Genomic DNA, 125830 nt, shown 5'->3' with positions numbered 1-125830 from the left:
CATGGTGTAATGTGGTTTTAAGTGCCTCATGTTTTCAGAGTTTGAATTAAGAGTGAAAAATATTTCATGAGCCAATGTACACATTCAAGTGTGTCCTTCAAAGGTTGTTGTTGTTGTTCAGTCGTTCAGTCGTGTCCGACTCTTCGTGACCCCATGGACCAGAGCACGCCAGGCACGCCTATCCTTCACTGCCTCTCACAGTTTGGCCAAACTCATGTTAGTAGATTTCAGTAAATATGGGTTAATAAGCCTCTTCTCCCTGGAGGAAATATAGCTTTAAAAACTTGGTGGGATGAAAGCTTCCTTATCATTTCTTGGTTTAGTTTCTCCTCATTAGCTCGTTATTGACTGTGGTTCCCTTCTTGGGAATATCAAAACACGTTACGCTGCCAGAATTCATTGGCACCAACTAACTGAGTCAGAGCCTAATGCTATTACAAGTCCTGCAACAGCTGCAACAGTCATACATCTGCAAGTCATTTGGAAATGTGATAGAAACTATCCATTACATGGAATTGTACCTTATACATTAGTGTATTACCGCTAGCAGTCTTTCAGTGACACTATGAATGGGCCCCTCCACTTTTCTAATTTAATTATATGCAGTTGAATAAATATCTGATTCTTCCAATAGGCAATATATCCTTAATAGTTCCAGTTACAGACCTTGGGTATTGCCCAAGCTTCTGAGAACTTTACAATTTATTATGCAACCCCGGCTGTTCTATAAAAGGCGTCACCAAAGGAAATACGTTTTCCTGCAGGTTTTCTTGGGCCAATCCCATTCTTTGACCGAGAATAGTAAGCAAACTTCTTGCTTCTTCTCGAATTTAGTCCTTCCTTGTGCCACAATCAAGTTGATTCCCAAAGAAAGTCATCAAGGGTGTGCGGATTTCAGGCAGTTTAGCTACACAACACCCAACATGAACTATTAAAATTGAATTATCGCAGCACTCACTGCTTGTCAGCTCACTTCCACAAAAGGGATGCTAGGCAAAGGGAGTGAGCTCCCATACAACCCCAATGTTTGGCAGATAGTTTCTCTCTTCTAACCTGAGGAATGAACTAGAAACGCACATGCTACAATGCAGTTAGTGCCACTTCCTATGAAGCAGTTGAGAGGCCATTAAAAAAAGGCATTGTGAGCCAAAATGAGGAGGGGATGGCAACGAGCCATTCTCTCTCAGCCATACTTTCCCTTATGGAACTGCTTTGCAGCTGTTTTTTTGCTAGCAGGGCTGAAGTAACCCTTGCAATGGGGGGGGGGGGAAACAGTAGGTGAGAAACAGTTTCAGGGGTACAAATATGGGAAAGGCTCAGCAGCTTCTCTCGCCTGGCATGCTGTGCACTAAACCTTCCCCCGCAGTGTTGCATCCTGCTATAAGAAATCAAGAAAACCCAGATTGTAAATTGCCATGATGCTGTACTGTCCGATTCAGCCCATACCAAATCTCAGCTGTGTGTCACTGGAAACTCTCCTGCTGCTCTCTGAAGAGCTGCTCCATGCCTGAAAGGGAACTCCACAACCCTCCACTGCTTGCACTGACTGACTTGCTCCTTGCCGAAGCATTGCATGGTATTAAGAGACAACCTTTTGCTCACAAGTATCTAACAGTTCTGCATCACTGGGACTCTCTCATGTTTTTGCACAAAATCCTGGCAATTACATCTTGGTATAATTCTGAATGATAGCTCTCTAAGCCCCCACCATGCCCCCACAACTATTGTTATTGTGGTTCTGGGGGGAATTACTGGGCAACCGGCCTATGTCAGGAATAGGGAAGCTGTGGCCCTGCAGATGTCATTGGACTCTGCCTCACATCAGCCACAGGCACCATGGCAAATGGTCAGGAATAATGGCGATGTGGCCCCAAAACATCTGGAGGACCACAGGTTCCCCCATCCCTGGCTTAAGTTTATAACGTAGCTTCAACCTTTGCTTTCCAAGATTGGGCAGAGAAGGGTAGATAGAACTCATTTTCAGACTTCCGTAATCATGTTTTGACTTGAGCGTGTACCATGTTCTGGCAATCTATCCGTTATAGAAAAACTTTAGTTTTAATATCCTCATGAGGTGCAAGGACATCTCTGTCTCTGTATAATTACACTAATCTTTAAAAGTCCCAAACATTATGTTTATTGTAATGGGACTAAAGATGTAAGAAAGAGTTTCCTACCTCAAAAGAGCTTCTATTTTGTGGGTATGGCAATAGACAACAGATGGGAAGGGGAAAAGGAGTGGAAACCCAGGCAGTCAATTCAACAGCTGCAAAACCATTCCTAATTTCTTTTGTAATTTTGATTAATTTTGAATTAAGTATGAAAATAGGGAAGCTTTTAGTTTTTATCTTAATTACTGCATTTCAATAATGCTCTATCACTCAGAACATCAGACTCTGTTCATCAGCTGCCTATGCAAGATTGCAAGACATTTTAAAGTCTACTTTGAACAGAAGGCAATTAAAGTCTGCTTGCAATTGGAAAGTCTAGGAAATTGTTTTCCTACTCAGTAAGCTTCCTGTGTGCATATAGAGCCCAAATTGCTTGCTTTTACTGGCAATTCATTTTCCTTGGTGTGATATAAAACCTATATATATATATAGTCCTAAAACAAGTGGCAGAATGTATGTAATAAAAATGAAAAGCACATTAACATTATGTATGGTTTACTCAAGCAGCAAGGAAGTCCTCTAATAGGACTTTGGACCAATGCATCACTTTAGAAATGAAGCTACATAATTGAAAAATCTAATATGTAGCATTGCATGGGTGGTATTAGAATCTGGGCCATCAAAGTGTGAAGATTTAATGCTTTGGCAATTCCTGGGCGTGCAGTGGTCACAGAGCTGTAGTAATGTAGTAATGTAAGATTGTCAAGCAGTGCAGCTGTTCAGAAAGCTCTGGAAAGGGACAATCAATCAATGTGATATTTGGACATATCCCGTTATTTTTCTCAGTATCTGTTGGCTGGTTTGTTACCTTGGAGTTGAATTTATTGCAACAACACTGCCTTTCAAAAAGTAATAGAATCGTAGAGTTGGAAGGGACCCTGCGGATCATCTAATCTAAATCCCTGCAATGCAGGAATATGCAGCTGTCCCATACGGGGATTGAACCTGCAACCCGGGCATTATCAGCACTATGCTCTAGCTGACTGAGCTGTTCATGTTAAGGAACATTGTGAATTTTTGACACTCATGTATTTTGTAGACATAGTCTTGTTCAGGCAGTAGTGCAGCAGACAGTAGTTTTGCTGAAACACACAAACGTTTAATATAAAGGAATATTAATTCATGTTGGTAAACTGCTCTTACGTACAATAGATGAAGAAGGCTGAAAGCAAGTTTGGCCCAGAAGGATTAAAAATCACCAGAGGCTACTTTAAATTTCATACATGCATGAACACAGTGAGGCATGTCCGTTGGGGGAAGGTGGCAATGAGGCCGTGTGTTTTCCACTCTATTTTCTTCTTTAATAACATTCTATTGTTTTACTTTTAATTAATTAGAATGAAATTCATTTTATGTCAAGTTTTGCTCATCTGGTCAATCCTATTTATTTCCCGCTGATTTTGATGGAAGATCCAGACACTTTCTTGCTCCTGGCAAGTTTGGATGGAAAATACCAATCTACACAACTTTTAAAGGTATACATTCTACTGCCCTCCAAGGGAAAAGACCTGCCAAATTTCAGAGAGAGGAACTAAAAGGGCGTCTGTTTTATAGATAATTTTAAAAGGCACAAAGATACCCAGCCAAACTTCTATTTAAAATGCCATCTATTTTTAGTTTAAGTCCAGAACTCCAACAGGTGCTTACAGAGTGTAAATTAAAAAACAAAAAACCAAGGGGATTTTTAAGACTTAAGGACCAATGGTCCAGGAACATTCCTGAGCCTTGGAAGGAAGAAGCTGTACAGCCCTCAGTTTATTTAACCTTGCTCTTGGAAAACTTCTAATATGAGAAACAAAGCCCGTTACAGATCCCCCTTGTTATTAAGCTCCCCTTGTCCCTATATGTCCATGACCTCTTTAAGGTACTGTGATATTTTTTAGGCAAAAGAAGGGGAGAAATGTTAATAAATGATTTATTTTTGTCTGAAATGACACTGCTGTGTTGGAGGTTTTGTGGTTCCTTCATCACAGTATTTTGGGCAATTCCCTCTTTCACTCCTTCTAAATCTGCTCTGGAGAGTCCCCCAACCCATTTGAGCAGATTTGGAGGAGAGGTTGCAAGGGGAAGAAGAAATCTCTATTAATTGTTTCAACCCAGTTCCACTGACAGAAGCTTTAGTGTCATCTGATACAAACCACAGCAATATTTGTTTTTAATTATATTTAACATTGGCATGTCTTGCACATCACACTAAACCATAATTTAATGTTGTGAACATGCTTTGAGGAGCTGCACAGATCTTTCAGTCTGGACTCTACATCCTTTTTGTTCTTCTATGTTTCTGGGAGGACTTCAGATGCTTTCATTTCTGCTTTTAATCAAACATAGCTTGCCACATTATTCAAAGTACTGTGGTTAATCTGAACTATGGGAAATTTAAAACAAACCAACTTAGTAACTATGGTTTGAAGTTGGCAAATTTGAAAAAAAACTATTGTTAATGTTAACCACATTTTGTTGGTCCAAATGAAGCAATAAACCAGTGTTGGACAAAACTGGAAGCTTCTGAACTCCTTCTCCCAAATGTGCAGAATTGGAGCATGCAAGTTAATTCTGGTTTTAACAATAGTTTGTACAACATGGAACAATGAGACACAAACAAACATGGCCGTTGTTTAAGTTACCTCAGGCATTGCGGGGGGACAGGAGAAAGGCAAAGTAGAGATATAAAATATGAATGCTAAAGGAACACAGCTCTAAAATCATGGTCATCTTTCTCAACACATAATGCATCTTATTCACTTGCTGACACATGAACAGTTGTAGACACAGGCATGCGAGTTGGATCCAGAGGTAGCCATGCTTAATGCAGACCTGCTTTTTCATGCAGATGTGGTACATGTTGTTGCTGTTAACGTTGCTGTCTGGTCTTTGACCGCAATAAAGATTAATTGATTGATTGACCCTCTTAAAATCAATTGGACTTCAGTTAGTCACAACCAACTTGTCCCACAAATTTCAACAGGTCTACTCTAAGCTTGAATAAAGCTGTAGTCCTAATGCCACTGAATTCTATGGGACGTATATCAGAGTATGCCTAGTTAGGATTGCAGCCTAAGCCTGAATTCAGCTCACATATGGAATCTTGTTTGCTTTCAACTAGTAATGAAACACTTCAAATTAGTCCCACTAGGCCAGAGTTATAGCTACCCTAAAGCTATATGTGGCTAGCAGACTCAGCTAGCTAACATAATATTCTTCTTCATCTTGGGCAACATATTTCTAAACACAAGCAAAATAAGTTTCATTATATTAATTTTTGTTTAAAGAAAAAATGAAAGTGGACTTTTAAAAGAGGTTTTTCAAGGGTTTCCAGAGGTTTAGAAGGTGTTTGCAGGCTTTTCAGATAGTGTTTCAAATATATGCATTTCACATAAATGCACGATGCCTCACAACACAACTCCCCGACCCCGCATAAACTGGGAGTTGCCTGTATTGAAAATGCAGTACTATTTGCCTTATCTATTTGAGTTTAGTCTCAAGTGATAGGTGATCTGAATGGATTTCATAAGCACGGATTTTCTAGATAATTTAAGCAATGCAAGTGTGCCACTGAGAATAACACACTGGGAGATTATTGTTAGAACTAGAACCTGGTTTTGTAACTTCTCAAAGGGGCTCCATGTGTTTAAAAAAACAGACAGCCATCAACTCATTTGGAGCACTTTAATTGTAGCATGGATATTCCTTCACTGTCGGAATTAATTTGTTTGTGCGTTTCCACATTTGATTCAGTGTCGTGGAGATACTCTCCCAGATGATGGCTGAGGCAGCCTGAATTTTGCAAGCTGAACGTCATAATCCACAAAGGTGTATGGTGTATAATCATGGTGCTGCAGATTCTTGTAGGTAGACATGTCAAATGTTTCTGGAGCAGTTTCAACTGGCGGCTCGGCCTCTATGAGGAGAAAATATACTTGTGAATTCAGAGATAAAATGAACACCACATTATTTCTGGCCGAGTCAGATTTCATGGAGATTTCTCAGTCTGTCACTGGAAACAGCAGCTAATCACTGATATTTTATGAGAAATCAAAAATATACTACATTAAACATAACTTGAATTTCAACATGTAGCAATCGATGCCTAAAGTTACATAAAATAAAAAGTACACATCTAGCTGCAACTGATTTTGCAAAGGTTAGTTTGTTTCTTTTAATATTCTCAGTCAGGAAAACTAATGCCAAGATTCAAAACAGGAGCATGTGCGTGTGAGACTATCCCACACATACAATTCAAGCTTTGATGTTGATTTGTATCACAACCATTCTCACTGTTAGAGGCAAGAAAGTGTCTTTCACTGGCAGCAGAAGTGTTGCTGTGAAAAACGAGAAAGCACAGCTCAGATTAATAATAATAATATTATTATTATTATTATACCCCGCCCATCTGGCTGGGTTTCCCCAGCCACTCTGGGCAGCTCACAGCACTGGTCTCCCCTGCACATGCATGTTCTGCTTTGGGATCAATGGTTCAATGGTTGAATTTTTTGCAGATTTTGAAACTACTCCACAGCTTTCTACTTCCAATGGAGTATTCAAAATCAAAGAGAGTTTGCTGTTGAACCTACATCTAATTAAAACTTTATAAAATTCATATTAAAAAGATGTTTGCATTTCGTCTCCCTCAGAGGAGTATTTAGCTCCCTACTAAGTTCACAAAATCCATAAGATGTTCATCCTTCAATAAACTTCTACAAAAACATTACGTGGTGCAATAAGAACCCTGTCACTGCCATGAAACACACTTTGGCTGTAACATATAAAAATTCCTAAGGAAACATCTCCCAAATTGAGAAATTGGAGACTATTATGACCACAACTAGTTTATATGACTCAATATTTTACTCAACGTTGCATTCTTATTCACCTGCCTTTAACAATGAGCAGCGCATATTTTTAGATCATTATTTCTATTTTTATTTTAAGATATACAGAGACCCCTCAATGCTATGTATGAAGACTTGGTTGGTAGGTGGAGGACACAGAAAATGGAAACAGCAGAAAAGCTTGCACCTAGTGTTAGAGAGGCAAAAGATTTTGTGCATAGCCAAGCACTTGATTGACAATGGGAAAACTCAGCATATGCTGTAGCCTCTTCCTCTGAAATCAATAGGACTTTAAAATGTTTATGCCCTGTATGGAAACCCACAGTATATTTGGCTTTTAGTTACACTGACATCAGCATCAAGTGGTTCCACTAACTTCCACTGAGTTGTTGTTGTTTAGTCATGTCCGACACTTCGTGACCCCATGGACCAGAGCACTACAACTTGACAATTAAATACGGTCTGCTTTAAGGTTTCATGTTTCGCCAACCTCCCCTTCCTCCACGCTTAATTGCAGTTATCTCAATTTTTCTTGGGCTACAACCAAGTAGAAATGAAAGGCTCAAAACATTCTCAGTGTATAGTCTCAACAATGCGTCTTCTAGTCACCACTGCCCTCTGCTGGATACACAGAAGCACAAACATTTGGGAAGCTTCACACTAATGGTGGGTGTAAAATTAGCACTCAATTAAACAGTTTCTTCCAGTAGACTTCCTTACTTTTCATGCCATGCAGAAGTCACCTTTCAACTGGCTTAAGTATTATTTTCTCTGCCTTGTAGAGTGACAAATTATTGGGGACAAAATGTTTTAGCAAAAAAAAAAAAAAAGATTTTTAAAGAACAAGATGAGTGTTCTACAGAATAAAAGACAGAGAGAGAGAGGAAGGACATAATGAAGAACACGGTTTGAATGGGTGAACTTAGCCAGTCTTTGACATATTGGTGGAGGGTTGAGGGGAGAGAGAGACAAGAATTGATTTCTTGTGAGGTCTTGGTGTGTTTTGAGACCAAAAGGGAATCCCTCATAGTCTACAAACATTAGAAGACCAAATGCGTACAGGAGTTCTGGTATCAGAGATATATCACTAGGGGAGAACATATGAGAAAAGGCATGTGCTGTGAATGTCCCTTGTTGCTAATGCTGGATTCTGAAGCGATATCTTTACTAGCCTGAAGGCAGAGTGTCCCCATCATTCCTCTGGTGCCAAAGCTAACTTTGTTCCTTGTGATCGCATCAGCACAGCAGAGCCAGCTTATACATGTATAAGAGAACTGTGAAAGGAGGAAAAAGACAAGAGTCGAGAGTACTGGAAGAACAGACAGTCCCAGCAGAAAATCAGCTGTTAAGCCTGAGGGCAAGTGCTGGGCAGGATGAGAAAGAGACTACAAAATAGATTGCTCAATAGCCTCATTGTGCTTCTAGCAAAAGTGGGGCAAAATTCTGATTTTGATAAGGCAGAAGAATTATGTGAAAACACGTACTGCTTTCTGCTACCAACAGTCTAAAAGCCAAGGAGGAGAATCAAAGAAAAGATGACTGGAAGCACAAAGAACTAGGCAAAGAACTCATCAGCAAAGCAGAAAGGCCTGTAAAAAAACAACTGCATTAAGCTCTAGGAAAGAGAGGAAGAGATTCCAGAATGTTTTCAATAATGTCAGTACTCAATAGCAGAATATATTTGCTCGTAAACAGCCCTCAGCCCCAACAGCAGGTCAGTGTAGAACAAACAAGATAAAGTGATACCCTCTATAGTGCTTTGTTGTTCAGTCTGAACTCCTGCTTCCAGGGCAATCTCCTCCTTCACTGTGGTTTCTGCCGCCAGCATTCGGCCATCCAAAACCTCTCCTTGTGGCACAGCAGCAGTTCTTCCCTGCATGTCAGTCTTTTGTGCCTCCATTGCCACACTTTCCCCCTGTCTTGGCAAAGTCAGGTTTTGAGCTGCATTTTGATGAGGCACTGACTGAGTTCTAGACAATATACTTGAAGTTGCTCCAGGGGGAGATGCTTCAGGGAGAGATTCCTCCAGCTGCTTAGCTATGTCTGTTGGCCTCTGACTCTCTGCAACTTTTGTTCCAACGTCTGTGCTCTTTAAATGAGCTTCTTCATGTCTTCGGTTTGTGGCAGACTTTGACAAATCTGACCATAACAATTTGTCACCGGCTGTTGTCTGATGCACCTCCTTTTGTTTCACGGGGCTTTCTGTGAATCCCGGACTATAAGGGAGCTTCTCAGGTGCTTTGCCTTTGACCTGCTCTCGGGGAAAGTGTTTTTCACTTGTTTTCTTTGCTTTCTTCATTCTGTCACCAGAAGAGGGGGGATCTCGACTTGGAAATGATACATTGGTTTTTATGGTATCTTTGAAGGCAGAATCTTCCTCATCAGAATCAGAGCTAGAATCTGACTCAGAGCTTGAAGAAGAGGATGTCTCTTCATCTCCCTTCTTCTTCCCCAAGCCTGCTGTTGAGGAAACAACAGACTGTCCCGCAAGAGAAGGAAGCTTTGCTCTCTGAGGAAATTTTACCACAGTTTTCTTAGCCAAGTATTTCCTCAGATCTTCATCTTTTAATTTTACAGCAGCATCAGGTTTAGTGTTAATTATGATCTCACCTTTATCTGTAAATTGTGGGAAAGAGGAGACAGCTTTTAAACGACATTCAACTGTTGCTTTCACACACTCCTTTGGTGCCAATTACATCTACAAAATGGCAAAGAACAATATCATTTTGGAATAGATCGCTTCAAACACACCCATTAATATGGAATTCTACTTAATAGTTGTGAAGTTATCTGGTATAAACACCAGTCTGAAAGCTCAGTTTCCATTACACGCTGCATTTCATATAAAAATGTCAAAAAGTGTCCTTTGCTTGCAGAAGTTTCTTACAGGAACATGAAGGTTATTTCCTCCTCTTTGTGCCACGCTGCCTGTGAACATCATTTCATCAGAAACGCTCTGTTCCAATCTGTGAAATGTGGATGAAAACACTTTCCTATCTCCTCGAGTGCATTGTGAAGAGCACACTTAGCAGTGTGAATAGTATATTTAGCACTGCAGTATCTAAGTACCTCAACTACATTCAACACATTTTGTGAGAAATTTATTCAAACAAACTTTCAACAGCAGCAATAGAATCTGTTGGGAGTGTGATCCTCCTATTTTATGGTTTTACATGGGGGAAAAAACATTTGCCTTTTTCAGTTATTTGTTTGTTATGTAGAATGCATATTTTGCCTTTCAGTGGTGCTTCTTGGAGTAGGACCTTCCCTTGTACTCAACATTCAGAAGCATTCTGCCTTTATACACAACAAGTTTAGCCACCATTTATAGACCTATCCTACAGCAATTAATCTATTCTTGTTAAAAGCCACCATCAGTATTTCTTGTGGCAATGAATTGCATACATTGATTATATGGCAACCTCTCTTGTTCAATACTGCATTAGAAATACTTATAAATGAAAAAGATGTAGTCCTCAAGGAGACAGAAGGACGATTTACTGGTCAAGGGTCCCCCCCCCCCATATGTTTTGCAGACTTCATGATCTAGGAAGTGCACCCAAGATTCCTTGAAGAAAAAAGGAGGACCACATTTTCTTTTGACTCCTCTGTAATGTGCTGGATGTATTTCCTTGATTTGTTACCAATTGTCTGAGCACCAATTAATCACAGAAGGTTGTATTTTGGAATCACTTAAGTATGTGATCATAATGCAGGCAATCAGTATGTTTGGATCTTAGGAATAGTAAAATTAATTCAATTGTAAGTTGTTCTTGCACCAAGAGCACTTAACAGAAACCTTAGCAGAGAGTGCCAAAAGACATTAAATAAGCAAGACAGCATAAAACTAAGCCAGAGTAGTATACATGCTATGAAGTTCAGACAGCTAAGAAAGAATGAAATCATCAACATGGAAATGAGAACTGGCCATCATTAAAGACTGGGAAAAAGAGGACAGTATTTAAAAGCATGGTAGCAGAATTATTCATTTTCAGATTATTCATAAGTGAAGTTAGCGTTGAGAAAATTAATTAGGGACTGAACAAAACTTGTAACTTAAAAGTCAATGGCCACATTGCAGCTACTTTCTAAGTAGCAACATTGAGAGCACCACAGTTCTCCACATTTAATTCTTGCACCCACACATACTCAAGTGCTACTGAATTTGCTCCAACTAAAGAATGATCCTTGTCATTGATAACCAGACTGATATATTGTAAAGTGGTTTTCAAAGAGCTTTTAAGGATACAAAGCACAATGATGGTGTGCATAACAAAGGTGCTTACATTCCTGTCAGAGAAAAATACTAGATACCAAACTTGCGTTTTCAATTCCATTAGCATCAGAAAAGCAACATCTGCTTAATCCGTTTTAATTTTCCATGAATGACACTCACTAGAAATTGTTTTCCTTCATCAGTGCAAAAGAACAAGTATACTGCACGCTCTTCAATCTAGAATATGCAGACTACTCCACCACAGCATGAGGAGCCCCAGGGAAAAACCAGGATGTGTTTTTTCCCCTGTTTTCCTGTGTTTTTACAGGTCACTCTAACAAATTTGAGGAACCAGGAATAATAAAAGGTGTAATAATTCCTTTCAAGGAGGCAAGACAGGGAGTTTACAGCCCAAAGACATGTACATTTAACAGGACAAGAGTAAATTTTTAAGTGTTAAAAGAAGAAAGATACATGTCAATGGTTTGTTGTACTTTCAAAACTCTAAATACTCTTTTATATGTTAAAATACCCTAGTAATTACAAGTTAATAGTTATAACAGAGTCTGCAAGAACAGAAAGTTTAGTCAAGCACAGCTAGTAAAAAAAACAAAGATTACACAAATAAGCCTGGATTGTGTGTGGACCCTGCCATTTGTATGGAAGCAGTCTAAATTCAGTGGGCAGTAACATACAAGAAAAATGTAGTAAAAAGCATAAATATACTGTGTCAAGAGGGACACGGGTGGCGCTGTCGGTTAAACCACAGAGCCTAGGGCTTGCCAATCAGAAGGTCGGCAGTTCGAATCCCCGCAACAGGGTGAGCTCTTGTTGCTCAGTCCCTGCTCCTGCCAACCTAGCAGTTCGAAAGCACGTCAAAGTGCAAGTAGATAAATAGGTACCACTCTGGTGGGAAGGTAAACTGTGTTTCCGTGCGCTGCTCTGGTTTGCCAGAAGCAGCTTAGTCATGCTGGCCACATGACCCAGAAGCTGTACACCAGCTCACTCGGCCAGTAAAGTGAGATGAGCGCCGCAACCCCAGAGTCGTCCGCGACTGGACCTAATGGTCAGGGGTCTCTTTACCTTTATACTGTGTCAAAGAGAATCAAATTAAGGTATTTAATTTCCCATAAATAACATTTAAGAATGGCAGATGACACTACAGGAGTGGTATCAATACCCTTCTCAAATTGCAGAATAGAAAGTGATTTTGCTACTGTTGGTCAATTTGAGTTCACTGTGCACAGAGAATTCCATCAGCAACTGCTAATAAACAATCAAGAAACCCAATAGTAGGGATTTTCCAACCAAATGTGTAAGTTTTATATGTATATGTAAATATTCTGAAACCTATTTTAATGGAGATTGGATGCTGCATGTAAAGGTTTCATATCTTACCATGTTTAATAAAAGAAGCCCACTTTATACAAACAACCATGTATCATTATTCCCATACATTTTCTCTATCTTCCCTAAGAAAAACACTGCTGAAGGACTCCCATCGTTTTGACCGTAACCTTACATTTATTGGAGCTGGTAATGCTATTAAATATTCCCCTGAAATGATTTTAGATACAGGCAAGGCGTGTGATGTAAATTTACTGCAAATAAATAAAAATAAAGAAAAAACCCAATGAGCTGCCGGGAATAGCACTGATGTAGTGAGAAATGTGAACTTCATTGGGTTGGCTAATTTCCTTGTGCTCTGCTTTCCTGTCATCCATTTGTTATAAATCATTAAACTCTACAACAGAGATGAACTTGGCCATACTGGAGCTGTTGGACTCCCAACTCCCATCAGTCTCAGCTAGCATAGTCAATGACAAGGGATGATGGGACTTGTAGTACAGTATCCCTGTTCTAAAGGCTAATTATAGAGAGCGTTTTCCAAAAATATCTGCCTTATGTCTATTACACTGAAATTGTTAAATGGAGTTTAATAGGTTGACAGCTGCAAGTATTGCTGCTTTGAATGTTTTAATCTCTTAAAAGATCTTAGAATAATCAAATCATTTTAGAAACAAACCTTGATATTTTAGGTGAACAACCTGTGGCATACAATCTTCAAAAGTTCATTTACAAGTCCTCTACAGAATACCTAGAATACGGTAATAATCACTAGATATAATTTTAAAAGTCTGAATCTTAACATTTTGCAGACCATTAAAATAACAAACTTTGATCAATATTGTTACAAAATATTATGCAAACCATCTTTGCATAATTAACAAATAAGAAAATGTACCTTACTTTTTTTGGAGACTTTCTTATCATCCCCTGGTTTGGTGCAGAGAGAAACAGCAGGAGGTACACTTCGAAGCCCCCATGCTTGCAACTTAAAAGTCTGTAAGAATTAGAAAGAAGTAGAAAATCTGTAATAATTAGAAAGACATTTGATTTAATAATGTCATTTATAATTACCCAGGCTACAAAAAGTATAAAGCACAATGTAGACAAATAGGACTAAAAATTAGGCATATATGTACAACAGTTGTCATAAAACAGACCACTCACTCCCTGCAATTCCTTCCAGAGCATAAACTGTGCAAATTAAGAAAACTATAAAATCTGAAATGTTGTCTTAACTAACAAAAGCCTATGTTGCTACATGTATACCCATTTATACCAACAAGTATTCACATAGAACATGCACAAACTTCTGGAAATATAAAAAGACACCCTTACTCTCAAACAAATATTCTTACTTCAGGTCCTAGGTATATATATCAAATGCTTATGCATCTGTACAACTATACCTAGTTTTTTCCCAGCCTCACTTAAAGGGACATAGGTTTGGTATAAGTAAATGGACTTTACTTTCAAATAAGGGTTTTGACACAGCTCTGTGCAGATGAAACAGGTACAGTGCATATAAATGCTTTATTATTATTATATTTGGAAATGGTTATGGATGCCTTGCAATTAAGTGGAATGTTAAAACTTGGTGCTAGCACACTGAAGTATGCTTCTTTCTCCTGCTCCAAATACAGAACTGATTGACAAGTGAATGTAATGTACAATTTGGGGTGCGGGTGGGAGAAAATGAAGACAACAACAATATACACCATCTGCATCATTGCAGAATATTACATTAATGTAGGTTAACATCTAATAAAGCCACCATGCCTTTTACCTGTAAGGAACTTTATTATTTCACCAGTGAAGTAATTTGTTCAGTCGTTCAGTCGTGTCCGACTCTTCGTGACCCCATGGACCAGAGCACGCCAGGCACGCCTATCCTTCACTGCCTCTCGCAGTTTGGCCAAACTCATGTTAGTAGCTTCGAGAACACTGTCCAACCATCTCATCCTCTGACGTCCCCTTCTCCTTGTGCCCTCCATCTTTCCCAACATCAGGGTCTTTTCTAGGGAGTCTTCTCTTCTCATGAGGTGGCCAAAGTACTGGAGCCTCAACTTCAGGATCTGTCCTTCTAGTGAGCACTCAGGGCTGATTTCTTTGAGAATGGATAGGTTTGATCTTCTTGCAGTCCATGGGACTCTCAAGAGTCTCCTCCAGCACCATAATTCAAAAGCATCAATTCTTCGGTGATCAGCCTTCTTTATGGTCCAGCTCTCACTCCCGTACATTACTACTGGGAAAACCATAGCTTTAACTATACGGACCTTTGTCGGCAAGGTGATGTCTTTGCTTTTTAAGATGCTGTCTAGGTTTGTCATTGCTTTTCTCCCAAGAAGCAGGCGTCTTCTAATTTCATGACTGCTGTCACCATCTGCAGTGATCATGGAACCCAAGAAAGTGAAATCTCTCACTGCCTCCATTTCTTCCCCTTCTATTTGCCAGGAGGTGATGGGACCAGTGGCCATGATCTTAGTTTTTTTGATGTTGAGCTTCAGACCATATTTTGCGCTCTCTTCTTTCACCCTCATTAAAAGGTTCTTTAATTCCTCCTCACTTTCTGCCATCAAGGTAGTATCATCAGCATATCTGAGGTTGTTGATATTTTTTCCGGCAATCTTAATTCCGGCTCGGGTGAAGTAATTACTGGTAGTCTAAAAGTGGCAAGTGGCACTAAAGATACCTAAAGAAATACTCACTGCAGAATTTATACCCTTATACAACTAGAAGATTTAAAGCCTGCACCACAACAACCTATAGTTTATAGCTCCCGTTAAACATGAATATGAACACAGGCTAACCGTGTCAGTACTTGCACTACTACTTCTATTATTTGGTTTGTTGATTACTCAAAGGTCTCCAAGTGACTTACAATTCTGCTAAAATCACAAATATATTATACCATAAAACAGAGCAACCAACAACAAACACCATAATAGCCACAGGAAGCTTTGGCAGCATACTAATAACAAGCAATATCGTGTTTGTCTGTCAAAAGCCTGGGACAAAAGCTAAGCCTTTGCCTGGTGCCAAAAAGTTGTCACTGAAGGCTTCAGTGGGGAGAGAATTCCAAAGATACAAAGCCAAAACTGAAAAGGCCCTCTCCTTTGTCGTTAGCCTCCCTCAGAAGGGGACCAGGAGAAGAGCCTCAAACAAAGATCTATGGGTCTCTCGTATAGGGAGAGGCATTCTAGAAGATAGTGGAGTCCTGAGCAGGAAAGAGCTTTTTATGTCAAAACCATCACTTTGAATTGGGCTTGGAAGCATGCAGGCAGCTAGCGAAGTTGGAACAGAATTGGTGTTATATTATCTGTTCTTACAGACAAATTCATGGCTATGTTCTCTCTCTACCATCAGAGGCATTATGCCTCTGAATAACAGTTGCTGGGAATCACAGATGGGCAGAATGCTGTTGTGTTCATGTCCAACTTGCAGGCTTCCCTCAGGATGCTGGACTATAGCTGCACCACTGGCCACTGGCCTGATCCAGCAGGCATGTCTTCGTTATTGTTGTTTAGTCGTGTCTGGCTCTTTGTGATCCCATGGGCCAGAGCACACCAGGCACTCCTGTCTTCCACTGCCTCCCACAGTTTGGTCAGACTCATGTTGGTAGCTTCAAGAACACTGTCCAACAATCTCATCCTCTGTCGTCCCCTTCTCCTTGTGCCCTCAATCTTTCCCAACATCAGGGTCTTTTCCAGGGAGTCTTCTCTTCTCATGAGGTGGCCAAAGTATTGGAGCCTCAGCTTCAGGATCTGTCCTTCCAGTGAGCACTCAGGGCTGATTTCCTTCAGAATGGATAGGTTTGATCTTCTTGCAGTCCATGGGACTCTCAAGAGTCTCCTCCAGCACTACTGGATAGGTTTGCAGATAGGCCACTAGCCTAAGCTGATAGAAGGAACTCCATGCTGCGAGTGTGTGTGTGTGTGTGTGTGTTTGTGTCACAGTGTTGAGTTTATAGTTGGGGGTTCCCTTGAATCTACAGCTGGGGCACAGGTGGTGGTGGGTGGTGGTAAAGTGTCTGCATTTGGCAAGAGTCTCAAGACAAAATGTAGGAGGTGGTAACAGAAACTCAAATAAGGCTCTTTTGGGTGCAGGTTCACCAAGGCCCCTTGGGAAGTTTAAGATTTAAGATTATAAAAGCAAGAGCACATAGTCAGATGCTCTATACTAGTTAGGGCTGTTAAACAGCATTAGGTAATGTAGGATGCACTCTCTTACTTTAAAAAGTAAGAAATATCTTGATTGGTCAAGTTAGGGTCCAGAAAATCCATCTAGACCCACATTTATTGCAAAAATCCCAGTAGGCACTATGTGGCCCAGGAGCAATTAGGACTGGTCCATCCAATCCCTACTCTAGAAACAAAATGCAAGCACTTTTCCCATGAGCATAGCTGTCAACTTTTCCCTTTTCTTGCAAGGAATCCTATTCAGAATAAGGGAATTTCCCTTAAAAAAGGAAAAAGTTGACAGCTATGCCCATGAGTGAGGGCTAGGGTGTCAGCAAAGCAGCCCTCAGTGAGGTGGAGCAGTACAGCAGCAACAGGCAACACCAATTGTGTGATTTTTCCATCTCTTCCCCACACTACTGCCCTAAGTTAATGGAGATTTAATTTGCTCATCAAGGTCTATTCTGACTTAAGAGTGGTTCTCCAGCTCTCCAGGGCTTCAGGAAAAGTTCCCGGTATTTCTTGGCTTTGCAACCAGAGATCCTTTACCTACACATGCCAGGCTGAATTTGAGATCTTTTGGATGCAAGCGTGGGGCGTTACCTGAGTGACAGCCTCCTCCTTTCAATCTCAGTAAAAATGCACGATAGCGTGAGAAGCCAAAATCAAAGACGCAGCTAAGAGTTTCCCCATGAAGTTACAGCTAAAAACCTACTGGCATCATCTTAGGAGTAGGTCCCACTGAAATCAGCAAAACGTACTGCCAAGTAAGCTTGCACTGACGCTGCACAACCCGGAAACGTCAGGTCAAATCCTGACACACACAAAGTCTGTCCACGGGCACACACAAACATTATAAACGGCATTGTGGCGACGGAGCGGCCAGCCCAAAAGCGCCTCTAGGATCTTCACCCTCTGTTACCTTGAGCAAGTTAGTACGGCCGCAGGAGAGTAGCAGAGACGTCGCCATTTCGGCGTCCCACCCAACCTCGTCCCTGCTGCAACCTCCGCCCAGGAGGAAAAGCTCCCGCCTCTGTCAGGCCCTCCGCGCATTTCAGTCGGGGTCTTGCTCCGCCCACATTTCCTGCAGCATCCAATGAGCAGCGCCCTATGGAGGCTCTTGCTGCTGAGTGACGGCGAGGGAGAGGTGGGGCTTCTCGTGCCTCAACTGGGGAGGAGGGGCCTTTGGATGTCCTTTTCAATGAGCCCCGCAGTGATGTCATTATCCGGCGACGGCTGTGTGGTTTTTTCCCCCACGCGGTTCTGTTGTCGGGCATGGAGGCGGCTGAATCCGCTGGGGTTGCGGGTTCTTCCCCGGGGCTGGCGGTCTGCGGGGACCTGATGGTGGTCACCGGTGGAGCCAAGCTCTTGGCGGCCCTTTACAAAGAGCCTGGGTGAGTGAAACCGGGCCGTTCAGCTTCTTCTAGCCTCGCTCTCCCGTCGTCTTGTCTATATATCTGCTGAGACTGCAGCCCTAACCGCATTTACCATTGAACTTACTCTGAGTAGGCACGGTTAAGATTCCGCTGTAAAGCAGCGGCTGTGTGAGAAGGGTTGTGGTTTTTTTAACCGAATGTGTAAAGCGGTAACCGGGTGCACCCTTGTAATTCTGATCAGTTACAGTACTTCAAAGCTGATCCCCTTTTATACTCACAGTGGGTCAGGATCAGTAACCGGTGGCAGTGTGCACACAGTTTATCCAGGCAACTGGTCAGTGTGCATAATGCTGATCAGCTTAGAAAAGTTGAGCGACAACGCTGATCTATATAATTAGAGGAAATAGGCTGCATTGCACTTCCGAGAAATGAAATGCTGGTCGAATGAAGAGGGTGGACAGCCTTTCCCCAGCCTTATAGGTTTAGGATGATTGAATTTACATGTTTCTTCCTGCGAAGAAGGTTCCAAAATAGATAATGCTTTCAGGAGTAAAAGTAATCAGAGTGTTTATGTTCTCTGCTTCTTATTTTCTGCACATTTTCTGCTTTGCTCTTCAAGATATTATATAATGAGCTGCTTTATTTTGAGTCAGCTACTCTAGGTAGACAGTGTATTGTCAGTGTTGACAATAGGTCTCCACTCCTATTGTTTTCTAACGTCCCATGGTTACTACCTGATCCCTCTTAATACAGGGGTTCTGTAACTGAACCATGAAATGGGTAAATCCCATTTAACTCAATGGGATATACTTCTGAGTAGACATGTATAAGGCTGTGCTATAAGGAAGCTCTGTATCAGTCTGGCCTATAAATAATGGGCCATTTAATTACATTTACTGCACATTATAGAGGTGCCGACACCTGTGGTAATAATGCAGAAGTTTGTGGGGGGGAAACAGTGTAAAAGATACTTTTCATAAAATATTCTAAAACTCCTCTGCATTTTCTGCCCTAGTATTTTCCAAGTCTATATGTTCCTCTGCAATAAAATGAAACAGAAAACCTCATTAAATTTGAAATTTTACTGTTTAAAAAGGCATGATAAGTAAGATGTGACACAATTGATGCTATGCTTATTGGAAAATACTGATCTGATGTAATTATATAATTTCCAGGAATGATGATATTTTCATTTATGACTGTTCCACAGCAAGAGAGAAGCTTCAACAGAATCAAGGGTAAGACTGTTTAAATTTTCCTTAATCTGCAGTAGGAAATCCACTGCATTCCCATTTATTCAGAAACTCTGTTGAATATGACATTTACATCTGTTAGAGTTGTTGTTTGTAGCTGATAATAAATGTTGCCACTACCACCAGTGTCACATAAAATACAAAAATAAATTGAAGACTACAAACTACTTGTATGCAGTGGTGCAGCTAAGTGATTCTAGACCTTGGACTCAATAGTCAGGTATGGGATGGGGTTTTAAATGGTCATGTGTTTTTCTTCAGTTGTGAACTACATAATTTAACATTTTTCCCTTCCACCACCATTCCACACTTTACAAGTGCTTCCACATCCCTGATCAGTTAGAGAAAAAATACCAAGCAGAAAACTATTTGACTAATCTAATAATAAAAAGTGTGCTGGGCATTTAGCTGCCTGCAGTTTGCCATTTTTTAAAACTCACTTAAATCATAGTACCTACACAGATAAAATGGTGCTGGCTTCTGCTGCCCTGATGCTCAGTGCATTTACTTGGGAATAAGTACTGGTACTGTTCTGCTATTTTTTAAGTAAAAATAGTACAGTGAATATCTGCAACCATGTATATTCCTGACTGGCTGCCCCCTAGCCATAAAATGTTTTTTAAAATAAGAAGGAAGGTCTCTTTGCTGCTACCTCATCATCTGCCACTCTCTTAAGTGGTCATTTGGGGGTGTGCTATAGACACCTCTATCTGCCTTCACCATTGTTTAGAGGAAAGGATTTGGTGTGTAAAGTTTATTAAAAATCTGAACTTACTGCACACTAGTGGAAGGAAAGATAGCCTCTGAAATAATAGAAAACATAATTCCATAAGGTATCCATTGACTTAGTGGTACAGATACTATAGTAAATAAACACATGTTGTATTGATAAAACCTACTAAATAGCAATTCCTGTTCTTAGCAGTTTGAGGTAACGGTGCAAAACCTCTAGGTCTTTAATATTTTCCCCCTTTCTCGTTGTTTTTAGAGATGACGGAAAGTCAGCGGGTGAAGCAAGTAACAATATCCTTGCCTGCACATTTTCTTCATCGGGAACCTACTTTGCTCTGACCGATGACAACAAACGACTGATCCTTTTTCGTACGAAACCGTCTTGGGAATGTCTGAGTGTAAGGTATGGAAAGGAAGGCACTTGAGGAGAAATATTTGTGCCCAAATGTAAAAGCTGTTTTAAGACAAACCTCTTTGCATTTCTTGAACATTTTCTGTAACTGATCAGATATATTTAACTTTACTGATAGAAAAATTACCAATTATTGGTGTCCTTCACTTCCTCTAGTGCAGTGATGGGCAACCTATGTTGTTTGGTCAAAGTCACTCAGATCTCCCTCACCCAAGTCTAAAACTCTGTCATTACACCGCACCTAGTACTTTTTTCAGTTCACAAAAGGCTTAAGTTATATTTGTGGTTAAATTTTGGAATGTTTTTAAGAGATTAAATAAAATCTGGTTTTAGCCTGCTGTGCTTTATCTTTATGCTGGTTTTAGCTGCCTGCTATTTGTTTTCTTGGTTGTATTATTTTATTTTATGTGTTTATTGTAAGCCACTCTGAGAATCACAGCTGAAGAGCAGACTCGTAACATAAGTTATTAACTTTGCATTGCAAGTTGTTTTTGAAACTCTGATGATTTCACAATCACTTTGTTCTTTGTCATGATAATCCTCACTAAAAATGTGCAAGATTTCACAGGTACCTGATCATGAACTCTATATTGTGACTTTATACATGATATCCATTCTGTAATTCAGATAAAAGCCCCCCCCACCTCCCAACACAGTATGAAGAACAGAAATTTATTTGGTGTCATAAATTTATTTATTTTTAAAAAACGTTTCTATACTTCCTTTCAGCTCTAAAAAGAGACCACATTATGGGTGAAGGTGTCAAATTATATTCATTTAAAAGTTAGGAAAAAATAGAGACAAAGCAAAGGAGTCCTTTTTTTGCTAGTCCAGTGTGTGGTGATGGGATTAAGAGTAGGGTTAAAGTGGGATTAAGATTAAGGTCAGGTTAAGAGTGGTTGTAAATGAATGAATGAATTTTATTCCTAGGATTTAGAACTGTGCTGTATGCATACCCTTGAACCTCCATTGGTGCTGGATTCTGGCTGGGATTATTATGTCCTTCTCTTTTGAGATCTTCTGTTACCCCTTCCAGAAAGACCGAAAGACAGGCTTTCTAAAATTCTGTAGCTGCAGTGCCTTATTTCCTCTAGCTACCAATAACCTGTTTCAGATAGTTATTAGTAAGGAGTCAATTCATAAAGGTTTGTTCTACTCTAAAGTTTGTGACATGATCAAAACACATTGTTCATTTCTTTCAGTTTCTGCAGATCTTCGTGCAAATAATGTGGCCATTTGCTTCTCTGGGGAAATGCCTTCCTAGCCCCAAATGTAGCAATCAGAATGTGATGTGCAAACATAATTTAGCTATAAAGGCTAACCTTCCAAAGAGGAAGTTTTGGACCCTATGTGTGTCAATTCTTCTTTCCAGGTCTGTCATTAGAAGATGTACTTCCCTGATTATAACAGCGGCAGAAGATAAGATACTGGTTGCTGACAAATCAGGTGATGTCTATTCGTACTCAACAACAGAACCTGAAAATGCAGGAACAATTGAACTTGGTCACTTGTCTCTTCTGTTGGATGTGGTATGTATGCAATTTCTGGCTCAATACCACCTTTGTTTATTTAAAGAAGAGTCCCCAGCATAAATATACAGCCCAGTCCTTAGCATGTTCATTTTAAATTCATTTCCCCTGAATGTATTGGGTCTGCACAGTGACAGTGGAGAAAGCTCAGTGAACTCAACAAAACTATTTTCAACATAAACCTGTGTTCGACTATTCCTTTATATTGTTTTGTGAACCATCAAGAAGACTTGGTTTGAATGGGTTTGAATAGTATAAAAATGTTTAAAATATCTAAAATAAGTTTGGGTTGTAAGCCTATTGTTAATTATGAAGTTTCAGCTACTTCCTTTGAAAACAATGAATGATAGTCAACTGAGTTTTACTCAGAGTAATCCCATTAAAATTGATAGATAGATACTTTATTGTCATTGTACATAGTACAACGAAATTGAATGCCATCCCACATTTACAGCACATATACGCATACATACCATCCATCACGACTCCCCACGATCATATCATGTGGTTACAGCATTTAAAATGGTTATCGCTCTTGGATAAAAACTGTTTTTTAGTCTATTGGTTCTTGATTTATTTGTTCTGTATCTCTTGCCCGAAGGCAACCGTGCAAACAGACTATATCGAGGATGAGATGAATCCTGTAAAATGTTGTTTGCTTTTTTGAGACAATGGGAACTATATAGTTTGTCCAAAGATGGGAGAGGGTGACCTAAGTTAGTCGTGTTCGTTATTTTCAATGTGTCTGCTCTGAGCAAAACTAGATAGATAGCCAGATTATTATTATCTTTGGTTATCACTTATTTAAAACTTATCCAGCTTTTGCTTGCGTCATAAATTTAACCAACATTTTTATGTTTTGTGTGGCAGGATTGTCAAGAACCCTTAGTTTTGCCGCCTGCGGTGAGTAAGGGTCATCTCCAGGGGACTCTTACTCACTTCAGGAGAACTTGTAATTTGGAAGAAAATGTAGTTCTTTCTGTGTGTCACAGTGTGTTACAAATAAGCACAGACAAGTGTGACTAAACAGGCCAGCAAAATGTTCAAGACTGGTAACTTTTGTAGACTTTTTTCCAAGTCTTGTCAATCCGAAACCAAATTGGTAGATGTGTAATTATTTTCCATATGTGTCTGCATGCCACAAAGCCTCGTGGGGTGTTTCATAGTGACCTGTGTTGTGTCATTAGGCGCTGAGTCCCGATGACCAGTATATCCTAACCGCTGACCGTGATGAGAAGATACGAGTTAGTTTGACTAGAGCACCACATAACATTGTGTCCTTCTGCCTGGGACACAGAGAGTAAGTGCAGTTGTAGAAAGTCTGCGACATGAGGGAAAGGGAAGAGCGTCCTGTTTATAAGGGTGGGGGGGAGAGGGGAGGTAAGAAGACATATTTTAAGCTCAGTGCTACACAGCAAGCTAGCCAATGGGGTGCCCTGCCGATCTTGATGGACCATGTCTCCCACAATCCCTGTCTATTGGCCATGCATCCTGGGGTTCATGGGATTGGCTGGAGCTGTAGTCCAGCAACACTGAGAGGGCACCACTATGGCTGCCCTTAAGCTGTCTGAGGAGATTGTAGATTCCCCCCCCCCCCAACCCACACTAGAGAGTTTCAAGAAGAGGTTGGACAGGCACCTGTCCAGGCTCTTCAGCAATTGCTCTCTAAGCCCAAAGAGTTGGTCTGGATGAGATGCTGCATCTTTGTAGCTCTTGATCCTGTCAGGTAACAACAACATTAGGAGTTGAGCGCCCACTTACACAAATTCACATAGTGGAGCCTTTCCAACCATGTTAATCAAAATTCATGTCAGGTGGCTTTCATTATTGAGTATATTTGGATACTGCACTACAATCTTCCCCTGTCCCAGAAAACTCTTTATAATGCACTGATCTGGCACTTTTTCATCTTTGGGTTTTGCTCTTTCTAATCTGTTTTCTAAACAGTGATACTGGTAGTTAATTGGTTCGCGTACATTTTTCCTGACCTAAAAGATGACATAGTGATCTAATGCAGTGTCAAACCTTCTGTTGCTATGGTGATGTTTCACCTCACACTGTTATACTTTTCACTTGCAATAGGAATGTACACCACAAACATTGAACTTTTTTTTTGTCTCCTAGATTTGTCAGCAAAATATTTGTAATACCAAACTATCCAGAACTTCTCTTATCAGCTTCTGGGGTATGTATGTTGTCTGAGGCATTTTACATCTAGAATTTTAGTAGGCTGCTTACACATTTTCCTCCCTTGCTGGGAGTAAAATACTGTAGTTGCTTTATGTTCCTTCTCTCAACACTTTTCTGGAACAGGAGCTTCCTTTAGGGAGGTGAGGAGGAAGCTACCAACTTTTCTAAGTGCTTTCTTAGGATCATCTAATCCTAATTACCATAGCTGTTGTTGTTCAGTCGTTCAGTCGTGTCCGACTCTTCGTGACCCCATGGACCAGAGCACGCCAGGCACGCCTCCCGCAGTTTGACCAAACTCATGCTAGTCGCTTCGAGAACACTGTCCAACCATCTCATCCTCTGTCGTCCCCTTCTCCTTGTGCCCTCCATCTTTCCCAACATCAGGGTCTTTTCTAGGGAGTCTTCTCTTCTCATGAGGTGGCCAGAGTATTGGAGCCTCAGCTTCAGGATCTGTCCTTCCAGTGAGCACTCAGGGCTGATTTCTTTAAGGATGGATAAGTTTGATCTTTTTGCAGTCCAGGAAATTTAAAACATAACTACAGTGAATGTTCACAGAACACTGCTGCATTTTTGTGTTGGGTGGTTTTGCCATTTAAAGTTGAATGTATTTAAGAATAGGCCTTTTTCACTTTGTCGAGTAGGACTGAGGAGCCTGTGATCTGCCACATGTTGCTCGACTACAACTCCCATTCTTTTATTTTATTATCACTATTGCATTTCTGTCCCATATTTTTTCTCCAAGGAGCTCAAAGTGGCATAAATTGGCTCTCTTCCCACTTTTATCTTTCCAACAATCCTGTGACATTGACCTTGGACCAGTCATTGTCTCTCAGTCAGTGAGCTTCATGGCTGTGTGGGGATTTAAAGCTTGGCTCTTTGATCTTCCCTGGCCATTGGCTGTGCTGATAGGAGCTGTGGCCCAACAACATCTGAGGGGCCTCAGGTCTCCGATTCTGTTGGGAGTGTGTACATACATGTATGGCTGTCTTCTTCTTGACAGAAGTGGTGTTAATCAGCCTCTCTCTTTTGAACTGTACCCCCTTCCCCAGGACTGTACATTGAGGCTCTGGGAATACAAAAGTGGGAAGGAAGTGCACTGCTGTCATCTGAATAGTTTGAGTACATCTGAGGCTCCCCCAAATGAGAAGGTAATGTGTTTTTCTGTGAACATCTCTCTCTCTCTCTCTCTCTCTCTCTCTCTTTCTTTCTTTCTTTCTTTCCAGGCAAACTTGCTTTCAGAATGGTATGTGTAGGTGAGGTGAGAGTAAATTTTAAACTACAGAAAATCTAATCCCGGAATGACGAGGGCTTTTTGTAGTTCTGCAACACGATGTGCAAAGCACCACAAACCTTTTGGCTCCCTTTCTCCCCAAGATTACATTGAAGATAAAACCATTGCGCTGCTCTGAAAAGCTGTTGATCTGGAGTGAAATGGCTTCAGGTGTTTGCAGATTTATGTATTTTTTAAAAAAAACACTTCAGAATCTATTTCATCCTTCATTTAATTGTTAACCTTTTTTTTTTTACTTGAATTGCTTTGAATTGGTGATATAAAGTGGGCGGTTTTTTTGTCTATGTGCACATACGTTGCAATCTTACATGCTAAAATTGCATACCTCTCTTCCTAAGGGGCATATGGGCTGGTGCTGTAAGGGCAGCAATTGCATCCAGAAGTTGAGTTATAATGTGAGAAGAAGGCAGGCACCCAACCCATTAGATCAAACTGTGGCTTCCTGTTGGTCATCATCCAGCATTAAGTATCCAAGCAAAGAAGAGAACCAAGCATGCAAACAAAAATCACGGGCAAAAATAATTTTGAGAATATTTCTGTTTTTTGTTTTTGTTTTTTTTTGTTAACCTCACACAAGTATAAGGTTAGGTTATCCCAGCATAATAATATCTAGGAAAGCCGGGCCAACCCTGAATTCCACCATGAGAGCTTCCAGTCTACCTAAGGAAGGTAATTATTTTGGCTATAGGCTTCCCTTATTGGTTGCACTGGTGCTGGGTGTTAGAGACAACTTTTTGTCATTCCTCCCCCCCCCCCACTTTTGCATATTTGGGATCCACCATTTAAATATGGTCATGGGCACCTTCAGTCTTGCACATTCACTCTTCCCTTTCACCTGCCTGCCTTTGATTCAGGACAAGAATGTGGAAGGGGGGTCTGCAGTTTGGCTGTGATGTGTGACTCTCGCTGCAAATAGTATTCTGCTTTAGATTAAGACTTTAGTCCTCAGGCATTCAGAATAATTTTTGGGGACCCAAACCGGGGTGAGGAGCATGAATGCTGGCCTCACCACCTCCTCTCCCAACCGTTATGTTACCGTACAGCAACTGTACATAGTTCCTAGTTGTGGGAAGGATTCTAACCACGTTCAACTAAATCCAAAACAAAAAAAAATATTCCTTCCAGTAGCACCTTAGAGACCAACTAAGTTTGTTCTTGGTATGAGCTTTCGTGTGCATGAAGAAGTGTGCATGCACACGAAAGCTCATACCAAGAACAAACTTAGTTGTTCTCTAAGGTGCTACTGGAAGGAGTTTTTTTTATTTTCTTTTGACTATGGCAGACCAACACGGCTACCTACCTGTAACTGCAACTAAATCCAACTAAATTCATGCTCAACTTGGAAAGGAGAGGAGAGGGCTGAGATACTCAAACTCCCAATCCAGTTTGAGTATGGACCTTTGAACACCTGAAGAGGGCTTTTGAATTTGACACGAAGGCTTTCTTTTTGTTACCTCCTCTTCTTCCCTTGCAAACTCTCTTGCCTGTACAATTTCTAATTGCATCTCTTTTTCCCTCCTCAGAAATATGCAGTCTCCAGGACAGCCTATTGTTGTGAAGGAAATTACATTGCCGTTTTATATGACTGGTAAGAGGAAAAGAATATCTAAAATTACTGTGGAAGCAACAGCCAAATTGCATAATTTCATTATTAGGCATGTCAGATATCTGTTGCTATAAAATTACTGTGGAAGCAGCGTAGTCATGGCTGCCTAGAATGTGGATTTTTCTTTGTTCATGATAATGATATTTTGCTTCAATAATATTAAGCCTGTCTGAATTAATATAATATAATGAAGTTGATTTTGGTTGATGCTCGCATCGCTACATTAGCTTTGTTGTATCCACAGCATGTTTGGAAATCTTTTCTTAGAACATAGGCAGTTCTCCTGCATATATCTGAGATGTGAGCTGCCATGAACCGGACATTCTTGTTGGTCAGGGAGAACCATAAGGGGACCTTATAAACAATCACTTATAGCAGGGAGCAAGACCCAACGTTGTTGAGCTTTTTGGGGGGAGGAACACCCACAGTTGTTGAGCTTCTTCTGGGGAGGCATCAGCAAAGTTGTTGAGCTTTCGTGATCGACCAGTTGGACACCCCTGTCTTACAGCAACCTCTACAACAGGGATGGGTCTCCAGATGTTGTTGGACTCCAACTCCTATCAGCCCCAGCCCTAGATCAGAGATGATGGCAACTGTAGTCCAGCAACATCTGGAGCCCCACAGATTCCCCCATCCCTGCTGTATGAGGTGATCATATTGCATGCATTGGCCAAGACCGGAAGGAATCTGTACATTGAAGCCTTATGTGAAATTCAGGGCAAATCAACAATCATTTTACACAAGGTTTCTAAGAGTTTTGATTGATGTGTTATGGTTTTCACCTGCTAGGCAATCTTGGCATGCGAAATTTGCTCCGTAATAATGATAGCCCTAATCATTATTGATCGTTTCTGAAAAGTCTTCCCACAGTATCCATCTTCCAGTTTGACCCTGAGGCTCAAAAACTCATTCACAAACAGAACATCCCCTTGATCTGCAAAGGCTGGGCCATTGCATTTGAGGAAATGGGGGGCCTCTGGATTCTGCAGGAGGACATGCAAACACCTCTTCTGTTCTATCAACCTGTGAATGGACAGTGGCAGGTGAGAGGAGCTTATTGGTTACAACTGGGCTTTCCCTGCTATGGTGTCTGGCAAAGAACCTTGGGATACTCATACAGGAAAAGGGCATTGAACTGGAGCTGGCTTGGGAGTCAATTATTTAATATCTGTGCCCTACCTTCGACTCAGTATATTGGCTGAATCCATTTGGCAACATCCTTTGACAGTGTTACTAGTTTTTAATAAACACTCTCAAGCTTGAGAAGAACATGGTGCAGCTATGGTTGCCCAATCAAATAGCATGTAAATAGCACGTTTCTTCTTCTTTTTCCCCATGCTGGTCAACATACAGCAGCCTAAGGCATAGCTCCAGAGCTCAGCCTGGTGATCAAGACAAATACGAGTGGAATGCCTGTTCCTTCTTTTGTTGTCAGTTTCTCTTTGTGAAAAGATTGAAAACACACACACACGGTTTGGGGCAAATCATGGAAGATTTTGGGAAGGCTGTGCCCAGCACATGGTTCCCTTATGAGAATCGATGTGCTTAATATGGGAATTTTAAGAGGTGTCCTTTTTCCTTTTTCCCAGTCTTCTACTGAAGAGAGAGGGTTGATTAAAATGTCAAAGTGCATCCGTGACAACTGGGCAGCGTTTGAAGGTAAGGCGGTTGAGTATAAAGGCCAAGAAGACAATGTTTAAAGTGGGTGTCAGGGTAGGATTTGAGGAGAGTGCATCTCACAGCATTCATAGAAAGTAACTTTTTAGATTTAACTGCATAAGAGCCGTGTCTCTTTGAAGAGGCTTGGTTCTGAGAGTGGAATTGCATGGAAGTTCACCCATCCCTGCTGTCAGCTGAGATTTGGTATGTTGGGCAAGCTTTTGGAGTAATTATGTAAGAGAGAATGGGAGTGGAAAGGGTTTTAGTTTTAGTCAGGGTATTGTTTGTTTGTTTGTTTGTTTCTATACCACCCTTCAGCTGAGGATCACAAGGTGATTTACAATATAGAAATACAAAAATACATATAACAGTAAAGAACAAAAACAATAACCCCCCACACAGAGAGAGTTTAAATGGCCATAGATTGTTTAATTGGCCAAAGGCCAATTTTAACACAGTTTGAAAGTGAATCGGGAATTCCCAAGTTGAGAAAATCTGTAATGATGAGCAAGCACCCCCCAACTTGTCATCCACTATAGAAATTTGCAATTTATAGCCATAAGACTGTGATGGGTACACATTTGTCTTACACCAATAGGCCTAAGACAGTGTGGTGTAGTGGTTAAGAGTGGTAGACTCGTAATCTGGGGAACCGGGTTCGTGTCTCCGCTCCTCCACATGCAGCTGCTGGGTAACCTTGGGCTAGCCCCACTCACCTCACAGAGTGTTTGTTGTGGGGGAGGAAGGGAAAGGAGAATGTTAGCCGCTTTGAGACTCCTTGGGGTAGTGATAAAGCAGGATATCAAATCCAAACTCTTCTTCTTCTTCTTCTTCTTCTTCTTCTTCTTCTTCTTCTTCTTCTTAGCACTTGGACTGAGTATACATTCCCAGAAACCTTTGCAACAGGGTGGGGTCATGTGGCAAATATGCTAAGGTTCCTCAGCATTGTGGAAAATATTTCCCTGAAGGTAGAAAGTACTATACTTTCGTAGCTGGCTCTTTTTTGGTTTTTGTTACATGCTGCCTTGAGCTGTTGAGGTCAGGTGAGATGAAAAAAAATCCAGCTAATCGATAGTACCCACAAAAGAATCATTGAATAATGTGAGAACACAGCAAAATAATTCTCCTAGATCACAAATTATAGTTCCATGCAGAGATCCTAAGTGTATCAGCAGCTGGGGGAAAGGGGCTATTAAGATTACAGTGATTATTGCAGCTAATTAGCAGAAGGGAGCTTGATAGTTGAGTCCTGTTCCAGATGCTTAATTAGTGTCTTTACCTCTATAGAAAAGGTAGTTATCTTTTTATTGTCAAAATGTTAATAGCTCTCTGCCCCCTCCCCAGCTTTGATAGTCCTTCAGCAGACAATCACAATTTCTCTTCTGTTATGAGATGGGAGAGGAATATTTAAACCTTGAATGAATTGTTGCTGGGGGGGAAATCTAGCAAAGCCTTAACGTTGTCCAGTGAAGTGGAAAGGCTAATAGATATGTAGATTTTTTTTAATTATCTTCTCTACTGAGCCAGATCAGCTTCTCTTACAACACATTTTACTTCTGTGGGGGTAATGGGGCAGCATACTAATTAATGTCTTTAAAAAAAAATCATGATCACAGTTCAAGGCAGAAAGCCAGGACCATGTCCTGATCTAACAAAGCAAATTTTACTTTCTTGGTATTTGTAGTTGCCTATTTTCTCCTTCTCAAAACACCCAGTGCCACTTTAGTACTCATATTGGCTTATTATTTATTGACTTGCACAGAAAAAGACCCCCAGTGCATGCAAAACATATGCCTAAGAGCTTGTTCCAATTCTCTCTTATACAGACTCCGTTGGCAAAGAAAGTTGCTACCAAAATCTCTACAAGGCTTCTTTTGATAACATGGCTGTTTACCTCCAAAAGAAAGAAGAGAGACTTCAGCAGTGGAAGAGTAAGAGAAAGGACCCGCAGCATGAATCAAATGGGCAGACAAAAAAGCTCAAAACATGAGCAGCATCCTTGCTCAGTGCAAAATTTGGTTGTGACTTGCAGAGCATTGGAAGAAGCTGGTTTGAGAACTACTGAATCACATGGTACACTGAATGAAGAACAAGCTGACTTGATATTTTCCACAAAGTGCAAATATTAACACGACTAGCCTTATTATGGTGACACTTCCTTATCTTGTCAGTGATAAATAGGTCCTCTGCAAACTCTTTCTAGCCGCTTGCCTTGACTGTCAGCGTAGATGTCATTGGGTGATGACATCGTGATGCATGGCGAGGAAGGGGACACACTGCAAAATCGCTCCTGCAAGCTGAAACGCTTTCTTGGTTCTGCTTACGTACATGTGCCACATAAACCATAGTGTGTGTCAGAACCCTCTGTCAAGTGCAGGCCCCTAAAGCTCACCCAGCAATTCCTACCTTACGTCCTTTAGTCCTCCTCTGTCCAAAGAGCAGGAATGGATGGAGGAGGGGGTTTCCAGTCACTTCACAAGTCAATGGTGGTCGCTCTTTGCTGCCCTCTGTGGACAGCAAGGAGGTTCAGGCACGGGGAAGCCAGGATTTATGAGGTAAAAATACTGGCAGTGTTTCCCAGGGGGGTCTGGGGAGCTCAGTGCATCCCACTGTGCCTCGCAACCCTGGAGTTTAGCTTCCCCTTCCGGTTGGAAGCAATCCTTTTGACTGTTCTAGTTACTAGCTAAGGATGTACATGACCAAAGCCAAAATATCCTTGGATAATTCTCAGAACTCGCCTTTCATGGGGTGACTTCATTGTGCTTTGTTGTTGTTCAGTCGTTCAGTCATGTCCGACTCTTCGTGACCCCATGGACCAGAGCACGCCAGGCACGCCTATCCTTCACTGCCTCTCGCAGTTTGGCCAAACTCATGTTAGTAGCTTCGAGAACACTGTCCAACCATCTCATCCTCTGTCGTCCCCTTCTCCTTGTGCCCTCCATCTTTCCCAACATCAGGGTCTTTTCTAGGGAGTCTTCTCTTCTCATGAGGTGGCCAAAGTACTGAAGCCTCAACTTCAGGATCTGTCCTTCTAGTGAGCACTCAGGGCTGATTTCTTTAAGAATGGATAGGTTTGATCTTCTTGCAGTCCATGGGACTCTCAAGAGTCTCCTCCAGCACCATAATTGTGCAACTTCATTGTGCAACAAATCATAAATGTGGAGTCCCTGCATAACCACAGTTCTCCAGTGCATTTAAACTGGTGGAAACACTGTATCTTCATAGTGAAGGTAATGAATTACTTTGTAGTGTTGGGATGCGGGTGGCGCTGTGTTCTAAACCACTGACACTCTTGGGCTTTCTGATCGGAAGGTCGGCGGTTCGAATCCCCATGGCGGGGTGAGCTCCTGTTGTCCCAGCTCCTGCCAACCTAGCAGTTCGAAAGCATGCCACTGTAAGTAGATAAATAGGTACCGCTGCGTCAGGAGGGTAAACTGTGTTTCCAGGTGCTCTGACACTTGTCACGGTCCTCCATGCGCCAGTGGCGGTCTAGTCATGCTGGCCACATGACTGAAAACTGGACAAACGCTGGCTCCCTCAGCCTGAAAGCGAGATGAGCGTTGCAACCCTATAGTTGCTTTTGACTGGACTTAACCATCCAGGGCTCCTTTACATTTAACCTTACTTTGTAGTGTAAGATGAGTGTAGTGACCCACTGGACCAAAAATGGGATTCCATTGCTGGAGTTGTCCTTTGACAATTTTCTGTAGAAGGAATCTGATAGCTGGATGGGTGGGTTTGTTTGCTTTCGAACTAAATTAAGGCGACCTTTTTACTATGGGAAAAGGTATCCATACTTTTGAGATGTGATTTAGACTGCAACTTGCCAGCTTGGGTGTCTTTTTAAACTAAATAATACAAAGTTAAAGGATTTTATTTCATAGATTGTGCTTTAGAATGTGAGAGGCGCTGAAGTGTTCTGATACAGTATATACTATATTGGCATACAAGTGGCATATCACTGAATGAATAATATACTGTAAACAAGACGTAAAATGTGGCAACCGCATTCTGTTGCCGAGAAGACTCTGCCTGTGGATCTCAGCTGTTTCAAGTTATTAAGAATTCCATTTCATAAAGTTGAGACAGTTACAGGTAGTGATTGCCCCAGCTGCTTTTGAATGGTATTTCTCATCAGGAGGCCTGTTGAGAACGAACCTGGAAACTGCACATAGTACAATCAAGGAAAAGACGAAATAAAAGGCTATAGGTTTGATGAGGCTCCTACTGGCAATGTCTAATGGACAGGGTTTCCAAACCTGGGTAAAAAAAAACTGCACACGTGGTTATGTGCATGCAGCATATCATTGCGCTACGTTTTCTCGAGCAGTAAGTCATTGCCTTCCACGCTGCTTCTGAAACCAAAGGGAATTTTGACATTTGTAATGTTCAGAGACTAAACCCCCCACAGGACATGCGCAGCTCCTGGTTTGGAGCCATCCAAGTCCTTGAGGTAGATTCTGAACTCAACTTGCAATTGTTACACAAAGCTTGTCTACACAAACAGTGTTGAACCTCAGCCTGTTAAGTTTGCCCTGGGTTTCAAGCAGCATCTTAAGGAGTGGTGAACGTGAGCAGGAGTGGAGAGCTGTGGACTGCCAGCACCATTACTGAGCTGATTAATCATTGACCTCAATAGGATTATTTTCTGGTTCATGAATATTCCTGGTAATTTAATGCAGTGTTTCTCAACCTGAAAGTTGACAATGATGGAGACAGATGCACCTCACTAGGGAGGGCATTCTACAAATGGGAAACCATCACTGAAAAGGCCCAGTCATAGGTCACTGCCAACTGGGTTGTCCTTGGTAATGGCGCCACCAACCATGCCTTAGGGTTTGAGATGGCTTTTCCGGTCTTATGTTCAGTTCTCCACATTCCCACATTAGTTTGTGGTTTTCTTTAAAAAGCCCTCATGAAAGTCCAGCATTTTAGTGTGAATTTCTCCAAATATACACTGGGATATGTATGTTTTGCCTAATATACACATTTTTGCAAAGCAATTTCCCTAAATATAGTGCATTTTTGTATGTTATTTTCATTAACATATGCACACTCCCTAAATCTGTTCTGCAGTTTCCCCCCAACCCTCCGGAGAGTGTGTGCAGAGCTGTCAACCTTCTTTTTTTTTTTTGCATTGGGAAACGGCCATAGCTGTCAACTTAACCTTTTTTTGCAATGGGAAACAGCACTGGAATAAGGGAATTTCCTGCAAAAAAAGGAAAAGTTGACAGCTGTGTGTGTGGGAAGTGGACAAGTTGCATTACATAAATGGAAACCCTTGAGCTAACTGAACTACTTTGTTGGAGAACGCCCGCATCAGTGATTTAACCTGTGAACTTTTAAAGCAACAGCTGGATACTGTATTGTCTTTCTGAAAACCATGGAAGATACGGCGAAGTAGCCCTTGTAGTCCACTAGCAATCTGCAATTCCTTTTATTTGCTGTGCTCCTGGCAAAAAAGTAGTCTGTGTGGTATCACAATGAAATATCCGAGTGCCCCAGACTCCTTTGTTTGTCTCGTAAGAGTTTTCATCAAAACGCCTGGGTGTCCTGTTCCAGATAAAACCCATGCCCAGAACACTCGCCCAAACAATTGTCACATTTCGTGCTGTACAAATTGGTGCTTGTATTCAGAATGTTCAGTTATAAGTAATTCTTCCCTTCCCTTTGTCCAAACTATTCCAAATGAGATTGTCTTCATGCGGAAGGCTGTGCTTTAAAGAAGCTTCAACTTAAAAGGGTCTATTAAAGAGTCTGTGACCATGTTTTGGTACAGCACACACTCTCATTCTGACGGTTCCTGGTTGTGTCAGAGCTACTGCTTCCTAGTTACGCACTCACTGCTTAGTTACACACCCTGCATTCTGTGAGGCAAATAGGTGGATTCTTTGTTGGGAAGGATAAAGGAGAATATTTGCACGCTGGTGCTCTTTGTTCTTTTCATTGTTAGGCCAGTGCTTTGTGTGCGTAAATGAATATAAAGCACATGAAATATAGATGTTGCATTTGTTATGAGCACGTGAGTTGTATTTTTTTTTTAAGGTTCCAGATAGTATTCGTTCTCTTTAAAAAAAGAGAGAGAGCCCCAGGTGCAATATATCAGGAATATATTTCAGATGCAGTACTAAGCCAGTTGCCTGGTTTTCCAGTGCAAGGGTTTGGTTACTGTCCTTTGGACAGAAAAAAGTAATGTGTGTGGAATTCTCTGCCATGCGAGTTACAGCTTTTGTCCATGAAATAATAAGTTTTCGAAGCTGCCTGCCTTTTTGGACAGGCTGCATATACAGTAACCCTAGTCGGGGATTCAGTTCACACTGTTACAATCCCATGGAGTGGGAAAACAAAGCTGCCGCTACAAGTGCCCCTCGTCCCAGTGGCCCCACCCCATCAATCATGCATTGTCTGGAAAGGGGAGTTTTATCTATGTACACAGGTTCTCATTGTGTGATAAACCCTACATGTGTAGGACAGGCTTCCTTCTACAGGTGTGCCCCCACTGCATAACTGGTGGGGGTGAGAAAGTAGTTCTACTCCTGCTCCATGGGAACTGAGTGACCCAAGTAGGACTTATCCTCCAGGTGGGGGGCGGGGGAGGCTGTTGTCCCTCAAGATGCTGCTGTTCACCATTGGGAGGAAAGGGGAAGAGGTTGAATGAGTTATCCAATGCTACATATGCACAGACAGTATAAACACCCCCATACTGAATTTTCTTTTTAAATGGAAAGACAGCAGTGCATGGCTGCTTTGGGGAAAAATACTCCTAGTAGGCGAGCAGTTCTCAATAAAATGTTCTAACCATTCACATAATGACGCAGGTTTGGAAAAGGAAGTTCACAGCCAGTGACGACACAGGCACCGTCCAATAGGGTCCTGCACTTCTCATTTAACCATGTATGCTCCAACTGTCTCTATTGTTAGTGTCTGTTTCTGTTCAATCACTGTCCCTGCTTTATCTTAGGGGAAGATGCTGAGGGGCCCATTCTAAAATGCTCTTAGGTGGCTTGGACCAAGTCTTTGATGAGTTCTATGAAATGCTGAAGTAACAGGGATTTCTTTTTGCTGTTATTTTTCCTGCTGTCTGCTTTCATTGAGAAAAACATAAAAGGATTTCTTTGGGGAATTAGATTGGCTTGGAAACACTAAATAAGTATTCATCCGGCACTGGAGTATTGTAGTGCCAGAGTGTTCTACTCAGAGTTGTGCTCACACTTCTTCGAATCAATCCATTCTTATTATTATTTTAAATTTCATCTCTAGGAGAATGCAGGTGCTTCCAGACAGGGGCCTCATATTGTAAATGAGCTGTTCAGATCTGATTTTTCTGCATGCACATTTGGCACCTCAGCTTCCACGCATTACCGTTTCCCCGGCCCTAAATATTCATTAGTATTCTGTTGCTTGCCGTCAACACCCCCCGCCTGGCTCCCTTTCAGCTCTGGAAGTGGGCTGGGGGAAAACAGCTGAAAGCACAGTAGTGAGTAAGGCAGGTGCGCTCCATTTCGTATAAAAAGTCGACCTATCCCACCCTTTATAGCTCAGCTCATGTTTAACAAACTCGTGCACGTCTGATTGGGCTCCCAAAGAGACAGACTTCCGAGTTCAGATGTGGCTCTTGTTGATTGTTCGTGTGACAAAAAACCCCTGAGAGTATCCTCAGCTCGAAAGACAGCTGAAGAAATAGATTTGATATTAATTACCTTATAATAGGTTTTTAAAAGCCCGCGAAGCATAGAATTAAGTCTGATGTATTTACGCGCGAGGCATATATTAGTCTGATCTTCAGCAGCATTTCAGTTACTGTCTCTGCTTCTGCAGCTGCAATTTAGCTCACAGTTAGAAGGATAAATGCCAGCAATTAATTGCAGGTGCAAAATTGTGCATGCTCTAATTGAATGGAAGGGAGCCGCTATCACAACAATAGCAGCAGTTGAAAAGAAAACTGTAGACCTAGTTTATTTTAACTGCTTGTGTTGGTTCCATCACCTCAGTTGCTTTTCGAGCCTGGCATGTATTTATCTCCCCAAGGGCTTTGGGAGATAAATACATTTAAGGTTAGAAAGGATGTGGAGGACGAGAGGCAGCGCTGTTCACTTTCACTAGTGCAGGCACAAAACAGATTACAGGAAACAAAAACTATTTTCAAAGTACATACTGTGCAGGATTCATCTAATACACCACACCAATGGAAGCGTTGCGTAAGGACTTCAGCTTGCACAGGGGGGCTTCTCCCCCTTGCCCCCCCCCCCGCTTAAATTGGCTCTGGGGAGGATGAGAGGACCCCCAGAACAGAGCGTGGGGGAAGGAGAGGGGGAACATTGCATGTGGCAAATGGAACAGTTGTAATAGCATGATATTGAATTCTACCCAGTGTATTGTATTAAATGGCAATTTAATTTAATACATAAAATGTATCAAAGCACTAAAAAGTGTGTGTGTGTGTGTTGTGTGTAATGAGGTGATTTGTAGCAGTGGATCAGTCCCATAAACAAGCTTTGCCAATCTGGTGCCCTCCAGATTGCAACTCCTATCAGCCCAAGCCTTTAGCACATCCATGCTAATATTATTTATTGCTATTTGTGATATCTGTGGGTCACTTCCCATGAGACATCTCAAGGCAATTTGCATTAGTAAATCTGCACTCCAAAAAAAACCTGGAGGGTACCAAGTTGGAGAAGGCTTCCATGTAAGAACAGAAATGTCAGACTGGGAATATCTAGAAACATCAGATTTCATAACAATATAGGAAATCCCTGCTGCAGAGTGGGCCAGAGCATCCATTGAATTAAGATGTGATCACAGAATGGAGATTCCCCAAGCAGCAGCTGAAGTACATATAAAGCTTATTCAATGCACATTTAAAGAACTGTAGTTTCTCCACCACAGAGCTGCAATTACCAGCACCCTTGTTGTTGTTGTTCAGTCGTTCAGTCGTGTCCGACTCTTCGTGACCCCATGGACCAGAGCACGCCAGGCACGCCTATCCTTCACTGCCTCTCGTAGTTTGGCCAAACTCATGTTAGTAGCTTCGAGAACACTGTCCAACCATCTCATCCTCTGTCGTCCCCTTCTCCTTGTGCCCTCCATCTTTCCCAACATCAGGGTCTTTTCTAGGGAGTCTTCTCTTCTCATGAGGTGGCCAAAATACTGGAGCCTCAACTTCAGAATCTGTCCTTCTAGTGAGCACTCAGGGCTGATTTCTTTGAGAATGGATAGGTTTGATCTTCTTGCAGTCCATGGGACTCTCAAGAGTCTCCTCCAGCACCATAATTCAAAAGCATCAATTCTTCGGCGATCAGCCTTCTTTATGGTCCAGCTCTCACTTCCGTACATTACTACTGGGAAAACCATAGCTTTAACTATACGGACCTTTGTCGGCAAGGTGATGTCTTTGCATTTTAAGATGCTGTCTAGGTTTGTCATTGCTTTTCTCCCAAGAAGCAGGCGTCTTCTAATTTCGTGACTGCTGTCACCATCTGCAGTGATCATGGAACCCAAGAAAGTGAAATCTCTCACTGCACCCTTAACAAACTGCATTTCCCAGGATTCTTTGGGAATGCGCAGTGAATAAGCTTTAAATGCATAGTGTGACTCTGCCCTAGTGGGATCATGAATACAGTTATTATGCTGTGCCTTATATGTCAGTTTTTATGTCAGTGTATGGTATTTTCATCTACTATTCAAAAATAGGTGGGTGACTTTCTCATTAAAAATCTGGTTCCTTTCCCTGATTACAAGCCCTTCTGCCACCATCAGGTGTGGCAGCAGGTCAAATTAGTCTGGACCTTTTTAAATACAAGGACTGCTCATATTTGTTTATTCAATAGTATGAGCTATATCAATTCTCTTCGTCCATTGATTCTCTCTCTTTGGCAATAAGAAAAAGAACCACAAGGAAAAAAAGCAAGAAAAATTATATATGCCAAGGAAAAAAATATATGGCTGAGCATTATCCTGGAATGTTGTAGTCCAGTGATTTATAAATAGGCTCCATTTAAAAATAAATAAATAATCATCCTTCTTTGCTTCTTTTCACAATACAGTATGTTAAGTTTTGTTAACAATTGCCTAGATTTGATTATACCATTTGATTATACCATTGTATAATAGTTTAGATTAGAAGTGCAGTGCTTTATCGGCCATGATTTTATTCCAATCTGAACTTTAATCACACAGGTGTTACTCCTTGCAAACAGTACTGGAAAATCCTCTTTAAAAAAAACAGTCTTGAGGAAGCCCATTTTTACTTTGTTCCATGTGCTTCCTCAACTACACGTTTCAAAGCTTTGGCTTCAAACTGATTGGGAATACTCAGCCTCACAAAAGGAGTCCTTACCAAGAAGAACACATGTTACTGTTAGTTGGCTATCATTATACACCTCGAGCATTTTTCATTTTACAAGGAATCTCCTGTTACGTGTCACTTTCCAATAGCCACTTAAGGGGAGCACAGTGTTTCCATCTGGTTCTCCTCCCCCCCCCCCCTCTGCATTGCTTGTTGACAGATGGCTTAGCAGCTTCCTGTGTTATAGGTTTGGCATAAGAATGCAAAATCAGACCTCAGTGGTGTGAATAAAGCAGGGACTTCTCTATCCACACTGAAAAGGGGAATATTGTACATGGAAATCTGTTGTATTGTACAGGCTCCTTGATTGCCATTTCCTGCAGTTCGGATATGTGGGTGCTGGTGATTCCTTGTATATATACCGTATGTGAATTGTGGGGCTTGGGTGCATGTAGGAAATACATCAGATCCACTTGAGGAGGAATGAGAGTCTTTTTCATACATATACTGGGCAGCTCAGAAAAGGATCAGGTCTACTATTCCTAGTTCTGTGTTCCACACTTTCAGCAGAGTGAAGTGAATAAAACAGTGGTGAGGAACATATGGTCCTCCAGGTGTTGTTGGACTTCAACTCCCAACAGACTCAGCTTGTATGCCAATGGCCAGGGATGACTGTATTTGTAGTTCACCCACATCTGCAAGGCCACAGGTTACCAATGCTGGAGAAGAATCTATATATAGTAAGGCACCCTGATTTTCCAGCTGTATGCAGCCTGGGGTGAGCTCCGTGTAGGTTCAGTGAATAAGTGACTTCAGGTGAACCGTACTTTATCATGGTAAAGGTAAAAAGGTTAAGTCCAGTCAAAGGCAACTATGGGGTTGCAGCGCTCATCTCACTTTCAGACCAAGGGAGCCGGCGTTTGTCCGCAGACAGCTTTCCGGGTCATGTGGCCAGCATGACCAAACCACTTCTGGCGCAACGGAACTTCGTGACGAAAGCCAGAGTGCACAGAAATGCCGTTTACCTTCCTGTCATGGCTGTACCTATTTATCTACTTGCACTGGCATGCTTTTGAACTGCTAGGTTGGCAGAAGTTGGGACAGAGCAATGGGAGCAATGGGATTCAAACCGCCAACCTTCCGATCAGTGAGCCAAAGAGGCACAAGTAGATCCTGTGGGACAAGTAACTTGCCCTTTAGTGACAAGGAGGGCTGTAAAGGGCTATAGGAGGTGTATGCAGACTAGCTATCACAATGGCATATGTGACAGCTGACAGTAGTGATGGCGAGAAATTCAATGTTAATAAGAAACTACCCAATTCACGCTTCTCTAATTTGGACCAATATGCATGCCGAATGCAACTACTGTATCCTTCAAAAAAAAAAAAAAATTCTCTGAATTTTGTGATCTAATTCTCTCACCCATGTGTACAAAAATGCACATATAATTTAGAAATGCATTGTATTAGGAGGAAATGATAGCAAAAATGTGTATATCAAACTTTGAAACCTGCCTGTTGATAGCTTGTTGCACAACCTTTTTAAGATGCAAATATTTCAGTGAGGGGGAAAGCCATTATTAGTGCTCAGCTACAAACTATTCAACAGTTAAGATTATAAGAATCTGATAACAAGCTGACAGATTGACAGTTCTGTCTACACAACTGCACTATAATATGATATTTTCAAATCAAATCAAATTTTATTAAGCGGTCACAGACCAGATCGTATAATATGATATAATCAGCTTATTCATTTGGGAAGCAAATCAACCTCCTTTAAGCAGAGCTGCATTATCCATTAAAAAAAAAAAACAAAGTGTGGGGAGTTAGAACTGAAATTATGGAAAGGAGAAAATATTGATGGCCTCTTCATGCTACTGTGACACTAAATTTTGTGAATATGCTTTACATGCCACCTAATGATTGCTAGGAGCACTACTGGGTCTGCTAAGGGCATTAATGGAAGAAATCACAATTAAGCCACTTACGCACCCTACAGCTGTCACTTCTCTTCACTTGACAGGTTCTAATGTTTCCCCATTAAGGAAAATGTCAACCAAATCCAACCAAGTCATACTGCAAACTGGGACCCAGATAAATGAGCCCTGTTGTAAGAGACTTCCATTGCTCCCTTGTGGGCACACATACCTTTTAGCTAAGGGACAATAGTAGTTGTACTTACCATATTTTTTCATGTCTGACATGCCCCTGTGTATAAGACAACCCCTATTTTGGGGGCCTCCAATTTAAGAAAATTGGGAGAGATGACCCAGAGTTGTTGAGCTTTTTTTGGGGGGGAGTCCCAGGGTTTTTCAGGGTTTTTTTTGGGGGGGGGGGTTGCCCAATTGCCACAGCAGCAGCCAATCCACAGCAGCCCTTGCCACAGCCACCAATCACACACACAATTACCGCTGATAAGCTCCTGCTAGCGGCTGCAACCAATTGCCTATTCCCCATCTGCACTATTCATGTATAAGACAACCCCCCATTTTGAACATTATTTTACAGTAAAAAACAACAACAAAAACCGTCTTATACATGGAAAAGTACGGTCTTATTTCTAAAAGCCCGTGAAGTGGAAGTTGAGGCTCCAGTACTTTGGCCACCTCATGAGAAGAGAAGATTCCCTGGAAAAGACCCTGATGTTGGGAAAGATGGAGGGCACAAGGAGAAGGGGACGACAGAGGATGAGATGGTTGGACAGTGTTCTCGAGGTGACGGGCATGAGTTTGGCCAAACTGCGGGAGGCAGTGAAAGATAGGCGTGCCTGGCGTGCTCTGGTCCATTGGGTCACGAAGAGTCGGACACGACTGAACGACTGAACAACAACAAAAAAGCCCATGAGAGCTACTGCCCACTGAACTGGTAGGGTGGAAGGCCTACTCCATAAGTGATATTTGTGCTTCAGCTTCTCTCCCCCCCCCCTCTTTCCTTTTAGCTCTCATGCAGGCGCTCACAAGGCACTGCAGTATGTAGTATTTGCATTCTAACACCCCTCTTTAATCAGCTCCATGCATTTCTGTCTGGCACCTTTTGTACTTCTCTCTCTCTCTCTACTTGACATTAGATCTATCCAATCTCTACCACTTGGTAGATGTAATGCCAGAACTGCTTGTTCAACTGGAATAACCAACATCTTGTTTTTGTAACAACACGGACAGTAACCAATATTTCTATTTTGTATTTTGTATCTATTCCCCACTGTGCACTAAGTCTGAGCTAATGATCTGAAGTCCCATGTTCCTCGTCTCCACATACATTGATTTGTATACTGGGATGACAATAGCAGTAGTTCAGGGACATTTGACAAATATCAGGAACACAACCATGCTGAAGACAATATCAGATTTATTCTACTTCTGTTTGAAAAAGAAATTACAACAGTTTGGAATAATAAATTTTGTTCACTCAATGAACAGGTGCCTTCAAACAGCATGTAATAAACTAGAGATAGTTCATCTGCGGCTTGCTTCTTCAATTGCGTGAGTCAGGAAGAAGAATGCTTAGAAAGTTACTAGCTCTGCTTAAGGATGCCTGTCCACATCCCATGTGGATTTCAGAGCAGATCGAACAGTATTTCTGGTCAACAGAAATGGATCAAAATGCAGTAATGGACCGTCCCCCAAAATACATATTGGAGAGCTATCATCACCAAGAAAAAAAAACATCTACACACAAACAATACAAGAGTAAAGGTTTGCTGTTCCAAAATGTTTTGTCACACTTAAAGGTGGCACGATTATTATTCAGTGCTGGAGAGCCAGGTGTTAGTCACTGAGATCCTTTGGTAATGGAAGCCTGAGTGTTAGCAAGATATCTCCTGTTTTGCATGGAAGAAAGTCTGAGCACCCACCTACACAATTTCTTTTAAAATCCAAACTGAGATTCAGAAAGCAGCTCTGCAGCTCACAGGCATATGGCTTGGGTACATGTGCCCTTCAAACGGAGACACAAGCTTCCTTGGATGGCAACGCCTTCCTTATGCGCTACTCTAGATTTATAAACTCACTTTAAAAGCAACCTAACAAAAGCCTATGTAGAAATTACAGTGCATACTCCATTTAAAACATATACATACATGAATAGTACATAGAGGTGCAACAGGATTTCTTACATTTCCCCCAGAGCAAATCCAAGGCATCTTTCATAAGCCACACCTTTCATTTTGCGTCTTGTGCTTTAGTTTCATGTACATTTATAACAGGATGCTGTGGAAGGCATACATGACCATCAGCTGCAACAAAGGATATCTCCCTTGGCTCATACTTGAATACTGATGTGTCTCTAGACTTTGGGAGAACTAAGAGCATAGAAGGGGAAATTTCACCAGATGTAGGATTCCCCAGTCCTCTCTTTTGTACAACTATCCTTCTGTGGGTCTGAATGTGGATGCTCAGGGTGCCCTAGTTGCTGGCACTTAAGTCCTGTCCCTGCCATAGGCTTTCCAGGGGACCTTGCACAAACCAATTATAGTGGTACCTCGGTTTACAAACTTAATCTGTTCCGGAAGTCCGTTCTTAAACCGAAACCGTTCTTAAACAGAGGCGCACTTTCCCTAATGAGGCCTCCTGCCGCCAATGCCCTTCCACCATTCGGATTCCGTTCTTAGACCGAGGTAAAGTCCGCAAACTGGGACACTACTTCCGATTTTGCGGAGTTCGTAAACTGAATCGTTCGTAAACAGGACTGTTCTTAAACCGAGGTACCACTGTAGTTCCTTCATGCTTGATGTTCCTGTAACCTGGGAGCAACAACCCATGCCCATTTCAATTTGATACCTTGGTCCCAAACTCTCATTGTTCAGTATTAAAAGTGCACACTGTCAGCATTAACCTTAGCAATTCACATCCAAGCAAAATGGCTGCCAGCTTTTGTCCAATAAAAGCTGCCATGTGAATTTAACTGTATTAATCTGCTCAAGGAGGTCTTGAAGGCCACATGGAAAAGTTTTTCCTAGCTCTACATCTCAAGACCCTTCTTATTGTGGAGGTTTCAGAGACTGAATCTCAGACTGTAAGCATGTAAAACACATGCTAGTAGTCCCTCAGCATCACAGACCCTCTCAGGCACTGGGTGTATGGTATATTCTCCAGAGTAAAATATAATAATTACAGAGCCTTCATTAAACGAATCTCAGTTGTACATAGCATCTAGTCAAATCTGGACTAGATTCTTGCCAATGTATGTGTAGGCAAATATAATGCCAGTTTATCAGAGTTTTCAGTTAGCTGATTATTTGAGATGCCCCATTCATTAAACCAGAACATGATGCAGGAAATGTAAATAAAGTAAAATAAAAAAAACTTGTGAAAATATCTTCTTTGTTGGAGAGTTAGCTATTTATTACCGGTACATTTATACTCCACTCTTCCAAGAAGGAACGCAGATTAGCCTAGTTCTGGTTCCTCTGAAATTTGAGTTTCTATCCAAGCAGTTTACAGTGCTAGACCTGTCAAGCTTTGGCAGCAAGAACTGCTTCATGTTCATAACATACCTGGGGGGCCTTTTCAATTCTCTCAGTGCTCAGGGATAAGGTAACTGGAAACTTGTAGGCCACATCCGTCTCTCTAAAGGACTATCATCTGTACCCCTCAGTTACTGACCCAAAAACAAAAGGAGGAACAGCATATGCAGAGAGGGACTAGGGCGGCAGGGCTGAGGGACTGGGCTGTCACTTTGCCCTCCCTCCTGAAGGGTTTTCCTGGCCAATAGTTGCTGACCAGGGAAGAGAACATTAAGCTTCTCAGCTTGCTATTGGTTTTGTCAAATCTCTCGGCAAGGTGACACTTCTAAATCGTACACAGACATATTGAGATAAATTGTTGCTACTTTAACGGTACACAAAACTACATTTTAAAAGATTTCTAAAACAACTCGCTTAAAAAGTACTTTTCCCAATACATCTCCATATGACAACCAGAAGCAGTTAAAAAAAAGACATATAAAATCTTAAAAAGAGAATAATTCCAGCAGCCATTTTTTGGTATAAGAATATATTATTTAGAAGATTACTTTTTCTTTAAAAAAATGTACAACAGCGGAGATTCCTTATTATCTGCATCCATAAGGATAAATACTAGGGTTCTTTTTTATATAAAAAAGGAACTTGGAAAAAGTGCTTGTGGCAGTGTCAGCTGTTCAGTCTCATCCTCTGTCAGTGCTGTGCAATCCCATGATGCCTTGCTAGACTTGGCAAACCTCTAAAGGATCTTTGTGTCCATTATAATGCTGGAATTAAAATACAAACATCATTAGGCCCAAAGAATGAGGTCTCATCCACTCAGAATAATTTTTGGCAGGGCTCAGACATGCTGATTCAGCACACCTTTTAAGCCACATGCACAGCAACTGTGGTAATCTCTATTTGACCACATTTACACCATACATTTAATGCACTAAGATACCACTTTAAAGAGCCATGGCTTCCCACAAGGAATTATGGAAGCTGTAGTTTGTTAAGGCTGCTGGAAGTTGTTGAGAGACCTTTATTTGCCTCACAGAGTTACAATTCTCAGAGTGCTTTAACAATCAATCCCTCTTCTTAGGGAACTCTGGAAAATGTAGTTCTGTGAGGGGACTAGGACTCTCCTAACAACTCGAGAGTGCTCTCTCTCTCTCTCTGCTTTTCATTACTGGTTTTATATTGTATAAATAGTTGGTCAAAGATGCATTACAATTCTATTTTATTTTGTTTTTCACAAGCATACATTCAATATATTGCAGAGAAATTAGCTGGATTTTATGGAAAAAAAATTGCTGAAAACACCTCATGCCATAGGCAATTTTCTATATAATGTTTTAAACGTTGTCACCATGTTTCTAAATGTGAAAGTATCCTTTAAAGAGGGATAATTACCCTGATGTGCCTTGCCTTTGCTTTTCACTTCTCCTTGCTTCCAATTGCCAAACTTTCGTTCTTCTTCTTCTGCAACTAGTTAAGTGTAGAATGGAATAATTAACAATGGCAGTCACGAGGCATCTGATTTGTCAATACAGCAGCCAACCGAGTCATTGGCACAACCCAGCAAATACGATCATCAGTGCATGAAATCTGTTCGTTTTGGTGCAGTTTCCTTACAATGTCCCCCAAAGGATCTGCAGCATCAGTGACTAGTGGACAGGAACAATTATTTTTTCTCTCTGGTTGTTAGTTTCCTCTGGGTACCCAACACGTAGGCCCTAGTGGGAATGCATGAGAGTGTAAACTGCCTTTTGAGTAGGGGTAGCCCTCAGGTGGCAAAACGGGAAGGTGCCGCCCCTGTCTCCTGCCCCACTGCTGAAGCCTTACTGGAGTTGTGTGGCAGTACCTTCTGGTAAGATCTTGTGGAGCTCTCGCGAGATGGGAACAAATGGAACACGATTGCTATAAAAAGCTAGCTTGGAATGAAGCCAGATCAATAAAGCTAGGAGAATGAAAAAGCCCATAGTGAAAAGATTACAAGGTGAAACATTGGGCATCATTTGGGGCCAGTGCTAAAAAACTAAAAGCAGACTTGTCTGTCAGTGCTAGCTTACCCTCTGCCACTCAGAAGGACTGCTCTGTCTTCATTCTTTGCCACTGTGATCCAAAGGCCATTTGACTGCCTCAGCAGGAGCCACAAGCACTTGACAAAGGAGAGGTATAATTTGCTCCGCATGTGTTCTGCTTTGCATGCATCATTTTCCTATTAGTTGCCTTATTACCAGAAGTGCTATGCTACTATGCTTAAATGAACCAATTAATTCATGAAATTTTTTACATCCCTGTTTTATTGGAATCGAAGGGAACCTGTGGTGGCTTCCTTCCAGAGGGCATTATAGCATTACACATAAGAATGTAGGGATCTTTGCTTCAGCATGAAAATCGCAAAGCCTGTTTTATCAAGCACAGTTGTAAGTGAAGTTAGAAAATCTTCTCATGTGTTCTGTGGCGTATTCACAGCCAGAACCAGCTATATCCTTTGGTTCTAAAGTTCCCATTACATTAGATCTGTTACTCAACTTACTATTAAGGCTGTACTCCTATGCATACTTATTTGGAAGTAGGGATGGGAAGAAATTTGATTTGGTTAGGATTTAATGCAAACCTACCAGATTGCATAATATGTGACTGAAGCACAGCTATCCTTCCAAGTTTGCACTTCTATAAAATTTGCACTTACATGAATTTTGTATTGCATTTCTTGAAACAAATAATGCACACAAAAATGCATATAGTTGGGCAAGTATGTGGGAAAATGCATATATTTGTGAAAATGGCAAGTAAAAATGTGTTGTATTATGAGAATTCTTGTAAGCAAAACCTCAAAATCCTGGTTCATGTAAGGGAGTCTGTGTGTTGCCTTTTCAGCATCTGCAGTTGTCCTTGTTAATCCCACAAACAGAAGCTTGTCTTACCTCTTTCACAGCATCATCTATTTGCTTCAGCTCCTCATAGCGATCCCTGGATTCCCAAAGTGGTTGGAGCAATACTTCTTCAACCTCTGGAAAAAGCTAAAACAAAGCGAGAAAGGTAAACTAAAATTGCTTTCCAATAACTGTGTTTTGAAATGAGAAAAATTCAGCATGCTAGCATCGTATAACTGAGTTATTAAAAGTCTGGAATGTTAGTAACCACACACACACACACACACACACACACACACACACACACACATTCTCCTATGCATGCTAATAGCAAGTTTTTCCTTGTGGTGGATTTGCAGCTGGGACTGGAAGACATAGCCTTCCATCCCTTCAAGCTGTATTTTACTTGTAAGCACCTATGAGATGATTGCTAATCACACTGGGTGTTTCTAAACAGTGTGTGTGTGTGTGGGTGGGTTTCAGTTGCATACCAGCAAATCCAGGTTGTGCAATTAAAGTGGTTTGGGGCTCTTGCACCCCTCAAAAAAGCTATAAGAAAATGTACTTGATCCAAGGGCTTCTGGTCAATCAACTTCTTTGACCTTACCTTTGTTACAGTTTCAAACATTGGGATAAGAACAAACTTCAGGAAGCCTATCTGTGCTGTAGGTTTGGTCACTTTGTCTCGGTCCATGAAAGGTGCCACCGGAAGACCTTCAGACTTTTCCCGGTCACTCTAGGACAAAGTGTAGTAATACATTAAGTAAATTCAAACCAACGGTCAATATTTATCCAATTTGGAATGATATAATTGGTGGTTATGTGTGACCTGTTTATGCTGTATTCTTTTAAAGTTTATTATTATTATTATTATTATTATTATTATTATTATTATTATTATTATTATTATTTGAAAGATGTGGTTGAAAGATTTTCAGACCTACAAAAATTTGGGGCGTTGGAGGAAAAGTGGGAGGGCGGCAGAGACAGCTTCTGGGGGTTTTTGGCAGGGAAGATTATGTACACCCTAAACACACTTATCTGGAAGTAAGGCCCATTGATGCGGGCCTAGAGCTTGCCAATCAGAAGGTCGGCGGTTCGAATCCCCGCGACGGGGTGAGCTCCCGTTGCTCAGTCCCTGCTCCTGCCCACCTTGCAATTCGAAAGCACGTCAAAGTGCAAGTAGAAATAGGTACCGCTCCGGTGGGAAGGTAAACGCCGTTTCCGTGCACTGCTCTGGTTTGCCTGAAGTGGCTTAGTCATGCTGGCCACATGACCCGGAAGCTCCCTTGGCTGGCACCCTGGGCCAATAAAGCGAGATGAGCACCGCAACCCCAGAGTTGTACGCGACTGGACCTAATGGTCAGGGGTCCCTTTACCTTTACCTTTAAGGCCCATTGAACACAGTGTAGGATTGCTCTGCAAATGAATGAAGGGCAAACTTAACATTCTTTCATCTTTTGCTCTTTCTGCCATTATGCAATGGCTTTTTTTGGCTGTATTTTAAATTTTCCACACTGGGAACATGTTAAATCAAGAAATAATAGAACTGCCTTTTGTGCTGCCTATCACGATCAAGCCTTACTTGGTGTGATGCCAGCTGCCACAGCTTGTATATACACATCGTGTTGACAGATTTGAGAGGGCAAGTGGACTGCTACTTTTTTTTTGTTACTTCCTGCAGTCATCTCCAATTGAAATCCGGTAAGAAATGATAACGATGTGGCACCATAAGGCGCTTTTTTCCAACACTAATGAGATTGTCCTTTTGAAATGATCACAGCGCTTGCTTTCTTTTTCTTTTCGCCTTTCTCTTAAAAAAAAAAAACCCCAACTTTTCAGTTCTAATAGGCTTAGTCATGAATGGTTCAAAGTCACAGATATAAATAATCCAAACTTAACCTACATGGTGCTGCTTATTTAGCTGACTTTTTCTACAAAGTCCTTGCCCCTGTTTGGTTTCAAAATGGTTTACATGCTGAGTTAACACCTAAAAACAGCCCTGTTAGAGAAAACAGGCAACAGTCTGCTAACATTTGCATTTCTGGGCTGTGATTGCCCTTTTAGGCTACAAATTACAGTCAATTACAGTCTTTTATTCAAAGCACATTGTCAGAATGACACACTTTCAAGACCCTGCTGAGAAAAGGTCTTTCATCTTGGTGGACCTAGAAAGTCAGGCATTGTTACTGGATAACTTTTAGCTCTGTTGTATTGAAACATGAACAACTACGGCAGTTCCACTGGGTGGGTATACCCTTACCTGCATAAAATACTCCTCTAATAAGCAGTCTACCCATGGCTCTGCCACTTCCATTGGGCGAACCTCATTGGAGATATCACAGCATTTGATCAGGACCATCTTTAGCTGAAAGGAGGAGAGCATTTTACAGTGTGTTAAGAAATCTGCCATGTTTACCTGCACTTATTACTGGACATTGTTTCCTTCATTTCACAGTGAGATGTCAGCACTGAAAATAAGGGCACCTCCAGCCTGGCATTAGGCTGTGGCTGTGCACAGCGATAAGCTGTCCTTGCTATGAAAGTGCATTTGTACTGTATTTGTACTGAACTTTCAGCTCCTACTCCTGCGACATGACATGTCCTGGGACACCCCCACATTGGTGCCTCCACACTGGCATTGCTTGACTCAGGCTGTTGCCCCCTTTTAACATCTGAAAACAGAGAAGATTGTCTTACCTGGGTCACATGCTCCTCATTTGAATAGTCAAACTTGTCCAGTATTTCTTTGAAAGCGTCCAAAATTTCAGCGTGCCTTGCCATGTCTGTTGCTAGGATTAATGTAATTATCCCCTATGCGAAGCAAACCAACCAACAATATTGTAAGACGTTTATATTTCTTAAGGTAGAAATGCCACTACTTCACCTATGCTTCCCCTCCACTCCAACAATTTACCCATTTAACAGTTTTGTACCAAGTTCTCACACTTTTATTTTGGACTCTGGGAAGATGCTAGGGAGCAGGAGAAAACTCTAGAGATAAAAGGCAAGCTGCGCATTTGTTTTGTCTTTTGGAAAGGAGAGGCACACTGAGAAGCCTTAGTTCAGATGTTCCCTAGAACTGCTCTTAGCCACGCAAAAGGAAACCTGTGGGCTTAATTTGTCAAGCTTTTAATTTTCCTTCCCCATAGCTAATAGCTACTGTCTGTGTTATAGACTGGGGCCAAAGTGCAAGGAGGGAAAGATATGACCTTCCTTACTATGCCCCTGATTCAGACCTGGGAGTCCCAAGGTTGCTTTTACAAAAATGAAAACATTTGGTGTTTAAAACCAAGAGCTGCAACATGGGCTGCAACACTGAAAAAAGTATCGGTGTTCTTAGGCAATTTGATCAAGGCACATGCGATATTCAAATTGGTGGGTAAAGAGATTTGTTTTATTTATAGGTAAAAGGTAAAGGACCCCTGGGCAGTTAAGTCCAGTCAAAGGCAATTATGGGGTATGGTGTTCATCTCTCTTTCAGGCCGAGGGAGATGGTGTTTGTCCACAGACAGCTTTCTGGGTCATGTGGCCAGCAGGACTAAACCACTTCTACCGTAACGGGACACTGTGACGGAAACCAGAGTGCATGGAAACGCTGTTTACCTTCCCGCTGCAGCGGTACCTATTTATCTACTTGCACTGGTGTGCTTTCAAATGCCTAGGTTGGTAGAAGCTGGGAGAAAGCAATGGGAGCTCACCCTGCCTCACAGATTCGAACTGCTGACCTTCCAATCAGCAAGCCGAAGAGGCTCAGTGATTTAGACCACAGTGCTACCCACGTCCTTTATTTTATTTATATCCTGCCCTTCAACAGGTTCTCAGAGCTTCACAAAAAGTTATAAGTACATTTTTTTTAAAGAATCAACACAAGAATACCAGAACACCACAATATACCTGTAAAGGAGCAGTTTGTGACTATGATACAGGAGGTGCTTATTTCACTAGGCTTGGCTTATTTTCTCAAACCACCACCAATGCTTAATTTCTAAAATAAGAAATGCTGAGGTTTAAGACTGCCTATCAATTTGACCTAATTATAGATTATGGGGGTCTGGTTGTAAAGGTATTAAATGGTTTCAATCACTCTGGAGAAGCTCATAGGCACTCTATTCAGTGGTACCTCAGGTTACAAATGCTTTGGGTTACAAACACTTAGGGTTATAAACTCCGCTAACCCAGAAGTAGTACCTCGGGTTGAGAACTTTGCCCCAGGATGAGACCGGAAATCTTTTTTTTTTTATAAAGAATTTATTGACCTTTTTCTTATAACAACATATACCCACACCCACACCTACAATTAAACAAATACAAAACAAATACATTGATAAAACAAATACAAACAGTGTCAAGTTTTCTTGTTGCATCTTTTCTTTAAAAAGAAAATTTCTATTTCCATATCTTGACCATTGACTTCCCCTGCCCTTTCTCCTTCGAGTTCATATCCTTAATCTATTTTATAACCATTTCTCCTGAAATTCAAATTCAATTATATAGTTACACACAATTATATATTCAACATTTAACCAACAATGCATCATCGTATTAATATCTCATCGTAATTCTTCTTCCATTGAAATCTTCCCCAATCATTTATATCATATCTATCTCTTCTATCCTTTAAACTGCTGCTAATAACATAGTAACTCAAAATATCTCCTTTCATATTCAAACAAAAAATAAAACAGAAAGATTGTTGACAGTATTCACCCTCCGATTTCAAAATTCCATGACAGGCTACTTCAAATTTTACTTAGTGTTTCACCCCACACCCCCTCTGTCCATTATTCTTCTCCTGGTGGCCTCAACACTGAATTTCCCTGTGGCTTCCCTCTCCAAGCGTCCACAGATCCAGGCACAGTCCAAAGCTCTCCTTGCCACGAGCTCCAGGATGTCCATCTCGTCGTCTCTCAGCTTCTCCGGTTCTTTGTAGCATTCCTTTTCTTCTTGTAAAAACCATAATTCTCTGTCCCTGGCCCCCGAGCTCACACCTCGGGGACTGGATATAACAAATCTTACCGTCGCCTTGGGGCTGCCACCCCCAAAAGGCGAGTTTCTTCTCCGAAGTAGCTCACTCATTTCTCTCCATCTTCCCAGACATCCTCTCAGCTCTTTAGCAAGACTTTCTTCCAAAGTATTAAAAGTTTTAAAAGCCTCCTCTGTGGGCAATTGGTTCTCTTTCAGACCCCCACACAAGACTTTGACTTTCCTGTACAGCAGTTCCACCTTCAAAGCAGTGAGCCTCTGTTCGTCCGTTAGTCCAGAGTTCAGTACCAGTTCAAGGACGAAGCCCAGCATACTGGTAGAGGGGGAGGAAGTGGGTATCAAATTTCTACTCCTGCCTCTCTGTCCATCGCCATTTTTCTAAACTGGAGGGCAGATACCGCAACTTTAAATGGAGATATTTCCACTAATTTACTTCCCAAGAAAAAGTTTGCCAGTCTCATGTATCAATTTTAAGCACATTGTAGCAGTCCTGTAGCAGCAGTTGCTCAAATTGGTTAGCTTCTTTAACTCGAAGGGAAGAAGGCAGGCTGCCTTTCTCCTTCCCCCCGGATCGTTCCAAAAGCTTGATTTCTGGTCAAATTAGTTACTCACGACCACCGGGTTCCTTTGGCTCCATTCTTCAAAGGTAGAACTAAGACGCTCACCGCGGGCTTTGTCGCCGCATTTGCATCCCGGTTGGGGCATATCCCCGTAAGCCCGGCTCCGTTGTCCCTTCACCCCCACTCCCCCTTTACAGGGGGGGCAAGGGAAGGGTTCGGAGCCGTCCGTGGGCGCAGCCGGGGAGCCCAGGGTGCGGGACGCTCTTCCCGCACCCCAACCGGAGCCCCGCTTTGCGGTTGCGGGGCTCCTAACCCCCTGGATGGATCGGGCGCCTCGCAGGCCGAAGCAGCCCCGACCACCCGCTATGGGCGTCGCCAGCCGGAAGTGAGACCGGAAATCTTGCACCAGTGGCGCGGTGGCAGCGGGAGGCTCCATTAGCGAAAGCGCGTCTCAGGTTAAGAGTGGTTTTGGGTTAAGAACGGACCTCCGGATTGAATTAAGTTCGTAACCCGAGGTACCACTGTACTTTACGCTTGCTCCACATGTCTCATGCCCGAGCCCAGGCATTCATTAATAACAGCAGATGCTCTCTGACAATAATGCACATTGACAGGAACTTTGCCACAGCTTTCTGACCCATACCTGCCTAATCCGTTTGAACTGCTCCTTATCAACGTGGGACAAAATGTTGCATTCTGGCTGCGCAAGGATCTGGAAAGCCACTGCACAGTGATGGTTCTCCAGCGGGGAAATGTCATTGTAGCGCACAGCAAGCTCCGTCCGTGCATTAATTTGGTACCTAGTGTGAAGGAAACACATAGAAAGGAATGCACAGGCAGCCCAAAGGGAAGGTGCTTATCTGTAGTTTGAAGGCAATTTTAAATTTGTGGGATTTGAAAGATGTGAGATCCTCCCTCACATCCAAGTGAAGTCTTTTTTTAAATGAGACAAATTCCAGAGGGATAGTCGTGTTAGTCTGCTCTTGTAACAAAACCTTGGAGGGTTTTTGTGGTACCCTTAAAAACAAAACAATGTGTGGCATAAGCTTTTCTGATCCAGAGCCCACCCTGTCAGGTGCATGTTAAAGGTAGCTCTAGCTCAAGAACATTTATGCCAACAGAAATTTCTCAGGTTTTCGTTTTGGTCTGCATTTGCCCGAATATCTGCTATATATTTTGGAAAGTGCTTTGTCTGTCTGTCCACCTGTTATTTATAGGTTCAGCCGCCTCTTTATAACATCGCTGTCAAATATGACATGAGAATTCATGAAGTGGGGGCAGCAGTCTTCATTGATGTTTTGATGTTGGGCAAAGATGGTGTGACTCTGCCAATTTTTGTGTGTGACGGGCCCAAACTCACAAATTACACTACCCTGGGCAGCAGGACACTTTCTGCTAGTGCTTTACATTCGTAATCATTCTTTCCACACAAAAAAAGGATACATACGTGTTGTTATATCCTGGGTGATCGAGATCATGACACACTGATGCAGTCATTAGTATTAAGATATCCATTTGAGAAAGCTTTACCTAAGCAGGAAGAAGAAGAAAATGCAGCTTCATAAATTCAAACAGCTTTAACAATAAATAAATCATATCTAACATTTCAAAATGTGCGGTTCTAACTAGGGTTCAGCACACAGTTTTAATAACTGCATGTATTGCAACTTAGACTAAATCTATAATGATGACAACAGTGAAGTATTCAACCCTGCCTCTGATGCATAATTAACACAGGATGGAATAGAGAAATTGGAGTTTGCACAATAGTGGGTGAATTTAATTTAAAGTCAAAGGTTTCTCAGCTTGTAAGAAATTATGCCAAGATTTGTGTTAATTATAAAAAAAGCTATTTATTTGGGCATTTCATGCACTACTTGAGCTTGGAAGAGAAATGTGAAGAATAATGGCTTAGGGTCTATTCTTTGCTTGGGATAACAACCAGGGCCTACTTGAATAAATAATGCCAGCTGATTTCAGCCACCGACTGCTGTTGGTTGTCTTGATTATAGGCCACTTAATCTGTCTATGAAAATTTGACCACCACCCAGCAAATATTGCTTATATTACCAAGGGTCAGTTTCCTAATATTGTGTCTAACGGATAGGGAGGGGAAAGACCACCCACAGTCAAGCTGTTCAGGTTTGGATCATCACTAGCTAGACACCATTGCCAGTTTTCCTGTACAGGGGAGGATGACATGAAGGCCAAAGTTCCTTGCCTTTACCTTCCTACCAACTTCAGCAAGGGCAGAAGTACCGCCTTGGTATCCCTTCCTCCGACTTAGGTGCAAGAAGAAGTTAAGGCACTTTGTCCACACTGAAGCTGGATGGAAGAGGAAGCCAAGATAGATAAGTTAAATATGCCATAGTATTGTCATTTTTTAAAAAGCAGCTGCAGGGGGAGCCCTGATTCCAAGTTGGACAGTGCAATGGGATCGCTTTTGCTATTTGTCTTGGGAGTTAACAGCTATGGGCACAAGCAGTGGCTAGGGGGCAGTGTTCATTGGGGAAAATGGCACAGGGCAGGTTCTAATTTGGATCAGGGTCCACCACTGCTGCCATTTTAAAAATCTCTCTCTCTCAAAACACATACAATGCAATCATGCATTTGGGGTATCATCTTGTTAAATCTGTGGTTCCCAAGGTGGGGCACACGCCCCACAGGGGGGCAATTTGATTTTTAAGGGTGGGCGATTTGAGAATAACAGTGAATGGCCTTTAGGCTTCCTCCACATGAATAGGAGTTCACAGGGGGTGGGCATCAGAATTTTAGAGATGCTTAGGTGGGGCATGGCCAAAAAAAGGTGGGGAAGCACTGAGTTAAATGTATTTCAAACCTGGTGGGGACTTCAGTAAGGTGTGGAGCCCAATCAGAATTATGCTGTGGGCCTACAACCTCTCATGGAGCATTCCAGGTTTACATATTCAGGAACTCCTGCACTTGCCAAGATTTCTATCTCTGTTTCAGTTCATAGAATTGTAGGGTGGAAGGGACCATGAAGGCCATCCGGTCCAACCTCTTGCAATGCAGGAATGTTTTGCCCAAAGTGGGGCTCGAACCATGACCCTGAGATTAAGAGTCTCATGCTCTACCTACCTAGCGATCCCAACTCATTTCATTCACCCTTTGGTACTCCTCTCAAATGCAAACAGATTAAGAATGGTAGTTTCCCTGGCACAACTACATGTCTTTTAATAATCAACAACCATTACTTTTGGATAAAATACATTATTACAGGCAGAAGACTATTGATTTCACAATGTGTGTGGGGAACTAGAGAGAGAGGAAGCCAATGCAGCCAGAGAAAGACACACCTGGAGACTGCAGAGAGAGATCATGCTGTACATCATCTGGGTAACGCAGAAGCAATGTCGAAAATTATGGAATGGATTGTTTCTGTAATTGTCATGAATACACAGCTAAAAACAAAAAGGGAGAAATTTATAAGGAAAACATGCATTTGGTATTTAATCCTCCCAACCAACACTTTGATGCTATAATTCTAGCCCCTTGGAATCTGTGCTTTACAAGCCCATGCCATGCTAATAAGGTACCGTATTTTTCGCTCCATAAGACACACTTTTTTCCCTCCTAAAAAGTAAGGGGAAATATCTGTGTGTCTTATGGAGCGAATGGTGCTCCCTGGAGCTGAATTGCCCAGGGCCCAAAAGCAGATTGCGCTCTTTTATATACAAAGAGAGAAGGGAATGTTGAAAGGAAGCCGCTGAACAGCTGATCAGCCAGCGATTGGGAGAGAGATAAGGCTCCCCTTCTGCCCCCCCCCTTGCCCAGGCCTCCATTGTTGAATGTTCAGTAGAGGAGGCTGTTTGTCTCCCCAGTGACATGTGACTGGCTGATTAGATTATCTGTCTGAAAACTGTAGAAACGGCTCCCTTTCCTTTCCTAAAGAAGCTGCACAACTGTGAGCTGATCCCCCCAAATGAGGCTTTTCCCCCTTTGGCAAAAGGAGCTGCACAACTGTGAGCTGACCCCCCTCAAACGTGGCTTTTTCCCTCTTTGCAAAAGAAGCTGCACAACTTTGAGCTGATCCTAAAAAAAAAAACCGGGGCTTTCCCCCTTTCCCTCCTCTAAAAAACTTGTGCGTCTTATGTTTAGGTGCGTCTTATGGAGTGAAAAATACGGTGGCTGGGCACTGCAGAAATAAGGAAAAGGTTGACTCTTCCTCTTATTTCTTCTCCCCTCTCCCCTGTTGCGGCTGTGCTCACTTTTTTGTTTTTCTCAGTTTTGGACTCCCCCCCTCCCATTGGCATTGTGACCTCCACCATGTAGGTTAAGAGTTTGAATATTGATGAAAAGACCAAGTTGTGCACTCATTTTGTTCCTTTCCATGATATTGCATGTCAAGGCTCCGAGCCCTCCCCCATTTGCTGAATAATGAAACACATGGACAACACCAGCATTTTAGGTTAATGGGTGAATTTAGGCCACAACTTTATTGGTTACAGAACAATGGGGGTGGAGATGCTCCTTCAAGTATATTGGGTTGATGCCGTTAACTGCTTTAAAGGTCAGCACCAACACTTTGAAATGTGCTCAGAAACGTACTGGGAGCCAATGTAGGTCTTTCAGGACCGGTGTTATATGGTCTCAGCAGCCACTCCCAGTCACCAGTCTAGCTGCCACATTCTGGATTAATTGCAGTTTCTGGGTCACCTTCAAAGGTAGCCCCACATAGAGCGCAATGCAGTAGTCCAAGCAGGAGATAACCAGAGCATGCACCACTCTGGTGAGACAGTGCGCAGGCAGGTATTATTTCTTATCTTTATAAAGTTGCTCATTAGGTAGTATAATTGTTGAATAATTTTTCAGCTCATTTGGATGTTGTTGCAAATGCAAGCTAAGTTTAATTAATGGATACAGCTCAAAGCAAAGGTGATGCAAATTGATGTGAGAAATGGAATGGCATATGAGACATTTCAGATAAACAAGTCATACTTTGATGATAAGCTTATAGTTGTTGTTATTATTGTTGATACTAATAATAAATGTTGCCACTTGACACCAGGCATTTTAATTTGGATACAACTGTTTATTGGGTTGCTTATTTTAGTTTTTTGTTTAAAGAAGGGATTGACTGATATCTGTATTGGATGGTGTCAGAATGGCAATCCTATACTTTATGTGTTGGGCATGTGTTTGTTATACTCTGCTTACACTCTTTAAAAAAATCTTTGAATATATGAGACTACATGCATATTTTTTTTAAAAAAATCACAAATATTTTAAATCCCATACAAGTTGCTCTTTAAATCTTACCAGCCATCGCTTCAATGTGATAGGGTTGATGTTAAAGTCTTTCACTAATCCTAAATCATGATACATATGTTCTAAGCAACTCAGCATCTGGAGGAAAAGAAAGAATTCTCCTGTTATTACATTATTTTCACTAGTGTACATCACAAACACATCAGACACTTAAGTCTGTGACTTAAAAGCACTGCTGAATTCATCTAGAATGCTGAATTTAGAAATGGGATGCTTAATTTGTGAATTCATTGGGTAATCTCTAGATCAGGCATAGGCAACCTTCGGCTCTCCAGATGTTTCGGACTACAATTCCCATCATCCCTGACCACTGGTCCTGTTAGCTAGGGATCATGGGAGTTGTAGGCCAAAACATCTGGAGAGCCGAAGGTTGCCTATGCCTGCTCTAGATGAACAAGTCATTATCTATGAGGCCAAAAATTGAGGTTTAAAAACATAATGATACATTGTTCACTCAAAGCCCTTAGGAATGAAATCTAACCATTTCAGAGGATACAATCCCGTATCTATAAAAAATTGAGGCAACACTATTTCTTATTTTTAATGGAAGAGAATAATAGAATTGTACATATGGAAGGGACCATGAAAGTCAACTTGTCCAACCCCCTGCAATGCAGAAATCTTTTGCCCAAGGTGGCAAAACCCACAACCTTGAGATTAAGAGTCTCGTGCTCTGCAGACTGAGCAATTCCTACTTTAGCTTCATTTGTGACCAAAGGACCAAGATTTCAAACCCAATCACTTGCTGCACGAAATAAAAACCTATAATTCATTTTGCTCATTAATCCATTGCAAATTCTATGGAGACTTTGACTCATACTCAGTAAGTCAGGTGTGGGGAACCTTTGGGCATCCAGATATTGCTGAACTACAACTCCCACCATCCCTGGGCATTGCTGATGCTTGCTAGGGCTGATGAGAGTTTGTAGTTCAGCAACGTCTGGAGGGTTACTGCTCTAAGTGCAAAGAAGAACAGCAGCAGAGAAAATAGCAGTTGGCAACAAGCATTCTAAGCCGAGCCTTGCCTAATACTTGGGTGTCTTCCTGTAGTTTCTTTAACCTTGCATTCTCCATACAGCAAACATAGCTGTGTAGCTGCACAACCAGCACATACACAAGGAAAAAAGTATATTAAGACAACAAACATAGGCCATGTCTTTCTTTTTCTCAGTGCTGAATTCTGGTCAGCCAGCATTTGAGCTGAAAGTACATCTCCTTCCCTGCAGTCCATCAGAGGCGACACTACTACCGGTATGTTTATATCCTTAGGAGGGCTAGAGGGAGGTAGAATGCAAAGGGCTAATTCTTAAGACTGTTGTGTTCTTGCTTTGCACTGTAATGATGCAACAGGGCTGTGATTTATAACACTTTTAAAAATGCACCACACAAACCTGGGAAAGTGGTAACGTGAACTGCAACACCCCATATAAACTTCAAATAAACAAAAAGGTGAACCTATCCAAATGAGGCTGTGACACTGTTCACATAATGGCTTTTGCAATTGCTCCTGAGCATAAAAATGACATATGTTGTGTTACTAGCAACTTGTATCTAATTATGTGATTTGCTGTCTGTACCACCAATAAGACAATCTCGTAAAATGTTTTTTTTTCTGTTTTCTATGTTTGTATCTAAAAATCCACATGCAATTGCATCCCCCCCCAACCATTTTGGAAAATATGTCATAAAAAAGAGAGACAGCTTTGTTTAACTAGAATTGTCACAGGGGAATTGTCACAGCAAACTGATCCTCCTGCAAACTCATGGCAATTAGAAAGACATGAACAAATAAGATGAAGCTGCTACATCAGTTTTGCAGAGCTTAAAAATAAAAATGTTGCACATTCCACTTTTCCATTAGTTGTTTGCATTCTGATGATCAGCCAGCATAGCTCCTTTTGTAAATTCATCACAGAGTCATTTGGGTTAGAAACACAACAACAAATACGGCAAAATGCACTAATCTAACAAGCCTTAAAAATAAAATACAGTGAAAATAATATACAGACTTTTCATTTTCATTGATTGCCTGAAGCCAACTTTTTATTCAAATTAGTACAAATCAGATTTCCCTTTTCATTTGGAAAGTGAGTCACTTTTTTGTAGTCCATAATTAGCTATAGAAAGGCTTTTGGGTGAAAAGACATTCTCAAATCCAAGTATACTTCAAAGTACAAACGATAATGGGAAAGACCTCTGTTATAGAATTCTTAGTTGAACCACATTAAGGTAAAAAAACCAAACGGATTGGATTAGTAATTGTGCTTTTTGCTTATCTGCTGTCTGAAGAAATTCCTGCTTTACCTATTGTTTATTATGTGAATGGACCTGGTTTTGAGATACAGTAGGTGTCTACTCACATTATGGTACTTTTCACATGCTCTGCTGCTCTGATTAGTTCCAGTGCTTAGCATTTTTTAGGATGCATTTATTTATCGAATAAGCCTTCTTAGAGTTTTCATTTCTTTGAAGAGCATTTTGTATTTATCTGTACGTTTTTCATTCTAGCAATCTTTAACAACCATGTCTAGGTTCCAGTTCTCAAATGCTCATAAGTGTCCCACAGAAGAAACATTTACAGAATGAGGGTGAATCTGTCTCCATGGGGCAGCATTACCTCATTGGGCTCCCATAGCCAGACGTCAAAGGTTGGTTTCCTAAGAGCTTCTATTGTCTCTTGTGAAAGCATGTACTGCAGAGAAAATGAGTCATTGTTATGAAATACTATTCTCAACAACACCCGCTTCATATTTTCTCTTGTAGGCCACCCATCTTCATGACTCAGCTCAAGAAATTCAATAAGTAAGTACCGGTAACTAACTTACTCACTACGCGGGATTTCATTTGAACCAGAGCTAACTGAGGGCGTAGTTCAGGCAACAACCCCCAAATATATGAATTATAACAGTGTCTTCGAGGTTTTGCACTGTCTGTCCTAGGGGCTTAGTGGGGGGGCACAGGGGGGCTATGGTTCCAAGGTACAAAATTTTTGTGGGGGCATGAACCAGATGTCCTAGCACAGCCTGGTCCAGTGCTCATCTCCATCCACCAAGGGCTGTAAAGCAGGGGGCCAGTCAGTATGACCCCACTTTGCTCCAGTGGAGGTGGGGTCGCTCTGGTGGCAGTGAGGGTTGGGCCCCCCCCCACCCGGCACACAAACGTACGCAACCACACCCACCCTAGGCACTGACAACCGACACTGCGCCCTTGATCCTTCCCCTCACCATGAAGTAACTACAAGGAGCTTGAAAAATATAGCATTAGGGCCAAGCGAGATGTGATGCCAAATGTGTCTTTCAAGTGCCTCAGTTCTCAAAAAAATAGCAAGTGTGTGTCTCCTTACCACTTCGAAGTATGATGAAACGTACCCCATTGAGTATCTATCAGCCCAAACATACTGCTTGGAATAGGAACTCAACATATATTTTTTGGGAAAAAATCAATCAATCGGGAAACCTTCTTTCATAGATATGTGACTTGTAATTGATTTGTCCCTTTAAAAGTGTTTGTGGGAGGGGTGATGGGAAAGTTTTGTTGTTGTTGTTATGTTTTATTCTGCATTTTATGCTGTGGATGGCCCTAAAATATTTGAATGAAGGCAGTATACAAATTTAACAAATAATAATAATGATAATAGAATAATAATAATTTGTTGATTTAAATATTTATATAAGCATGGGAGCAATGGAATCTAACCATCACCCGTAGCAAAGTAAATGGAAACTTTAATAAGAGATTTTATGGAGAAAATCTAGGTAGCATTTGAGTAGAAAATGTTCTCATAATAAACAAGGGATGGAAATTATATTTTAACTAACGTGATTATCTGCTCTGTAAAACAGTACAGTATTTTGAACTTATGTGTGCAGTGTACCTTGGGATAGGATGGAACATCCCTTCGGGGCACCAGCCTCTTGCTCTCATCCAGGAAGCTGTATTTACAGGGGCAGTTGGTCCTGTGTAAAGAAAACAAAACCCAGCCCTCTTTACCTTATATATATATATATTTTCAAGTAAATATGAATAAACTAGTTCCTTTGACGTCTACTATCGCGTGAGATAGATTTTCAATACCCACCAACCAAACGGTTTTCACCTTTGGATCCACAAAGCAAAATCAGAAATGCTGCAGCCGTGCAAAATACTATTATACTGTATTTGAAACCATGGGACACCATCTAGAGAAAGCTGGCCATTTCCACACATTACACTGACACTCTAGATCAACCGCGTCTTCTCCTGTAATGTCGTATATGAAGGGAATTTGCACATCCATTCATAAGGGTTCCAAGCTCTTGGGAGATGTTTCTACCAGGTATTTTCAGACATGAAAATGCCCTTTAAGCATTACAGGAAAAACATGGTCAACCCATGCTGAGCATGCAGGAAAAATTCTAAAATACCATAAAAACCAAGAGACGTATACAGTGGTGGAGCTTCAATCTCTGGTGGGGTGTGTGGCAGAGAGCAGCGGGGGTGGTGGTGGCGTGCATCCCAGTGGTGTGGCACGTGTCCTGGGGGCATGGCATGCAGCCTGCGGGGGTGTGGCACCCAGCATGGGGGGGGCAGCCACGATGGCACCCCACTGGGATGTGCCGCTGCGGGCGATGCACTACCCTTGCACCCTGTTCCTCCGCCAGTGGATGTATACTTACATTATAGCACATGCTGCACGAACCTATGCACTTCCACTCGAAAATAAGTGACTGAGTTCAGTAGGACTTATTCCTAATATAACAATGAGGAATCTCAGGTCAAGGGGCCAATGTGGACACTACAGGTCTCTAGCTCTTTGAACTTTTCCCAGGCCACACCCCTTCCCCTTAGGCCACACCCCTCACCAGCCCTGCTCCACGTCCTCGTGGTGCTTTTGCCTGGCAGGAATGTACAGTATCTCTGAACTGTGATAATGCCTCTTGCAAGTCCAGACAGAGGACACAGAGATGTGCTGTGTGTGTAGAAACCTCTTTAACTTTTAAGTGGCTGAAATTTAGCCTACTGGAATGTAGTCTACTATAGAAAAGTAGAGTAATGTCATTTGTTCTCTGGGTTTCCTGACTTTTTCCTGTATTATGAGACTGAAATTCTATAAGGCACAGCTTTCCACATCACCACATCTCAAACCTGAGGGAGAGGGACATACTGCATACAGCTCAAATTTCTGCCTGTCATGTGCCCCTTGAAGGCATACTAGGGCTTTTGGTCAGATTAGAACCTAGTGGGCAGTTGGCAACTTTGTCATCTTCTGTTTGTTAGGGCCAGGGATAGAGACAACTGTCAATTTCAGTTTCTCAAAGTTTCTCATTTTTCCACATCAGTTTCTTTTTTAAGTCCTCATGAGAATCTCAGGATTCCAGTGTGAATTTCTTCTAATATGTATGTTTTTGTATGCAATTTGCATTAGTATGCTCATGTATGCAAAGCACTTTCCCCCAATGTAATGCATTTTGAATGCTAATTACACTAATATAGCATCATATGGGGACGCGGTGGTGCTGTGGGTTAAACCACACAGCCTAGGGCTTGCTGATCAGAAGGTCGGCGGTTCAAATCCCTGTGATGGGGTAAGCTCCCATTGCTCGGTCCCTGCTCCTGCCAACCTAGCAGTTCGAAAGCACGAAGTGCAAATAGATAAATAGGTACCGCTCTGGCGGGAAGGTAAATGGCGTTTCCATGCACTACTCTGATTTGCCAGAAGTGGCTTAGTTATGCTGGCCACATGACCCAGAAGCTGTACGCCGGCTCCCTCGGCCAATAAAGTGAGATGAGTGTCGCAACCCCGGAGTCATCCGCGACTAGACTTAATGGTCATGGAGAGCCAGTGTGGTGTAGTGGTTAAGAGCGGTAGACTCGTTATCTGGGGAACCGGGTTCGCGTCTCCACTCCTCCACATGCAGCTGCTGGGTGACCTTGGGCTAGTCACACTTCTCTGAAGTCTCTCAGCCCCACTCACCTCACAGAGTGTTTGTTGTGGGGGAGGAAGGGAAAGGAGAATGTTAGCCGCTTTGAGACTCCTTCGGGTAGTGAAAAGCGGGATATCAAATCCAAAATCATCATCTTCTTCTTCTTCCCTTTACCTTTATCTTTAAGGCCCATTGAATATGCCCTTTAAAGTAATCATTTAAAAAGAAAAACTTTACCCTAGTATATGCATATATGCATTCTTGGCTGGAGAACTGAAATGCAAAATTTGGAGAAGTGTAGAATCCAAAGGATGGCTGTGTTTTGGTTTGAATATTGTTTCAAAAATAGTGAATTAGGTTCACCTTTAAATGTAAACTGAATCTCCCTTCCCCAATTAGAGCGCAGATGCATTAAATAAAACTGAGAGAGCATCAGAACAAGAGAATCCAAAATAGAAAAACGAATCCTCAAGTCTTTCTGTCCAACTCTTGGTACGAGTATTTGCTTAGCAGCTCAAGGATCAAGACCCTTCTGCAATAAGTCAACATTGGCTTATGTCGTCACTTCAAACAGCTGGAGCCACTGTTGCCTAGGAAACTCAAAGCTACTTGTAATTTTAATCAGTAAATTCTACTGAGGTCTTCCTTCAGGACGAAGGCCACACACAGAGCACATGCTTTTCTTTTCATGCAACGGAATAAATGAAAGGCCCCCAGCAATCTGGAGTATACTGACAAGGTTTGTTGCGATGTCTCAGGCCCAGCTGCTAATGAAAAAGCAATCTGCTTAGGCTGGAAATGGCAGCGGGTAGGATACAGTGCAAACTTTAGAAGTTGTGATGTTTTAAGAATGTGGTCTTTACTGTGAAGGTGGGGAGCTGAGAGGAGAATATGGCCAGTGTTTTACACTGATCTTTGTGAAATGGGAAGAAAAGATGGAGTGTGAAAGTGAGTGTAAAGTGGATGCCATTTAGAGGGGCATAGGCTAACACCTTTTCCTGAAAGCAAAATTATACCTGCTGTCAGACGCAGCATCATTTTTTTTTTTTAAGCAAAAGGCCCAGTGGATTATAGAAATACTCAGAAGTGGCCAGTTTGGGGGAAGGTATTGTGTGCCATCATCCATTGTCAGACCAGACCCCCAAGATGTGCCCATTTAAACACCTCAGAACCAGGCTGGAAATCTGGATTGTGAAAACAGAAACAGGTTTTGTTGCTGCGACTAAAGTTTTCTATACTGTACTAGAGTTCAGCTGAGGAAGTGAACATGCTGTATGACAAATGTGAGCACTTTGGCTTATTCACCCTCTCAAAGCTTCAAGAAGGTTGGTGGAGTACAAGTTGAACCAGTAGAATCTCAGCTGAAATTACGCTCCACTTGACAGGTAATAATTAGGGGTGAAGGAACATCAGCTGCAATCGTGTGTATCTTTGCAAAGGAAGGCTCTTCTTCTAGCTACTTAGAATAACCAGCTAGATTTATGTTCTGGATGAAATGCCAAACCTGTGGCTATTGATTCGGTGTTTTGAATGAAAGGGGAAAGGATGCCCCTCCCTTTTAGGTGCAAAAGACTTGTCTCCTGGATCAGTCTAGCAGCTCCCTTGCTTTTTCCTGTGGTGCAGCCTCTCTTATATCCCATGTTCACTTTCAGTCACTTAGTGACCTCTTTTCTCAGCGTATTGTCCAGTGTGGGGTCCATATTCTGTGGGGTCCATGTACAAGAGGCTCATACCTGACTCCTTCCTCCTGATGTTGCTCCTGCCCATCCGCATCCCCTCTCCCTTTGAGTCCAACCTGCACCTAGACAGAGAAGGCAAGGCAAGGGGAGGCTGCCGCACTCTTTCTTCCACCACTCACCAATCACTTTCTCAGAGAAGGCAGGTGAAAAGGCAGTGACAACAAGAAGGAGAGGGTGGCAGGGAGCTCCAGGGTGAAGGCCTCAACAGATGCTCAATGTTCCTGACACTGTTCTCATTACCAGGGGCAGCTCATCCCATTTTGCCACCTGAAACCTCTCCTACTGGGATTGTGTGGCTGCTTACATATTCAGTAAGAGCTGGAGGTATTCCTCAGAGAGAGCTTGTGGAGGCCTCTCACAATATCTTGCTGAAACCCGGAAGCCACCACAGCTGCTTCTCCTCACTTCATTGGCGGCAGTGGTATGGGTTGGTGGGTGGGTGTTCCCACAGAGGTGCCCCTCAGATGCGGCTGCCTCATGGACCTGCTTATTACATCTCTCTCACTCCCCACTCCCCCGTCCTGCATCCTGTCAGTAATTTTCAGGAGGCGCACTGCTTGTACTTTGGGGCCTCTCAGAATTACAGGCTTTGTTATTTAATAAATACAAAATGTAAGTGACTCAACTGTGTAAGCCCTGGAAATACTGATGCAAATGAAAGAAGTTGTGGAGGAAGAAGGTTTAGGGGAACTATGAGGTGGAATCATGAAGTAGCCAGGTTTTAGAATTTTAGAGTAGTCGAGTTTAGTAGACAATATTAACAACAGATGCAACTTCATTATTAGTTTCTTTCTTTCTGGGAAAAAAGCAACAAGGGAGAAACAGGTGGTGAGAAAAAGTCAGCGTCCAAAAGGGGAAAACTGAAGACTTCTTCTCCAGATCAAACACACACATGTACCTCTTTAGTAGGGATGAGAGAGAAATATAATTTTATTTGCTTTTGAATGAGACAGTAGCTAATTTGCACTTCTCAAACCAATATGTTAACCAAAACACAGTTGCCCTTCAAAATTCACATTTCTCCATATTGTATGACATCATTCTCCAACCAAAATGTACAAACATGCATTTATTAGGGGAAATGCACAGAAAAATGCTTAAATTAGTGAAAGTAGCATACACAAATGCATTATATCAGTAAAAGCTGCTTGCAAAATATTTATATTAGATGTGTTTATAAATAAATCTGCCCCAAACCACTGACAGATTTTTGTGAGGATTTTTTTTTTTAATGACAGAAAAAAGCATATTGCTGAAGAAATGTGGAGAACTCAAGATTGGAGAAGTAAGAAAGCGAGAGAAACTGAAATTGTCCATTCCAGCTCTATAGTGAGATATAAACAAGTAACAATTTAGCAAAAGCCGCCTGCATCACTGATGACATGAAGAACTCGTTAAGCACCCTCTGCATTGTGAGCATGGACCACATCACAGCACTATAATTCCCAGGTTTTCCTAGGGGAAGCTTGGACAGTTAAGCGGGCTGAATTTTGCAATGCTGTCATGCCTTTGCCCAGCAGTTCAGTACCAGCCTTCTGAACTTCTTCTATTCTTTTCTAAACAACTTTAATCATGTACAGTATTGGCTGCCGACATGGTTGCTCTAATGTGTCAGCGACAGCGAAGCTGAAATGTCCCAGCTGCTGCGGCCTGCCATTACAAGCTATGATTGCTGCAGCTCCTGCTTTAATTGCAGCTCCAAACTTGGTAACGCATCAGATTAGCAGACAAGCTTCTTCCGCTGAAAAGGAAATACCATATATACTTGAGTATAAGCCTAGTTTTTCAGCACATTTTTTGTGCTGAAAAAGCTGCCCTCGGCTTATACTCGAGTGAGGCAGGCGGTGGGGGTGGTGAGAAAGAAGCCCTTTCTCTCCACTCGTGCCGCTGTCGCCCACTCACCCCAGTCAACCATTCCTTAAGAAGCGTACAAGAATGGCAGTTCTTTACTCTCCCCAGGCAGCTTGTTCCATTCCTGAACTGCTCACATAAATGCAAACTTTAGACCCCAGAAGACAGAAAGCCTATCAGTTAAGGAAGTATTAAAACCCCACAGGTGCTCACTTTCCCTGGCTCCTGCTTAAACAGGACAGGATCCCAGCCTTCTCTGTATAACACAAGGGAACATTGCGCTGTGGGTTAAACCACAGAGCCCTAGGGCTTGCCGATCAGAAGAATGGTGGTTCGAATCCCCGCGACGGGGTGAGCTCCACAGCGGCAAAGGAGGAAGAGGAAGGAGCAGCCCGAAGGGCTGCTTTCGGGCTGCTTGTTCCTCCTCCTCCTCCACAGCAGCAAAGGTGAACCGGCTTATACACGAGTCAATAAACTTTCCCAGGTTTTTGTGGGAAAATTAGGTGCCTCGGCTTATATTCGGGTCGGCTTATACTCGAGTATATACGGTACCTCATTTTGGTGTTAAACTATAGCATGCACATCCTTGCATAGTACAAGACCGTAACAAGAGGAGTTGCTGTGTGTATATTGTGATATTTCCTCAGATTACATTTCATATCTGAGCAGGTCTGTTTAAAATAAGAGAGCCTCTTACCAAACAAATGTTTTCTTGGCAGAATAAGTTTTTGTTCTACGCGTAAAACTAAGGCCAGAATTCTTTATTACCGGATGGGTAAACATAGGGAAACCAAGATGTTAATCTCTCTAAGAGAGTTATTTTTCCAGTCATCTGGCATGAGCTCGTTTAACCATTAAGTCGCCATGTCTGTTTAAATAAAACAAGTATCATTCATATATATGTATTGTTGCACACCACCATCAATCCGAGTGGTGCGAGATTCCAGGGGTTCCTGGTGCTTATCCAGGTCCCATGGTTCCTTTTAGCACAGCAGAGACTGTGGTGTCTCTTCGATAAATAGTTTATTTAAACATATATACAACCTGAGCCGACGATGGAGGGGCTCACAGCATTAACACCCCAAGAAGGTCTTGCTTCTCCAATAGCCACAGCCTTGGATTCCAGGCAGAAATCAGCCATGGCTCTCTTTCTCTGACTTTCCAGCCTGCAGCTTTGTCACCCAGCTTCTAGCTCACATCACGCAACTCTTCACTCTGGCTGTTTGTCTTTCTAACAAACAGACAGTTGAGAGAGGGAGGCCCACCCATTTGTTCTCCAGCACAGAGACACTACCTTTGTTCCCTCAATGACTCATACTTAGCAGACCATTACCAGACTTATACCAGCAATGGAATCCATGCTGGATCTAGGAATTAGAAGGATCTTGCATTCTACCCCCCCCCCCCGCAACTCATAATACTACATGCTGTTGTACTATACAGCTTTTTAAAAACAACAACAACAACCACCCAGACCACCAAGCATTACAAATTAGCTTATTAGGCTGCAATTCTATTCATACTTACCTGGGAGAGTAAACCTCACTGAACTCAATGTGATTTACTTCCAAGTAAGCTTACTGGAAGAGTCTTAATGCAGGAATCTCCCTGAGGAGGCTGCTTTCCTCAAAGACCAAAGAAAAAGAAAAGCAGAACTTACCTGGTGCTTCTCGCTGCCATTTCATCCCTCATCTTTTTAATATCACTCTTACACTTTTCAATCTCCGCTACTTTCAGTCCTTCCACTGTCAACAAAGTGAAACAACAGGGGGGTTACCATGGAGAAACCCGAAGGATCTCATTTCAGTAACTGTGCAGATTTTTCAAAAGGCACCGAGCGGTGGTGTTTGCCAGTGACTCAATGGTCCTTCTGTCTGAAACCTGTTCCTTTGCAGGCATGGGTGGCAAACGTCATAAATCATTAAAACTGACAAGATTTTAGGAGATTCCCCCCCCCAAAAAAACTCACAGTCATGGTACCTATTGTGAGCAGTACACAGCATATTTAGCTGTCCTACTGTTTTTTTCAGAGTCTCTCTCAGAACATGAATAGATGGAAGCGCCTGACAAAGCTATTGCAACGATATGTTAACAATAAGAAGAGCTGTAATTGTATTGTGACAAATGTGCTTTGCTGGGCTTAGAGCACCCTATTAAATGAACAGGTGGCACGAAAGAGGAAGCTGTGAGAATCATAACCTAATCTGGGAACTGGGAAGTAATTTCAGTTCTTGATAATTACCTGAAAATATGATGCGGTTCTTTAAATATCAAGCAGGGTTTGAAAACAGCACAGGAAATCCTGTTCCTGTATATGTATGGCATAGGGCAAAAAGTTTGACTTGTTATGTGTCCAGGTGGCAAAAAGATGCATTTCATGTAGCCTTGAAAGCTTAATACAATCTGAATGCATAAGTGGCTTTTTCTCTGCTATCTGGTTGCTGAAGGACTTTAAAAAAATGGCACTGCATTAAGTGTACACCGTACTCAGTAGGATAATTTCACAGCCTGCTTGCTTGCTGTGCTCAAGCTGATACCTAGGAAACGCAAGGAAACTTATAATTGTTTAATTGGCATTCATGTGGTCATAATAAAATGGCCAATATCCTCCTACTCCCATGTGTTGTGGAACACAAGATGTCGGTTTTATACATGATTCTAGGTAGTAATGACATGTTGTGCAGTATTTTATACTACTGGTTTCCATACTGTACCCATCTACCTTATGGGTGAATGGCCTATGGCCCAAACATTAATAAACTACTACTACTACTACTACTGCTACTAATAATAATAATAAAGGCAAATATCCTCCTCCTTCCATGTGTTGTGTAATGCAAGTCAAGTGGAACTGCTCCAGGGGTGATATTAAGCTTTCATATTTGTCTGAAAAGAAGAAGCTTCCATAATACATGCAAATGTGATTGCTGCATTTGAATAGGTGAATGAAGAAAGGAAATGAGAAATGGTAGTGTGTAAAAAGGAAAACATGTCTTAATGAGTCAGGCTTGATTGAAATCAAACTTGATTGCTATCAAGCCAAGTTTGCCATCAGTATGTCAGTTCATTTTCACAAATCCTCTACTTTCAGGAATTATTATTACCTCTTTAATGAAGTGAAATTTATTTCACTCACCCTCCCCCCCCCATTTAAAGAGGAACGCTAAAGAAGAGCAAGTTGTGAAAGACCATGGGAGACATCAGCCCCGTTTGCCCTTATCTCTAGGTCAAACCATGGCTTTGCTCAGTGCAGGGAAGCAGCAGAACCACCAAAGTGCCCACAATCTCATTTTGGGGAGCTAAGCCATTATACCTTTCCACATGTAAATGACAGTAGCAGAGGACTGTATGTATGAAAAATTGTCTGCTGGGTGTCCTTGCATGGATTCTCCTATACAAACTGCCACAACCCCAGAATCATTCACGACTGGATTTAATTGTCAGGGGTCCCTTTACCCTTTACCTTTTAACTCTCAGTAAAACTTAAATGAATACCACCCAGTGGTCTCCACTGTGTTTGTAAACAAAATGTTTTCAAAGGATTTCCCTTTTCATAGTGCTAAACTAATCTCTTCAATTACCTGCCTACCTGCCCTCAGGCATATATATATATAATATATATATATATATTATAACACACACATACATACACTGTTTGTGCACTAGACATTTGAGGAGAGGCTTGATTTTTTAAGAAAGCTAGTTCATGGAATAGCAGGTATTAATCTGATGCTAAGATGTTCTGATACCTCAGGTATCAGATGTCTGGTGCAACTCCTAGTAGAGACATAAACTTAGTGGGCAGAGACTCGGAAGACTGTGTGACCTGTTAATGTAAACTGCAGTCCTACACATGGGTGGATCTAGATGCAGGTTAAAAACGCTATAAATAAGTCAGAAATCGTTACAACAAAATAAATAAAAAAGCCTATGTAAAAATTACTATAAACTCCTTTTTGCTCTCTGGTACCATCTGGTGTTCTATGCTTATAACGCATACAAAACGTATTAATGTGACGAATGTGTCCATGTCTACTCAGAGGTAAGTCCCACTGAATGTAATAAGGCTTTTTCCTGAGTAAACACAGCAGTATCACCCTGGCTGTACATTCAGTGGGCAGTGGCAGTGGCTGTGCTGTTTTAGGGTTCTTGTCATCTCCACCCTTGTTCCATCTGCCAGGCTATGAACTATGCCACATTTAGCAACCAGGAGATTGGGGAAAGGGAGAAAGCTTCCTCAACAATCTCCCTCTCTCTGTTCTGTCTGCTTATCTCATTGTGTACATAATCATCTAGTCCCCTTACTTCCCACAATGACATTGGCAAGGAAGATGTATAAGGTTGCAAACCTGTCTCTGCTGTTTGTCTCTTTCTCTCCTCCTCCTCCTGCATATTCAGGGCAATAGACTACCTAATACAGGGGGTCAGCAAACTTTTTCAGCAGGGGGCCGGTGCCACGTCCCTCAGACCTGGTGGGGGGGGGCCCAACTATATTTTTTCTGGGGGTGTGTGTGTGGAATGAACGAATTCCTAGCCCCACAAATAACCCAGAGATGCATTTGAAATAAAGGGGCACATTCTACTCATGCAAAACATGCTGGTTCCCAGACCGTCCGCGGGCTGGGATTTAGAAGACAATTGGGCTGAATCTGGCCCCCAGGCCTTAGTTTCCCTACCCATGACCTAATACTTACCTGGAGTAAATAAAAAAAATTGTCCAGTAGCACCTTAGAGACCACTAAGTCTGTTCTGGTATAAGCTTTCGTGTGCATACCAATGGTTACCACTAATTCACTGAGAACTTCAAAGGAAATATATACCGGTAGATGTTTCAGCAGCACTTGTGGGGTGGGGTTGGGGGGGGGAGGCTTCATGAAGTAGCCAGCCTATGAAAAGCAGGTAGGAGTCAGGAGGATCATTTTTTGCCAAAAAACATCAATCTTGATCTACTGCATATATTTGTTGCCCTGAGAAGTGCTTCTTGAGAAACTGGTTTCATTCCAAAAATAAAAAGGTCATTACAGATTGAATCTACATTATTACCCCACAGTGTGCCCAGTTGACAACAGGTGAAAACAGGTCTAAGAAGTCCCAGCAATAGGGGTATTTGTGTGCATTCACACTGACCAATGGCATTATGGCTGAGTGTATACCAAGAGGGCAACCACCAGCTCCTTATGCATTCATCTGGGGGAAAGTGCAGGGAGGAAACGATGAGGATAACCTAACCAAGGGGAGGGTTTTTCAAACACGTATCAAGTAGCTGCACCCACCATTGTGGATGGCAGGTTCTAGAATAAATCTAGATCAAAAGCAGTGTGCACAATAGTAACACCTGCTCAATGATGTTGTAATCACCACTTCCTTCTGAAAAGCCTAATGAAAGGGAGGATTTTGAAATGTGCATCAAGTAAACCTTCTGGGTGGCAGGATGTACCGTAGTAGAGAATCAATCTGGACTGAAAGCAGTATGTTGAGGAGAAGCTTGAACAATTCTGGACTGAGCAAAATGCTACAAATGGGCAGTCTTAGGAGCACAGCTCCCATTCCCCCTTTTTATATCTGGGAGAGCAGCAGCATGAGAATGAAGCCTCAGAGCATCACCCTTCAAAATAAGTAGGAAGAAGAAAGTAGAGGAGGCATAATTCAAGGAGGATGTATGGCTGTCGTAGATTGTTACATTTGTCAAGCATGCACAGGAGAATAAAGAATTGAGTCCTTCCAGTTTAATGGATTGGATTGATTTACAAACTGGGTGCAATTACAGGAGGTGGGTCTCTATATAATTCTTTCCAGATATTCCTTGTAACAGAATGATGCAAAATGTAAATTGAGACTTTTACTTTAACGAGCAATTCTATATTTGTAGATTCACCCCCTCCCTCTTCAGTATAGTTTTTCAGATACAGTGTGTATCTGAAGAAGTGTGCATGCACACGAAAGCTCATACCAAGAACAAACTTAGTTGGTCTCTAAGGTGCTACTGGAAGGATTTTTGTTTTGTTTTGTTTCGACTACGGCAGACCAACACAGCTACCTACCTGTAACCAGTATAGTTTTGTACCTCACAAAAGATAAAAGGCAGGAGGAATGGTCCTAATGAAATATATCTGTGCCTCAAACTGACACAAAACTAATTCCTTGTTTCAAATGCCTATTTTTTTAAAAAAATAAAAAAAAAATAAAAACACTCACATTCAACTCTTTTCTCCAGCATTGCCAAGTGATTAGCTACGTCGGTTTTCAGTTCATCAATTTTAAATACCCTGGAGGGAGAAAAAATTAAACAGGAATGCATGCACATCTTTGATAGCTGTACAATTAAGTGAATTTATAACAAACCTGAATTCTGTTGATGGGGAAAATATTAATATAAAACTCAGACTTTGAATCCATTTAAATGCACATATTTTTTTTAAACCAGTAAGTTCAGATACCCCAGTAATAAGTTGTTGCTTGGTCTAGTGATCAGCTACAGGCAAAATTATTCCAATATACAAATAGCAGAATTCCCACTGTGCTAACAAGATATCCCCATAAAGGGAAATCTTGATCTATGTGACCTCCATTTCAGAAGATCTGTTTTTCTAGGTTTCACACACGGGGTGTGTGGGCTGGTGTGTCTATCTTTACATTTCTAAAGTGTCTGTATGTGTAAATTAATGTTTCCTTCCTTAGTATAATAATCTAATCTTTATTCCAGCAGCATTATACTTTCTCAGTGGCTTCATTTATGTTACTTTACAGTAATTTCTCTTGCAATCATGTAAGTCACTTATTAAGGATTTGAACACTCTTAATTAGTTAGACAATGCTAGAGATTTTGCATCCCTCTTACAAAATGCAGCATAGATTAATTCTATTTCCTTTCAGTTACAAGATTTGGGGGGAGGGGGAGTCCAGTGAATTCATTGCATGTTTAGTCAGTGGAAAATCCCATTGGGTTCTGGATTTCAGCCTTCAATTAATCCATCTTTCTCTGCTTGACTAGCCTGTACAGGTATAAACTTTTAAATGACTCAGGCATACCTTATTCACTATGCAAAACAATGGGAGAAAAGCTGGTGCATTTATCCCAAAGCAAACTGGGACTGCAATGTTGAAATGAATGCGAGGAGAATATCATTAAACTAAAACTATTGCAGAAAAATATTACCTGGAGAATTGCTCGATCACCTGCGTCAGCAAATTCTGGAACAGTTCCTCTTTTTCTATTAAAAATATAAAGTAATGGGAGACTATGAATGTAAGATGGGGGCTAGCAGACCTATTTCAGCTTCCACACCGACATAATTTTTTTTTAATGGCATATTTAGCAAAGAAAATAAGCTTGGCTATTCTCATCCAATCAATACTTGCAAAAAGTTGCCATTGTCAGTCTAATATATCCCAGGTAAGTAGGTATAGGATTGCAGCCTAAAGTGTGAAGATTGATAGCCTTTATAAATGGCGTTCTCAACAATTTAACCAAAGGCATTATTTTTAGACTCATAATAGTCACCTTAGGGGAAAAAACCCATACAACCATATATGAATATTGAAGGTATTCTTGAGGAGTGGGAACTGTATTTGCTTTTCTTTTACCCCAAAAGAAACAACTACATTAAAGCACAATCAGCAAACCTTCATTATGCCAAACTTCCAGTCAATCTGAATTCAGCATATATTTCCCCAAACCTCTCTATACGCAGCACTCAAGCTTATCCAAACCTCTGATTAACCAAATATAAATGGCTTATAGGTAAAAGAGGAGGTGCTCTATCAGCATGCGATGAGGGCATTTCAGAAAGTAACAGCAATTTCCAATATGCAGTGGGGGGGGGCATCAATTTTGCTTTTCCATTCAAAAACACCCCCGTAATGTGCTTTTAAGCACTGCAGTTTGATAGTCAGTGAAATACACTTTCCATTCTCAAGCGAATACATGGCCTTATTCATTAATAGTTACACATGCTTAGATTTTTAAAAAGGGTGAAAGGAGGAAGGAAAGAGAAGAAAAATGCATAAAGTTCCTCAAATTATTCTCTCGCTCTCTCTAAGTAAGCACCTGTAGGAATAAAGGTATTTAGTACTAGGCAGAGTGGGAACAAAATCTGCTACACCTACCAGTTATTTATTGAGATAAGAAAACTAGGTTTAGCAGAAGAAAAGAAATGCACACAGAGTTCTGTGAATACTATATTGGATTGGGACATGGGTTCAAATTATGGTACTATGTATATGATGGTTGAATCCTGCCCTCGTTGCTTGTTCTATAATTCCGCCCTCCCTTCCTCAGGTGGGCGGGGTTGCGGCACCGGGCACGATCGCCTGGGCAGGTTCACCTCCGCCAACTCAGGTGGGCCCTTGGGCCTGCCCCTGGCCAAGGAGGACAAAAGACAGGGGCCGGGGGTGGGGTCAAGGGCCAGGTAAAAGCGGCAGAGCTGCCCAGCCACCTCCCCTTTTGGTTTTTTTCTCTCCCCGCAGGCTCAGGAACTTCAGGATCAGGAGCGTCGCCAGGAATTCAGGTAGGTAGCGACAACCTGGATCAGGCAGCTTGTGGGGGGTGGCTCCTGCTGGGGCTGGGTAGGTCGGCAGGAGCCCCTGAGGATCGGGCCGTTTGGGTGGCCGAAGTGATGTGAATACTATATTGGATTGGGACATGGGTTCAAATTATGGTACTATGTGTATGATGGTTAAATCTGGTAAAGTCATTTTTCTCCTGCCCTCGTTGGCTTGTTCTATAAAATGAAAACAACAACAGCCTACTTCAAATTATTGCTGTGAGGCTGAATTAGATGAATGTAAAGTACGGTCGTATTATGCCTGTGCTTCATTCATTTCATGGACCACCAAATTTTCAAAAGAACCTCAAAGCAGCTAACAAATCAAAATTCACGACTATATTAAAACCTGACAATTCCTGGGCCGCCTCCAAACTGTTACTGAACTGCAGGATGGGTTCAGTCCGCACATTGGCAAAATTTAGATTAGTGCAATTAGAGAAGATTAAAGTGACCTGGAACTCTTATGCACAAAACTACTTTTAAAAAAAATGACTTTTGAAGTAAGTAAAGTGATGTGAAAATACACTAGAAAGTGTGGAATAACAATTAATTTATGGGAAGTTGTATAACCTTTGTGCACACAAATCAGCATGGATGCTCAGTAAAACAGTAGATACAGTATGTCCCTTGTACAAGCTTGTTCAAACAAATTGGAATGCAAGTTCAATAAACAGGACCTGGTTACGAACTTTAAACCACTTCATGAATTGCTTATAGGTAAAAGAGAAGGTACTATATCACCATGCTGAGGGCTTTTAGAAAGTAACTGCAGGGTACCCGAACAATCATCTGGTTTGTATTCGACCACGTTCTATGCAGAGTAGACCCACTGAAATGAATGAAACTTAGTCTCATTTATTAATTTCAATAGGTCTCTTATGAGAAGGATTAGTGTTGAATACTACCCGCTACCTGTACTCAAGGCCTTCAGCAGAGCTCTCCTCTGAGTACCTCCAGTGTCTGAATTACTGGTGTGCCAAAACATGTCATCTGATTTCTCAAAAAATCCTTCCCCTACAAAAGAGGCTTCCATTTCTCCGTTTCCATTCTCAGGAAACTTTAGAATTCCTTTACAATTTTGGTCAGTGCAGGGTTAAACTTACTTTATCATTGTGAAGTGGTTGAGAATAGAACTTTCTATTAAACATTTCCCAGTGTTCTGCAGCTTCCCCAACTTCTTGTACTTCCTGATCTGTAAAAAGCCCCACGGCAGAAGGTACTGGACGGTGTTTCCCCACGCCACATACATGGGAGGCTGGCAAAGCTGGCTACTGAGTACCTGAGATTCGTGCACTTATAGATTTTGCCTTTAAGGGATGCTCTTCCTTTTATCTTTAAAACATATCTTCAACCCTTAAAGGTAAAAAGACTTCACTTGAAAAAACAATGAAAGTCAGGTGCATAGTAAGTAGCCTCCCCACCTTCCCATGCTTATAGGAAAGCCAGGCTGAGACTGTCATGGGGGTTTCAGGAAATACCCAGGTACTCAGACCCCTGGAGAGATGGTTTATACTAGAATGAAAGAAAGCGTCCTCACAAACAGCCCTTGGCAACCTTGAAAGTACGGCAAGCACAACAAAAACCATACCTCCCACCCAGGATGATTTCACCAGAATCTTCTTTCTGATAATTTTTTAATGCAGTTTTGAAATTTTTGGAGAATGTTAATAATAAAAAGTGGGAAGGATTTCTAACGCAGAGCCAGTTTGGAGTACAACAGATGGCTAACAGAAAATAAACCTCCTTGATTGCGGCACCCTGCCCATGGAGTGCTCTCTGCAAAGAAACTTGTCTGGCACTTCCTTTGATGCCATCTTCGTGCCAAGGTAAAGCCACACTTCATTTTTTCACAGACTTTTTCGATTTGGTTTATTTTATCTCAGCTGATGATTTGATGCTTCCCATTCACAAACTGTGCTGCTTCTGTTTGGTCATTTATAGGATATTGTTCATTCATTTCAGTAGCTTTTGTTTCTAAATTTTCTAGTGCATGCTACCTTTGTCATTCATTTTGAAGTCAATTTGTTTTGAAGTGTAAAGCAACAACCCTAAAATAAATACGCAAATAATAAACTAAAGCACTCTGTACCAAGGCAGTGCAATTCTATGCATGTTTGCTGATAAGTAAATTCCATTGTGTTAAATGGTGTTTACTTGACTGCATTCAAGTTTACAGCTCATTTGGGATTTCAGTCCCAATCACTCTTGCTACACAGTAAGTTCCACTGGTGGAAAAAGAATGGGGGCTTGCTTCTGAATAAATCTGCTTAGGGTGGCACTGTTAAGAGAACCAGATAATGTATAAGAGCCATTGGGTTCATTGAAAAACATATTTCAAAATGAAGCGGACACGGAGCAATGGATTGAAACTACAAGAAAGAAGATTCCACCTAAACATTAGGAAGAACTTCCTGACAGTAAGAGCTGTTCGACAGTGGAATTTGCTGCCAAGGAGTGTGGTGGAGTCTCCTTCTTTGGAGATTTTTAAAGCAAAGGCTTGACAGCCATCTGTCAGGAATGCTTTGATGGTGTTTGGCAGGGGGTTGGACTGGATGGCCCTTGTGGTCTCTTCCAACTTTATGATTCTATGAAAATAAATAGGTATCAGCTAGGAACATGGTGGATCTTCAGATGCTGAACAGGACTTCAGATGTTTATATAATACTAATGCAGAATGGAAGAGGAGAGGGAAAGATAATTAAACCTACAGATGCTGCACCCCATCCCCCAAACTCAAAAAGAAGAGACAAAGAAGAAGGAAACTTATAATGCCAACACATCAAAAATATGGCAACCAAGCAACAGCACTTTAGAGAATGATCTGGAGATTGTTACAGATGATAACTGAACATGAACCAGCAGTGGTACTGCACTGATTTATCAAGACAAGGATATTACCTTGCTTTGGATAAACTGTAACAGCAGGTGCTTGTTTAAATGAAATTTAAGGGTTACAAGGAGTACAACTCACCATCAACATTTGCTTTATCCTTAGAGTATTAATATGTAAATCAAATTGCTGTTTCTCATCAGCACTGATCGGACATGGGCTAAGTTGCTGCTTAACAAAGTTTTGGGCAATGGCATTTGAAATACAGTGCTTTTTGTGGTGCTGAACAGAGGGTCAGGTTACCTATACTGCAGACTGGGCTCATGAATGTACCCAAACACATGGAAACAGGTTGCATGAAAATTTTGCACCATTTAAATATGTTGTTGTTGTTGTTGTTACTATTACTATTACTATTGTTATTATTACCTCTGTTTCAAATCAGAACCAGTGAAGGCGGTGAAGGTCCTGTGTGAGTGCCTGGAGGCGGTTGGAGGATGGATGGCGGTTACAGATTGAGGTTGAATCCTGACAAGACAGAAGTACTGTTTTGGGGGGACAGGATGTGGGCAGGTGTGGGGGACTCCCTGGTCCTGAATGGGGCAACTGTGCCCCTGCAGGACCAGGTGTGCAGCCTGGGAGTCATTTTGGACTCACAGCTGTCCATGGAGGCGCAGGTTAATTCTGCGTCCAGGGCAGCTGTCTACCAGCTCCATCTGGTTTCGCAGGCTGAGACCCTACCTGCCCACGGACTGTCTCACCAGAGTGGTGCATGCTCTAGTTATCTCCTGCTTGGACTACTGCAATGCGCTCTACGTGGGGCTACCTTGAAGGTGACCCGGAAACTGCAATTAATCCAGAAAGAGGCAGCTAGACTGGTGACTGGGAATGGCCACCGGGACCACATAACACCGGTCCTGAGAGATCTACATTGGCTCCCAGTACGTTTCCGAGCACAATTCAAAATGTTGGTGCTGACTTTAAAGCCCTAAACCGCCTCGATCCTGTATACCTGAAGGAGCGTCTCCACCCCTATCGTTCAGCTCGGACACTGAGATTCAGTGCTGAGGGCCTTCTGGTGGTTCCCTCACTGTGAGAAGCAAAGCTACAGGGAACCAGGCAGAGGGCCTTCTCGGTAGTGGCGCCCGCCCTGTGGAACGCCCTCCCATCAGAGGCCAAAGAGATAAACAACTACCTGACATTTAGAAAATACCCAAAGGCAGCCCTGTTTAGGGAAGTTTTTAATCTGTGATATTTTAATGTATTTTAATATTTGTTGGAAGCCGCCCAGAGTGGCCGGGGAGACCCAGCCAGATGGGCGGGGTACAAATAATAAATTACTATTATTATTATTATTATTATTACTGCTGTAACCTTTGGGTGCTCCAAGATGATACTGCACACTGCCCCAAATGGTCCCAAATAGTGCCCTCTAGTTTATTCAAAACCAATCTCTGAGCACTGCAAAAGCCCAGGAGTTCCAGGCACTTACCCAGGGTTCGTGTTTGCCTTTGGAATGAGGCACAGCAGAGACTGTGTGGCGTCTTTATGATCTTGGGGTTATTTACAAATATATACAGCCTGAGCCAATGATGGAGGAGTTCATAGCATTAACACCTCCAAAGGGTCTTGTTTCTCCCATAGCCAAAGCCTTGGATTCAAAGGGATATAAAACATTTCTCTCAATCGTTGGTCCAACTCTCCTGCTTGTTGCTTTGTTTCGCCAACACATCACTCCAACTCCCTACTCTAAGCTTCTAACTCACATTGCTCCCAGCTCTCTACTCTAATCTCTGGCTGTCTTAATTAGCATGTTAACACTTGTTAGATCCAGGGATTACAGTGGTCTGGCACACATTTTAACACCCTAAACTTGATTAAATTATTACACTTACTGAATCCAGGGAAATGTCTAGCAACCATAGACTCCTATCAGTATATTCATTGTCCGGTACAACCCAAACTTCCTTTTGCTGTTCCCTGCTCATTGCATCCAGCTGGAGAAACACTCTCGGCCACTTCGTCTACCGCAGGGGATTAGGAATCAAAGGTGTGCTGCTTCTCAGGTTCTCTCAGTTGTGTTTAGCAGTCCTGAGAGCCAGAGTGCTGATGTTTTGTTTCCAATACTTGTGATCTGAAAGTTATCTGTTACGTAGATCTATTACCATGCTGTAGAAAAAGCTTGTACGGTACTGTTTTGGTATGGAGTGCTTTCATTCAAGTTTCAAACGCTTATTCTCGCTCAATTTTCCTCATCGCATTTGCAAAGCCAGCAAAGTATAGTGCCCCATTGCATACCTATATTATCTTTGACTGCAATACTGCAGTAGGATTTCCTCTTTCTTAACTCAATCATCAGACATCACCTAGATTATGAGGTCCTTTATAAATAATGATTATTATTAATCATAAATATTATGATTTTTTTTAAAAAATATAGTTGCTTGCTTTCTCCTTTCTGGTCTTGCAGTTATTATGAGAATTATAAGGTCTAAGATATAAAATAAATGTTCATAAATGTACCAATACATAAATATATAAACCACATGTCTGAAACAGTACAGGAAAACAGTCCTAAAGCCATTTTGACTCTTTCAGTGACCTCAAAAATTCTGCTGCAGTTTGGATGGAAATGGGAAAAAGCCTCCACATTGTCTCTGTGCTCACAAATCCTCCTTAAGGGCGCATAGGGTGAGTCTGTGACCCGGATTCAGGAATTAAGTATTTATCATCACAAAAGAATGGCCAGGCTGTCCAGGTAAACCCATTAACAGGTTTCCTGCCAGACAGGATTCTGCTGTAGACCGCCTCTTCTGTGATGTATGTATGATGTATTGGAGGGTAGTCTTCAGCTATAGGGTGGCAATTTCAAAAGTCTATATAAGGGATTGCACACCATGGTTCTGGGTGGTTCCTCCCTCCTGTGTATGTGTGTGGGAGGGAGGGAGCATCCTGTTGCAACAGTTTAATAAAGATCAGGCTTACTAGCTGCTTTGCTTCTCAATATACTCTGGTTGGCCTCTGTTATTTTGTCCTACCGATAGAGAACCTACATAAAGACTCTATAAGGGCTCTTGGGTACCCCATAAGGGAAAAAGAACAGTTTTTTCTTATAACACAGTGCAATCTTGCTCTGTAATGTGCCCTATAGGAGGGAACAAGGGACACCCTTGATTTAGCCTTTGCTCCAAGTGGGAAGGGTGGTGGTCTGAAAACAGGAGGGCTAGATGCTGCCCTATTGTCATGGTCAGACCACTTCCTGGTAAAGTTTGGTCTTGCATCCTGCAGAGGAAAGGGACCACTTGGGATGGTCTGCTCTTGGAGGTTGATAAATTCTAATGGATTTCTGATGGCTCTGGGGGGACATTACAGTGGCTTGACCAAATGATCCTCTCAGTGCTTCTATTTCACTGTGGAACAGTGAGATTCCTAGGGCCATTGACATGTTTGGGACCATGGAGATTGCAATTCTCCTTGGTATTTTGAGGAGCTACGGTTGAAGGAATGGGCTGGATGAAGGTTGAGACACAAATGCGGGAACCTTGCTATGAAGCTGATCCAACACATAATAGGACACATAATTGTGCCCACCGTGCGGCAGTGAGGTCAGCAACGAAGTCATACTTTGCTGCATCCATCACATTCCTGAGGAGTCAGCCAGCAGAGTCGTTCCTTGTGGTCTAGTTACCCTTGTAGATTAGCTACCCTGCACTTGGGGCAGATTCCTGGAGCACATCATGGCTGGCCATGAGATGTTTGCAAGACACTTTGAGGAAATTTATATGGAGGATACATTCTGATACAACATTTTCATGTGCATGTATCTATTAGAATCAGCCTAAAAAAAAAAAACAGTTGCTATTTCAGAGAGGCAGGCTTTCCTAAGCTAGGAACAGGGTGTGCACAAGGTTGCATTTGTACAATAGCTTAGGAAATTTCTGACTGCATGGAAGGCATTGCAAGTTGGTCTTGGAAGAGATGTACCACCAGAAAGCGCTTCAAAATCATGCACAGACCACAGATATTTATTTATTTTAAAGGAAGAAATGCTTATGCTGAATCAGAGTAAGATTGTTTCTCTAACTCTGGGAAGCTAACTCTGGGAAGCTTCATGCTTCCAGAATACGGTAATCAGAAGTATATAATATATCTTCCTAATATAAACTAAAGACAATAGATCAGCAGTTTCCAAACTGCATTCCGTCGAGCACTTGGTGCTCTGCAAAGCATCTCCAAGTGCTCCATGAAGAGATTGGAAAGAAAAATAAATAAATATGTGCCTTTGGCACAAGGACGACGATAGTGCTCTATGACGGATTTCTCTTCCAAAAAGTGCTCTACAAACTCAAAAGGTTTGGGAACTGCTGCTATAGATTATTGCAGCTGCTTATTTTAGAGAATGTGATGTGTAATACAAAATTACTTATTACTTATTTTAATTTGCTTTTAAATATTAAAAAGTCAGATCGCAGTGTTCTATGTAAGAAGAAAATTAACAGCCCAAGTAAAACTCAACCATATTTGAATGCTACTAAGCCCAGATCATAATGCAAGGATAAAATTTAAGTAGTAATTTCCTGCATTTGTTCTCTCAAGTCTTAATGGGGGTGGGGAATACTAAGAAGTTATTCATGAGATTAATATACAGTTGAATGATCATGTATCTGATGAATTATTGCATTCTAATATTTAAAAAATATTCCAGCTGGCTACAGCTCTCATTAAGGCAAGCCTTCTCTCATTGTCCTGATGTACATAATAAGGTATATCACTCTGTCCCCCCCTACTTTTTGCAAATATTTCATTTTAGCGACTACGAACCTCAAAACTGGAATAATCAAGCAAAGCTTCAAAAGCACAAAATCAAAGTAGATCAAAAACAAATAAAATACAAGACCCTCATTGCTCCACTTTGTTTCATTTTTGTTAAGAATTTCATTTGTTTAGAATTTCATTCTAAAATGCAGCAAGCAGAACAGTAAATAGAAAGACTGGTTCTAGATAAGTAAATAGCTTTCACTTTTTTTAAAAAAAGAAAAAGCTGTTTAAACTTCTGCTGGAAATCAAACGGCTGAACTCAAATAAATAATGTGTTTAACAAAACCATGAAACTTTTCTTTCTGCTTACCGTTCACAAACAGTAGAATGTTACACACAGGCCAAAGAAGAACAAACTCTGAACCCGGTATATCCTGGTTTCATTGCCTCTCAGGACTTTTGCAGCGGCTGAAGCTTACAAGAAAGTGACAAGGTCCTATAAAAAGAATCCACTTGGGGGGAGAAAGGAAGGAAGGAAAAAAACCCACCCCTAGAAGTACTACTTTCCCTCCCTCTCGCTGTCAAAACTCACTTAAAGTACTAGGACATTCTAATCCAGGGAACAGTCAACTGCAGCCTGATGTTTATAGATGTAATAAAAGAACGAAGACGTATGCTTTTATAACCCCACAACACAGTAAAGATATATGACTAGCAGTTCCTCTTGTCTTAAAGAGACAAAGGTCCCTTTCCCTTGCATCAACACTAACTGTTTACTTGATTTCTAGATCTCATATCACTATCTGTGAAATGGGAACAACCTTCCAATGATTGCAGCTACTTATATAAAAAATATCCTTTTTTATTTGCAGAATGCTCTACAATTTTTATTGGCGTCACTCTCAAGCTTCTCTTGGAATTATAGGGGTTGCCAACTTTTATTTTCCTGGCAGGGTCCCAAAGAAGGGAGGTGGATAGTGATCTCGCTAATTAAGGTTGCCAACTTACAGCTATGTAAGAAGTGGAAATTCAGCAGGTGCAGCCTGAGGTAAGCTTTGCCACCTGAATTTCTACTTCTTTCCCTACGGCTGTTAAAAGGCACAGGAACCCTGTCAGAAAAAAAGTTGGCAACCTTAATGAGGTAGATCACTATGTATTTCCCCGTCCCCACATATAAATATAGCTGGGAAATGCGCTTTGATTTGTCCAAAGACGTATGACCAAATATAATTCTTTGTGTCTTTGTCCACATTAGGTCTCTTCAAGGAGGCTTTCAGATACGATACAATAAATCACAAATGACATTGAAATAACAAAACTAAAACTTATCACGAAAAGAGAAAGACCAGGAACAATAAGTTGCTTAACACACCCTCTAAAACACTCTTCAGCCCGCATAAAAATTACTATCAAAGTCCAAGCCAATAGACTAAAACAGTAAAAACCTAAAAAAACAATCATGTATAAGCAAGAAGCATTATTAATAAAACTGCTCAAAGACAGCCCCAAAGAAATGGACCTTCAAGGGTCATCATCAGTGGAGCCAAGCGCACATCACAATGGGGACACCACTGAAAATAGGAGCCACCACTTAAAAGGCCCTGTCTCTAGCACAGGCATAGGCAAACTCGGCCCTCCAGATGTTTTTGGCCTACGACTCCCATGATCCCTAGCTAGCAGCATCTGGAGGGCCGAGTTTGCCTATGCCTGCTCTAGCACTCCCCAATCTGACTTGTCTCAGTGAATAGTTAAAGTGCAGGCCTCTGATGCTTGCCTTAGGGCACAGACAGGTTCCTTTGCACCAGCAAAGGTGCTCCATAAAACAAAAGGGCAGTTATTATGTGAAGTAACAGACATGGTTGTCTAAATCCCTCACCCTGACCATTAAGAACATAATATAGACTGCTGCTTTTTTTGGGAGTGAAATCCAATCACATATTGACAAATTCAGATTGTGCAACTACAAGTGACTGGGAGGCGGTATGCGGCAAACTCACTCACTTTTAAAATTTTATTTATATCCCACCTTCCCTGCAAGGAGCTCAAGGTGCTCATACATAGTACATGCAGAAGACTGGATTATTTTGTGACCAGGAAAGAGATGGAGAAATGCACTGGAAAGTGCCGGATAACACATGCTTTGACACAACGTCATCTAACCTCTCTGGCAAAGGGTTCCAAATGGATGCTCCTTAAACAGCCAACGTGGTCTAACCTTCCTGCAAACAAATTTGGATGAATGTGCAATCAACATGTCATTTGGAAGTGCCATCAATCCAAATTCTAAAATTACCATAGTATGTATCATTGCTTAGGCAAACGGTACTGTCCATAGACAGGAAACAATGTGTGGGAGATTTGCTCCTGCTTCCTACTTGGCAGGCAATTCAAATGGAGAGTCTGAAAGATGGCCTAACTACATGTTACATAACTACATGATAAAGCAAACATATTCTGTTTGTTTTTTTAAAAAACAAATTATCAGAGGGGGTCTCTCTCTCTCTTTCTTTCTTTCTCTCTCTCTCTCTCTCTCTCTCTCTCTCTCTCTCTCTCGTGTGTGTGTGTGTGTGTGTGTGTAATAATCATCAGAGCACAGTATGCAGGTGAGGTGAGGTTTCAATCTTCCCTTTCCAACTGCAGTCTTGATAAAAATCCCTCCCTTGACAATTAGTATTATGAACAAACTCTGAGTGGTGCAACCACGGACAAGGCCCTGTCTTGCATTCCAGCCACTCATCCCTCAGATGATAATAATAATAATAATAATAATAATAATAATAATAATAAATTTATACCCTGCCCATTGGGCGACTCCCAACAGAATATTAAAAACACAATAAAACATCAAACATTAAAAACCTCCCTAAATGGGGCTGCCTTCAGATGTCTTCTAAAAGTCAGATAGTTGACTTCCGGTGGAGCTGCGGCCATCGCAGGATCGTGGAATATCCCTCTTGGGAGTTCCAGGCGTACCTGGGGGAAAAAGGGGTCGCGCAAAGGCTAAGCGGACCCGTCGCTTCAAGGGGGGTTACCTTGAAGTTCAGTGTACCCAGCAGCGTCATTTGCTGCACTCCTGACCTGAGGTTTGAGCATGAACTTCAGGAATAAGGGGTGAAAAGCGGATGCAAGTAGGGGACATCGCACCCCCCCAGCGGCGCAAAGCCTCGAGATCCGGATAAAAGCAGCCCGCTTCCAAGACAAAAGGGAAAGAAGATAAAAAACGGGAGCAGCGGGAAAGACCAAGCTGCCTATAATTTAAGAATTGGCAACTGTACAGATTTGGACGGGAGTAAGAGACGCAAAAAGGGAGTCCGTCTCTACTCTGGCGAAAAGATGGCACTGGGCATGACTGTGCAAGACGAACAAAAAACAGCGTTCCTGTAAAGTGAGTAAAACCCGTTTTGACTGACTACCCGGGAAGACAATCTACGGGTGGTTTAAAGGATTTTATTAATATAAGAAGAAGAACTAGAGTATATCTGAAACCCAAGGGATCTGGCGGGGGCAGAATAGAAGGAAAAGTAACTTTTGAAAATCCTTTAAGAGACTTTTAGATCGGCTCACCATCGTGTCGGCAAACCCAGAACAGAGAGAAGCGAAAGGAGAGGAGAAAGGAGAAAGGAGAAAGGAGAAGGGGTTTTTGCATGACACGGTGGGAAAAGGGCTGTTTTGAGAAGCCGGAAAGCATTGGGGTTTGGAGAGACTCGTAAAGCTGTTACATTGAAACCCTTGAAGCCCCCCTCCCTCCGAGCGTAAGAGGATCAGATCGGCAGGCGGCGGAACGAAGTAAGGGGTACCGACCCCGTGGATTACAAATTCTCCTTTGGTTTCCTGGCTTAAGGAGTAACGATCCCTTGGATTACAAACATCGATTGAGCAGAGACTGAGGGTCAAAACGTTCGTCGCGGGGAAACCAGACAATCACTACAGCCGCCGGACTGAGCTTTTGGGTTTCGGGGGTGTATTGGAAGGGAGGGAAGGGGAGGGAAGGGGCTTGCTTTTCAGGTGTGACTTTTAGTCGTCTTTTTTCTAGACTTTTTCCAATACTGATCGCTGACTGAAAGAGTAACTGTTGCTTATATTTAGTCTACAAAGTAGCAAGAGAAGAAATGGAGCCGCTACAAAGAAAGTGAAAGCAACTCCGGGACTCCGGTGAACAAAGAAAGCGAAAGTAAGAAGACAGGACTATTGAACTGAGTAAAAAAATAGACGCTCTCCACAGATTATTAGGCGCCACCTATAGGCAGGAATTGGACTGTAGGGTAAAAGATTGTAATTTAGGTGAGATCTGGGTCCCCTAGTGGTCGGGAAAATATAATAGAAGTTAAATTTTGAAGTAGAAATGAAGGGAAATAAAGGGAGTGCAACACCAGGGGATAGAAGGGCTTCAAAGCAAGAGGAAGGGAAAGAATGGGAAGGTCTATTATCAGAAATAAAGAAAGAAATAAGACAAAGTGAACAGAATATTGAGAAAAAAATCACAGATCTGAAGGAGTCAATGGATGAGAAATTTGAGAAAGTAGTAGGAGAGCTGACAGAACAACTAAAAGATTTGACCACCAAATCTAAAACAATAGAAAACTCAGTAAAGAAAGTACAGAAGGAAATCAAACAAACAAAGAAGGACACAGAAAAGGTAAAAGAAGAAATTGGAGATCTAAACAGGGTCCAAGAAGAAATGCTGGACAATTTAGCCATGTTAGAACTCAGACAAAAACAATTAAATCTCAAATTCCGCGGGATTCCGGTGGAAGCCAACGAGAACATAAGACAAAAATTAGTAGCTGAATTAGCTAAATGGCTGGATACCAAACAAGAAGTGGTGGAATACTCTATTCTGAACGCCTTCAGAATAGGGGTAAAATCTATAAAGGCCAGAGCGAAAAAATTACCAGGAGATTGCTTGGTAATGTTTAATTCATTAGATATCAGAAATGAGATCCTGAGACTAAGCCACTCTCAAAAACTGATAATAGGAGGCAGAGAAATTAGCATATATAAAGAAATCCCAGTGAGATTTTTACAGAAGAGAGGGCCATATCATGCGTTGGCAGAAACCCTAAGGAAGAAAGGGATAAGCTTTCGATGGGAATTCCCCGAGGGACTGACGTTCTACTTTAAAAGCAAAAGATATAAGATCAAGAATGTACAAGAATTAAAGAAGTTCACTAGGAGATACCCGAAGGAGCTGGGACTGGAGGAGGAGAAGAAGGGAAAGAGCGTGAGAGAAATAGCAGAAAGGAAGAAGGAGGAAGGAGCAGTAGGAGGCGCAGAGGAGGAGGAAGAGGAAGACGAAGAAGAAGAAGAAGGGAGAGAAAGAAGTGAACAGGAAAGTGAAGAGGGAGAAGAGGAAGAGGAACAGGAAAAAGAAGACAGCGAGAGCACCAATTTGTAGAAAGCTTTAATAGAAAGAATTTACAAGACATCAGAATCGGAAACGAAATATGATTTTAAAACTCCAATCCTGCAACATAAATGGTTTAAACAATAAATGTAAGAGAAATAAAGTTGAACATGTTTTGAACAAACAAAAACTAGATGTCATATGTTTACAAGAAACCCACATTGCCAAAAAACATAGAAGAATATTAATAAACAAAAGACTGGGTTTGGATTTTGTGTCGGCAGATAAAAAGAAAAAGCGAGGGGTGGTTCTTTATATAAAACAGAAGTTAGAACCTAAGCTGGTGTATAAAGATGAAGAAGGGAGAGTGGTAATTGTACAAATAACATGGCAAGGTGAGAAAATACAATTGGTGGGGATATATGCCCCGAATAACAAAAAAGCTAAATTTTATAAAAAGTTGGAGGAAATATTGCTTGAATTTGCGGATCAAAAACAAATTCTAATGGGTGATATGAATGGGGTTGTAAACCCGGCAATGGACAGATCTTCAAGAAGCTCAGGTTCAGAAGGCAAATTGCCAAAGACTTTCTTTACACTAACAGAGAACCTAAATCTGATAGATGCATGGAGAGCTAAGCACCCTATAACAAAACAATACACCTATTTTTCGGAGCCCAATAAAAGTTCAGGGAGAATAGATCACATCTGGGTTACTAAGGGATTGTTATCTAAGGTGAATAAAATAGAGATTCAGCCGAGAATATTATCTGACCATAATGCTGTATATATGGAATTAAAAGGAGAAGGTGCCAAAACCAGGTGGAGAATGAATGAGAGTTTACTTAATGATGGCAAAGTAGTAGAAAAAGCAAAGAAGGTATTAAATGATTATTTTGAACTGAATATGAATAAAGGAACAGACCTGAACACGGTGTGGGATGCCAGCAAGGCGGTGATAAGAGGCTTCATGATCTCTCAAGACATTGGTAAAAGGAAAGAAAGAGAGAAGAAGAAAGAAGAAATCTTAAAAGAATTGGAAGATAAAGAAAGGCAATTAACTTTAAAACCAGGAAATAAAGATCTGAAGCAAAATATTAAGGGGCTGAAAAACCAATTTGAAATATTAATTAATCAGGAAATTGAGTGGAAATTAAAATGGTTAAGACAAAAGAGTTTTGAGCATGCCAACAAAACGGGGAAAGTATTGGCATGGCAATTGAAAAAAAGACAAGAACAGAGTATAATAAATAAAATCAAAAGGAATGAGGAAATAATTGAGAACCCAAAAGAAATCAAAAATATATTTCAGGAATTTTATAAGAATCTTTATCAGAAAGAACAAGAGAAGGAAGAAGAGATGGATTATTATTTAGAAGAGAATAAACCAAAAAAAATTTCAAAAGAGGATCAAGAACAATTAAATGCATTGATAACAGAAGAAGAACTCAAATGTGCAATACAAAAATTAAAAGGAGGGAAAGCCCCAGGCCCCGATGGCTTATCGACGAGATATTACAAGGAATTGGCACCTCAGTTAGTACCAAGGATGTTGGAGGTGATGAATGGGATTCTGATCAATGGGAAAGTCCCAAACTCATGGAAGGAGGCCTTTATCTCATTAATCCCCAAACAAGGCACAGATTTATTAAATGTTAAAAACTATCGACCGATTTCATTATTGAATTTAGATTATAAATTGTTTACAAACATATTGGCAGACAGATTGAAAAAAGTTCTAAACAAAATAATCCATAAAGACCAAGCAGGGTTCCTCCCGGGCCGGCAGATGAAAAACAATATCAGAACAATTGTAGATCTAATTGAGTATTTGGATTTGAAAATACAGAAAAAAGCAGCCTTAATCTTTATAGATGCCGAAAAGGCTTTCGACAACGTATCGTGGCAATTCATGATGAAGGTTCTAAAAAAGTTGGAGGTGGGAACAAAATTTCTAAATGGGATCATGGCTATTTACAAGGAACAAGTGGCAAAATTAGTGGTCAATAGTACATTAACAGACGAATTTACAATTACAAAAGGAACAAGACAGGGATGCCCAATATCGCCGCTTCTTTTTATTGTCGTGCTAGAAGTTTTGGCAAACAAATTAAGAGACACAAAAGATATTAAAGGAGTTAAGATCGGCAAAAGAGAATTCAAAATAAAGGCCTTCGCGGATGATTTAGTTATGACGTTAGAGGAACCGATGCAGAGTTTGGGAGAAATGTTGAAAGTAATAGAGGAGTTTGGGAAACTAGCAGGGTTTAAGCTAAATAAAGAAAAAACAAAAATGCTGGTCAAAAATCTAAATAAGAATGAAATTGAGGAATTACAGGAAAAGTATGGCATTATGGTGGTAAAAAAGGTTAAATATCTAGGAATTTGGCTGTCACCTAAAAATATTAATCTGTTTAGTGATAATTATGATTCGACATGGAAAGAAATCAAAAGAGATTTAGAAATTTGGAATAAACTAAATTTATCTCTGTGGGGAAGGATTGCAAGTGTGAAAATGAGTGTCCTGACGAAAGTACTATTTCTTTTTCAAATGTTACCTGTGATAAAAGGTACAAGTCAGCTAAAGGAATGGCAGAGAAATCTGTCAAAATTTATCTGGCAAGGCAAACGTCCAAGAATCAAACATAAATTACTAATAGATAAAAAAGAGAGAGGAGGATTTGGATTGCCAGATTTAAAAATTTATTACGAAGCATCATGCATGACCTGGTTGAAAGAGTGGATGATCTTAAAGGATAGAGAGATACTGGATTTGGAAGGCTTTAACAACAGGTACGGATGGCATGCATACCTCTGGCAGGACAAGGTGAAAGTACATAGGGAATTTTTGACACATGTATTTAGAAAGCCCTTGTATGAGGTGTGGCAAAGACATAAAGAACTGGTAGAAAGAAGGACACCTAGATGGTTATCACCCACGGAGATACTAACAATAAAGAAAACCAATACAGAGGAAGAAAATTGGCTAACATATGAGGATTTGTTGATTGAATCAGAAAAAGGTTGGAAAATTAAAGCTTATGATCAGGTGGCAGATAAATTGACTGGGTGGATCCAATATCACCAGGTGTGTGGTCTATTTAATGAAGACAAAAGAAAACGTAATTTTGATAATAAGAAATCGAAATTTCAAGTGGAAATTTTAGAAAGCAATGAGAAAATATTATCCAAGATGTATAATTACTTATTAGAATGGCACACAAAAGATGAAGAGATTAAAGATGTTATGATAAAATGGGCGATAGATGTCGGGCACAATATCCAAATCGAAATGTGGGAAAAATTATGGAAAGAACACATGAAATTTACTGCCTGTATAATCTTAAAGGAAAACATTATGAAAATGATGTACCGATGGTACTTAACCCCAGTAAAATTAGCAAAAATATATAAGAAATATGATAAGAAATGTTGGAGGTGTGAAGTGAAAGACGGTGAGTTTTTCCATATGTGGTGGACATGTGAAAAAATTAAACCTTATTGGGAAGCAATCTATAATGAACTAAAAAAAATCTTTAAATATACGTTTACGAAAAAACCAGAAGCCTTCCTGATTGGTTTAGTTGGAGAAGAAATTGAAAAAAAAGATCAAAGATTCTTCTTATATGCCACCACAGCAGCGAGGATATTAATAGCGCAAAATTGGAAATTAAAAGAGGTACCAACTGTAAATGAATGGAAAAGGAAATTAATGGAATATTCTGAATTGGCGAAACTGACTGGGAAAATAAGAGAGCAAAGTGACCAAAGGTTTCAATTGGAATGGGGTAAATTTTTGGATTATATAGGAGACTGTAAAGATATGTAAGCACTTACAGGATTGACAGATTTCTTGTAACAGGACAGAAATGTATAACAAAAAATGATAACAACATGATAACAAAACATGTGGGAATGAAGAGAAAGCGAGGGAATAGCTGGAACATTAAAAAAACCAGAGAAGAGAAGGAGGGAAGTCAGGAAAACTCGGCGGAGTTTGTGTAATAATTGTGAAACTTTATTTGATGAACGTACATGTATTTTGTTTGTTGATGGAAAATAAAAACATATTTGCAATATAAAAGTCAGATAGTTGTTTATTTCCTTGACATCTGCTGGGAGGGCGTTCCACAGGGCAGGTGCCACTACTGAGAAGGCCCTCTGCCTGGTTCCCTGTAACCTCACTTCTCGCAGTGAGGGAACCGCCAGAAGGCCTTCGGAGATGTTGGCAGAGCACACAGGAGAGCACCCCCTGTTGAGCGTAATGAATGGTCATGCTTAGATGAGAGATGGTGGCCCTCCAGGTACCCAGGGCTTTAAAGATCATAACCGGGACTTTGAATTGAACCTGGAAAAAGGGAGGAGGTCCATGAAGCTGCTGCAAAATGGGTAGTCCAAGACTTCTGCCTGCCATGTTCTGAAGCTGCTAATGTTTCTGGACACTTCTCCAAGATGACAGCACTACATGCAGTGCATTGCAGGAATCCGGTTTACATGAAACTAAGGGCACTTGCTCAAGACTGTGGCAGAAATTGTTATGGGAAAATTCTCCTTCTTTGCAACAGTCTGTGAGAGTTCATACTGAAACAATCCACTGGCAGCCGGCAGTAATTTTCCAGCATATAGTCCCGAGTAGTCAGTATCATCACCATCTGTAGCCCAGTAAGGCGGAAGATGGATGTTTTTATAACCCCAGAGTTCAATAAATATTTATGACCAGCAAAGATAGTGTTCAAAGCTCTGCTTTGGAGGACAAGGAGTGATGCTGTTAGGTGATTCCTTATGCACGTATGTCATGCAGTACAGAAGTATTTTGTTACAGAAAGGAGCCCCAGGTCAATACTGTGATCTATCAGACCATTGCTGTAACCTACAGTGAAGTGCAGGTAAGAATTAGAGATGATGATGATGATAATAATAATAATAATCATCATCATCATCATAATCTGTCCTCAAAAGAAGGATAAGAAGGCCTTCTGTGCCAACTTTTAAATACCTGCTGGAAAGTTTTCTGTTGTGCCAGGCCTGTGCAGGCAGTTAAGAGTTCACAATGGTATTTCACTTTTAAATTGGTTTTTCAACTTTTTACACTTTGTAAACCACTTGGATACATTTTATGACTTAGCAGATAAATTATTATTTTTTTATAAACAAACGAAGTAGAATTTTAGATGACTTTCAGTTAAAATGTTCCTATTTCAGCTCACTTCGATGGTGCACCTAAAATTTATTTCACCACTTTTTTGGACCACAGTTGTACAATTTGCTTCCTCCAAAAGATCATAGATATACACATGGAATATTTTCAAAAGCATCTTCTTTTCTTTTTATTTTTCCAAATGCAACTCCCCCCCCCCCCGCAATATTATTGAGTGAAATTTGGATTTGCAGGACTGCCTGCTAATAGGTTACAGCTGCAAAGGAAAACCCAGAATTTCCAGTGTGGGTGTCTTTTGCACAGTCACTCCCTATTGTGCATGTCGTACTCTCAGCAAGGTCTCTCTAGTCTGACGTCAATGGGAGCTCTTCCCAGAATGAGTGCATAACATTCAGCAGAGGCCCATGCTGTGGATGCAACACCTGCAGTGTGGGAACAAAGCATATTATCTGACCTCCCTCTCTCAAAGGCCAACTTACACTAGCCTTCGGATTCGGCCAGCAAACAGATGTATGCTAATTCTGCAAACAGAAACTTTGCTCATGCTGTAATAAAGATGCGCTCCAGAAAGTTCAACAGACAGTGCAGAATGGTGTGGGTCAGATTCTACCCCGTTTCAACAGTGCAAGGCCTCTTGCTAGCACAACAGAGTTCTCCACCTCCACCAAATTTGCTCAGGGTCTTTGTCAGGAATCAGAGCAGTTCATGGGGGTGGGGGGAAGGAGAGGGGGTGGGGGAGGGGAGATTGTTCTGCAGGGCAAGCAGAGGTGCTTGAACTGACTGAACAATCTCCTTAATGCTACAATGAATATGAATTAGGGATGAAAGTTCAGTGGTGGAGCACATGCTTTGTATGCAGAAGGTCTTGGGTTTAACTCCCAGATTCTCCAGTTAAAAGGATCAGCTAGCGTGTGATGGGACAGACCCGTGCCCGAGACCCTGGAAAATAGGCAAGAATGGACAAACAATCTGGTCTGTCATAAGGCAGCTTCCTATGTTCCTGTATAGTATAGTTCTATGCAGGTTTTCATTTTACATGCATTGTAATGAAGCGGCACATACCTCAAATGCTTCCTGAAGGTCTTTCACACAGCTACCTTTTCAAAGAACCACCTGGAATAGTTTTGTAGGGAACAGACTGTAGCCGCAGCTGGTCTGATTAAGGGACTGTGCAGAATTGCACTGTTCAAGAATACAAGAGAAAGAAGTATGACTCATGGGCAAAACTGCCTCCCTGCTTCTTATGTTATCCACCCTGTGTGGATGGTGTGGAATCAATGGCTTGTGCTCAGGGTAAGCAGTTGTAAAGGAGGACAAAATTTTCCACCTTTAAAGAGTCCTGTGGCAGATGGGATTTTGACAGAAGTGAGAAAACTAGTCCCTGTTGAAATGGCTTCTTCTACACAACACAAATTTTCTTGACTAAATTTGGAATTGGATTTTCATTTACTGTCTTGCAGAATATGGAGAAAAGCTCATTTGTTTCCTGAGAAGCTCTCTCAGCATGCACATTTAATTATTTAAAATAATTAATTTGTAGACTGCTTACAAATTTTGAAGCAGTTTGAAGCAGTCTAGAACAGGATGCTAGACTAGATGGGCCATTGGCCTCCCCCAGCAAGCTCTTCTTTTCTTGCAATAAAAAGATCAAAAATCTAAAACATACCGGTACATTAAAACAAAATATAGCCACAAATATCCACAATATCAAATTATTGAGAATTAATGATCTATAAACTAAGCAAGCATCCAAAACACACTACAGTTGATACCTCCCAATTAACCAGGTGGGGAGAGCATCCCAAAAGTAGGTGCCACCACAGAGAAGGCCCATTTCCACTTTGCCACTAGATGACACTCTGCAGGTCACAGCATGACCAAAACACCCTTTCCTGAAGAGAGCCACTTGTAAATATCAACATCCACACTTTACACAAAAGCAAGGATGTTTGTGCATATATCCTCAAAGCAGCCTGGTCAAATAATAACTACTCAGGCAAATTATGTTTGACCTGTGACATAGCTGAGCGTGACCAGCTGGACAAATTCATATTACAGATACAATGATTGTGAACAAACTTTGGCATGATCACCTGACAGATACAACTGGGCAGTGGACCAAGCACACAAAACAACACTCCACACCTACCCTTATCTTCTGGTGGTTTTCTTTTACCACTCCTTGGGAATGATTCACATGGCTGGGTTGAGATTCAAAAAGCCTTACTCAAAAGAGCAATCAGGAGACAGGCCAATGGAAGTGTTGTATAAAGTCCTCCCACTCACACCTCCAGCACTGTTGTGATAAATCTTAAACCTTGTGAGGGAGAGATGTGTGTTCTGTATGGAGATGAAATTGCCAGCAAAACACTCCTGCTTAATCCAAATTTGTCATGTCTTGACATAATTAGACAATTTAATCTTGGTGTCTGATCGCAAAACTGGCAAAAGAGCAATAGGGCATATCTTTAATTTTTAAACAATCTCTGCGGGGTTTCCTTGAAGCTCCGTAAACACCATAAATTGGCTCATCTATCAACAGCCATGTTCCCAGTGTCTTACACAAGCCTCCTACCAGAACAGCTGTATAAATCTCTACCGATCCAACATTCCTATTCATATTGATGTCCCTGAAGATAAACTGTTGTCTTCTTTGGTTTCTGTCAGCTATTTGATAACTTTGCATGCTCACTGGAAGGGCATAGACATGACAACTGATAGCTGCAGACAAGGATGCTTCCAGGTAAGATGAAGAGACTATGACATGCGCTGGCAATGTGATAGGAAGCCAATGCTACACAGAGAAGCAGTGATGAATACTTCAGTCTCTGCCATCTCTTACCTCATATCCCATTAGGGAACAAAAAAGGTACAGCCATTTATTCAAGGTTTTGTTGTTGTTGTTAGGTGCTGTTTCCTAAGCAGCAGCAGCAACAGCAGCAGCCTGTCTTGTTTTGCCTCTTGAGGAGAAATGGGAAGTGCCACCCTGCCCTGCCACTGGTGGAGAAACGGCGCAGGCATCGACACTGGTTTCCAGTGAGATCACACCAATTTCCAGTGAGATCACACTGAAATTTCACGAGATCATCGTACCCCACAATATCTCATGAGATTTTGGCGAGAACTTTCTGGAAATCAGCACCAATGCCACACTGCTTCTCTGCTAGTGGAGGTAACAGGGCGGATAGGGCACTCACAGGGGTACTGTCTCAAGGGTTTCCACTGCCTGAGACGGTAGCTTCACTCCACCTCATGGGTGGGCAGGGCCTGTTCCTACAGATCTTTCCACACCAGCGGGGCTGGTGTTAAGGCGACTGTTGGGCACCCGCTGAAGGCCACAGTCCCACAGGGGGCACCCCCCCCAAAGCCCCCTGCCCCTGCTTGCTCTTGTTGTTGCTGCCTGTTCATCACCTGCTCTCTTTCTGAAGAGGCACACAGTGACAAGGGTGAGAAGGTGGAGTGGCGCTCCTCACTTGAAAAAGGTTTTAAGCAGACACCAAAAAGAAAACGTTTCAATTGTCATGCTGCTGTGGCTGCTGCTCTTCCCACCAAACCCCTTGCTTCACCATGACTAGATGTGGTCTCCCATCCAGAAATGGGAAAGAATGAATGAAAATATAAAGGAATCAATAATTGAAAGCACTAAGAAGAATAAATGGCGAGGCATTACAATGGAGAATAGCATTGCTGCTGTTTGGAATTATTATTATTATTATTATTATTATTATTATTATTATTATTATTAAAATCATTCTGCAAGTACTTCTGCATTGGAGTTGCCTCCATTTTAATTGAACATTTTCAGTCTTCTCCCCTTACATGTGTAGTTCTGTGGAAAGGCCTGGTGCAATTTAACTGCTTCTGAAATGATAACTCTGCTTATGAAACACTACCTCTGTGGCCTTCCCCTTTGCCATCTGTTTCCTTTCTTAGCTTGCTCCATGCCTGCCAGCTTTTGTGATTTTGTTAGGCGCCTTCAGCATGTAGGTTTCTTCCCCTTTCTCAGCTGAAATCCCCAGAGTCTCATATTTTCCCTTGAAGTGTACCTTTTCAGCCCTTAAGTATGAAAACACAAGTGGCAGCAGTCTATACCTCTGAATACCCAAAAGCAAATATAATGACCCTTATTCACAGAAAGTTAGTTCTGGTGGTCCCACGGAAGTTGTTGGGACTTAACTGATTTTTTTCTCTGGATTGGGGACAAGGTACTGTAAAACACAATTGTTTTAAAATGTTTTAATGATCATCATGACTATCATCAGATAATTGCTTTACCCACCCTTCAGTATGAAAAGCAGTTTAAAACAAATTACAGTCATGAGAATAGTGGATTCATCCATTCCCACATAAAACATAATTATCTCTTCTACAATTGGGAGTTTCTTTCACTTTTGCAGTTTTGTTTACGTACCAACACCTAAAGGGTTGATCCATCCTTTACATTTGGAACTCATGTATGACCAACATCCAAGTTCAAGTGGCAAAAATAGCAACAACATCCTACAATGTGGCACTATGAATTGTGAATGGCACATGAGTATTTAAATGGCCGTTTACTAATGCACTCAACACTAATGACTTTGGCCATGAGCAAAGGATTGGGCTAAAATTCTGTGCCTCTTGCATGGAAAATGCAGCCATTTAAATATGTGTGTGCCATTCACAAATGATGCAACTGAGTGTGGTTTCTTTTGCCATTTCAACTTGGGCATTTTTGTACTTGAGTTCAAAACAGAAATGCTCCAGTAAGCTTCATCACTTCCCGATCACCTGTCTACTGACTATTTTTCCAGTTTTGTTTGCACAAAGTTTTCAGGAAGGATATGCAAAGTTAGATACTTTTTTGAGCACTTGTTCTGATCCCCCCCCCACGTTACATTGAGCAATTGTTATCTCACACTTTCCACTGTTTTCCACTCACTTTCCTGATTGGGAAAAGCCTGAATTTTGGAGGAAGTTGATTCGTTGTGCAAGAAAACCAAACCCACTTCAGTTGTGCAAGCTGAATTCCTGGTTTGTGATTGAATACTATCTACAGAATAGCAACAGCCTGGACATGCCCTTAGTTGCAAACATTAACTTCAACAAAACTTTGGCACCATTTACGAGTTGCAACAGTGCTGTGGCCACTGCTTTATCACAAGTTCATTCCATGGGTACCTGCTGTAGCATTTAAACATTGGCAACCAGATTTTGTGTTTATGTGTGTGCCAGTTCTGAGGGCCTTTCCCACCACAGCAGTGACATCACAATGGAGGTGTGGGGTGGGGGCCCCGGTGCGCTCCGGGTGCCATGTCTGGGGAGGTGAAAAGAAGGCACCCCGCAGTGGCACGAGCAGCCATCGTGCCACCGCAGCCGCATGTGGAGGATCCTCCATTTGCGGTTTCAGCCACGAGCAGAGGATCCCGGCGCTGGCACCAAACTGCGGCATCACATACATGCACTGTACGTAACGATGTCACACATGAGCTGTGCATAGCGGTTTGCCGCCGGCGCCGCTCGAGCGCCAGCGCCATACAGACAGCTGTGGAATCCCTCCGGCGCCACTACAGCCGCATGTAGAGGATCCTCCATTCGCGGCTGCAGCCATGAACAGAGGATCCCGGCACCGTCCATACGGCACTGGAGGCAAACTGCTATGTACAGCATATGTGTGGCGTTGCTACGTACAGCGCATGCGCCGTACGTGGCAACGCTGCACATGCGCCCTACGTAGCGACGCCCCGCCCCGGGTGTCACAATGCCTTCATTTACCCCTGCACCACAGTACTATAGAGCTTTAGAAATTATAGCAGATTTATGGGCTGATACTATGAAAACATAGCTCCCCCTGTGAAAATATGGTGAGCAGAGCTAAAACCAAGGAGATTTAAGTGAAGTCTTCTGTCGATTTAAAGGCTCCTAAATTATTCTGGATTAAATCCTCTATAGGTGAAATATTATTTAACAGTCCATTTAAATATGGATTTACAAACTTGAGAAACATGCCTAAGGTGATTTTGAACAAAATAAAATCTACCTGTTTGTTGCCCAGTGGTCACAGGTATTACTTTGTATGGAGTTCTGCAAGAGACAAAAGGGAAGTTAAAGCATGTACTTTCAAATGATGCAAGCATCATGAAACATGGGAAGAAGGGCTGCTTGTAGAACTGGTTATGCTCAGAATTTAATTAGGGAAAAGAACATACAATTTCGCAAAGCCCTTCCCGCTTGAGTGTCAGAGGCTCTTGGCTGTGTTCAAGCAGTGTTGACAACACATGCAGCCACACAAGCATTAATTGATCACTGCAGCACATTCCCTGTTTGAGCACAAGGAATAGACTGGGAAGAAAATGGTGAATAAAACTTGCAGCATAAGCAACTGCAGGGGGCAGGGGAAATAACATGAGCAGAGCAGATTGTAAGAAGCCTGGGAAAATTATGAAGAGCTTTGGGAAAAGAAGAGCCTTGGGCTATGCATTAATGAGTACACACCTCCAAAAATGTCTGTGTGCAGAATAATGTTTTGGTTTGCTTCTCCTAGTAGAAGGAGGATTAGGAAATGTGTGTCTCCAGAGGAAACTGAGTGGGACGGAAAAAAGCATTTTCACATTAACTGGTTTTTTTGCAGCATTTTGTTCCACAGATATACTGTATGCTCTAATAATCCAATCTAATCTAACCACACATGCTATAATCATGCATATAATTTTAGGGGGGGGAATAAATAAAGGAACCTTAGAGCTGTATTAGTTTTAGGTCACTTACAGATAAATTGTTAACAAATGAGCATTTGTCCTGGTTTGGTTGCACAGACTTTGTGGGGAGGTGAGATGGTACTGGCACTTGGTTGAGCATTCATTTTGATTTGTTAGCAGTGAGGTTACACAGCGTGGTATCAAGCAATTTTTATCCCACATTTTCCAGTGTATTTCCAGTGTAATCACTTTCCTTATTGCATGTGACTGTTGCTATTTTGGGACGAGATTCTGGGGGAAAACTCTTAGTAAATGTTTGTTGTCTTCCATTGCATATTCTCTATGCCTCACATACAAAAATGAAATAAAATAAAATACAACTGATAAGTAATACCATTATTCTTCTGGACTTGCTTTGGTTATAGGAAAACATACATACCTTTCTGAGTTTGCTGGCATGGTAGGATCAATGGATACCATACAGTCATCTACTGTGAAAAGTGAAATGGTTGTATTCCTGGAAGACAATGTTTAAAGCTATGTTTATTTAACCAGTCTCTTGTGTGGCAAGTTACTATCTTTGTTTTGACAAATCAAAGCAAATGTTGCAACCTGGGAGAAAGAAAGAAAATGGCTAAGATTATTTAAGAGAAGAACAAAAATTTGTTTGGGAGTGCCCAAATGAAGCGACCCCCTACAGGCCTCATCTACATAAAAAAGAACCCTGATCATTCAAGAGTTCTTGATTGTGTGGAAGAGGCATATGCATGTACAGGCAGTCCCTCATTTAAGCACATTCAATATGTGCATCGAACCTGGAAGTGACCCGGAAATGTCATCAAGACATCACTGAAATGTCACTAAAAGGGGGCAGGGGCGGAATGGGCTTTTTAAAATGGGTTTCAATCATACGCGATTTCACCAAAGTGTGCGGTGCCTCGGAATGCAACCCTGCATAAACTGGGGGCTACCTGTACACCTAGGTGAATACTGTATAGCCTGCCTTCTTGCACTAGCATTGAATGCATGGCTGCTGGGAGTGTGGCTACTCCACAAGCGGCACATGGCTTGTGGACGTGTTCTTTTACCACTTCCTGCAGTTGTTGACTGTATCACGGTTCATCTGTATGCTTCTAGTGACATGGGTGAAAATGAGAAGGTATAATTAATACATAGTGAGCAAATATATATATCCAATGAGATAGTCTGGTTCATTACATGGAGCATTTCTGCTGTAAAATTCTGAAACGGGCATTGCTTGTCATAAACAGCGATACCTTTTGCATTGTTTTGTTGCTCTGACCTCTCTCTCTCTCTTATGATACAGGAAGTGGTGAAAGAGGAAATGCAGGTGGCTTGTATCTTTTTTCACATTTCCCTGTAATGTGTGCAATGAGTAAACTTGAAGCTTTTCCTTTCCTTGCTTCCTATAACAGGCAGAAGAGGTCTTTTCAGAGGAATAGGCAACTAGGAACCCTAAGGATTAAAGTGGCCTCTGGTCACCGCAGCTGGCCTCGAAGAGAGCTCCAATCCTGACCCTCACTTATTATGAAACTTAGCTGCTTTCTCCTATGCACATTCCTATTAGTAATAAACAAGGACAAAGGTTTCTTCAGCTTCTTTCAGTTTCACTGCATCTGCATTGGCTGTTCATGTGTAAGTCTGCTTCTAAGAGGCAAAACTTCATTTCTGTATCTGTATCTTATAAAAAAAAATCTATACCACCAAAGTCAGACATTACTGCATTTGCTTTAGTATGGATAATTTCCCAGTCCCTGCTAGCACTTTTTCTAGCACATTCCAGAATGCTTCATCTCTCTGCATTTATTTACAAAATGCCAAAGGTATGTCTGACATTGCAGGCGAGCCCTGATCCCTGTTTGACATGTGACTACAAGAGAAGGAAGCAGAAAAATGAAAGGTGGCTCCTTGAGATTATTTGCTTCTCTATTTTCACATGGCATGAGTTTTCTTACATCAGACTCTCAGTGTTTTGCCACTTGGATCTCTACGGGGTTTAATGTTCAGGACAGAGAGATACTGTGATCTGGAACAGATTCCACTTGCCCTATATAGTGGCTTTCATGTAGGGAGGGTGTTATGGAATGCCAGTCAGATCTCTTTCACATTTAAAACAACAGATTGAGCATCTGTGCATTTGGGAATTGCTGGCATTATGAATATTTTCTCTGGCACTTGCAGGGTCTCCAGAGAGGAGTGTATTGGAGCATATGCTGAGCATCTTTCTCTTGCTACATCCAGCCCATGCATATCTAGGCCAGGGGAAACTGTTTTCTGGGTCAAATATTGCTCACAATTGCCAGGCAGGTTAATCCTGGCATCTCTGAGTTGACGAACTGAAATAAAGCGTTGAATCCATGTTTGTGAGAAAAATGAATGTCTTCCTAAAAGGCTTAGATGGCTAACTAAAACGTCTAAGGCAGCATAGCACATGTTGGTGATGTGCTTTGACCTACATTGATAGAAGCAGAGAGCAGGCACACACAGCAGCAACAGTGAGGAACATTGACTTGATTGCACTGCAGACTTGCAAAGCTTTATACTAGGCTCTACTTATTAATGCAAGGGCAATTTACGAATGGTTAACATGGGTGACTGCATGTTGCGACTGAACAGCACATGTCTTAAGACCATGTACCATGAGGCAGAGCGAGACAGCTAATTCTGAGAGGTGGAAAATGGCTAGAAAGGTGTGCCATGTTGTCTGCCCTGCAGTCCTTATGCTAGCTTGCTACCCTAGCATGGTCAGGGCACCAATGAAGCGATCTGAGGAGACCTGCCTCAGGCGGCATGCTCCACAGGTAGTGGGAGATCCTGACCTGGCCTCGCCGGTAGCTTGATTCAGGGGAAGCAACAGCAATGCATCATGGAACAGTCCCTTTTCACCATGTCTTGGACATTCGCCAAAAAGCAGACATTCCTGTAGAGCGGCAGCATTGCCACTGGTCTCCTCCCTCCTCAGCAGTGGCACATCTTACCTCAGGCGCCGAAAGTTCTCTGGCTGGCCCTACCTTAAGGACATTAGAAGAGCACTGATAATCTAGTCAACTGCTTGATTCTGTAACAACATTATTAGTCATTTAGAAAACCGTATGTTACTTATTAACATTTTACATAATGTTTATCAATGAGTCTTTAAGATAAAGTATGACTCATTTCTAACTGGATGATCCAACCCTCAAAAGGTTCCATCAGTGCAAGTTCTGTTGAAGTGAACAGTTGCGGATGGCATGGGAGAGGCTTTATTGCTCACCCTTCATCTGAGTCGCTGCTCCACACCAGGGTGGAAGTGGGGAGGAAAGGGTTGGTTCTGTCAACCTTGTCACCTCCTTGTCATCCCCAGCTCTTGGTATCCAGCAGTAATTCGGCTGGGGAGTAAGCAGTGCAGCCCTACTGTGCCATCAGCTATTGATTGTGCCACTCTAAATACAGGGATGTGAGCCACATAAGCCAGCATTGGTGTCCAAAGAGCACAATGGTGCCACAGGCCAGATCAGCAACCCTATGGGAGTTTTCCACATCTAAAGGAAGTCTATGGCAGACTCCTGTTGCTGTCAATAGTGATGGATGGCACTGTATTCCACTTCTGTGCACATTGTTGAGAAGATGGAGAGATGTTTGAGAGCCAACAGAAGTAAGAGAACTATGTGATGGTGCCATGTCCTTGATACCCAAAATAAGGTCCAGGCTTAATTCTCATTTCAGAAGATGAAAATGATCATCCTGCTCTCAGAGAGGATTTTTTTGTGTGTGCCTTGCCTCGCCCCAAGCTTTTGTGCTTGAGAGAGATATTCAAATTTATTTACTTATTTCACAACTTTTATATAGAACGCTTGATTGTAATAAAATCTCAATGTTGGTTTCTCTCAAGGGGCGCAAGCAGACACATGAGCAGGAAAAAGACGGTCCAGACAGGGCCAGCGCAGCCATTAGGTGGGGTGAGGCCACTGCCTCAGGTGGTGGAAGCCCACAAAGTGTCACCCCTGTGGGTGCCCCATTTCCCCACCTTCTCTGCCACCAGTGGTGAAATGGCACTGAAAACATGTGAGATCTTGTGGAATGTGAGAGATCTTGCATGTTTCCAGTGAGATCTCATGGGAAATTAGCACCATCTCACCCAAAATCAGCGCTTATGCCACTGCCATTTCTCCACCAGTGGTGGAGCAGGCAGGGATGAATGAACTGGAGGAACCAGTAACAGCCTGGAGACGAGAGTTAAAGTCAGGAGAAGCTGCAGGACTGGAGAGTGAAGAAGAGAGAGAGAGATCAGGCTGGCATAGAGTCAAGGACTTTCACATCTCCTCTTCCTGCCCCCACCTCTTCTCCCAAGACTGGGTGGTTGTTGTTGTTTTTAGATTATTGATGATAAGTTGCAGGCTTTTTTTGTTGGTTATTGAGTAGCAGAAAAGCAGCATATACATGTGGCATTGTTCTAATTTTAAAGTTATTCCAAACCATGATACCAGAAGCTCAGATAGAATGTATGCGACTGAATATGAAAGTTACAAACATGTCTAAGATCCAGAGTCAAGAGTCGCTTCCAGGATGTCAGTGTTTTGTGGGAGGGATTGAATCGCATTCTGGAAATGTAGATTTGTGCATAAACACGAATTACAGCACTCTAGTGCAACAGAGCCACTTAACTCCCCACCCAACTTTTTGTGGTTACAAAAGTGAGAGGCAAATGTACTAAAAAGTGTGGGATAGAACACTGATTAGTGGGAAGACATATAACCTCCATAAAAGCAAATCAGAACAAATGCTCCATAAAGGTCAAACATTGCATAATCTCCATGTAAACTTTGTGCAGGCAAACAGGGTGAATGCTCAGTTAACAGGTCATCTGGAGGAGCTCAAGGAAGCTATAAAAGGCAGGAATGGCTCCTTTGAAAAGCATCCATAATAGCACCCAAGTGGTGGAGCTGTCACTCCCGTCAGGTGCATTTGACTCCTTACCTCCTTTCCTTTCAATCATGCAGTAAAGGTGCTTCTGTTTTGCTTCTGGTTATTTGAAGTTATTTGTATATTCATTCAACATTTTGTAAGAGGATGGTATACGGGATGCAGGTGATGCTGTGGTCTAAACCACTGAGCCTAGGGTTTGCCTATCGGAAGGTTGGTGGTTTGAATCCCCGCAATGGGGTGAGCTCCCGTTGCTTGGTCCCTGCTCCTGCCAACCTAGCAGTTTGAAAGCATGTCAAAGTGCAAGTAGATAAAAAGGTACCACTCCAGCGGGAAGGTAAACAGCATTTCCGTTCATGTGCTGCTCTGGTTTCACCAGAAGCGGCTTAGTCATGCTGGCTACATGATCTGGAAAAACTGTCTGCGGACAAATGTCAGCTGCCTTGGCCAGTAAAGTGAGATGAGCGCTGCAACCCCAGAGTCATTCATGACTGGACTTAATTGTCAGGGGTCCTTTACCGTTACCTTTAAGAGGATGGTATAAAAATGTTTTTATATAAATATAAATAAATGAATGTATTGGATTGCTGTATATTGTATACTTGATTGTTTTATTCTGTTTTATTTTATCTTTCATGTTTGTGCTTGTAGACAATAGCAAGACACTTAAAGTTAATGACAAATTTGATCTCTTTATCATATTTTCACCATTTAGATGAGCTTATTTTCCTGCTTTCTGACATCATGCTATTATCCCAATGGACATTTGCTCAGAGCTCTATCAGGAATTTGGTCTCCTTGGAGTTTTTTTGCAGGTATCGGTATGTTGTTCTACTCAATTAGTTTTTATGTTGTGCTATTTGTGGTTGTTACTTAGATGTTTTTTTGCTTGTGGGTACCATTTTGAGACCAAAAGGAGAAGAATACAGTGTTTTCAAATGAAACAAACAAAGCAAATATATGTACATTATATTTTCCATGCTGTAATTTCATTGTGAGATTCCTATTTTCTTCATTATTGTGAAAAGGCCAAAGCTAGCATGATACCCAGCCAATTCACACTCATAGAAGTCCTCAGAATAATCCTACTCAGTATGACTTAGTTGGGGTCACTCTAAGCCCTTTGGAAAAATAACACAAGTAGCATTCATAAAAAATAGAACTGCATTGAAAAAATATTTACCTTGGTAAACCAGTTGCAATACAGAAGAGTTCCATGATATCTCTTGAGTTACAGTATTTACTGAAGGCCACCTTCCAAAGGAGATAGAAGCAATTAAGATGACATGAAGAAAGAGAACTTCCAATGGCAATCTTATTCTACGTATACCCTGTAGCATTAATTTACCTAAGATTTTTCCATTTATTTGATTTTTCCTAATACTGAATATGGTTCCTATTCTTAACTTTCACAAGCCTTTTAAGTTCTTTTATATGGTTATATCTGAGAAGAGAAGAAGTAAATATAGGGCAGTTTGATAATCCAAGACAAACTTTAGAAATAATATTAATGGGAGATTAAAGTTGATCAAATAGTCATTAAGTTGGTGCATCTGAGCCCCACCAAATTGAACAGCATAATTTGCATGTGCACACACACACACACACACACACACAAATGTTGGACACAGTAAACTGCTAGAGGACACAGAAGCAATTTGCGTAATTTTTGCAAGTTGGTTTTATCTCTGCAATAAATAAACAAAATCATTTTATTTCATATAGGCTCACAAAAAAGCACCAGTGACAGACATGGCAGTGTTTTTGTGATATAGATTAGCACCACCAGAAATATCAGGCCACTAACTCAGTCCTTGTGTTCCCAGCAGATTTGAAGCCTATGTGTAAGTTAAGCCATGCTGAAGAGGGAAATTACATGAAAGAATGTGAAGGATCAGTCAATCCTGAGGCAGAATTGTTTAGCCTGTGAGAAGGAGACTGATGGATCAGTCCAATGACCCATCTATTCCAACATATTTTTCCCATGGTAGCCAACCAGATGCCGAGGAGAAGCCGGCAAGCAAGACTTGAGTGGAATAGCGATCTCCCCTCACGTGATTCTCGGGAACTGGCAGTCAGAGACTTAGTGGAGAAGATCACTGATATAAAACTAGTTAAGCTTCCAAGGTAAAAAAAAGTTGAGGGTTGTATGTGCGGCCTTCAGTTGGCAACCTTGCCAGCAGTGCTGATACAGCGGCTATGAAAAGGAAAGTACCTCTATAGCTTTGAAGGAGTTTAAGCAGTGTTATTTTTCTAGAAAAAAAAGGTGCCGGAACTTACCATGAACATGTTCCATTTTGTCTTATAATGGCAATGGCACCTACCTGAGAGGTGCCGGAACTCAGTTCTGGTGAGTTCCCCCTGAGAAAAAGTCCTGGACCACTTAGGTAAGTCGTTGTAATAACATTATAATACTTCTGTACTGAATCGGACCTCAAAAGTGTGTGGAGCGGGTGGGTGGCGAGGAAGGTGAGTCACTGAGAAGCTCAGGAGAGAACATTATAATTTCAGATACGTTTTTATGAAGCTATCTACAGACATTTGCTCTGGAGCTTTTGTGACAGTCCAGTGCCCATTTTAGTCAGAATTTGCTATCCAGAGGCACTAAGCAGAGAAGGCTTAAAAAAAAAAAAAAACATTTCCCTTCTTCCTATCTCCACATGCCTCTCAAAATGTCTTACTATTCTCTGTAATTTCTTCTCCCATTCTTCTTTCATCCTCAATTTGTAAATTATTTCCCCTTCCCCCAAAACAAACCATTCCTCCTCCCAGGTCTTTTTACATTCTTTTCTTTCTCCTGTAATAGCTTTCGCCTCTTATCCCCTTTTCTATTCCAAGTTTAATTATTATCAATATCATATTATAATTTAATATTAAACTTTTATCTCATGTTCCGATTTCCTTCAACACCTCCTCTCACCCTTCCCCCTCAGAGGAGAAACACTGGATAAACCTGTTAAGAAGCTAAACGAGAACAACAGCAGTGACATCTTGTGCCTGAACACATTCCTTTCATTCCCATTAAAGCATTTCTGATGTAAAATTAAATAAAAGCTCACGTGGGCTTCATTTTTTAAAATCAGTTTATTCAGGACAGCCCATCTCTCGGGGGCATATCTTTCTCAACAAAAGGTTGTTGTTGTTGTTGTTTTAAAGAAAAAACTCATTTTGAACAAATGTGCTGTTCTGGTTGTTACAGAGGCAGATTTTTTATATTCCTATCTAGTTACAATCATAGGAATAAAGTAATGTTTTATTTTTCTTTAAATAACTCAAATACAAATCTCCCTGCAATCACAGCAGAAGGAAACATCCCAGCTGGCAGTGCAAATGATAGACAGACCGAATGTTACCAATCTGCTAATGGCCGATGAATGCAATAAATTTCGATCTGATGTTATTGCTGTTGAACTTAGAATGAACTTATGAAATGTGCTGGGCCACTGAGCCTTGAAATCAATTATCATTGAACAGAATTAATGCAATATAAGTGGGATATGGTAATATAATTGGGAACAAATGAAAGTCAGATAGTTATCCTGGTTAATTAAGACCAAAACTGGAGGACATAATAAACTTAGCATCTGTTTTTCTTTTTCCAAGTAATCAGAGGCGAGAGCTAAGCCAAATCAAGGCATGTTATAAATATATGTGATGCTACAGTGCAGTTTAATGAAAGTTCATTTGCCTTCTCCAACCCTGGGGTTTTGCAAATGGCCCAGGTAAGCAGCATGATTCATAAAGCAATTTGATAAGCATCTCAGAATATGAACTGCAGAATTAATATTTTTAAAAAAGAATAGCAATCGGCTGTAAAGGGGATGTTATATTCCCAAAAACGAAGCACCCACCTGGAAAAGGTTGCTGTGCTACTTTCAGTACATAGCTGACCCCAAAGAAAAATAAAGCCTTGCAACTGCTTTTCAAAATGAGCATCTACACTGCAGACTGGTCTAGGAAGTATGAACCACAATCAGAAGTGGACTTTGGTAATTTTTCATAATATGGCGCCCTATACACATGAAGTTATCAAGTGTCCATTGGGACGGGCACACAACTGGCCCCAACCCCTGTGCCACGCAGCTGGGCTCTCCTCAATCCCCTACTGTCTGCAATTAAGTGTGGGCATCTGGTGGGCTGCCCCCATGCACAAGCATAAGTGCTCCACACAACCAGGACCCATTAGCAACAGTCATCCTTGTCAGAAGTCTACAACTCAGTGCATTGGGGCAGGACTAATCCAGACAGGCAACACCAGGAGCTGGCCAGAGAACATAGTCCTTCTCCCTGTTCAGTGTAGACCCACTTTATATGTATAGGTCCCACTTTATATGTATATATGTAGTTAAAAAGTTGTTCCTTAACCCTTTCAGAAGGGAATCTCAGAAATCCATCCCACTCCACAGCTTCCTCATGTTTCCTACTTAGAAACAGGACACACAGAACAGCTTTGTCATGCAAACAGAAAAGGGACTGGCATGTCCTTTTGCATTCTGGGTTCACATGCAAGTAAGAAACTCTTGCATCTCTGCATCTTACAGCTGCTGATGTGTGGGGCTACTTTTATCTGCAGTCTGTGGGTGTTCCTAATGAAATGCTGCCTACATTCCCCTTTTGCATTCCCCTTTCCCATGACATTTTTACAATCTGCCAATTACTCACATAAGGATTTCTTTATTATCATTTACACACTAATTGCCTCTTTAAGCTTGCAAATAGGCTGGAAATGGGAAGGGAACATGCTGCACATCTCCAGACAACTTAAGAGCATTTTACTGATTTGGAGAGACAATACATTTTTATTTTGACTGGTTAAGTTTAGCTACTCATGTGCCCAGCCTTAGAAACATTGCTTCAATTTTCATTGAGATAAAGGTAAAGGTAAAGGGACCCCTGACCATTAAGTACAGTCGTGTCTGACTCTAGGGTTGCGGCGTTCATCTCGTATTACTGGCCAAGGGAGCCGGCGTACAGCTTCCAGGTCATGTGGCCAGCATGACAAAGCCGCTTCTGGCAAACCAGAGCTGTATATGGAAACACTGTTTACCTTCCCGCCAGAGCGGTACCTATTTACCGGTATCTACTTGCACTTTGACGTGCTTTCAAACTGGTAGGTGGGCATATTCACTGAGCTACATATGCCCTAAATTGTGTCGTTGCATTCCTTATGTGGTCCCTGATTGTTTGGGATCACTCTAGTCATAAAATTCTAATTAAATGTCACAAAACCCAAAACCTGTTTTGCAGGTGGAACAACTGATATTTCCATTTCAAACTCTCCAAAACAGTTAATGAAAACTTGTGCTGATTTTGACTGAGATTATACATAATTCTGATCAGAAGTCTAATTCTGAACTTCTACTGAGCCTATGTCAGGATTTGCACCTGTAGTTTCTGTCTCTGCCCATTTTTAATTTTTAGAAATAGGAACCACTTCTATATTGATGATATATTTTCTGTTTTTCTATATTTTCTAGAAGGGGGTTTATCTAATTCAAGATATCCAGATTGGAAACTATTGAACAGTATGCCTCTGATAGGTGCTTGACAAGATGAGATGAGCATCATTATCATAACATCCTGCTTCCAAACGTTTTTTAGGCATCTGCAGCTACTTGTAGTTGTGATGTTGAGCTATATCAAGTGTTGGCCTCAACTACTTCAGCAATTCTATCACTAGCCAACATGCTACAGTATAGATAAGTTGGCCCAAAACTGTGTTGAAAAATCCTTATTTTGAACTAACATTTTGTCCTTTGCTTATCTCCCCCAGCTACTTCCAGCTGCATTCAATATTTACCATAGCCTTTTGAAAAAGCCATGCTGCTATCATTTGTTTTGTTGTTATTCCTTGAAAACGTCAAATACCTAAAGCATCACATTGCTTAATTCAGTTTTAATCACACCAAAAATATGCCTTTGAAGCAGGGCTGGACCAATACATTTTGGCACCTAAGGCACACACACTCACACCAGGGAAGAATGGGGAGGGAAGATCTATATCAGAAACAGAGGCAGAGTGAAGATCAACACTAGGGATCAAATCAACCTTACTTGATGGCTGTACTGGGAATCAAAGACCGTAGCAAGGGGAAAGGGGCCTTCTTTTACTCACAATAGGTGGGTGCAGAACCCTGGAGGCCCCAGAAGGCAGCCCCCACCAACTCCTCCCTGGGGATGGGAGGAGACTAATGGCACCTCCTATTTGATGAAAGGATGCTATGGAGGTGGGATGGGGGGAGGCTGCTGAAGAGGCAGCAGATCTGGCCTCCTAGGAACGCATGGTAAAGGTAAAGGGACCCCTGACCATTAGGTTCAGTTGCGGACGACTCTGGGGTTGCGGCGCTCATCTTGCTCTATAGGCTGAGGGAGCCGGTGTTTGTCCACAGACAGCCTGGGTCATGTGGCCAGCATGACTAAGCCGCTTCTGGCGAACCAGAGCAGTGCACGGAAATGCCGTTTACCTTCCCACCGGAGCAGTACCTATTTATCTACTTGCACGTTGATGTGCTTTCAAACTGCTAGGTTGGCAGGAGCAGGGACCGAGCAACGGGAGCTCACCCCGTCATGGGGATTTGAACTGCCGACCTTCTGATTGACAAGCCCTAGGCTCTGTGGTTTAACCCACAGCGCCACCTGCATCCCTACAGGAACGCATGGTAGCAGCAGGCAATACTTTCCTTGGAGGCTGGATCTGCAGCCCCTGGGGATTCCGCCACCTGAGGCAGTAACTTTGCCTCATTGGCAGGCCAGCCGTGCTTTGAAAGAATGCTGCTAGGCTTTTAGAGCCTAGTTAAACTCAGTTTATATTTGTTATAGTCAAGTGGTATTTATGAAATAAATAAATTTATGAAAGTATTTATATACTGCTATATTATAAAAAATACCAAAGTGGTTTATAAGAAGAATATGCATATACAATTAAAAAAACACACATCAAAATTTAAAAACAGAGACCACCAACTAACTGTTACGGAAAGATGTTTTCCTAATTGACAGCATAAGCTTGGCAGCAGAGAAAAGTTTTCAGCAAGCTCTTAAAGGTTAAAACAAAAGGCGCCTGCTGAAAGGTACCATAGACCCTTTTGCGTTCTGTTTTGACAAGTGGCTACTGAGGACTATTTAGCCCACTATTCCCCCACCTTCCCACCAGTCTTGCCTACTTACTGGTATTTGTAATTTACCTATTTTGCCCTTCTAATGGCAGAAGGAAGGCAACTCCTCTGCTTATTTGCTTCTAGAGGTTACTATGTTGACCTGCTTTAAAACAAACAAACCAAAAACACACACACATCATGCTGGCTTTCCTCTCTGCCATCTAACCCATACTCCCCTATTGGTGGGGCAGAGGGGGATTATTTTTCTCACACTTTGCACCCCACATTGATAGGAGGTAGACACAATTTGTCTGGTCAACTCTCAAAGATGGATCACTGAGGAGTTATAGGCATAACTGTCAACTTTCCCCTTTTTAAAAGGGAAATTCCCTTATTCCGAATAGGATTCCTCGCAAGAAAAGGGAAAAGTTGACAGCTATGGTTATAGGCATGTTTCAAGAGTCAGTCAATACACCCAGTTACATTCTCATCTTCCACTGTTGGTTCCCAAAAAGCCACTTCTTAAATACCTATCCAAAGTTCCCAAGACACCCATTTATTGTTTTTTAAATGAAGGCTAGCAGTGGGGCCAATAAGCAGGGCCTTCTGATAGAAAAGGGGGACACTCCTACTTCTATTAGAATGTCACATTCCCTTTGTAAATACAGTATGTAATTTAACAACACCATTTTAATTGGTCCGTGAGTAACCCTCTAATTGGATCCATGCATTCATAGGGGTTTTATATATGGTATTACTCATCTGTAGCCCTCACACATGCTCCGATGCCCATGCCTTTTGTAATGTAATGTATGAAGTGTTGTGATTTGCAGTTTGCAGTGAAATCCTTTCAAATATATGGGACAATGGCACAAGGAGGATTTTGTCTCCCTGTGGGGTCAAGTCGAAGTATAGCTTAGAATTCATTTAATGAGCTCCCACCAGCAACCACATTCTTTGGGAGATAAAAGTTCAAGTTATTTTAATTATATCTTTATGCAGGGAGAAAAATGATCTCCTGCATTACCTCTAACTGAACCCTGACTAAATGAGATAGAATCTGCCTCTCCTGACTTCCCAGATTCTGCCTCCCCACCCACAAGCATCGCACAGATAGAATTTCACCACTGATAAATGAAATGGATAACATCTATACAGCAAGTTCTTGTATTAGAATTTCAGGCAGCTGTCTATCTTCCAAGTCCTTCAATAATATAAGTGCTCTTCAGAGAGTAATCTTGGGATAAAGCCAGATGCTTGTGTGTGTTTTCACTCCAAATTATTATTATTTTCTTTTGTGGGGTGGGGAGACAATTTAAAAAGTGTTGCATGAAGGGTTTTCAAAGTATATTACATTTTGTACATGGTAGGAGGCATAGAATCAAGATTTTGGAATAAGCCAAAGTTGTTTTAATGTTCCAGAGTCATTCTTTTTAATTGAATTCAGATACGTCTCTCTGCTCATGATAAGGAGCTGATAGTCACAGAGAAATCACTATAGATACAAAGACCAAACATTAGAGAGGCATTGATATTTTGCTTTTTGGAAGCCTTGTACATATTAGTAAAAAATAACGATTAAGAAATTTATATGCATCAACATATATTATACATGCTTTGAATGAAGGATGATCCAAGGGCAAAGGACAAGTTGGTTCAAAGCAGTACTTCTGCGCTCACATAGACCTGGCTATGGCTTGCAATGACCAGATAAAATCAAACTAACCATTCCAGATTTCTTTCTTTCTTTTTTGTTGCATTTAGGGGACACTATCATGGTCCCACTATCATGTTTGTGGTATGCTTAAAATGTATTGATGAGGGCAACTAGGGCCAAATCACATGACCAGCATGCTAATAATTGGCTGCTTAAGTTCGTTTCTAGATCCAAAGATGCTTGAGGCTAATGGGCCATCTGAATTGTTTCTCATGAGCAGAACCTACAATTTTGCATCTTCTCATCTTGCTTTGGAAGGTTTAAATGAGCATGCAAAATTGCTTCATCTCTCTGTGTATGATCAGAATCCGCCAGATACAGGTACTAATTCAGAGAAAGGCGTGAAAGCATCTCCAGACCCCAGTGGACACAGATACCATGTCGTCCCTGCAGCCCAGTGAAACAGGAAGGAAGAAGCACTGTCGGGAAGAGACCAAGGAGCCAGCAGCCCTGACCACACAAGCAAGCATCTGCCATGTGAATCTACCTCACCAAATGCCCAGGACCTCACAGTTCTTTTCTGAGATGCCAGAGGGACCTCAACAAACCACAGAGCACCAAAGAAGTTTTTGCTCCTTTTGACCAGGGCCTAGACTGTTTAAGGACTCCTTCCTTACCAAGGAAGGCTGGAGTTTAATTCAGATACCATGGTCTATATACCAACATACAGGAAATCAGTTCAACTCTGGCACTTGTTGGAGCAAGTTGTCTACTTTGGTCCATGGTTCAGCAAATTCTTTATCCTGATAACCTAGATACTCCTCTTAGATGTTCTTCACCAGATTTCCTGTGACCACCCAGTTGTTGGTTTCTGCTACCTGCTGCTGTCTGCTTATCTTTGCAGTTCCAGCCTACCCTCAGCGGACTTCATTTGGATTCTGTAGGCCTCAAGCAGACAAGCCAAGACACAAACAGCTGAGACAACCCATTATAATGACTGTTGGTGAAACTGAAGCAGGAAAGAGAATGTTGATGCTGGTGGGATATAGTAATGCTGTCAAACGCCCTTAGGGTCTTTCCAGATTGTTTCTTCCCTTCATCTGAGAAATGTGTTATCTGTAGAAAATCCAGACAATATCCCCTAACAGTGAGAAATTGCATTTCCCCTGCAGTCAAAACCGTCCTGCCGAGTTGTTTGGGGGAAATGCAATCTCCCTGCTTACTGCAGATATTGTAATTAATAGGGTTTGTGTTTATGAATCAAAATACTTCTGCCCTTTCTTTGGGGCCAAAGGGCCCCCAAAGTGACTCACAAGACACTAGAAGGATAAAGGAAAACATCATTTAAAAGCACTCACAAACTGCAAAGCAGCAATCACACAATACTATAGCACCACAGGAGTAGTGGTTGCGATTAAACCAAACCAAAAGTAAAAGCAAAAATGCTGTCGATGATATGCTAGCATGTCAACAATGAACAGGCCAACTGGTTTTCCTGGAAAAGGTGAAAAGTCTGTCCCTGCGTCTCCCCCGACTGAAACTATGATGGTGATGGGTTGAGGAGACGGGGGGGGGGGGGAGCCTTCTTCTGATGACCACAGTGAGTAGGCAGAATCGTGTGGGGGAGCGGGGAAGGAGGTGCTTTCCATTTCCTAGGTTACCACAGTCCACAGCCACTTCTAGCTTTCAAGGTAATTTCCAGCACTTCTTGTGCTTGGAAATGGACTGGAAGCCCGTGAAAATCAGAGTCTCATGTTCTGTAGGATGGGCCCCGCTAAAACTCTAGGTGTATTTTGCATCAGCTGAAGTCTCCAACACCTTTTAAGAAAGTGGATCATCATGGTTGTGCGAGTGTCCTGTGCTTGGAACCTGTGACATCATAACACCTTATTTGGTATAAACTGCTTGAGAAGTATAAATATACACTGCCAGGGTTGCTAATAGTCATTCTTCACCTATTCTCTGCAATTTTAAAAGGCAAGGCATTATTATTAGTAGTTCAATTTTTGTTATTTTTCCATGATCCCTTGCCACTAGCACCCTTGCTATTTCGCCCTACTCTAGACCCAGCAGCAAGGCTTTCTCCTGAGAGCAAAGCTGCCCCCAACCTGTTCTATTACATGGCAAGGGTTCTATAAAACTATAGAAAAGGGCTAGTCTGATGAACAAAGCTGTCTGTGGAAAGCCCCCCCCCCCCAGTGGCATAGCTGTAGACTATATTAAGGCAGAATAGGGGAGAAGATGCTTATCCTAAAATTAGTCCTCATGGCTAATTAGGTATTCAGAGGAAAGAGGCGAACAATCCATCTGCAATGCCCTCTTTCCATAATGACTTGGAGTATACAGCTAAAAAAAATAAGGCACTTTGGCTTTTTCAAATCATTGCTTCTTGTAAAGAATTTGGGGTCCCTCTGGCATCTCAGGTAAGGCAAACCATGGACTATAATTTTGCACCAGTTAGCTTGCAGATTCAGCTCCTTTGTTAACTTTGACACATTGCTAATGCCACCACAACTAAACCAATATTTGAAGTTATGCTAGAAATTTAATGTTATGCGTGTGCGTGCACACACACACTCACTCACACACACACATGCATGAATATGCATACAAGTCACCTTGAGACTATTAAAGAACATTAAAAGCAGACCTTATTTTCGGAAAGCAATTCATTATAATTTTAATATACTTTCCTCTGCTCTAAACTACTTATATCATTCAAATGCTTGGATCTTTAAAAGTGTGTGTTTACATTGTGAACTGCTGGCACAAGAACTGGCACTGGATCTTCAAACTCCTCTGTAACTTTGCATTCACATCTCTAGTAGAGCACACAGAAACTGTACGAACAAGTGAGAATACACACAGGCACCCGAAATCTCTGCTATCCTGAAACCAGAAGGCTGCTCTCGGAGTTCTTGTGCTGTTTACCATAGTCATTTGCAAAATGAAAGATTGTGCAGAAATGGACTCATTCATATTTCAAGGCTGCTTCACAAAAGAAAGGTGACAGATTTTCAGCTGAATGAGGATGCAATCAAAGCTCACAGCATAGAAAAGGAAAACAGCAGCAGCAGCAGCAGCTGAACAGTGATTCCAGTTTAATGCAAATGTGATCTTATCGACAAAGAAACAATGAGTGAAAAGTACCTTCTGAATTCTTCCACCGATATCCAAATACACATACTTGGGCCGGTATGTAGATGAGCTGGATCCCATCTTTTTAAAGACTTGCTACCGTCAAGACTTTACCTGTAGTTCTGCTAGGTTAACTCTACAGCAGGAATCAGGTCCAGCCAAGCCAAGCAGAGCCACTACTGCCAGATGCATTCGTGTCTTTGCTTTACTCCATTCCAGTGTCTCCAGCTACAGCAGTCCCTCCTCTTAACATGCATGCATTTCCTTGTGCCTCTCTGCCACCTCCTTTCCGTTTTGTTCATTCCTGTGACTCCAGCAGCAGCCATGGACGGGAGAGAGCCAAGCCCCAGATCCTGTCTCCAAGTGCCCTCTTGATTCCCATAGCAACTCTCTTTGGCTGCAGAAGCCTCTGGGCAATCAGTGTGTGTGATGCTGTACTGCAAAGTAGGCTTTGATTAGCTGCTTTTGACACAGAAGACAAAGCACCACTTAGAATGGGGGGGAAATTATCTTCATTTATCCCAGAGTAATTTCCATGCTGAAATTTCAACATCCATCCTTTTAGCAAACCTGTCTAAACATTTTTTTTGAATGTACAACTAGCTCCCAGCTGCATTAGTTGCTGAAATCATAAGGACACAATGTAGCAGGAGCTGGCATTGCATTTCCTCCAATTAAAACAGATTCTTGTATGCATACTTCTGTTAAAATAGTTCTGTGTCCTAAAAGAATTCTGCCTACTGGGAGGAAAGGGGGTGGGTGGGAATGCTTTGATGGTGTTTCCTGCTTGGCAGGGGGTTGGACTGGATGGCCCTTGTGGTCTCTTCCAACTCTATGATTCTATGAATTAATGATACAGTGATATCTAAGTATATTATCTTTAATTTCAAGGTTGGAACAAACAGGATAGAATACTCTGTCTCCCCTTCCATTCGAAATTAATTCCAAATGCCATCTGCTGAATGTCACTAATGATCTAGATTACAGTGACTGTGGGCTGTAAGATGCTCAGCTGTAGGGCAAACTGTAGGCTGGTTTTCTTGGCTTCTACATGAACAAAACAACACACCCCAGTCAGGCAGGCTTGAAACAAGGACTTGGGGGAATCAGTACATTTATTGACTTGAAGATCTCAAAATCTAGCTGATGATCCCTATATGCCATACATCTGGAACAGGGTTGCCATACGACTGGAATTTTCCAGACATAGCCAGTATTCAGCCCTCGTAAACAGCATCCGGGAGGAAATCACTGGAATGTTTAGGAAAATCTGGATGTATGGCAGCCCCATCGGTAGATTTCGATGAATTTCATTTAAAATTGCTGGAAAAAAATCGGTTTTTCTTTTTGAGATTTCACAAAAAATGCTCAACAGCTCAACAACTTTGGCAAAAATAAATAAATAAACCACCAACCACTACCACTCAACAACTTATTTGTCCAGATGTTTTTGAAATATGGCAACCCTACTATATAGTTGACAATCCCTACATAGCAGCCGTCTCCAACTAAGCAGCCTTCAGATGTTTGCGGCTGTAACTTGTATGGTTCCTAGCCAGCACAGCCATGCTGGCTGTGGCTGATAGGAGTTGTGCAAAACAACTGGAAAACAAGGTTGTAGGAAGGCTCCTATTAAACATCTGTTTCATGTTTAAAATATTGATTTCTTAATTTTGGCTTCAAAACAGAGGGTCCTATACATGGGAGTGTCTTATACACATAAAAATACAGTAATTGTAAGTGACAGCAGGCTGAAGAAATCAATCCTGAGCCTTCAGAGTAGCTGCTGCACTGAGGGCCTGATCCTGTTAGCCATTAGGGCTGTTTGTCAGAACCATTGATTACTAACAACAACAAACAACCCTGTAACATTCTTCACCCTTGGATTTGTGAACATGAAGTAAATCTTGAGTAGGGAGTGACAACATCTGGAGAAAGATACCTTATGCAATGATTTAATGAGGACTATTTTCTCATCTCCCTGTCTCCTTAAATCATTATGTAAAGCATAGTTGATACTTCAGGGAGGCAAAAATTTAATGGCATTCACAGGGCCAGATTTAGGTTTGATGAGGGCCTAAGCTACTGAAGGTAATGGGGCCCTTTATATGTCCAGCTGTCCTTCGTCAACAACAAATTGTTGCTGTTTTTTGTGTTGAATATATGCTATATGGTAATTTATGGACCTAATAGGTATCTAAAGCCATTTGCACATAACAAAATATGTATTTTATCAAAGTAATCAATATAGAAATGAGCAAACCAGTGATATTTTAGGGAGCAGGCTGGCAGGCGGGGCCCATTACTTACATCATAGGAGCCTACACAACACAAAACACTGTTGCTGTATGTAGGTTTTATTTTATTTGTTTTTTTTAATCTTATATTTTGGAAATGTACATCCAGTTATTTTTCTTTAAAAATTTTTGGGGCCCCCAAGAAAGTGGGGCCCTAAGCTACAGCTTATTTCGCTTATACGTAAATCCGGCACTGGGCATTCATGATTCATAACCATTTGCAAAGTTGTTGTTTTTCTTATACTTATCTATTCTCTTCCCCCTGCCCTGTCCCAGGTTCAGAGTAGCACCACATGTAATCAAACTGCAGAGGACATGTTATTGGGTAGGTGTGAAGTGAAGAGGGAGCAGTTTTAAGAGGCCAGCTGAGAGGGCATTTTGGAGATCAGGGCTGAGTTGGAGGGAGGAGGTGTGTGACTTCTGGAGTCAGAATTTATTTTTTAGCAAACAGCTTGGCTTTCTACTGAGTCAGTTCAATTCAGACCAGGGCAGCTCACCTATCTCTACCCCTCACACACACACATACCCCAGCCACAAACAACTTCAACCTACCAGATACTTTGCCCCGCAAACAAAAGTTTGTCTGTGGCCCTCCTCATCTTGTTCTTTCTTACTTGAGCACATGTCTCCCTGTATTCTTTTCACTGAACAGCCACATGTCAGCTGTGACATTCATTAAAGTGCTGTTTCCACACCTCTTTTCTGGATTAGGATTTGCTGCATGTTTGCTCCTTAAAGCACAATGTCTCGGGAGTGTTTCAAGTCAAGTCAACTGAAGTCCTTGGCAGAAAGTATGAAGTGGGAGGCTCGTTGTTATTTTCAAGCCTGTACTGGAGCTGCAGCTTCCAGGAATGAGCCAAACACCCAAAGTATCTGAAATACAAGCATGCATGCCTCTTTCAGAAAGATGAAGGACTCAGCATCCTTTGAACACATGATTCCAGGAAGCTCAGATGCGTCATAGCATAGAGCCACCTTCTGGCTAAAGTACACACTAAATTATAAAATATAAATCAAACTCATTTTCTCCCTGCTGAAATGGTGCCTTTGTCTGTCATCTAGCTTCCTCTGACGCTTATAGTTCTCCATTCCCAATTTCCTTTTCTCCATTATACTTCATGCTCCTGTCTTTCTTTTCTCAATCTCTCCTCAAGGTGCTGTCTTACTGCCACTTTGGCTTTTCCTTATTTATGGTAAACCTTAAAGACTTGTTTGCCTCTATTTCCTTTGCTCTTCTAGTTTAAATTAAACTCTCTCAGACTCTAGTCAAACAGCTTTTGTCTGAGACAATGACAAGGTTACAACACACCTTTTCTTGCTCTTTCCATTTGAAAAAGTCAAGTAAAGTGTTTAGCTACAGAAATTTATGCACGTCACCTTAAGGCACAGCAGCACTCAGGGTTCAGATGATGTTGATGTTGGTTTTCAGTCTTCATGAAATGTAAATACATTCTAATTTGAAAGGACAAAGCTGCTTTTTTATCAGCTCAACTTTATTTCTGTAGATAATTTCTTAAAACATAATCCCTTGCTGGTCAATAAATCTGGTGGCAATCATGACTTCCAAAATCTGATTTCTGCCCTTCAATTTTGCTGGTTGTGTTATTATTATTCTATTTGGGAATAATAAGGTAATAGTCTCTCATCTTGTATAGTATACCTTTACAGTATTTGCTCATCATTCCCCCAATTGATTCTGGTGGGACTTTGGTTGCCTTTTATGGAGAATCCAGATAGTATTGTTGCCAAATGGTTACAATCTTTTTAAGTAGCTGGTTCACGCAACACTGTAAGTCAAACTATGGCTTAGCAACATCACACAAATGTGTGATGTTTTACTGCTGCACTAAGGTGGAATCTACACACATATTAAAAATGCTGTGAAAGAACTTAAGAAAGTGTTGAAAAACACTTTTACTAAGAAACCAGAGGCCTTTCTGCTGGGCATAACCAACCATGAGATACCCAACAAGGATAGAACATTTTTCATGTATGCCACAACAGCTGCTAGGATTTTGATTGCTAAAAACTGGAAAGGTGAAGAGCTCCCGACAGTAGAAGATTGGCAGATGAAGTTGATTGAATATATGGAACTTGCAGAACTGACCGCGAAACTCCGAGACCAGAGGGAGGAGAAGGTGCAAGAAGATTGGAAGAAATTTAAAGAATATTTGAAACAAAGTGAAAAGTTAGATATCTGAGACTGGAATCAGTGGACTTTATAGGCGACAGCATTAAAATGTTAGTTTAAAATAGTACATTAGAAGTTAAGATTGTGATTTCTTTTTTATGTTTTGTATTATGATAATGAATAAGTTGATAGAGATAAGATGTTAGATTAGGATTAAGATTAATTGTAAAATAAGAATTAAAGTAGTTATAAAGTTACTACAGTAAAATTGAACTGAACGCAGAAGAGAAGACGTGAGGAAGTCCCCCAAGTAAGATTAGAAATAAGATTATAATAATTTAATTGGTGTATTTATGTGGTAGGTGGGTGGTGAGGTAATGTATTTGTTTCTTTTGTTTGTTCTTTGTATTTTGTAGTTTGTATGTATTCTGTTGTAGTATGTATGCATTTGTTTTGTTTGTTATGTGTTGAATTACCAATAAATTTTTAAAAAATAAAATGAAAATGCTGTGAAAATGCTTTTTTAGAAAACGTTTTGAAAAATACATTGAATTTGCATAGCTCGCCATCGTCATCTAGTGTCACCTTTGTGTATTGCACTTTACAACACTTTTAAAACGTTTTATTTGCAGCTGTATAGCTGTACAAAATTTGGCTTAGGGTGCTTCCAAACTGAGAGTTGTGGTTAAGCTGCATATTGATTGATTGATTGATTGATTGATTGATTGATTGTAAATCTCTGCTGGGATTCTCTCACCAAAGAGTACTTACCCCAAACCTGCATCTTGGCATCCAGGAATTCTCCTTTTATACACCTATTTCCCTTTACAACTAACATGAAGAGTTTTGTAAGTAAACCATTTTATGACTTACCATACATGGAATCTATCTTTATTCTGTGGAAGTGGAATAGATTGGAAATAGCTTTTAAAAGGTGACCTTTTGGAAGGGCACATTCTAAAGGTTTTATAGTCCATATTTCCACACTCTTCTTTGCTGCAAGTTTTGCACTGTTAAATCTCTGCTGGGGTTCTCTCACCAAAGAGCACTTGCCCCAAACTTGGGTCTTGACTTCCAGGATTCCAACAGTGAGGTAGTGCTGGGTGTTACAGGCAGTGTATAGGCAACAGGAAGAGACACAGTATATTAAGAGAGTGGGATGTGTGGAGGAACTGCCTTGCACCTCCCAAAATCCTGTGCTGCTGATGGCAGAGATTTCCTTATTACTAATCTTTGCAAGCTTGTCTGGGAGCCCTTTATTATTTGGCTGAAGAGCCAAAGAGTACTTTAATTAAATGACTGCTCTTTTTGCAGCACAGATCAGACATGTTTGAAGAGAAAGACATCCTGACCAGCTCTGGGAACACGGTCAGGATTTTGGCACACTAGCCTTGTGTTTCTGGGAAATCCCAGCTATAAAGATTGTCTGGACTCATTTTATAAAAGCAGTGGAAGACTTAACAGACAACTGGAACTTTCTGCAGGCTGCTGGCAAGCAAAATTCTAAATTGAAGGGGGGCTGCTGCTGGATTGCTCCGAGATGACAGCCAAGAAATGGAGAAATTCAAGTTCCTCCGTTAACCAAAGGCTGATTGACCCTGTCTGGCAGGAAACTTGGAACTGATGGTGACACTTTGTGCCTCAAAAAAAGGGAGAACAGTTTTCTTTTCAGAGAAAATTGTGCATTTTCTTCTGTACTACAGGAAAAACGAGGCAATTTTGTATCAAAATGTAAGGTAACATTTCAGAATCACAGCTATTTTGTTCTAAGGAGTTGCCAGGCACAATGACAATAAGGTTCTGTCATTTTTTTAAAAAAAGAAAAAATAAAATTACTGGAAAATTAAAGGAAAAAAAAACAATTTCATAATAAAACAGACAGCAGCTGTCCAATGTCGATGCTTCATTGACACACAGTATTAACCTGTGGAAAGTACTATTTTGGAAAACTGTGGTGCTGAGCTCATTGCCCACAATTGGGAAAGTAAGAGTCAGTAGCTTTGTTTAAACAATTTGAAGCCATGGATGGTTGATTCGCTTCTATGGGACTTGTCCCCGCCCATGACTAGCAGGAGGAGAATAAAGGATGCCCTCTTTGCATAATTCACATTGTTCATTGATTTCAGTTCTCCTTGGTGCAGAATCAGGATTACTTATGAGCGGAGGAACATGTTGTATATATATTGCAACTTATTCAGTGCCCTCCTGACATTTCTAGGTCAAGCATCCACCGCCTTCATCGTCACCCAGTAATGTAGAGCAGGGGCAGGGAAGTGCACAGCCAAACAATGCCAGTGTGCAAGGCATGTTGCACTTACAGAGAGGAAAGGCAACACGGTGCTTCCACTTTTGTCAACATACACACAGCCTTTCTGCAGATGAGATACTCACTCATTTCTTCAGTGACTAGTCAAATGGAAGTGAACCAAAAGTTGTAGGGGACAAATAAGGCATAGTGGGATGAGCATCTTTTGCTCTTTTCCCGTGCCCCTACACCCCTCAAGCTCATGTCCTTCCACCCAGCCCAGTATACCTGAAGGAGCGTCTCCACCCCCATCTTTCAGCCTAGACACTGATATCCAGCACAGAGGACCTTCTGGCGGTTCCCTCCCTGCGTGAAGTGAAGTTACAGGAAACCAGGCAGAGGGTCTTCTCAGTGGTGGCACCTGCCCTGTGGAACGGCTTCCCATCAGATTTCAAGGAAATAAACAACTATCTGACTTTTAGAAGACACCTGAAGGCAGCCCTGTTTAGGGAAGTTTTTAATGTCTGATGCTTTATTATCATTAATTCTGTTGGGAGCGGGTATCAATAAATTATTATTATTATTATTATTATTATTATTATTATTATTATTTGCACAGCTCTAGTGGAGACCCTTCTGGGGAACCTTCTGGGTGGGCACATGCCAGTGAAGGGGCAGGGGTAGAGGTGAAAGTATACAGAAGACTATTCCAGTCACACACCCAGCCATCCCTTCATCCAGACAAGTGAGAAGCATTATTTCTGTTCAAGGACACATAGCTTCCTGTGGAGGAAGCTTGGCCTGGGTAGAGTCTCAAGGACCAGGCAGAGAGACCTGAAGGGTCCCATTTGGCCCTGGGCCTGAGCTTCCCCAGTCTAGCTGTAAAAGGTGTTCCCTGCTAACTTTTTAAAAGCTATTTTCAAAAGTGACTAATGAACGGATGAGGATTATAATACCATATTCAGAAAGAGGCTGCCAGTTTATTTGCCACTGTCCCAGATCCTTAAAAGGAGAACTGCCTCAATACAATTTATGATCATAGGCTTTCTGTGGAAAAAACCCCACCAAACCCATTTACCTTACAAGTACACAGCTGGACTCTATCAACCAAAGCATAACCTATTAAGAATAGCATTTGCAGTATGCAGGCAGACAGCATTGGAGCGGTAATGGAAATAAGCACCATGCAGTTCTGGGGTGATGTGTCACTTTAGTCTATTAAAACCATCATCCTCAAGGTCTTGAGTTGATCCTGGAGTTATTGCCAATTGCCTGGAAAATGTAGTTTTTGCAGCTT

The 125830-nt window shown here is 41.5% G+C and overlaps 3 protein-coding genes across 7 annotated transcripts; 1 reads left to right on the top strand and 2 right to left on the bottom strand.

Annotated features, from left to right (window-relative positions):
- Positions 1–5826: 5826 nt before the first annotated feature.
- On the bottom strand, positions 5827–17714 carry NDUFV3 (NADH:ubiquinone oxidoreductase subunit V3). The gene is made up of 4 exons (XM_033146377.1): positions 17667–17714; positions 13470–13572; positions 8750–9619; positions 5827–6072 (listed from the first exon to the last, which is right to left on the bottom strand). Exons 1-4 carry the CDS (start codon positions 17712–17714, stop codon positions 5906–5908), a joined length of 1188 nt encoding a protein of 395 aa, XP_033002268.1. The 3' UTR covers positions 5827–5905.
- A 282-nt stretch (positions 17715–17996) lies between these two features.
- Positions 17997–30988, top strand: WDR4 (WD repeat domain 4). Of its 2 annotated transcripts, none has more exons than XM_033147087.1 (11): positions 17997–18138; positions 19296–19358; positions 20362–20508; positions 21890–22046; positions 23234–23346; positions 24171–24231; positions 25286–25384; positions 27051–27115; positions 27993–28176; positions 28723–28792; positions 30619–30988. In XM_033147087.1, exons 1-11 carry the CDS (start codon positions 18020–18022, stop codon positions 30780–30782), a joined length of 1242 nt encoding a protein of 413 aa, XP_033002978.1. In that variant the 5' UTR covers positions 17997–18019; the 3' UTR covers positions 30783–30988. The 2 variants fall into 2 exon arrangements, with proteins under 2 accessions (XP_033002978.1, XP_033002979.1); XM_033147088.1 differs by having other exon boundaries at positions 18008–18138; positions 20427–20508.
- Positions 30989–45169: 14181 nt separating this feature from the next.
- Positions 45170–118337, bottom strand: PDE9A (phosphodiesterase 9A). 4 transcript variants are annotated; one of them, XM_033147083.1, is made up of 19 exons: positions 117873–118337; positions 107152–107222; positions 101485–101562; positions 100388–100431; positions 74889–74943; positions 73928–73998; positions 69393–69477; positions 62114–62195; positions 60857–60931; positions 58231–58317; positions 56268–56372; positions 54398–54480; positions 53594–53750; positions 50105–50218; positions 49668–49772; positions 48012–48140; positions 47456–47551; positions 45936–46010; positions 45170–45307 (listed from the first exon to the last, which is right to left on the bottom strand). In XM_033147083.1, exons 1-18 carry the CDS (start codon positions 117939–117941, stop codon positions 45960–45962), a joined length of 1557 nt encoding a protein of 518 aa, XP_033002974.1. In that variant the 5' UTR covers positions 117942–118337; the 3' UTR covers positions 45170–45307; positions 45936–45959. The 4 variants fall into 4 exon arrangements, with proteins under 4 accessions (XP_033002974.1, XP_033002976.1, XP_033002975.1 ...); XM_033147085.1 differs by lacking the exon at positions 107152–107222 and having other exon boundaries at positions 117873–118336; XM_033147084.1 differs by lacking the exon at positions 101485–101562 and having other exon boundaries at positions 117873–118330.
- Between the last annotated feature and the right edge of the window lie 7493 nt (positions 118338–125830).

Source organism: Lacerta agilis, chromosome 4 (assembly GCF_009819535.1).
Source record: "Lacerta agilis isolate rLacAgi1 chromosome 4, rLacAgi1.pri, whole genome shotgun sequence".
Classification (NCBI taxonomy): Eukaryota; Metazoa; Chordata; class Lepidosauria; order Squamata; family Lacertidae; genus Lacerta; species Lacerta agilis.
Note: the sequence above shows the minus strand (reverse complement) of the source record. Positions and strands in the feature narration are given on the sequence as shown.

Coding starts and splice junctions, on each gene's coding strand:
- NDUFV3 (XM_033146377.1), bottom strand. CDS start 17,714: ATGGCGACGTCTCTGCTACTCTCCTGCGGCCGTACTAACTTGCTCAAG. Junction 13,573..17,666: donor GCCGTACTAACTTGCTCAAG/GTAACAGAGGGT, acceptor ACTTCTTTCTAA/TTCTTACAGACTTTTAAGTT. Junction 6,073..8,749: donor ACAACAAAGCACTATAGAGG/GTATCACTTTAT, acceptor TTCTCCTCATAG/AGGCCGAGCCGCCAGTTGAA.
- WDR4 (XM_033147087.1), top strand. CDS start 18,020: ATGGAGGCGGCTGAATCCGCTGGGGTTGCGGGTTCTTCCCCGGGGCTG. Junction 18,139..19,295: donor GCCCTTTACAAAGAGCCTGG/GTGAGTGAAACC, acceptor TATAATTTCCAG/GAATGATGATATTTTCATTT. Junction 19,359..20,361: donor AAGCTTCAACAGAATCAAGG/GTAAGACTGTTT, acceptor CGTTGTTTTTAG/AGATGACGGAAAGTCAGCGG.
- PDE9A (XM_033147083.1), bottom strand. CDS start 117,941: ATGGGATCCAGCTCATCTACATACCGGCCCAAGTATGTGTATTTGGAT. Junction 100,432..101,484: donor ATGCCAGCAAACTCAGAAAG/GTATGTATGTTT, acceptor TGTCTCTTGCAG/AACTCCATACAAAGTAATAC. Junction 47,552..48,011: donor TGTTTGAAACTGTAACAAAG/GTAAGGTCAAAG, acceptor GCTTTGTTTTAG/CTTTTTCCAGAGGTTGAAGA.